At 41.0% G+C, this 142,117-nt stretch overlaps 11 protein-coding genes across 12 annotated transcripts; 3 read left to right on the top strand and 8 right to left on the bottom strand.

The window, feature by feature from the left end:
• Positions 1-35,876: 35,876 nt before the first annotated feature.
• Positions 35,877-38,628, bottom strand: cyp11a1.2 (cytochrome P450 family 11 subfamily A member 1, tandem duplicate 2; the record flags this gene model as incomplete). Its single annotated transcript, XM_079267774.1, has 9 exons — positions 35,877-36,193; positions 36,276-36,467; positions 36,563-36,641; positions 36,798-36,964; positions 37,043-37,203; positions 37,302-37,505; positions 37,607-37,806; positions 37,954-38,109; positions 38,375-38,628. The coding sequence occupies 9 exons, from the start codon at positions 38,626-38,628 to the stop codon at positions 36,071-36,073; spliced, it is 1,536 nt and encodes a 511-aa protein (XP_079123900.1). The 3' UTR covers positions 35,877-36,070.
• Positions 38,629-40,606: 1,978 nt separating this feature from the next.
• Positions 40,607-44,345, bottom strand: stoml1 (stomatin (EPB72)-like 1). Its single transcript, XM_079266433.1, has 7 exons — positions 44,026-44,345; positions 43,287-43,393; positions 43,051-43,200; positions 42,071-42,274; positions 41,780-41,990; positions 41,494-41,694; positions 40,607-41,309 (listed from the first exon to the last, which is right to left on the bottom strand). The coding sequence occupies exons 1-7, from the start codon at positions 44,180-44,182 to the stop codon at positions 41,077-41,079; spliced, it is 1,263 nt and encodes a 420-aa protein (XP_079122559.1). The 5' UTR covers positions 44,183-44,345; the 3' UTR covers positions 40,607-41,076.
• Positions 44,346-46,065: 1,720 nt separating this feature from the next.
• Positions 46,066-48,741, bottom strand: LOC306775257 (photoreceptor-specific nuclear receptor-like). Its single transcript, XM_079265573.1, has 8 exons — positions 48,606-48,741; positions 48,222-48,372; positions 47,991-48,094; positions 47,626-47,877; positions 47,007-47,194; positions 46,671-46,911; positions 46,486-46,591; positions 46,066-46,360 (listed from the first exon to the last, which is right to left on the bottom strand). The coding sequence occupies exons 1-8, from the start codon at positions 48,679-48,681 to the stop codon at positions 46,228-46,230; spliced, it is 1,251 nt and encodes a 416-aa protein (XP_079121699.1). The 5' UTR covers positions 48,682-48,741; the 3' UTR covers positions 46,066-46,227.
• Positions 48,742-50,481: 1,740 nt separating this feature from the next.
• hexa (hexosaminidase A (alpha polypeptide)) lies at positions 50,482-57,657 on the bottom strand. Its single transcript, XM_079273001.1, has 14 exons — positions 57,383-57,657; positions 56,543-56,647; positions 56,358-56,423; positions 56,086-56,132; positions 55,841-55,951; positions 55,661-55,762; positions 55,304-55,436; positions 54,834-55,014; positions 54,518-54,604; positions 54,333-54,405; positions 52,080-52,260; positions 51,791-51,881; positions 51,573-51,680; positions 50,482-51,445 (listed from the first exon to the last, which is right to left on the bottom strand). Exons 1-14 carry the CDS (start codon positions 57,645-57,647, stop codon positions 51,382-51,384), a joined length of 1,614 nt encoding a protein of 537 aa, XP_079129127.1. The 5' UTR covers positions 57,648-57,657; the 3' UTR covers positions 50,482-51,381.
• Positions 57,658-58,301: 644 nt separating this feature from the next.
• On the top strand, positions 58,302-74,657 carry arih1 (ariadne ubiquitin-conjugating enzyme E2 binding protein homolog 1). 2 transcript variants are annotated; one of them, XM_079276994.1, is made up of 14 exons: positions 58,302-58,738; positions 63,922-63,989; positions 64,970-65,117; positions 66,410-66,502; positions 66,590-66,645; positions 68,511-68,577; positions 68,733-68,839; positions 68,945-68,987; positions 69,101-69,172; positions 69,549-69,679; positions 69,944-70,001; positions 70,387-70,647; positions 72,597-72,709; positions 72,795-74,657. In XM_079276994.1, the coding sequence occupies exons 1-14, from the start codon at positions 58,451-58,453 to the stop codon at positions 72,877-72,879; spliced, it is 1,590 nt and encodes a 529-aa protein (XP_079133120.1). In that variant the 5' UTR covers positions 58,302-58,450; the 3' UTR covers positions 72,880-74,657. The 2 variants fall into 2 exon arrangements, with proteins under 2 accessions (XP_079133120.1, XP_079133119.1); XM_079276993.1 differs by having other exon boundaries at positions 70,366-70,647.
• A 3,082-nt stretch (positions 74,658-77,739) lies between these two features.
• cUnh15orf39 (chromosome Un C15orf39 homolog) lies at positions 77,740-84,551 on the bottom strand. Its single transcript, XM_079278983.1, has 3 exons — positions 81,908-84,551; positions 80,902-80,936; positions 77,740-77,870 (listed from the first exon to the last, which is right to left on the bottom strand). The coding sequence occupies exons 1-3, from the start codon at positions 84,492-84,494 to the stop codon at positions 77,865-77,867; spliced, it is 2,628 nt and encodes an 875-aa protein (XP_079135109.1). The 5' UTR covers positions 84,495-84,551; the 3' UTR covers positions 77,740-77,864.
• Positions 84,552-93,095: 8,544 nt separating this feature from the next.
• Positions 93,096-96,027, bottom strand: ppcdc (phosphopantothenoylcysteine decarboxylase). The gene is made up of 5 exons (XM_079279994.1): positions 95,876-96,027; positions 94,915-95,010; positions 94,455-94,583; positions 94,177-94,345; positions 93,096-93,501 (listed from the first exon to the last, which is right to left on the bottom strand). Exons 1-5 carry the CDS (start codon positions 96,017-96,019, stop codon positions 93,362-93,364), a joined length of 678 nt encoding a protein of 225 aa, XP_079136120.1. The 5' UTR covers positions 96,020-96,027; the 3' UTR covers positions 93,096-93,361.
• A 246-nt stretch (positions 96,028-96,273) lies between these two features.
• Positions 96,274-100,050, top strand: hacd3 (3-hydroxyacyl-CoA dehydratase 3). The gene is made up of 11 exons (XM_079280174.1): positions 96,274-96,388; positions 97,189-97,231; positions 97,321-97,394; positions 97,477-97,641; positions 98,277-98,322; positions 98,412-98,522; positions 98,636-98,763; positions 98,874-98,986; positions 99,481-99,587; positions 99,663-99,794; positions 99,919-100,050. The coding sequence occupies exons 1-11, from the start codon at positions 96,311-96,313 to the stop codon at positions 99,990-99,992; spliced, it is 1,071 nt and encodes a 356-aa protein (XP_079136300.1). The 5' UTR covers positions 96,274-96,310; the 3' UTR covers positions 99,993-100,050.
• Positions 100,051-100,059: 9 nt separating this feature from the next.
• ints14 (integrator complex subunit 14) lies at positions 100,060-105,377 on the bottom strand. Its single transcript, XM_079280163.1, has 12 exons — positions 105,315-105,377; positions 104,720-105,006; positions 104,469-104,576; positions 104,155-104,310; positions 103,844-103,962; positions 103,610-103,752; positions 103,427-103,519; positions 102,906-103,050; positions 102,648-102,781; positions 102,225-102,343; positions 101,846-101,911; positions 100,060-101,763 (listed from the first exon to the last, which is right to left on the bottom strand). Exons 2-12 carry the CDS (start codon positions 104,939-104,941, stop codon positions 101,530-101,532), a joined length of 1,539 nt encoding a protein of 512 aa, XP_079136289.1. The 5' UTR covers positions 104,942-105,006; positions 105,315-105,377; the 3' UTR covers positions 100,060-101,529.
• Positions 105,378-106,772: 1,395 nt separating this feature from the next.
• slc24a1 (solute carrier family 24 member 1) lies at positions 106,773-111,927 on the top strand (the record flags this gene model as incomplete). Its single annotated transcript, XM_079279937.1, has 9 exons — positions 106,773-107,816; positions 108,166-108,225; positions 108,477-108,585; positions 109,851-109,931; positions 110,525-110,613; positions 110,777-111,040; positions 111,128-111,217; positions 111,403-111,569; positions 111,678-111,927. The coding sequence occupies 9 exons, from the start codon at positions 106,773-106,775 to the stop codon at positions 111,925-111,927; spliced, it is 2,154 nt and encodes a 717-aa protein (XP_079136063.1).
• Positions 111,928-112,580: 653 nt separating this feature from the next.
• On the bottom strand, positions 112,581-129,252 carry dennd4a (DENN/MADD domain containing 4A; the record flags this gene model as incomplete). Its single annotated transcript, XM_079269200.1, has 30 exons — positions 112,581-113,992; positions 114,464-114,525; positions 114,628-114,793; positions 115,077-115,194; positions 115,435-115,777; positions 116,057-116,232; positions 116,338-116,429; positions 117,015-117,231; positions 117,324-118,162; positions 118,258-118,332; positions 118,832-118,942; positions 119,794-119,916; positions 120,799-120,943; positions 121,066-121,194; positions 121,295-121,501; positions 121,757-121,889; positions 122,200-122,333; positions 123,922-123,942; positions 124,342-124,487; positions 124,905-125,123; positions 125,352-125,452; positions 125,772-125,947; positions 126,275-126,419; positions 126,518-126,576; positions 126,710-126,776; positions 126,894-127,132; positions 128,001-128,170; positions 128,317-128,386; positions 128,484-128,730; positions 128,942-129,252. 30 exons carry the CDS (start codon positions 129,250-129,252, stop codon positions 113,856-113,858), a joined length of 5,178 nt encoding a protein of 1,725 aa, XP_079125326.1. The 3' UTR covers positions 112,581-113,855.
• Between the last annotated feature and the right edge of the window lie 12,865 nt (positions 129,253-142,117).

Genomic DNA, 142,117 nt, shown 5'->3' with positions numbered 1-142,117 from the left:
ATTTAACGTAACATTGGATAAAGAAATGCAAAGTATTAAAGGTTTGGTGTATTTTCCATCGAAACAAACCATCCTTAAGTGACTCTTCCATGATGTTTGTAAATCCAATCTCTGGCAGAGCATCATTTGTGCCACAGGGCCTGAATTTGACCAGTTTTCATAAGAGAGCATGCCCCCCCCCCCCCCCCCCCAGTCTGCGAGAGTCCAATTTTTCTGATGAATAATGTATTCATAGTCTGAAGCTGCAGACGCATCTCACTGTGTGTTCAGAGATGCTTGACTTTCACACGTCTCTGCTGGAATGAGGCTGAATCGAGAGCTTGTCTCGGATATGAACAGCTGTGGGGAATATCCTGCTATGTACAAAAGACGGAGAGAGAAAATGTATGTTATGATCTTTCTAAGGCTACACCAGGAGGCTTTATAATGGTGACTGTAACACCCACTCTTTGGCCACTCTGGTGGAACTGTGGCTGATAGATAGATTTGCATATTTTTCTGTGCCTATTCTGAAATTATGAGATATTAATACTATATGCTCATCAGGGGAGATCTTATACCTGCAACATAAATTATCATGGAGTCTGAGAATTGTGGTTTATAGCTGAACTGGATCAATATTAAGAATGAAATTGCTTCCATTGGGCACAAAAGAAATCTGATTTGTTTTCTTTTCATATCAGAAATGCTTGTAGTGTAGGAATGATGGTTTCTGGTCTCCTGTCAGCGTAGGGATTTTGACCCGCAGTCATTAACCGTTCCTGTCTTGAGGTGTGTTACTGAAGCGGTTGTTTTGTGAGAACAGAGACGAACACCCCGGTTATGCTGAAGAACAAATTCTGACAGAAAAGAGATGTGAAATGTTACACTGTTGATGTAAGAGCACATCGTTTTTATACATGCAGTATATTCATTATACATTGATTTCAGTGAAGAGCTGTGCATTTGGATTTTTTGAAAAACTAATTCCATCTCTCCCGTCCCCGTTAATAGATTGAAGTGATTTCTTTGAAGACAGGGAAGTGGTCAGCGGGATGATTTGTAAAAGTCAGTTCAGCACAAATGGCCAGACGCTCTGGGTGTTCTCTGAAGCCGACGGTAAATCCCATAGAGACCGTGGAGCTGTCACACCGCATACGTCTCCCGCAAAGATCACTCACGCCAGGCTCCATCAGCAAAAGGCTGCCCTCCACATGTCACCACTTGAACAAAGACACACGTATTCATCCAACATTAAAGCAGGAATGCTTGCAGCCATAAATAAGGGTTCGGTAAACACGGTCTGACGCGAGAAAAAGCTGGTGTAGTTTACAAATGACAATGTTGTGTAATGCTTAAACTGGAGTATTTTCTGTAGGGCGTGATTGAAGTGTTGGACTTGAAACAGATCTGTAATTAAATGACTTTCAGATAATCTGAACTGATGTGTTTCAGGGTCCGGATCAGATGATAAAAGAGAGTTGCTGATTCTTAAAGACAGGATTTGATCGTCAAAGCAGCATTTGTGTCACCTTCTGCCACTGTGTGTTTCTTCAAATCTGCTCTGTAATTTGTCATGTGATGTTATCTGTGATGTTATTTCTGCAGCTCAGCAAAGGGTGCACTGTTGAATGATCTATCCACATAGAAGAAATCATTATTACAATCATTTACTGGTAGTGTTTTTATGCATTTTTGCGAACATGTGCCAAGTATTATGTTACTGCAGTTGCGATTATGGTTTCCCTGATGTATTACCAGTATTGGTTTTGATATCCACCTGCTGTCACAGTGACATCATGGTATTGATTCCCCGGATGACTGCCGTGGTGAAATGAGTCACGTTTCCCGGAGAGGTTTGACGATAAGCCAGTAAGGAAACTCCCTATGGGCATGCTTTGGGCAGGGCAGAATACACCATGTCCCTTCTTATTTTTCATTTCATTTTTTTTTATTTCAGGGCTCTTAAATTCTGCTTCAAATGTGATTTATGACACACTTTTCATAACATCACAGTCCTTAATAGGCTGCCACAGTGTGATTGGGTCCTAAAGCGCCTCTTTGAGCTTAAGGAGTCACACAGCTCTCTTTCACGTGACCTAGACCTTAATTAGTATGGCAACAGATTGTCATTTGCGTGTTCGTGCCGCAGTGAGTAGATGGGAGGCGGCTTCCATGTGAGGGAAGGATGGCGGCACTTCAGGGCCAATTTGCTTAACAGACCCCAAAGGTGCAGTACATTCAGAAGTGTTGTTATTGTAGCTAATTATAATAGTGAATACATTTAGTTCATCTTTAACAATTGTGTGTGTTATACATGTTTGAGTAAAAGGATCATTTGTGTGGAATTAGCTCAATAATTAGCTGTGTTTTTTTCACATTGTCTTTCTATCGAGCACATTATTCAAAGTTACTTTGAGTGTATTTGCACTATTTGAGAGACAGAGAGATAGTGTTTGAATTCCACACTGTTCACCATCTCCATTATACCGTTGATGTGCACAGCAGATAAGAAAACTCTACAGAGCGTCATTATTTTTCAAAGTGTGCCCTGATCTTGACAAAAGATCTGCCTTTTACCTGCTGGGAAATGTCTGCCTCTGGAGAACATGAGCTGTGCAGCACAGTAAGGCTCCTCCTTTTATTTGGTAGGCAGCAACATTTAGACGTTACATGCCCTCGGCTCTTTGCTTTAAAGTAAAAAAGCCTTTGTTCTGGCACTGATCTGACATCTATTCTGTGGTACCGGGCTGTGATTGTGTGCAGTTATTGCACTGTGTCATGAATTGCTTGTACCATGTTTGTGTTTCCACTTAAAGCTGGATCCACATAATCTACCCCATTGGGCATTATTTCATGACATGTAAGCTTTGAATTCAAACAGAAAAAAACAAGCTACATAACAACAACAACAACATGAGAGTGATTTGTTGACCAGGTTTATTGTTTTCCCGTCCTGTGTTCAATAAATGTTCCTGTAATAATCCTGTTGTTTTTTTTAAATCAGAATTAATATCGTTCCTCCTGAGAACTAGGATTGTACAATATGTAGGTTTTTTCCATCCATGAGCAAATCAATTTGTTTTGTTTTTTACATAATTATCTCTTGTATATCATTTGTCAGGCTGGTTATCAGTTCTAGACATGCTGCTGGCCAGTTTAATATCTCACATAATCACTCATACTGTTATCAAGCTGCTAAGTACGACTCATGCAAATATTGTCTGCAGTGATTTGCATTTACGCTGCTGACACTGACCAATTATCTTTTATCTGTCTCCTGTATACCCGTAGCTCACTGATTCCTATACACACATTATCTCATGTCACCTGCATTTGTCTGATAAAACAAAAGACAGAGAGAATGGAAGTAAAATGTTTATTGTCCTGTACTCCATTTGTACCGTTCCCCTGTGTCTTGTTGATTGACAGCTTGAATCCCTGAAATCCTCTGCTGACATGTTATTGCTCTGGGTCAGAAGCAGGCCAACCGGAGTCAGCCTTCATTCTCCCCTATATCTACTCTTTGCTCTTCCTCCCTGCTTTTTTTTTCTCCACTATCTTTCCTCTTCCTTATAAAATGTCTCGCCCTGCTCTGAAATATTGACTCGTCTGGAGTCCCGTGAGATTGAGCTAGTGGTGTGTTGTTGTCCATCAGCAGCAGCACAGAGTTTTTTTGTTTCGTTTTTTTTTGTGAATCCCGAAACCAAAATGATTTTCATTTTCTGAGGCAAGGGTAAGGACAGAAAATAGATGATATATATTCATATGTAATCTCATATCTCATATATATATATATATATATATATATATATATATATATATATATAATATATATATTAACTCTATATTATATATATATTATAATTATAATCTCATATATATATATATATATATATATATATATATATATATATATATATATATATAAATAAATAAATACATTTTTAGTTTATAAAGAAAGAAAAATGCTGCTTTGGCAGGGAGCTTGTTTGTGTTTGTTGTGAAAAAAAGTTAGATTCTTGATTTGTATTGATTGGCTTGTTTGTGTGTCAAAATGTGCACCCAAGGTCAATTCATTGCAAGAAATAGCTTTTTAAGTCAAATACTGAGAACATGTGACACACTATCTGCCTACCATGAAACACATTTAAATAGAAAACACTTAAAGGCCAGTGTGTAGCATGTAAGGGTATTTATTGGCAGAAATGGATTATAATCTTATTTTATCTTCATATAATCACCTGCAACTAAGAATTGTAGTTTACTTATCAGCGTAGAAGGATTTCTTCATATCTACATCGGGAGTAGGTCCTTTTCAGAGTCCGCCATGTTTCTTCAGTAGCCCAGAAGGGACAAACCAAACACTGGCTCTATAGGAGCCTTTCACGTTTTCTAGTTCCTGTTGGTAAGTAATGCACATGTAAACATTGGCTCAGTTTCATCTGCGTGTCTCCGGACATGTCAAGGATTAACTTTGAACAGCCTCCACACACAGCATGATATTATCACACAGACTTGCTGAATCATTCAAACGTGAGCATCAGGTTTTGCCTCAATATTTTGATAACTCTAAAGGTTATTGAGGATCTTCTTGGAAGCCACCTTGCGATGGGTTTGTTTTCATCATAACTGTTTAAACCCGGCAACCTGTGCCTGGAAACTTTAGGTTGTGCAGGGGAATGTTGCTTCACGTAGCGCTGGAGAAGACCTTGCTGCTGAAGATGAATGCTGCTTCATTGTGCTTCATTGTGCTCAACTAATTATTCCAGTGACAAATCTGACATCACCCCCCCCCCAGCTTTGAACAGAGGTTTATGAACAGTATTGAGTGGCTCAAGGTTGCCATCAGATGTGACTTTAAATTGGCTGGAAACCCTGCTATGAAAAGCTGCTCGTACAGCAGTATGTGTTGTGAAATTACCTGTTGCTTAGGAACCGGTGTGACTTGCTGCATGAGAGCAGGCTTTGTCAAGGCCGCTGAGAATTCACAAGAATTCTTCAACTCGTGTTCGTCAAATCTACATTCATGGTATTTTCCATGTACTGTAGATTGTATGTTACTGTGTGGCTCAGGTGTTAAAGCAATCTCGCCATTTTATCTTCCACTCATCTTACTGAGGAGCTCTTTAATTTCTTTTCTTATTAAGTGTCTTGTTGTGCTAATTTGTGAATGATAATGGTTTAATCAGCATATTGTGTTACTCAATCACAACTCAGCATATTGTTTTGTTGTTGCCTAATGTTTGCACATTTCACAACCATCCTGAGGGATGTGTGAAAACGTCTTTTTCAGGTTACAGATAATTCCTTCCCCACTGAATGATTTAAAGACGTGGTTCACAGCTATTTGCAATAGCGTGAGTGTCACATGTCAAGCGTTACACAACACACATATCTGAAGATTACACAATCCCATTAATGAACGTCTTGGACTCTTCCTGTGAACACGAGTGCACGTGTGCTTCTCACCAGTTTGTAAGACTTCAGCTGAAGTATCTAAACTTTTGAAAATGTGTGAATATTTTATTAATTGGTCTTGCAATGTTTAGTTTGATCACCTTTTTTTCTTTGTGCTTCTGTTTGTATTATTTCTTTAGGAAAGTGTGCTAAAATGCCACTTTTTCCCCCAAGTCAAGAGTCATTTAGGAAAAGAAAACAAACACAACTTGAGCCAAAAAATGTCATTACCATTGGTCAGGCGTCCATGTCAATGTGGGGAAATATGTTATTCATATCAAAATAGCCATTGTGCAATGATTGCCTTTGAAATATTGTACTATTGAATGTAAAATAGATAAAGTAAAAGGCCAATATATCACAGGCACTTTACCCCCCAATGAGCACCTTTAACCAGTGTGTGAAATACAGGGCTGGATTGATTGATTGATTGATTGATTGATTGAGTGATACATACTTGAGACCCCACTCTTAAAAAAAAAATATTTGTCACTGAAATGTCTTTTTAAAAGCATTGTCCAGCAGTATTCATTGTTGCAAAACATTTATTCACAAATATGGCGACAGAAAAACATCGTGGTATTTCCTCTTACTGTATATTGCCCCGATTGTTTGTGCGAAGGCCATTCCATGGTTAGTGCCGTTGCAAGTGGTCCGCAATGCAATCTGAAGCAGCTGATTTTTTTTCTGCCCTCACATCATGGTTGAAAGTTGTACAGTGTCGGGTAGAGAGAGAGAGGCGCAAGTGTGCTGTGTGGATTCGGTCAGGGCATAGTTGTTGTGTGGTTGATCAGTTAGTTCGCGGTTGTATGAGCGGCCTTATTGTTGACAATATTATCTTTGGTGCTATTTATAGTTGGTGGCTTTTAAAAGCAGCTAATCAATGTCTTATTATTGCACACAGGCAAAAAGATAAATATCTTTGTTTAGTGAATACCACTGAGGGAGTGTAGCGCCATGGACACTGTCTCACCCTCTCTCCCTGATTAGCACTCCCACTGTGAGGAAAAGCACGGGTCGAATGGAGGCGGCAGACGCAGTCGCCATCAGTGGGGGCAGCATCAGAGGAACAGCAGCACTTCAAATGGAGGTTTTCAAGGCATACAGTCATACATTTTTCATCTGCAACCGGCTTTGAGGCAAGAGAGGGGGCAGGCTCCAATTGAAGGCTTCTAACAACAGACCAGGGCTTTCAGAGACAAAAGGTAGATGGGGGGAAGGGCACTTGAAATGAGAAACAACAAAAATCCTTTGTTTACAATAGATGAACAAAAAGAGCTGTGAACATAGTCAACGTTTAGCTGCCGAAACCAGCAGCGTGGCAAAAATCACGCCAGCAATCGAATGATAATGGCAGAGCTACAATTATGAATTCTGTATGCCTCAAATAATGGCTGTCACAACAACAAACTTCAATATATTCATAAATTGCAACCCATAACCCTTTTGCAGTCATCTTTTTTTTTATTTATTGTGTGAACACCAAACAGGTTTTTCTTGGATGGCGTACATGGAACATTATTTTGTGAGAAAATATGATAAAACTTCGATAACCGTGTACAAAAACTGAACATTATAGGCGTCATGAAAATAGACTTCACGGCAGAACAGTATTGGTTTGCGTTAGATTGTACAGGTGTACCTAATAAAGCGGCCGCTGACTTTCACACAGCCGTTGAAGGATTTTTATTGAATCACTTTGAAAAGTGCATTTACATCCACGCAAACAGTTGTTAAAGGCTACAGTATAATAATGTGAACACCTCGTATTCTAAGCATGAAGTGCAGGCAAATGTCAAAGACGGCACACTATCTCATATCAGTATATTGCCCGTCTTTGTACAACTAAACCTCCCCAAACCCATCCTGGGCCTTTGTGTCATATTACAGGTGACTCTTTATCTGTGGGGGGGGGGATCAGAAATATGAACCTGTGCTGTGGTAAGTGCATCCTGGCCATAAAGTGTTGTCCCTCATCCCATAAGCAGACAGTGGAGCTCTGCAGAGCGTCTGCAAATTGAATGACTGATTTTCCCGGCACTGCAGAATCCTCTGAGAGTCTGGCTGGATGCTAATGCAGCCTGACATCGCCAGCCTTGTTTAAACAGCCTCCGTTACCCTGAACGGCAAATTAAAGGCAACTTTGATACAGAGATCCTCCTAAACACGACTGCTCTACTTTTCCAGTACACTCGGATCTCAACTTGGTCTGATTTGATCCTGAAAATATTGTGTAGGCAGTTTGTGGAAGATGACAGCACTGGGCCCGTTTCAACACTAAATACAAAATTGAACTCGTTCACTGCTGAGTTGTTGAATGTGTTCAGCGTTTAATCAATTCAACACGTCGAGTACAATTAAGTATAGTTTGATGCTTCATGTATTCTCATACATTTCACATTATTCGTCATCGTCTCAGCTGAGAGCAGTGACACTCAGCACATCTTCACATGCATTCTCCTAAAAGGTTCATATACCTGACTCCAGATGATGTTTATTCTTCTATTTTGTAAAGCTAATATGTCGTTAATTTAAATGTTGCTCAACAGAGAACAGCAGTTTTTTAAAGTGTGTCTTAAAACAATACTAAACATAACCATACATACCTGAAGCTTGCTGTTTGTGCCTCCTGTTCATTCCCTTGTTTTCCATATCGACAATGTTACCATGAGCCGTGGTAGGTTCTTGTGATTAGCCAGGCATTTTGAGCTGGACTGATTTATGTGGAAGTGTGTTTTGTAACATCTTGCGAAAGACAGTTATTTCAGTGGAAAGGACCTCTTGCCTGTCTGCCTCCTCTGGAATTTGAAAGGAAGCTCAGATCAGCTCAAGTCAGACTCTGCTGCATGTGTGCACACATGAAAAAATGATTCGTACTACTCTACTGAGGAGATGTTTAAAAGATAGAATATATGTGTATGTGCTAACCTGTACTGTACTGCAGCCCAGAGAGAAACAACATTTCAGAAAACACCATGATGACATTAATCTCAGCTGTGTATCGTACAGTTAAGAAAAAGAAGAGACTGATTAGCTTTATTAGAACAAAGAAAACCTCCTCAGAACATTGCACATGTTTGCATCTCTACATTCACATGCAGAGTGGAGTGGATAAGTCCTGTGGGAGGAGGAGTCAGGAGGTGACCAGTTGCACCCACCTAGCCCACACACAGCCCCTCCCGGGAGGAGAGACTCTCCATTGAGCTCCAGGAGCTGCAGGCCTACGGGGAGGGTGAGCAGCCAAAGACTACAACACCACCAAACAGGACGGAGTTATCGGTTAATGTTGCGTTGGCTCTGCTTCAGATTGAACGTTACAGAATAAAAGCCCTGAATGGTTTCAAGCAATCCTACAATCCATCTGTTGCTCAAATATGAAGTGTTTTTTTTAATCCTGTAATTGAATGTGTTAAAGAAGGTTCGGGTAGGAGTTATGACAAAATAGAGACAGGCTTTATAACTGATTTGTGATATCACAGTTGATTGAGATCATGGCTGGTGTGCAGGCATCAAATCGTAGAATGATGCAGCTGTTTGGAGAGCTCTGGCCGGTTAAAGCACATTCATTTAGCCCATGGATTTCATGCTTCTAGCGCTTTAGGTGTATTTCTGTGGAGTGAGTTTTCATTTTCAGCCACACTGACTGACTCAAAGTGAAATACAGAGCTTTGCTCAGGCTCAATGATGTGTTTAGATAATGTGGGTGGCTTCTTAAAGTCTCCCCAGCTGACCTTTCAAGTACTGACTGAACTCCCACCATCAAGAGAAGAAAAAGGCATTGATATGCATGTGTCTCTGAAGTCTCTCTTCCACCAAGGAAAAACATTCATTTGGTGGTGAAGAAATTGGGCTTATGCTTCAGAGAAACTGTTGCACTTGACTGGCCTCTTTCTGAATGTTAAAGCAACATATTTCCCTCCGTGGTTTGTTGGGAATATTGGCAGCAAATTGTACACATCTGTGTAAAAATTGCTTTACCTCGATGTGCTCGCCGGCCCAGGAAAAGACTTCAGTGCTGATGATAATTGTCGAGCACGGGTCTGCTCGTTCATGGAGCGTGGTGTCTGCCTGTTAAGTGACAGAATAATTACACGCAAAGCTAAATGGGGCTCTCAGTGAGTGTGGGGAGTGATAGCAGTGGATGTGGAGGGAATACTGATGCTCCAACAGTGTTTCTGAAGCCTCCTCCCTTTGTTCCATTCCCTGCTTTATTTGCCCACGGCTGCCTCCTCCCCTTTGCGGCGAAGCGAGCTCATTGGAGGACAAGTCACGGGTTGGCGTTCAGGTCCGCAGCGTGACCGATTCTAACTGTTGCTAAGGTATTTTGAATGGTTTAGTTGACCGTTCGAGGAGTTCATTTGCTTTCCATCTTCACCTGCTGAATGCTAGGAGACTGCATGGAATGTGTTGAAAGTGTGAAATCTCAGGATTACTCAGTTTCTCTTCAGCAGACCAGACAGTCTGCACTGTCACTTGCTGTCTGAGGTGTTGATGGCTTCAGGCAAAATGTGTAATTGAGATTTGACCCGCATCGTGTTGGATTTCTTGATATTGAACATCTTTTAAATCCTCTGCCAAGAGAAATTTGGCAGCAGCTCCTGCTGTCTACAGATGGGTCTCTTTTAAATAGAAGTAGAAGAAAGAGCTCGGGTTCACCCTCAGTTCAGAGCTCATGTAGAGGGAAAGCTATTCCAGCGCTGCAGACTGAGCACATTGTTGAAGGCAGGAGTCAGAGAAGCTTCCTTTAAACCCAGTTATCTCTGCTTCTATTCACTTATTTTTCATTATGTAGTTTTAATCTGTTGACTTCCTGTATTTCTGTGAGTTAATGGGATGGTTTCTGCTTCCATTATTTTATTTTCTTGTTTGGCAATGATGTCTAATGTAATTGAGGTTCTAGTGCAGATCAATTTGTGTTGTAGCCATAATCTCTATCCATTTTGTACTCAACTTTATTTAACCAAGAAAGACTCATTTAACTTATAAATCTCTCCTTCAAGAGAGTCCTGCCAATAAAGACATGCGGTTGAGTGTAACAGACAAACAACATAAGACAGGTAACACAAAATATGCCACAAATCAGAATAACCCATCAATAGAACCGTCTTTCTGTCTGCAGTGATGGTGCTACTGGCTGACAGCCGGAGCATCGCCTCCTTCTTGCGTTTACACCCCTGCAGCCTTTCCACAGCTACCATTTGGCGCCAGTCCAGGTGAGCTTGCACTCCCAAAGACATGCACTCCAAAGTCTCTTTCTGGATCACAAACTGGTGCAGGGAGATATGTTCAGTACATGTTGCTGCACTACACCGAAGGTGACAATGTGTCGGCGTACCGTTCACTGCCTCCTTGCACCTCCACCTGTCATCTGATCGGTATGACAGGCCCTTATGCCCCATTTGTGTTACTCCCTCTCCTTCAGTTAAACTAAAATAAGCTCAGTCAAACACCATCAGCAGTTGTCTCCTGCTACATCTCCTCCCGGTACTCTAGTTTAAATGTAGGCTCACCTCAGACCACACACCATCGTTGTGTCTGCGTATAGAGGGGAGATGAGAGCCGCTGGCCCTGTCTGTGATTCTGGGGGAGCTCCTCATCACGGCTGCACGGAGCAGCATGAGGCTGGGCTGCCTGGCTCTGTTGGTATTGAGCAAGCGCCCCGAGCGCAATCCATCAAGGAGGAGCCGTTTGCACTGTGGGAATTGACATGAATAATCCATGCTTTCTTTACCCTTTCCTGTGTAACTATGCGTATCCCATTACATTCTCGGGTGCCTTTCCTTCAAATATCCAACCGCTGTGTTTGTATAAAACTATTGATAATGATTTTATAATGTCTATATATAATTGGGGGAACAAAACAATGCTGATATGTTGTGTAGATTGTCTGATATGTTAGTTATCCTTAATTTAGGCTAACTGTGATCAAGATATTATTGAGATTACCTTAATATCTTGAGATATGGTTATTTATTTTAACTCATTTTGAGATTTTTCTTGCCACACACATATTTGCTTATTTTGAGTATTATTCTTACTTTGCTACTATTAAAAGGAAAGTAAGTCCAGCCGAACAATCACCCTGGGTGAGGTTCCCTAAATATGTATTATGAGATAATCTTTGTTTCATGTGAGCAGGACTTATTTTACTACTACTTATATGTTATTCATATACATTTTTAATGAATCAAACTGTCCATATATGGCATTTTGTAGTAGCACAGAACATTCAATTTATTATAGGTATGTCCTGTGAATTTGCTTGATACTCCACAGAGCTTTGGCCTATACTCTTCTCTTTATTCTACATCAACTAGTAATAATGAATATCTTTATTATACTGATTATATACAATATTACCCAAACAAGATCAGTATAGTACCAGCGCATCATTGATCTTAATTTGTGGTTGTTGGGACTAAACTGTCAGAGAGAGCTGGGAGATGAAGGGCCAGTGGACTGGTTTCAGGTTAAATCAGCTTGGAGCTGGTTGAATAGGGTGCGTAAAGAACAGATTTTATGGCTGAATCGGGCTTTGGGGGATTTCTAGTTTGCAGTTTTTTTATGATGGTCATGAACATTGATTTGTGCAGCGTTTTTTAATGGAGGACCCTCTTGAGAGCTCTGAGCCGTAATCACTGTTTGTGAAGTCCTGTGGTTCTCGTTTTTTATTTAAATTCCCCAACGACAGATGCTAGTCTTACTAACCATCAGCACTATTTCTTGCCAGGTGAATTATGCAGTGAATGCTGCTGCTGAGGAGATTTCATACCATAGTGCTGGATCACAGCTTAATGGACTACTGCCCCACTGTGGCAGTAACATTGCTGTGACCAAGTGCCACGTCTGTTTCTTTCCTTTATACTCCCATTTACAGCAGTCAATGGGTTTGAGTTGAGCTCACTATAAACCCATCCAAACTCAAGCTAGTTTATATATTTATTATCATCTCCTCATTTCCCTCTATTTGCCTGATAAATGGATAGAATCCTCTGGCGGTGATTAATATCCAGTAAGACTCGAGGAGGGGTTTACGAGCTCTGGATTTGAGCAATTATAATGTGGACAAATCATTTTGCTTTAATGAGATCTTAGAATATCTGATAAGATATCCAATCTCAATTTTTCTATTTTTTCGTAGCTCTGTGCCAGCGGGATGAAAAAGATGCTAACTTAATCAAGTAAATTGAGAATTTGATATCAACTGAATCTTCCCATTGATCTTCTGCCCACCAGGTGGTATTGAATAGCAAATGCCTGCATGTGATGCTGCATAACTTAAACTGACCAGTAGAGATGTGCCATGTTTGCAGATTGGACAGTGTGATGGATTTGTGGTTTACGTCCCTTTTCTCTCCGACTAAATATATCAGTCTTGCTTATAGGCACTCCTGCAGGCTATGGAAAAGCCCAATGAAGAACGCTCTACAGTCGGTCTTCTGCCCACCGTGGCCAATATTGTCCCTCACTATCACTCAAACAGGTCAGTCAGAAAGATATCCCCCCAGCTTTTATTCTGCCTCCATGAGCAGTATAATCAATATGCTCTGGCTGTATTGTGCAGCTGGTGGGCGAGGCCGGGGGCTTCTTACAGAGAGGGCAAATGCACACCAGCATGCGCACATCCTGTAACGCACTAATGCACCTCAGGGCTCTGACATCAATTAAGAGAGACAATGGACAACTGTCCTGTGCATTGCAGGCTAAAAAGCTTGAACGTGTGAAGAAAAATGTGGGCGTTGTGAAAGGAACCGCCATTACCGATTAGGGGTGTAACGATACGCGTATTCGTATTGAACCGTTCGGTACGAGGCTCACGGTTCGGTACGCATGACGAACCGAATACGTTTGAATTGAAAAAAAAAATGAGAAAAAAAAAATGAATTTAAAAACCTTTATTTAACCAGGTAGTCCCATTGAGATTAAAAATCTCTTTTGCAAGATGTAAGTAACGATACAATGTGTAAGCAAGATGTAAGTAACAATACTACAGAACATGAAGGAGCAGTTTTAGTTTTTTATGCTTATGTGTTGCTAAGAAGACACCCCAGAAGATGAGTCACTCAGGTATAGTTCCATCATTGTTCAAAGTCAAAGAATAACTTCATGATGTTAGTTGTAATGAATAAATATATTTTAAAATCAAGTACATTTCTCTGGCATTTATAGTTTTCTACTGTACCGAACCGTGGCTCCACTATATCGTACCGAACCGTGAATTTTGTGAACCGTTACACCCCTATTACCGATTAAACCTCTGTTGTGTGACATTTGGCCACCGAGGTACCCTTTTAGTTCTGGGTCATTCTTTAAATAATTTGAGTAATCTTTTTAAAGGAATAGTAAATCAGTATTTGGAGTTGGATGTCAGGATTTTTACACTCATGTTTGTCGGCCAAATATACAGTCAACAACCGTTTAGCTCAGCTTAGCATAACGACTTTTTCTTGGCCGTGAGCAGTGACTTACTGGAGGTTTCCTGGTAACCTCACAATGGCGACAAGACTCCAGGAAGTCACTGCTCCCGAACAAGAAATAGTCTGTCACATAACACTGCGTGAAAACCTCAACATGTAATTTTTACACCTGCACTCTAGCATCACAATATCGTTTTCAGACTGGGTTATGCGTGAGTCTCGCCTGTCTGGACACAGTTGGAGCCTTTCTGTCTCTGTCTCTCCTGCACCGACCGGTCTTCTAATAATAGCAAAGCTGTTGCCAAGGTGCAAATGGTGAAACTCAATGTTTTATTTATTTTGTTCGCTCAAATGGATTTTCTAGCTGTGTGTCAAAACCTTAATCTGCAGCAGGGATGGCGGTCGACGCCCACATCATGGTTTCATTTATGTCTTTTTGTGAGTGGGGGTAGCCATTACAAATTCTTATCATTCTGGAAATCCGGCTGCAATCTTCTATTTCCACAGAAGCCATGTTTCCATCACTCATTTTAATGTAGATGGCATATGTAGTTACATATACCGGTACTAAGAGCTGAACATTTTTGTATTTTGTTGAATTTAAAATATTTTTTGATACTAGAATTCTAAATCATGAATTATTATTTTCAATAACAATGTTGTAATTGAACAGTTTTTTTAATGTGTCATTCTGGATTTAAAGGATGTCATGATGCTTTCCGCCCCACAAGCGGCGGGATTGGCTTTGACAACGAAATATTTTTCCACCCTCCTGCTCCCACCTTCCACACCTCACTGCACAGGGCTGACTGCAGGTATGCTTGTCGTGCTCTTTTTGGCCCGTCTTAATTGGGTTTCCCCCTGAAGTGCTTCCAGCGAGACAACGGGAACATGTATCCAGAAAGCCTCCAGATCAAATCAAAAGCTCTGTGTTTCTCTTGACGGCTGCTACTGAGCGAGCATGGGCAGGGCATGGCTGACATCCCAGAGTCATGGCGGGGAGCTGGAGTAACCAGTATGTCTTCATCTCCTCTCTCTGTTTGGTCACTTGCTATCACCGTCTGTCACGCCACAGAGCGCCGTGGCCACACACTCTTCTCTCATGCATCTTTCCATCCTGGCCATGATGGCATAACGTTCCCTAACATACTCAGCACCTCAAAAGGGAAACATGTCATCATTGTCTTCATAGACGGTGCTAAAAAGGCCTCGCACTCCCCCCCGAGGGAGCTCTACTCTTCCTCTACCGATCGATCGGCTGAAGCATCGCCTTCATTCATCTACTTATCTATCCGTCTTCCTGTCTTTACGCCTTGGTATTTGTCTCCCGTCTTGCTCATTGAGGATCTCTCGATAGCATTTGTTAGTAATCAATATGTTGTGTCCCTCTCTGTTTAGAACATAAATAATTATTTTAGTTTTTAATATGGATCTAAAAAGCATGACATCCTGCACCCGGTATGCACTCATTACATACAGTGAGTGGATTCCCTCCCACTGATGCAAATCTCTTACTCTGTAATGTATGCAGCCTGTTTGGATTTTGCTTTCCCGAGCAGTTCTCTTCCAAATGTTCCTTAGATTGCTTTTTCCCCTCTGCAGTCAACCCCCACGCGAGGAGTATTGATCGTGCCAGTGCACTAATTATCCTGTTTGGTCTTGGATGTTTCTGTGAACCGCAGTCAGTCTTTGATCGACATGTCTGGATTTCTTGCATTCTCGTTAAAAGAAGAAAAGGAAGCCGTTTTGATTCCAGAAATAAGAGTATGTTGGGTTTTTGACTCCTGATCTTTGTAAAACACGTGTGACACCTTCTGAAATGACCAATATGTCTATCTGCACTCATTTCCTGTGCCATAACATGAGCTCTTAACTTGGCTGATCAGCACCTATGTGTATGAGGGCAGTATTTACATATGCATCCATGCATATGGGATTGTGCTGTATGTATGTGTGTGTGTGTCAGTGTGTGCGTGTGCATGCGCCTGTGGGCAAAAGTACAGGTCGGTACATCCTGCTCTGCCACCATCTGTGCTCAGGCAGGCAACAGGCCACTTAATACACACTCACCCTCTCCATACAGCCACACAGCTCTGTTGTTGTTTGTTTCTTTTAAAATATGAAGATATCTTCAATTCTTAACAACAAATATGGGCCAATCACATGCCAACATGCATTTTATGACATTGTGTACATGTTAAATGTACGGTATACTACAATTAATGAGAGCTACTGTGTGCTCAACCTCTTTTAATCAGGTCGGTGCTCGCAGGTGACAATTCTAGGTTCGTATCAGAAACAATTTAAAAAAAAGAGAGAATACCTACGGTCGACAATATACAACAAAAAACGACCACACACTGTCACTTACATTCAGAGATATTTACAATATTTACAATATTTCGGTACATAGACCTTCATCAGGTTACGTTTATTTGATACCGAAATATCTTTGAATGCAAGTGAAGAAGACAGAGTGTGGGAGTTTTGTTGTTCTATAACAGAAACAAAAAAGAATGTTGTCCTTTAGCTGTTTGAATATTTCTATGAATGTAACTTCAATAGCACAGTTACACAGATGGTCAGCCTGCCATATTTTCACATATTAAAATATGTCTTGAATTGACAGTTACGGTTTAATGTTAATATTAAAAGTACAATTATTTTCATTAAATCACAACACATGTTGATGCACCAGTGGAAAAATGTCCACCAACACACAGGGGAATCCGTGACCTTAGATATAATTATACATGTATTTGCACTACATTATGATTCCAGATACATCCTCGCACTGAATGCATTTCCGTGATTAGAATTTCAGTTCCTTCTGTAATTGTCAGGAATAATTGTGGTGGATTGGGAATCAATAAGGAGCTCGAGACTCTGGTGACCTTTGTGTGCGCTCAGAGGAGCCCCAGCCAATGACATTTTAAGCTCAAAGGTCCCCGTGGGTACGCACTCATCAGGCGGCGTGTAAATGACACTCTTGGCAATCCCTGTGTTTCTAAACAGTGCTCAGCCTGGCAGAACATATAGATGCATCGAAGCAGTCTGCAGAGTATGTTTAACATAAGCCGTGCCTGCACATAGAAGCGTGTAGCCAGATAATATTGCAGGTTGGAGGTTACAGAAAGATGCAGGTATGGCAGACATAAATAATTCAGTTGCTCGGTAAAGTATGCAGATCTGCTTTATAAGCCCTAATGAGCAGAAACATCTGTCTGCCTGGGGCATATCGTCACCCTTGTAGCCCCTCTCCAGCCAAGTCCATTTCCATTGGAGTCCTTTGTTTGGCACCGCTTCCTGTTCTCACCTGGAGGCGCCCTCCTTCTTTGGGTTCTCTCCCAGGGAGTTGGGCTGAGTCGTGCTCAGTATATGCGGATGCACACCCCAGCGTCAATACCATCTGCCAGCTCCCCGTGGGGCACCAGCCAGGTGCTGGGCACGCTTTCACGCCCGCTATGCCACAACAGCACTGCCTGCTGCGATCAGCCTCGCTGAGCCAACTGTTGATCATCCTGTCCTTTCATTCCCGCCCAGACACTCATTATTAACCCAATGACACGCTGTGCTTAATATAGATTTACAGCAGTCTAAAGATGGATTCAAAGTATGTTCGAGTTTTTGATGAATCTGGATAATTTCACGAAGCCAAATTGAGCCTTGTGTCTTGTGTTGCTTAGCGCCTCCCCTGTGCTTGCTGGAGGTCTCCCGGGTTGTTCCCCTCGAGATGCAGCTCAGCTTTCACTTTCTGGAACGACGCAGTGCCACCATGTTTACTGGAGCTGCTGCTCTGATGTATGAGCACTACTCCATAACCACTGGTAACATGGGGGCTAAGGTCAAACCTGTACAGGGAGAAAATTGAGAAACTAATCCGTTGTTAAATCAGGAATGTTTACACAGTTTTAATGTGCCCTGCATCCTTCCAGCAGGGCCAAGTGTTTCTAGTGTTTACTGTATGTTTGTGTTGTATGCAGATAACTCAGTCATGACTCCTCCACCAGGAGCTATGCAGGAAGCTGATGTCAGAAACACGGCAGAAGGGGATGAATGTGGAGAAGCTCCCCCCCCCTTAAAGGGTGAGTGAAGGGCTTAATTGCCTCACTTCACTTTGTAATACTTGTTGATTAGATTGATTGTTTCCTTAATTGTTGCAGTTTTGATATACAGTATATACAGTAGAAGTGTGGACACTTTCGAGAGTCAACATGTCTCATTCATTCAGATAAGAGTCCACTCACAACCTGTCAAAACACTGCTATCTTTTTACCTGTTTACGTTTCTGTTCTGTCAGAAATATCCAAATATAAGTGAATAATAACAACTCAACACTGCAAATCCTGAACTAATCTCTTTGTGGCAAACAACCTCTGTTAGCTATTTTCCCTGCATTACATAGGTTCAATCATTTTAATAAAGAGTAGTTTACCACATTCTTCTTACTCCTGTGATAACGATTTATATATCATCTTAAAAAGATGAGTTACTGAGCCGCTGTCGCTTTAATCCCTATTTTCCTGTATTGATACTTTTGATCTTACGGTCTACATCTTAGAGGCACATTTTATCCCTGTTTTCAGTTGATGCTTTTATATTAGAAACCCCAACATATCCTCATACAGCAATTCAAATGATATCTTATGAAAAGTTATTCCTCTTTTTTCACCGTTAACACGTGTACATTTCCGCTCATTACGGGCATACACTCTTTTCAAAATAAACTTCCGTCTTCACAGGGAATATCTTGGTTAGGTTTAGCAATAGATCAAGTTTTGGGTTACAATAAGTATGTTTGCAATACTTACGATCACCTAAAAGAAAAATACAGCTCATATTCAAGTCTACTTTGTCCAAAATCAATTTTCCTTTTTATTTCTTTTCAAATAGAGCCCCCCAGGTAGCCGTGGGGCCACAGATCTCAATTCTCAGCTCAGTTACTCAAATAATATGTGCGCCACTTGCCTGGAGAGGGTACTAAAGATACTTTATTGCTCTTTAATAATTGCTTTTCAACATTATTGTCTTAATGCAGCCCCTTTTATGGGATCTAAGAAAATACCATTTACTAGGTCTCAGGAGCAGAGTGACGATCTCAGAGGTGATGCGTCCCGGTCTGTCTCTCTCCTGCTGGTTGGCTCTTTTATGAGGCCTGATTCATTGGCAGGCCGTAGCCATATGATATTCATGGTTCTCTTTTCATCAGGACGGCACTCTTGCGTGTTATGCTCGTAAGCATTATGCTCTCGGACAATGATTCCCATAAATGGCATTTCCCAGACTGTCACTTCAATTTTATATCACAAATGACTGCAGAGCTTTTCTTTTGAGTTCCTTTATACTCTGCTAGAAAATCAAGAGTTCTTGGTGTTGCAACCCAAACTTGTGTTCAAGGTCACAATGTACAGCTGCATAGAGGGGAACTTCATGCATAATGTATGCAATATAGCATTCATTGCTAATTAGCACGAACAGGAAAGGATGCCCCCAGATTTCCCCTGATTTTAGTCTCATTTGCATAAATATAATGGGGCACAAGAGAGTGTAAAGCCTAACGTCTGTCCTCTCCTAGGGGAGGAGGAGAGGTGTTACCAGGATCTGGGTGCACAAGTGATAATTGTTAGCGATCTGTTATTCTGATGCCCAGACCATAGACGGTGTTACATTAAAGTGAACAAAGAGACTGTGGCTAGCAAACAAATACAGAATGAATACCATGAACCCAAAGCTGACGCAATGGGAAGATAAAGCTTTCACTGAGAGTGATTTCTTTTTTTTAATGTAGATAATTAGTTTGTGTCCAGGGCAGCAGTACAATTAGCTCCTTCTTTTAGTTTGACAGATGGATATTTTCCACAGCATTTCATGGGGAGACCTTGAATAAATGCTTGTTTTAGACAAATGCGATAATTATTCAATGCTGATGAGAGCAGATTGAGATCAAACACCAGCGATTCGTTCTGTATAAATGTAAAAGGCTTTGATGGAAGACTCCTTTAACGTTTGTGTTGCCTAAAACTGGGAATCATAAAAAGAGGGTTGAATAATGGTGGTGATTTGGGGGTGGGGGTTGCGGTTTGAGGGGAATGGTGATACATTATTCACAGAGGTGGGGGCCTTAAGTGCCAAATTAATTTGTTTTTTCTTTCCAGTTGGATGGCAGAATAAATAGGCGCTGTCAGTCGTGCAGTAAAGTGCCGTGTATTCATTTAGACGAGTGTTATTGCTGCACTGGAGCAGTACGGTTTTAGCGAAGCAGGCCAGCCTGGTGGGTGGAAGCTGCGTAATTATCTCTGGTTCCTATGATGGCAATGATTGCTAAAACAGCCAAGTGGTCCCAGAGCACAGCAGGGGTGACTGTCAGGCTGCAGGTTGGCGGGCCTGTTGGCGGACGTGAGAGCACATGAGCAGTTGGGTTGGTTGTTACTGAACAGACCGGTGCCGAGATTTGTTTTTTTGTTCATCTGTGATGACAATAGAACAAAAGCACACTGGTAGTTGTACAAATAGCTTGAGTTTGATTCATTGCATGCTAATATAGCCATGAAATCAAACACTGTCAGAACGCTTTCAGCCTCAGATGTTGCGTGTGTTACCTACTCCTTTACCATCAAGGAAAGCATTTACAGTTTTTTTCAGCTTGCCATGTTTCGCAACTCTCTATAATGATGTTGAAAATATGAAGAACAGATCGGTGTTGACAGGTATGGCGTGGCACTGATTAAAGCAGACCAAAGCAGATGTTTCCTTTTTTTCTCTTTTTCGACCATTGCTTCTAAGCAACTCTGACAACGTGCAAATGCATAAACACAGACATCTGCTGCTTCTCAAAGAACCAGCAGAACGGAAAATGAATACTAATGTCGCTGGACCGTATTTATCAGTCTGACATTCAAAAGAGCTAAATGCTCTGCTTATTCTCTATGATACAGAGGGAACTTTGAAACATGCAGGACTTTCAGTGGTGTGAGTCAGATAGTTGATGTGACAGATGTTTGCCAAGAGATATGATTTCCATTGATGCTCACAGTTTGGACTGAAACGTTTCCTCAGCTGGCTTAATTCTTCATTTTGAATCCCTGTGTCAATTTCTGTTTGTGCTGCAGTGGCTCAACTGCTGTGGACAGGCGGCTGTATTTAACAACTTTTGTTCGAAATGTAATTATAACAAGCAGGCATAACATTGACACATACAGTGAACAAATACACACAGCATGTACTGTACAGTACACACAACATGCAGAAAATAGAGGTCGTATCCTCTTCCGTTGGTAAGTCTCTGCAGTGAAAATACTCACCAAGGCAATGAAAAAGGTGTTTCATGTTGCCTCACATCAGCCTGACAGAGAGTCAGAGGAAGATCTGTTCCTCCTCATACGGTTGTGTGGTGAAGACACTTTTTGAGATGATCAACACTTACTCGGCTGACTAATGAGGTGGATTGAGAAGGGGCAAAGGGGTGGGTTGAATGTCTTTGTTAGACAGGCCTGCAGCCTCTTTTCTTGCAGCCTTGCTCCCAGGGGAGGCCTCGCAGACGGCCTAATTGAATCAAGTACACATAGTGCCTCCCCCTGCACGGCTCGGCCCCTCCCCGTACGAGAGGAGCTAGGAGGAGAGCTCTGGCTTTGATGCTTTTGTTCTCCTCAGCCTCATGGACAGCGCCATGGGGCTTCGCTGCTACTAGTTGCCCGCTGCTGGATGGAGAGGCGCATCATCACTGCTGCACTCTGACAGTTGTTATCGCTGCAGATGTTGTCACTACACTTCTCCACTGAGGCAGATGATTGGTCTGTTTAGACTCTGCAACACCATAAATTACCAGTCCAGCTTTGGATAGAGGGAGCTGGCCCAACCAGACAGATCGAAAGGTTCAATAGCCCATTTAATCTGTATTTGATAGAACACAGAGTAACACCCCCACAAAATAATTCATGTCTCAGTGGGCAGGTGGCCCAGACGAGCAGGACAAACAAATGTTAAGAAGACAAGGACTGTGTGACTACGCATAGCTTACTGCCTTGTATTTCCCAGACTCAGACTAAATGTCCTTGGTGCTCAGAGAGGCAGATTGGAATTGTGCTTCAAGGAAAAGTCTGCTTATTAGATGGTCTCCAGATGCCAGGTTAATGAAGGAGCTATTTGTGAGCCAACATTCAAATAACAAGATGCAGAGCAGAGAGTCTCATCCTAGAGTCTCATCCTGCTGGCCGAGCTCATTTCTATAAATATCATGTTGTATTTTTTTTCTCCATAAATTGTCTCTTGTGATCCAGTTTGCAAACCTTGACCTGGCTTACTTTAAAGGGTTTCTAATGCAGTGCATGGAAATTGGATTTTCTATGTTGGTTTGAATTTTTTGTGTCTTACTGAGGCCACTCTAGGTACAAGTGTTGTACCAGCTAAACACGGGGGAAATAGTCGGGCTGTGACTTTATTTCCCTTTGTATTATTCTTCCAGACATGAGCTGTTATCCTGAATGTGGACCATCCTTCAAAACGAAGGTCTTTCTTTAATCACAATAAGCCCATTTGTAAAACTGAATTGGCTATGAGTAAGGCTCCTAAGTATTTTTACAAGACTCCCTCTCCAGCCAGTAACTCGATCATAAAGCCGTGCCTGGAAAGCAGTATTGCAATGAACTTGGGTCAGATATGTCTAAGAGGCTAAGATGTGATTGTGGGGAACAGCTGGATTAGTCCAGTCAATGTGTATCCGCTCTTAATGATATTAGATAGGAGTCTGGAGAATACCTTCCAGCACACGGCTCTCATTTTGGCGAGCCAAAGGAACAAGATAGTTTCAGTCACACATGATACAGGCTCTGTCTGCTGAACCGTTGTTCTTTCACTTCAAGCGTATCAAGGTTACATTACCACTGCAAACCATATTGTTATTTCTTAATCGCCTTTGAATTCCTTTATTATCAGCACTGTTAGCTCTGACCTCAGGGGTAATGCATTGACTATGTGGTGGTATTAAAACATCCAGAATCTCTATTGCTCCATGCATTCTCCCAATGACTCCATCTTCCCTGCTTGAGGCACATAAAGGAGGGGTCCTTCTCTCATATTGTCCGTCCCAGGCAAGAGCGCCACGCCCAGTCCAGCTCTGCTTAAGTCCTGCTGCTGGAGTATCAATACTACATGTTGTCTCAACCGTATCTGATGAACAGGAAAGTTACAGCACCTCTGCTTATTGCATGCAACATAACACTTATGATCGGGTTAAGCGATATTAAAAGTAGATGAATGGTATTGTTGATTTCACTCGCATGCATTATCTGTACTCATGTTAGCTTTATAATTGGAGAGTTATGTATTTTGAAGTATATATTGATTGTAAATCTACACGGGCTTTCAAAAGTCTTCTGACTGAGACTGATCAATATCCTCTCTGAGTACAGATTTCAGATTCATCAGACCTCCTCATATAGTATTGATTTTGTGCCCTGAAAAGAATCTGATTACTTTTTTCTCATCAGTCGGAACAAACAGAAGCTTGGTAGCAGCAGTCGGGTAGATCTGCTGTGCTTTTATACGTCCACTTTGCCTTTTTGTGACGTGCGACTGAAAGGTGCAGATATGAATATAACGAAAGTGTGTGTGTGTTTTTCGTCAATCTTGGGGTTTCTCTACTTTAATTATCTTTCTACTGCTGGCTAAAATAAAATGAAGCCTGCACATGATATTGTTCACAGTTGCCGTGCATTTCATTGTCAAACTGGTCTGCAAGCATTATCACCACTGACATTATTTGAATAATAACATGTGCACGTGTGAAATCCTTATGTATTTTTTATTGGCACGGCTGTGGTACTCCTAGTCCCTACAGGCAGGACCCCGGCTTCAGATGCAGCATTATGTATGCAGTCCTACTCCAGCAGAGCTGCAGTGTACAGTCATTTTCTGGGCCTGCTGCCGCCGGGCACTGTTGTGGTTTGAGAGTATTGCAGACAGAGGGACGGGAAGTGTGGAACTGTGCCCTGAATAGTAATAGCTTTACAGACACCTTCCACACATTGTAGCTTTGCAGTTTAGACACAGCAGAGCGAGCAGAGTCTCTCAGCACTTCTCGCACACAGAGGTTAGTGTCAGTCGAGCAGCTGACGGGAGATGAAATGGGGCCACAGTGACATCTGGTGGCTTTGTTTGGTCACTGTGAGTCGTGTGGATTGTGATCATCTGGTTTTGTTTTGACTGCTTTGGCCATTACCAATACATTGTCAAGTGAGAATCTACCTACGTTTTAGTAAACTGTGTCAGAAGACCAATAAGTGATATAATTTAATATAATTTGTGTTGAAGTTGGCTATTTTAGCTGCTTTAACTGAACTAAAAGCTTAAGAATATATATTCTTCTTCTGTTATGACTCCAACCACGACTTCTCTTTTCCTCATAAATGCCTTTTTGCCATGCTGTTGTGATTTCCTCTCTCTTTGTGTTGTGCCAGAAATGGAAGGCTTTCTGTAGATAATGTAATCAACAAGGCCAAAGGGCATTGAGCAATGTCTAGTGTACGTAAGTCTTGTGAATCGTAGGCAAATCCGAAATGATACGAGGTGGCCTTGACAGACAAAAGCTGGAGGAAAGGCTGTAGAGCAAACCCGGAATGTGCTGGAGGAGGGACCATTAACGTGGGCTGTTCAGTGTGAGTCTAAATACAAGAGCTGAGAGCTTTAGAGACCTTGAACATTGAGGGTCATCAAAAGCCAAGGTTCTGGTGGCTGTTATATGGAAGAGACCCAAGCACGTGTTTATAATTACCGGCATTTCAATCTGTGTTTCTAATGTATAATGTGGCACTAAAATACCAGAAAGAGACATTTGTGTAAATTTCCACTTTGACTACCTCAAAGGTATTTCCTGGGAACCAATCTCTGCATAAAGCACTCCATGATTCTACATTTAGCAGACAGGAGAGTCATTAAAACGGCTCTAACCAGGCTTATTTACTGCTAATTCCTCAGTTGTTTACTTCGTTCTCCTGTAGTTTGCTGATAAGGGCAGAGTGGGGGTGCATGCAGCTCCTGTCTGCTGTGCAGGTCGGGCTGGGCTGCTCTGTTTGAAGTGCCATGCAGGGACCTGTATCTGTACCCGGCAGCCGGAGCAGACCGTAACAGATTTAAAGCGATTCTGCTATTCCCGTCTCACCACAAAATGTGTAACCTCGCAATCGCCTCTGATCTGAATACAGATGTGCTGCCGCGGCTGCTTCACAATGAAGCCGTTCCAGCAGTGTCAGCTATTGTCCAGCTTGTCTTGTATCCGCTCAGCTCCAGCTAATGGCCTATTATCTGTCCATCTTAACAGGCCTGCTGAATAACCCAGCCTGGTCATTAAAGAGCAGAGCATTGTCCTGCCCAAAAAAAGGGGGTTGAGGGTTAACTTCTCCATTGCGCGTTCCTATCTGATTTTAGAAACGTAAATGATGTACCGAGAATGCACAATGTCCCGTCAGCCCCACGTGCCTTTGCTTGTCTCGGTCGATGTGAAGCTAATGTAAGTCTTTAACCCTCTGATGGACCCCTGGCTAATGTGATTATTCCTCTCTGCACATGACAAATGGTCTTTTCCAAGGCAGCTATGACTGATGAACGCATACCAACCAGCACTCTAAATAGCCACCTTCTCCACAGTAGTGTACACACTGGAATGGGAGCAATTGATGTGGTCATCATTTGGGTCCATTGACCCTTATTTTAATGCCAGTTGCTCTCCTGACCTGTTCTCCTGTACTGGGATAGTCGAGATGCAGGCCATTTGCTTTCTGACACAAAGTGATCTCCGTCTCCTGGATCTGGGCTGGAAGTCTGCGTTTCTCTCTCGGCTTCGTAATCACATCAGTCGAGTTGTCTGACCTCAGACCCGGGTTTTCGGTAAGGGGTGTGTGGCTGGGTGTTGACACCATTGCATCACTCGTCTTTCCTCCGATGTAAATTCAATCCAACTGACAGTCCTGCCAAAATAGGAATGATGTATTACACAACAGGCACGCCTTCCGCTCTCTCATCCATCTTCATGCCCTTTTCACAGCCTCGCACGATGTGGCGTGCTTTTAATTTCGAGCTAAGATATTTCATTAATTTGGAGTTGTTTGTTTTTACCGGACAATCGTTGTTATAGCTACAGCAAGACTTTCAACTAGAAGCCTTACTTTTCCGTTGAATCATTTTTCCAAAACCTACTGAAATGTTTGTCGGAGTTTGTGTTTCCTGTTTATATGCAAAGTTTCATACATATCTCTGTATCTTTCCCTCTTGGGGGTCCCTTTTGGGTACACACAACATTAGCGTTTTGATGTTTCTCTGAACTATTCAACAGCAAGCTGGCTTCGGTAAATGTCAACTGGTGTGTTAGTCATTAAGCTTCGGTTGTACAGCTTTTTGGAAAGGTCATGTTGAGCCGGCGGGGAAAAGCAGTCACTGATACTTGCTGTGCTGTGGCTGACTGCGACATGGACGCCGGCCTGCTGTTAGCGAGGCTTCAGGGCTGGTTGAGATTGCTTCATTATCCCCAGAGGCTTAGTCATACTGCTTATACATGTTTGATTAGGATCAGGGAATTCACAGGAAGCACAGAATTTACACTACAGTAAACATTAGAGATTCAATGGCCTATAAATTCTAGACTTGGTTTGCTTTTTGGTTTTGGGGAATGTAACTAATTTACTGAACTTCAGTACACATTTTAAATAGTTTTTATTTCTTCATTTAAATAGTATTTACATGTTATGCTACTTCTACTGCATACATTTCAGAGGGAAATATTGTATTTACTCCTGTATGTGTTTAATTTCTGCAGCTACTTTCCAGATTATAATGCTACATTAATAAAATATGTACTCAGTTGATAAACTACAACACATGGTAAAAGATTAAAAAAGTTGTTAGGAACCACAAGACTAAACTACCTAACTGTGTATAAAAATGCTCTATCATGACATTATAATGTCACTTACACATTGACACATCAATATTAACAATACAATTTATAGTATTGGCCACAGGGTCTGATTTTCTGCTAAACTAGTATGTTTACTTTTAATAAGTGACTTTAGCTGATAATACTTCTGTACTTAACTGAAATAGGATTTTAAATGCCAGACTTTTACTCGTAATGGAGTATTTTTACATTGTAGTATTGTACCTCCTTCACCACTGATTAATTACAATGTCAAAATCTTAACTGTAAATACTCATTAACACCTAGAGGAAGCCTTCGATTCTGTAGTCTTGCAACATTATGTCTAGTTCTTCTTTCATGATTATATGCTGCATTTATGGCTTTGATTGGAAATGTAAAGGGACAGTAAAGGACCCTTGTGCTCTTTATTCTACACTAAAGCCTCAAGGAGAGATTATGTTTGACTGATTTTAACTGTAGGTAGACGTGATACTGGGGGCGAAACAAGGGGAGGAATTACCTCAACTCATTGCCTTTATAATAAGTCTCTTGGAATCCTTCAGGGTGCTACCAGTCAGAAGCAAAATTCAGTTAAATTCACATTTTATATCCGGCGATACTTGAGCTCCTCTTTGCTTCTGGTGAGAATTAAGTGGAGCGCTTACTAAACAATTCAGTAATACTAGATACTTTCAACAATTTGAGGTGTCAACGTGTGGTTTGTTCAAATCTGGAGGTGATATGTTATCTTTCTTTTCACCGCCTTACTGTTATGACTGAGCTGTTTGCACTCATTCACCCGCACTATTCATTGCGCTCAGGGCCGACCCTGCTTTTACGTGCTCGCCCTGTTTGTTTATGGAGCACTGTGGTTTCACGACAACACAAGCGTAATTGACAGATGTTGATTTACTGGAGATCCTTGGCTCTGGTCTCACTGTGGACCCCATAAGGAGAGCGCTTGGCTGGCAGCCCCACACGTCCTTGAGTCAAAGCGGCGTGTTGCCCTTGACATACACCCCTCTCTCCATCCCTCCTCTCACTCTGTCGCTCTCTCGCTCTCTCTAGTGCAATATTTTATAAACCTTTTATACTCTCATAAAGTCTCAGGGCACATGTGATTTTATTTTGCTGAAGGGGCACAGATATGATTACATGCAGAGCAAAATGTCATATTCTCAGGGGAGCCCAGTAATGGAATGTTTGGTGACACATTTTGTCACAGCTGGTTGAAACAACAATTAGTTGAAATTCAATTTAGCATAATTGAATCGTATTGCATGTAAAGCCTAAATGCTGATAAATTACCAATTTGACTGAATTTGAATGGGAATGTTCTCAGATGTAATTCAGTGCTACAATGAATGAGGACTTTTATTGTTTGGGGTGTAAATTGTAAAACAGAATTATGTATTTTGTTCATCTTTGCATATGTGTTATAATCATAATATAACTATGAAATGTGTACAAGTTGTGGTTATTATCTTACGCTATATTACCAATGTCTCTGCTGGATATCAATATTAATGAGGCTTTTTGAAATGTTCCCAGCACATCCTGTCCATTTGGAATCGCATCTCCATCTGCAACCACACACAGAGTGTCTCACTATGATTCATCGAGAATACTTGTGAGCAGTGAGAAATTATTTCTCGGAAAACAAAAGTCAAACTATGCAACTCTTGCTTCTCTCTTTTAATCACATGATTTCTTGAGTAAGATCTCCACTGTTGCAGCACACACTAAAAAGAGGAACCGCCTCACTGCTGTGCGGGATTCCTGTGGAGACCAGAGACCAGCTGTGTAAACCACTACATCCTCATTTCTGGGGTTTTTTTCTCCTTTCTGCTTCAGTTCTCCAACACCTCTTTTACTTGAGTGTGTTTTAGCACGCTACAAGTATTTCCGCTCGGCTTGTCATGTGGATGGCATCATGGGACGGTTGAGGAGGATGGTGCTTTTATAGGAGGGAAGGACGGGGAGGATGCTGAGGTCAAATGCTGGAAAAGAGTGAATTCTGGGTCAGATGAAGGATTGAAAGGAAAAAACAAAAAGGTAGTGGACAGGAAAGGTGGAATATGTGGAGGTATAGAAAGCTCCTGGGAGCCGCCTTGCTCTGGCAGGCTAATTGAAGCTCTGTGTGGCAGCCGGCTCCGAGCTGTCACTCCAATGAAGAGCCCATTTGCTGCATTTTTCAGGCTGTGTGCTGAATTCTGATGGTGTTACCAAAGACCCAGACCACAGACAGACACACTGAGACCCCCACCTCCCCACCCCGCATATCCTGCATGGGGACACACAGCCCACTCCAAAGCTCCCCCACAGATCATATGTAACACGGTCGACGGCATTCTGAACACGAGCAGTGACTGCAAAGCACAAAATGTGGATATCAAGTATTTTGTAAATTTGTCGGGCAATCTCATACATGTTAATGTGATATTAGACTCTGCGGGAAGTGTTTTCACTTGTACAGTACAGGTTGCTCCATGTTGGATTAGAAGAGTTTATGTTTTCTAGCTGAGCACATAGCTGCAAGCATCCAGTGAATTATTTATCATGAATTGAAGCACTCCGTTGTGAAAATATTTATCTAAAAACTGAACATAGTGGGCATTTGCAAAGCTATAACTGAGATATTCATGCATATGGTTGTTAGTATTAAATTGAATAAAGTGGGTTTGGCTACTACACATTGTCACTGTCCAGTTCTGCCCGGTTGTTAGTCCTTGTATGTTAGATATGTTGGTAGGATGAGGGTTAAAGTTCACTGTCTTCATATGTATTCAGCATATTTTTTTTACATTGTTTCCAGGTGATGCTGATCAAGTATATATGGAGATAAAGTGAGTGTCAGACACAGTATTATATATAATTGATGAATCTTTCTTCCTGCCCCCTCTTTTATCATTTAGTCTCAATCAGATCTGGTTCCATCAATGAACGTCTATCTCAGCCTAATGAGCTCCCAAGCAGGAGAGTTATTGATCCCTGGTATTGAAGGTTCCACATTTGCATATAAGCTGTTGTGCGCGCACACACACACACACACACACACACACACATATGTAACTTTTTCTGAATCGTTCAAAATTTGGGAATCCACCCTAATTTCATTGCACGTCTTTAATCATTTTTACAGTTGAAATATTTATTTTGCTCAGTATGGGTGATTTGACAACAGACTCTCACTGAGTTGAGTGAAGCTGGGAATAAATGCTCAGAGGGAGCTACAGGTGCTGCACAGCAATCACTTAGAAATAATTATTCAGTCCTCATCAATCTTATCCAGGCTAGGACAGACTTCATCTTCATGTGGGGGCTGGTATTTACTGAGCAGAACCCCCCCCTCTCTGATAGTGCGGAGGTATGTGTGTCGGAGGGAGAGCCTGTAGGAGAATAATAGATAATGACTCTGTCTCATGTCAATTCTTTCAATGTGTGCTGCCTAGCAACCACGTCATTAGTTAAGTGTGCATTGTATATGCAAGGCTCGTACTTGAAGGACTTTAGGGCTACTGACTGAGAGCTCTCTTGTTATAGAGTGGGTACTGTATGCATAGTGATGTAACAGCCTTTATATTCAGGAGATGAAGAGGTACAACAGGCCACACACAAGCACAGAGAGTACTGAGAGGTCATACAGTAGCTACAATGTTTTTGGGATGAAAGCTTTTCTGTAAAAACAACTGGTGGATTGAATGTTGCCATTTAATGTTGATTTAATGTTGCCATTGCAGATGTACGGTAGACCTCCCACATTGTTATGGAAGACTATTCAGCATTTTGCTTGGAGAAACATTTGAACGGGGTTTCTGTATTTGATCCTTGCGTGCTGATAAATTTGGCTTTTCTGCCTCAAGGTCTGGAGTCCAAGAGATCAATCAAGTTGAAACCCAATAAATAGGAAAATGTCATGCTAAGGAGGTTGATAACCGCTCCCTTGGCTACAAACTGGAGTTGCAGATTTGAGATTTGTTACCTGTAGTTATTCTTGGGTTCAATTAGACCCCACAGAGGTCGCACCCCCTATTAGACTCCTTAGAAAACTGTTCTCATTCAATTTAGAAACTTTTTTTTGTGGTTAAAGAGGGTCTAACTGAGCATTAGAGTGATGCTATTTCTAAGACAGTTTCTAGCCCAGTGTGGAGATGCATTTTATCAACGAAGACAATATATCCTCATCTTCTGAAGGTTGGATACGACCTCCCATCCCATGATGCCCTGGCAAGATCCTACCAAATGGCCGCTGTCTTTTCAAGGGAGCGAAGCCAACTACGCGTTATGATCATTGTATGAATGATGTTTTATTACGGCGAAAACAAAGAATTTCCTGTATTCATTCACTAATGAGTTACTTTTATAAAATGTGTTCATGCTTTAGACCCCCTCTTCATGACTTTGAGGATGATCCCAACATGGCCGAGATCACCGACCTCCAAACTAAGGTGATAAGACATAATCAACACTTAAACTCTTGACTCACAGAGTGAAGCAACCCCCATTGTCACGGTTAGTTAGTGAACAGTGACACGGGAAGGCCGGATGAGATTATGGGAGAGCAGATACGCACAGTTGGTAGACAAAAGAGCAGAAAGTCGAATAGATTAACGTTTCTCAGACTGATTGCACTCAAGAATCGAGAGTGATGAGGCTAAAACTTGTGTGAGTGTGTTATTTATGCAGATCTTGACATGTATCTCTTGTGGCTGCGAGCTTTTCTTTACATTGTTATTTATTTATTTACATTTGCTGCTTAGATTTGTGGATTGGCTGAAACTTTCTATGTTCATCCAGGTAGATTTGTTGTTAATTTGTGTAGAGTTTGGATGATTTTATGATAGAAAAGCAGAGATCTGGGTATTAATTGGACAGTTTCATAGTTTCAGTGCATACATATAATGTGGAATACTAAAATTGTACATGCACAATGATAATGATACCGGTATGGAAGAACCGAATTAAATATCACATCATCATCGTCGCAGTTTAAATCCAGCTGCCGACGGTCTGTGATGTCTGACAGTGACAGTATGTATGACAGCAAGGCCACTTTAATGTCTTCAAATCACAGCGAGGGGATGAAACATCCAGTATTCACAGGCAGAGACAGAGACTGCTTTTATTTTTGACACATGATGGGACTTCCCAGACTCATCACAGGGAGCCGGCCGTCCCATCAGGCCTGTGGGCCCCCCAGCAGAGACACCATCTCATCGACAGTCATGATTGTCACCTCGCCCCTGCCCTTTCAATTAGATGCTCAATTTCACCCTTGTGTCCCACGGGAGTCACAACCACACCATCCGAGATTGGAATCCCCTAATCGTCGCCCCCTCCTCATACATGCAGCTGGACCCTGCTCTCAGTCTCCATTCAATTCGGCCTATTGAATGTGAACAGAAAGGTGGAAAATGTACAAGTAATACATTTTTGTATTCAATGTTTTTTCAGTCTGTCTTGCTGAAATACTTCCATGGCATGAGTTTTGCCTTTTATATTTCAGCAAATGTGCTTTGTCAGGAGGACGCTCCGTCGATGCACAACGAGGATTCATTCTGCTGAAAGCTCCCATGACAAAGGAGCTTCACAGGATTGGGTGTTATTGTCCCTTTGGATTTGAGGAGCTGGAGTCAGGAATTCATTGTAACCAAACCTTAGACAATCGGTGACAAGAGCGTCACACTGTATGGCATAATGTTCTCTTTTGGCATCCAGTTGTCCCATTTCTCATGGAATGTGCTTATCCGAACCCAAGAGAAATCAATTATTCATTGCGATGCTGAGACTTCGTGATCAACTGTTCATGCAATATGTACTTGCTGCTGGAATGTTTTTAAATGATCTCAGTGTCCAGCAATGTGTTGTTGACTACATCATTTAAAAAGATGGCTCTGAAGAGACATCTAGTGGTGATGATCACATAGAACCACTCGGCTTTAAATTGTGTTCCATCAGATATATAATATAGATACAGTATAAGATAAGAAGACCGTAGTGCAGAGTGCAAGTATGCTGGAATTCATTTTTAATTACTAATGTAACAGGTTGCTTATTTACATGACATAGTTGGATGTGCACAGTATATACATGCATGTCAGTTTACAGTATATTCAGTCAATACAGAAGCTTAGGTTTATATTTGGTCGTGATATATTACAAAAACCGTATATATGTAAACGCTAAAATATAAGGTACAGATTAATTCAACTGATCTTTACTGTCCATCAGAGTGACGGCCTGCGGGAGTAAACTGTTCTTGTGTGTGGTTGCTTTGGTGTAGAGTGCCCTATAGCTCCTAGAAGGGAGAGATTTAAACGGGTTGTGTCTAGGGTGATGATGGGACTGCAGTGATGTTACCGGCCCGTTTCCTGAATCTATTGGTGTGTAAGTCCAGAATGGAGGGCAGGCTGGCACAAAATATTCAGTGTGCAGTGCTGATGGTCCTTTGTCAGTCCCTGTCCTGTTTGGTGGCTGATCCAAACCACACAGTGATGAAATGGATAAGCAGCTCCTGTGGCGGGTTGAACTTCCTGAGCTGGCACAGGACGTACATCAAGGTGTTTCTGGATATTTGATTACAAATAACCTTGAGGTATTCAATTATTTAGAGTTAGAGTTATTTATTTTGCACAATTCAAACAATAAAATCTAAAATAATCAAACATAACAGAAATAAATGAATCACAGTGCAGGAAGAGACAGAAAGCCAACTTGGCTTATTTGAGAATTATGTGGGTAGTTTTTAGTAATTTTAGTCATCTTCTCCCGTAACACCATCCTGGATGGCACACATGAAACTCAAACTGGTACAGTTTAACGATGAGCTCTACAGGGGATTCGCTTTCAAAGATTATTAAAGGGATTAGGTTTGTCTTTTATTCTTATTAATTACATTAACAAATATCTCATTTCAAGCTACTGTCGTCCACTCCATTAGGAGATGGAAAACTATCGTTCAGCCATGAGTAGGATGGCTGAAGACATCATAGCACTGAGGACACGGGTGGTGACGTTGGAGGCAGAAAACGGTCAGCTCCGCACTGATCTGTCTCTGCAGCAGGACCTCGGCCAAGACCTGCTGGATGACACAGACATTGACGTCATGACCAAGGCTGAGATTGCTGACCGTATAGGTAAGCTTCAGCATAGAACTATGGTTTAGTTACTCGACCACATATTAGCCATTCATCTACATCCAAAATGTGCCTCAACCAAAACCATGCAAAAGTAAGGATTTACATTCTTTCACCAAAAGTTCTGCAGACTCGGTATGAAGTAGTGATGGTGAAAGGTGGCTCACTGTGTGTTTGCTAATCCTTGCGAGTGTCTATTCCCAAGCAGACTGTGCCGTTTTGTGATAAAGCAGCTCGTTTAGGCCACGGACCCTGATAAGCTCTGTGGGTCGTGCCTCGATCTCCTGAAGGACAGTCTGTGACCCTCAGTGAAAGGATGTTCCTGAAGGTCCCGCTGCTGGCATCAGAGTAAAGGGACCAGATTTGAGTCCCATCCAACAGACACTCCATTACATTTCAAACGCTTTATTTATGGCTGTTTTGATCATCATAGTTCAAATGCCTCAGAACTGACATAATAATCATTCTAAATTTGAAAAGTCATTGAAACTTAACTTTTTATTCTTTACAGATAAGTCTCAGCTTTGACAAAGTCAAATGCCACTTCCTGATTTAGACATATGGATGTAGCCAGAAAAAAACGGCACATTCCTACACCTGTAAAAATCTTCACAAACAACCAGCACATGTATTATTTCCGCGATGTACGTTCCTGTGTGTGATTTGTATTCCTGTTTTATTTTAAGCCTCTCTGAAATTCAAGCTAGCCAGTGAGACCAGTAAGGCTGCCTCTCAAAGGGGCAGGATCCACCAGCTGCAGAATGACTTGATCAAGGTTAGAAGATACACATACACACGTTACACAACTACAGCTTAATTCATTCATGTCGGTGTGTACCGAGTGTTTGTACAGTGTTGTACTCTACTAACATGTTGTGTGTGTTGTGCAGAAGAATTACAGTGAGAATAGAAGGAGCTACTACAACTTCAGAGAGTTCACCACTTTGAACCGGAGAATCTGCAGCACCACCACAGTCACTTTGCAGAGACGGCAACTTTGGAGGTCACAGTAAAACAGCAGGAAAAGGTGAACAGTTAACGACAATGTCCGCTCTACACTTACTGGTATACCCATCAACAGCAACAGCAGCCTGCTCCAGTTATTATACAGCAGATAGCACAGGTACTCCTACACATTCAAGCCAGTATTCACACAGTGTGATGTACAAATGGAGTACAGTTCAGGTATGGTTTGAGGAATATATTTTAAAAATGTTATTGTACCACCCAAATAAATATTGTCTTGCAGTTACTGAAATCTCTATTTGTCTTGTGTCATGTGGACAAAAACAGCACCGCCAGTCAAGGAGAAAGTGAGGTTACTAAATAAACTGGAGATGGCCGAGGCAAGAGTCCAAACACTGGAGCCTCAGGTGAAAATACAAAGAAAATAGATAAATCTATTTGCTTCATGAACTTAGGAGTCACTGATCAGTCTTTCATTCATGGTTAAGTGGAAGTTTTGGCTTTGAATTTATTACAGCTGGAGGAGAACTCAGAATCAAGAAATGTTGACCAAGCTGAGTGAGCACAGGCATAGCTTTGTCCGGACATCCACCGCAATCTGACATAATGTTCCTTCGGTCAGTTGAGTGCAGCCTTCTGTTTACATAACACAAACTGTGCTGTGTGCAATTATTGTATCTGCTTCTTACAGAGATCTGTGTCCGAATGGTTATATCAGCAAAGCAGAAGCCTGTAAAATGACATGTAAAGTAACTGAGCTATTTACCCAGACTAAACGCACACACACACAGTTTTCTTTGATTTAATGTTAATATATGTTGACATTAAAATATGTAATAAAATGATATATTATAAGACATGTTTTGAATCAGTTGTATTATTTATTTTTTATTCATATTTTGCCATTATACACGTGGAATAAAGCATCTGTACATTCCAGGTTTTTTATTATATTGTACACACGCGCTACACATTTTCATCATTGTTCAAATGACTCTTCACATATGAAACAATACATATAGTTACTATTCACTGGTTATTGATTCATGCACGTTTTGGGCTTTTTCTTTCAAAATGTTTTCTTGCTGTCCAACATCTCAGGTTGGAAGATCTAATTTAGTGTTGATATTGTGGTGCTTTGTGAAGCCCTTCCTAGAAATGAGCCTGGCTTATCATGCGCCACAGATTGTCTCTCAGACTTGGCGTTACCGACTATTCTGTAGAGGCTTCAAAGTCAATATTATCGGTTTCTCTGGTAAGAGAATGAGCTCAAAGGTACTCTGCACTTCCACATGCCGCTGTTTCTCCACTCGGAAGTTCTCAAGCATCTGCAAAGACAGAAGAGAATGCGCACAGTTAATATGCAGTGTGAATGAGTACAGCGAATACTTTATTCTCTATATATCTCACATGGATAAGGAAGAGTTGCATCTCTGCCTCGGCTATTCTGCGTCCTAAACACTGACGGGGGCCGAAGCCGAAGCCCAGGCTCCTGAAGTAGTGCGCCTCTGTCCTCAGCCAGCGGGAGGGCTGATACTGCTCCGGACGAAAAAACACTTTGGGGTCTCTGCCCATTGCATACAGGCCTAGCTGAACCAGAGTCTAAACACAAACACAAAAAGGTGAACAGGGCCCCAACACTATGCTTAACACTTGCTTAGTTTTTGAAACAAGTTATATTTTTAAGTGCCTCTCACCCCAGCCGGGATGTGGTAGTTTTGAATAATGATATCTTGTGTTATGTATCGTTGCAAGCTCACTGCAACTGGGTGTAACCTGAAGGATCACAGGGAAAAATCTACATTAAAGCACAAAACTACAAAAGGCCATTTTCAGAGCAACTATGAATTAGTGGAAACTATTCCCGAAACAACTGACATCTAACATCTCTACAGTATCATCACATATCTGACACTGCCATTTGTTTTACACCTCAGTGTTTCCTTCAGAGCTCCTTTGACCAGTGGAATCCGCTTCAGCATCTCCAGCATGTCTCCCTGGCTTTCAACCCGGGCTGCAGCCACCTCCACTCTCAGCTCCTCCTGGAGGTCGGGGTGCCGAGCGAGTTCATACAATGTCCACAGCAGCGTTATAGAAGTCTGAAACACACAAACAGAATTATGCAGAAAGATAAAAAGAAGTCACATTCTGGAAGATAAATTTTTTTTTTTTCTTACAGTATCTACTCCTCCAGCCATTAGCTCAGTGACACTGGCCTTAATGTCTTCAATGGACAGCTTGTCCAGCATGAGCAGGCTAGCCAGGACTCCTGGGTATTTCTTTGGAATGCCATCTTCCTGACGTAACTGCTTGTAGATGTTGTGAATGCAGCGGTCCGCTGATGCACCAAAACAATATCAACGAGGTAAAAACTGCTCCACATACAGTGCAAACATAAGAAATAGAAAATGTGATTTTCAAATAACAGAATAATACCTTGGTTGAAGATGCCATCCCAAGCCTGCACATGGTCCCGCCACACCTTCGCTCCAATCCGCCTCAACAGAGCAGGAGGTATGTACAGCATGGGTGAGGTAGTCTTGAACATGAGGGTGATGCAGTCAATGAAATGTTGCGCTTCAGGATCGATGTAGTCCAGCATCAAACCCAGACGCTCCCCATACAGCACTGAGCTCACCGCTGTGAAGAACAGAGCAAACATGAGACAAAGATGAGCAATAATGTGAGTCAGCGAGTGAAATTAATTCTACATGGAGATAAGTGGTTAAAGTCAGACTTACACTCCAGTGCATATTTAAAGAGCTCTTGAGAAAGGTCAGTGGTCCATTTGTTCTGGCCATTTCGCTCGATCTTTTTGTGGATTCTGGCCACAAAATCCTGCCCCACTTCGTCCAGCAAAGGCACAAAGTTTTCCAGCACCTTTGGGGAAATCACCTCCTTGTTGAGAACCACACGGTTTGATCTCCAGTCTTCTCCATCCCTGTGAGAAGACTGTCCGTTAACTTCAACTAGCGAGGAAATGAATAGTCACAGTAACACTGAGTTGAACCCTTGGTTCCACTAAAGTGTCGACATTTTGGTAAAACACAGTTTATACAGGTAGATCGGGATAATTAAGAGCACATACTTTAATAGAACTCCATATTTGAGATTCCTGTAGTCTCTGTATGACGTCCAGGCTTCAACTCTCAGCCTTTTAGGATAATGGCCCTCCGCTTTGAACAGGATAGCAGCATCTTCAGGTTTGATGATATTCACACTTTCATAGTAACCTACTTTTTCTCTGACATACAGAGAGAGGAAAACAGGGTTGAAAATACCATATCAGATGTTTGTTTTCAGAAAACATGACTGTGTGGATTTTCTGTCACAAATACTTCAAGACAGAAATGTTTATATTTGGACCAGAACATTAATTTAAAACTGAACTCATTTGTTTTGTCTACTTGTGTTACTGTTTACTTAAGATAGACCTTGACGATAAGTGTCATGCGGAATCATTTTATCATTTTATTTAAGAATTATGCAAACTGCTTTGCCTTCCGTACCTGTAAATGGGTCCAAAAGTGTTGAAGTTCTGTAACATGATGCGGTGAAGGTTTTTGAAGCCATCCAGTTTCCAAAAATTGTACAGGTTGGCCACCCCATTTTTCCACAGTCCAGGAATCTCACTGAAAGGCCTGACAATGCTGCTGCTAGAGTACACCGGCATACTGCTGCCGCAGCGCACACCTGTTGTCAGCTCTCCTATCCAGGACAGGGGCACCATCACGGGGCTGCGCCACACACTCCACCCAGCCATCCCGACAACAACAGTTCTCGCTCTGCTCTATCTTCAACAGCTCCGCTGGCTCTCCCAGGGACATCTGGTGCAAAACAAGTAGGCTGGTCTAAATAGTCTGCCCCCCTTTGCTGATCAAGGCTCTCCAGTTGAACAACACAGCCTGTTAGTACCGTACTTTTCGGACTATAAGCCGCTACTTTTCACCCCAGACTTTGAGATGTCTGCTTATAGTCCAGTGCGCTTTATATACAGATTTTTCCATAGCTTTTCTCCGCCACAACAGCCGCAACTTCCGGTTCCGGTCTAACACAACATTTACTAGCTCCCGACACAGAACAGTTGCTACCAGCAACCCCTCTGCTACCAGCTGTTACTGACAGGGTCGCTACAATATGGATGAAGTACCTTTGACCAACTTCTCACTAGGACTGTTAACAAAAAAGGTTGAACGGCAAGATGCTTTTAACAGTAACGTAACGATGGCCTGCCTCGGTCGGCGCTAGCTGCTCTTGGCCTGTCTCGAACGATTCCGTCGTGACGCCCTTTCCGGTCATTACGCTGTCATTTTCTTCGGCGATCGCCAACCATACGTAAATAATATTAATTCATACATATCAAATAATCTATGTGTCAAATTTCATGAATATATATGGACGTTTATATGTCTAAATACTATAGGAAAGTGACTTTGATGAGAGAAAGCAGAAAGAACTCGGGCGACGCTAAAACAGCTCAAACGGAAATGAAGGAGCTTTTATTGCATCATTTGGAGTTGGTGAAGCGTGATATCTTATTGTAAAGGACAGAACTACGGTCCCGGATGTGTTGACAGCATTGATGGTCATTTTTGTGACCCTGGAACAAGCGAATATCCCCGAAAAACCAGCAGCAGCCAGTGTTTACAACGAGGATAGATGTTTGTACGGATTAGGCCAAGAGCAGTGCACGGCTAATTCACCCGTGTTAGCATCGTTTTAACGACTCTGGTAAAGGCAAAGCTAACTAATAATTACAACAATATTTCGTTTGAAAGGTACGAAGTTTAACTTCAGTTTAACACCATTAAATCAACTGAAAACATTACACGATCATTTTTATCAACATTGTAAGTGAATTGTATTGAAACATTAGCTAAAAACGGTCCGGTTTGGGGTACAACTCCGTTACATGTCCGACTCGCTAGCTTCTAAGCTAATTTTTACATTACGGCCAATGGGGAAATGCTAACCGCGATTAGCATTAGCGAATATATAATATATCTTTGTCCATCTTTTCATGCAGACATACTTGCATTACAGACTAAGGTCTCTCACGGCTACCAAACGAAAAGCAATGAGGCAATAACTGTTGTTGCCCATAGCTCTGAATAGCTGTTGTGCTAGCAGCAACTGGCCAAGCCAGTTAGCCGTAAATACTATTCAGAGCTATGAGCAGAGAAGATCAGCTTTTTCTCAAGTCTGCCAGTGGATCCTAACAGCCCGGAACAGTGTGAAAGAATCCACCTTCACCAACGGGTTCTGAAAGGCTGGGATACTATGAGATTAAGGGGACAACACAAGTTCAAGGGCGGATTTGCCCCGGTTCATGATGTGGTGTGTTCAAGGACCCAAATGCAGACTCGTTTTTTCCAGTGTTTTTTTCCCCAGTTCTACAAAACTTGTTCAAGAGTTTTTTTGTGTGCGTGTTTTTGAGTGGGAGAAATAAATGTTTTGTAGAACTGGGAAAAAAACAAAACAAAAAAATGAGTCTGCATTTGGGTCCTTGAACACACCACATCATGAACCGGGGCAAATTATTAAATTACCGGGGCAAATTATTTACCACAGTGAATTCAGCATTACTTACTGAATATGTAATCTTGTGTCATAGCACCCTGCAATCATCTGTATGTAAAAAGTGAGACTATTCCAACTCGCATTAGGCTTAAAGACCTTCAGAAGGTCTGTTGTCTTTGTAAACAAACATTTGCTTTGATTTCTGAAGAAAGACAAGGCCATAACAGAAACTCTGTTTATAACGAATGTAATCAACATATACAGTACTGTGCCTCTAAAATTAAAGATTTAATAAATACACATACAAATGCAATGAACTTAATTTCTTAAAGCCAGGGTTGGTAATTGTAAGGGAAATTCCTCTGGTTATTCGCAATGTGACCATGTTAAATTCCATTTTGTTTGATTATGCATAATCTGATCATGCTCAAAAGAAACATTTGTTATATTTGTTGAAATTCTCTTCACATCCCACCAGCACTGTTAATAAGCCCATCCAATCATTTTATCTGGGCCAAACAAATGGGTAAATGTTGTTTATGATCATTTTGGTGGAGACGCTATAGAGGGAGGGTGACGGGACAGGCTGTCAGTCTTGCTGACTTTCTAGTGACTTTTGGAGCTGGTGCTGCTAGCTGCCTTCATTGTTGCCAACACTGGGCTGTGTTCTCTGCTGGATCCTTTTTAAAATCTAGTGTACGCTTTCTAATTTCTCAACATTTCCAACCCTATCTTTAAGTAGCTTTATGAGTTCTTCCAGCTTCATGGCAGTCTTAATGTCTCCCTGGATTTGGAGTCTGCCACTGGTGTAGGCAGAAAATGGTTGTAGCCCGCCCTGGAACATGGCCAGAAGGTCGCTGTCACTTAAGCTCAGTGTCACATCTGGCTCTCTGCACAAGGACCCTGCTCCAGCTGCACCGCTTCCTACAGAACACACACAGAGAGCGATGGAGATACTTGATATTTACTCACTTTACTTTTGTTTTCTATTTAACTTGAACAGCTTTATTAGACAGATTTAGCACAACTTGCATTGAGCTGTTGGACTTATCTGAATGAAAATGCTCTGATAATTGGGGCATATTTAAAGTAATAAATGAACTATCACCTTGGCTCAAATCCACATAGTAACTGTGATGCTGTCCATCTTCCGAGCTTATGTTAAACTGAAAGCAGGCCCCAACCTGGTGGACCAAAGTTTCTGAGAGCACGAGCTTGACCCGGCCGAGCAGCTCGTCAACAGAACCTGATGTGGCCACAATTTCCTGAGGGGCACTGCTGAGCTCATCTGTGAAAGTTATGCTGTCGTCTGAAGAGAAAAGATGTAGGTGTATTATACAACATTATCAGACTGGGTACACGTTGTACAAAAACATGTTAGTGTGAGGCCATACATTTTTGAGGCTGTAAAATGCCACTCTGGCCCAGAAATTGCATGGCCAACTGCTGAATGGAGCCAGTGAGGCCTTCAACTCCAGGCATAGAAGGTGGCATGATGAGGGGTCCAGAGGGGCCTTCCCCTGGTGCTTTTAGTAGAGAGCCCAGCGTAAGCTCTACCCTGTCCACCTCCAGCCCCCAGGGTCGAGTCATCTCATTTATGTCCATCTGTACAGAGCAATAAAAGGATGCAAGTTTGACGTGATACAGTGAAAAGCCAGCAGAGAATAGGTCCAGCGTTGTCTCACCACAAGATAGTCTCCAAGTTTAACTCTCCCAGTCTGGATCTCCCTGACAGTCTTCTTAGCCAGGCTGTAGGTCAAAGCCTTCTGTGCAGTCATCCTGGTTGAGGCATTCAGGTCCTGGACTGATAGCACTGACATGACAGGGCTCCAGATCCTGAACTGGATGTCTGCTCCCACTGAGAGCATGCCGTCATCCAGAGTAATCACCTACAGCAGCAGAGGTATGTTTTATATGGGCTGGACAACCACTACTGGTCATATGACATTTGTAAAAAACATAGACATCTCCTCTTCATTCTTAAAGCTGGTATTGACGAAGAAATATTTCCTGTGTAAGGCTGACTATAATTGACAAATGCTGGCCGCGCAGAAGGAGTCTGTGACAGCATTAAGCTCGACACGTTAACTGTATTGAAATGCAGTAACGAATTACAGCGATGGTTCTGTAGTTACTATCCAAAAAATTTAAAATAAACAGCTCATAACTGTGATAAATGCTTAAGCTTAAAAAACAAAACATTGCCATCGGTATTTAATTCTGAAGTTTATGTGGGGAAAAAATATGAGATTAAAGACAAACCATTCAGCACATGAACCAAGAGTGCCACCTGCAGGACAAAATAAATAAAAACTGATTTTGCTTGCTGTAATCGTTCCACCTGTTTATACAGGTCATTAAGAGATTTACGTCAAATGCACTTTTTAATGGACGTGATGGGGAACAAACTCCACAGTCCTCTGTGCGTTCAGATGTTTATCTGAAGGTAACATGACTGACTAAACTTGAAACATTGTGATGTGAACCTATTCTTTAATTATATTTGAATTGTTTGTTTGGTTAAGACTTCTACCATGTGAGGGAAACCACTCCTGATCAAAGGGTTTTTTCTGCATTTGTCAATGTTTCAGAAAGTAAGCACTTAAACAAGTTGTCCATCACAACTGCTTCGGTCACTAGTGATGAACTCGGTGTAGTGGTCTACCTGGCAGGGAGGGATGTTGAAAGCACGGGTGCGCAGGTCTACTCTCTGCCACTGGTCAATGAGGGGCAGCACAAGGACAATACCAGGGCCCTTGGGAGGACCAACTCGACCCAGACGAAACACGACTACCCTCTGGTAGTTAGGCACAGTCTACGAACAAGATGTTGGTTGTTTTTATTCTCTGACAAGTTAAGTAAACGTGCTGTAGGAATAACTGATGACAGGTTTCACCTTACTTTCAGTACAAACCATCCTGTTATAGGAAATGTTATGAAGGTGAAGATGTAGACAAGGAAGATGACAATCAGGTTGCAGATCCAGGACAGCCATCCTTGGGAGGTATCTTAAAAGAAAATAAACAAAAAAGTCTTCATTTCTAAGGTATTTTCAGTTAATGATGTCATCTGTGGCTCTAAGGGGAGCTCCCCACTTGGGATTGGAGACCACTACAAATCCTGCACTACAAACTGGGTGTGTGGCATTTGAAAGATGAGAGTTTACCAGGAAGGGCTTCAGGAAACATGATAATGCATTATGGGATATGTAGGATCTAGTGTTTTAGAGCTTGACCCATAACTTAACTACAGGATATGTCATGTTATTTTCATTTGTCTCATGCAATTCCACCAACCTTTTAATAAGTTAATTTGCAATGCTATGCAGTGTGGCATATGTTGTACATACATTCATTATATATTTATTTTTGATCATGAGTGTGTATTGTATTTTACCTGAATGTTTCCTTTGAGGACAATAGAGTTAAAGGGACCGTTGGCACAAAAAACACGATCGACTAATCGCAATAATACTACCAACAAATCTCATATTCAGACAGTAAAATAGCTAAAGCGCAATGCTCTTATTGCTTTAATTCGACTATTTATTAGTTTGTTAGACAGCCAGTATACAATACATTATAATAGCTCTCATGACCCCACACAAAGAGAGCCACCATAACTAATGTTAGGGACTTACCGGTGAAGTGGTTAACAGAAACATTGGGGATGTTGTCAAAAGAAAAGCCTTGGTAGTAGCCGCGATGTGTGAAGCTGTCAGTGTCCACAAACAAGCCAGGAGTCCTCGGACTAGTGGTGTCCTTCTGAGGGAGCGGCTGATACGACTTGCTAAACATTGTTGGGTAAAACAACTGATATTTCTTATTTAAGGCCACTTCATGTTAACTATCAGGAGATGCTATCAGCCCAAACCCTGTAGAAGTAAACAAAGTATGTACTGTTACTAACATGCAGGAAGCTTTAGCTCACTATGCTAGCTAACGTGAAGTTCTTCCGTGTTTTTGCTCCAGCTCTTCTTCTCTGTGTTTTCTGACGCCTCTTCTTCTTCTTCTTCTTCTTCTTCTTCTTCTTTCAATTTGAATGGCGGGTCGCCACCTACTGTACCGGAGTGTGCAGTTTCGTCTATTCGTCAGTAAATATGCTCATTACCGCCACCTAACGTTGCTGTAGACCTACTGCAGTCTACATTCCAGGACATTCTGTAGCCCCACATTGATAAACCTGTTTCTTTCATGGTCTCCCGTTTCAGATATGTTTGCAGTCAGATGTTACTGTACTGGCTTTTACAGTCAGATGCATTTGTTTCTTTTGTCTGCCACCATGGAAAGGTCCCCAAGGATGGAAGAAAACCAGTTATCCTGTCATTAAGTACACGCTGTAGCCTTAATGAATATTATTCAAGAGACAAATCACAATAGATCCGGACCAGTATTGGGTTTACTGAAGATTATACTGCTTTTGTCTGCTACACGTGTGTGTACATATGCTTTACACGTTTCTGCGTCTGATCTCTGTGGTTGCATTTGGCTGACCACGAGGCCGTTACAAGCTTCTTATTTCGAGCATAAATCATGAAACAGATGAAAATCTGTCTGTTTATTCCTGAAAGTTATATTCAGTACCTAAACTAAGGTACATTTGAGCTCTTAGTAACAACATAAAACCCAACTTAAGAGATGTTTTTAATGTGCTAAGCCATCCGAGGTGTCCTCCAGATTCACACTCTGCACTGGTAGATACACACAACAGCAGCAGCAGCACTTATCCCGGATCTCAGCAGTGTTGGTAATTGATCAGTGGGAGGATGAGAGAATATCCAGAGATGAGTGTTTGTCAAACAGGCCAGGACAGTGACATTAATCTTCCCTACTTATGTGTTCTGCATCGTAATGTGCTGCTCAGCACATGAAGGCTCCATCCCTACATTCGTACACTTACTGTGTGTGTGTGTGTGTGTGTGTGCGCATTTCCAGTGACTCCACTTTTTTATCTATCCGTTCCGTTTTGACTTTAAGAGACATTTCTTCCCCTCAATGGAGTTAAAGTGCTACTGCCAGGAAGTCAGTGGCATACCTGGCAAGGAAGGCACTCCATCAAAGTATCAATCTCAACTGGTCTTTTAATTCAGTATGGGCTATGTGGGTATATGCATGAGGGTTAGTGGATTATGTTTGTCTCACAAAACAGAAGCATTACAGTTTGTTCTGTAACATATCTGTGTATTTATATTTACCCAGTGGCGGCTGGTGGAAAATGTTCTAGGTAGGGCAGTGCCACATCCAATCAATTTCAGCAAACATCCCAGAATGATTTAATGCAAAAAAAAATGAAGGTATCAAACACGCATTACTACTTTGCAGTTAAATATTTAACATGTATTCCAACATGAAAGAAAGCAGTAAATAACACTTAACACTTAAACAAACACATCAGGACATCGTATTTTTGTCCCCCTCACAAGCAATTCAGTAAAATATAATAATATATATATCATATAATAATATTCTGTATAATATAATAATATATATCACATAATAATACTCACTATAATATAAAACAGACATATATATATGTAATTATTTATTTATAACTATATATCCATTTGCAGGTGCTTCTTATCCCTTAGACCGCTGTGCTCGTTGAAAATAACATGGAGTCTGGCGTAATAGTCTGCTACAGTTTCACCAGGCTTTTGCTTGCATGATGTTGTTTTTGTCATGTTGATTGATAAGAATGCCATACACTGCAATGAATTTGAAAGAAGTCATAACCACAATATGGGAAACAAACAACCAGAAAACATGTTTCTTGAGGGTTGGTTTATGGCGTTTTCTTCGCAGGTTTAATTAGTCTTTCCTGTGTTCTTGTTTTAGTTAGTGTCTTAGTTTTTGAACATGTCACACAGCAGCTTTTCCATGGATGTGCTGCCAATGGTTGTGCGAAAGAACAGCTGCTCTATTTTCTCAGAGCTCACATAGTGGAGGGATGGCAGCAGAAGTAAAAGTCTCCCAAACCTTGATGGACGAGAACAAAGGAGAGTGAACTTCCTGTTTCTGTTTAAGCTTGTATGTAACAAACTTGTGTGATGTTTTTATGTTTAATGATCTTTGTAGTCAATCAGAGAGAGAGTCAGGCTTACCTGGGACTTTGGCTGGGGTATAGTGAATGGATGTGCTGACCTAACAACACCTGTGACTGGTCCTGCAGATTCTCCACCTGCTCTGAGTCTTTGAGGCTGCGTGTCTCTGCAAGTCAAACAACATGACATTAGTTGCAATGTCCATTCAGTAACAAATGCATATTGCTGAAGGATTAACTCCTCACCTGGCTTGAACAGTACAATGGCTTTCAGGCAGGCAAACTCAGTAGGGTCAACTGCCAGGGCCTTAAAGCGATGAAAGACCTCTTCCAGGATGCGCAGGTCAGCTGTGGGGAGGCTGATCTTGGCCTTCTGTGTGGGAGAGAGATCTGGCAGAGACAGAAGAGGACAGCTGTCCATGGGCAGGGACCACTGGATGGCACACAAGAGGAACATCTCACTCCAAGCTTCCTCAAGGAGAATCACCTGAGGAGGTCACAGAAATGAATGTTATCACTTTCACACACGATTTCCTGTACATCGGTACGGTGAATATACAAAGAAGTGACAGTCAGTCTCACCTGGTCGCGAAATGGCAAGTGAGCAAAAACAGGCCGATTTTTTGCCCACTTCACAGACACGAAGAGGAGTCGTGCCGATATCTCATATATACTCTCTGGACAGCTGGACATGTATGGGGACAGACGGCAGTCAGAGGGAGTCCGATCTCTCTCTGAATCATTGGTTGTCACATCAATATTCTCCTCCACTGTGCATCAAAAAGAGAGTCACACAAATGTTTAGGCTAATAGGAGTACTATATTGTATTTTTAGCTTTTTTTTATTATTTTACAGTTAATTAATTTATTGTACCTTTACTGTTTGATTATCTATTGTACTTGTTTTAGTATTTTTTTTAGTTTTCTACTGATGTCTCTTGTTGTACTATCCAATTTGCTGCTATAAGCCTGCAAATTTGCTGTGGGACTAATAAAGGATAATCTTATCTATCTTATCTTATATTATTACGTTCAAATGAATCATTACAATTTAGAAAATGTAATTTTTGTGACTTATTGTATCATCCTAAAAGCAAACTCTACTTATCACGGACATCTAAAGCAAATCATACAGTGTATTTTTACATAGAAGTGGGTACTTGTTGTATCCACCTGAAGTTAATGTGTCTTATGATCTCACCATCCTCGGGCTCCAGTTTTGCACATGTTTCTGCAGTAAGCAGGCTGACCATAAAGCGGTGGTAGTTATTGGGGTTGCTGCGGGGCTGTACGGCGGCAGAGGTGGTGACCAGATGTTTGCAGATGACTGATGAGTCGGGGGCGGAGGAGGTGAGCTCCCTTGTGGTGGCCAGGTGCTCCTTTTTAGTGTCCACATTTATGGAGTCTAGACTGACATGTGCTGTGCTTCGAGGCTGTCGCTCATTCTGCACAGCTGCCAAAAGGACAAGTAAATAATATATCGGCTGAAAACATTGTACAATGACAGAGATTATATATGCACATATAATATACTCTCCACTGTCAAGTTATTGAGATTTTTCTCACCATCTTTGTTCATGCCAGCTTGGAGACACTTCTTCAGTCGACAAGCTTGGCATTGGTTCCGATGGGCCTTGTCAACGGGGCACCTGCTTGATCCAGCTTGACACCTGTGATATTGACAAAAAAAAAAATCTTAAAAGTTTAAATACAAAAAATTTCTTGTTACACGAGTTGTATTTCTCCATTAAACAAATTGTAATTGTGACTGCCCTATTAGATACAAATTCAGCTCACCTGTAGATGATTCTTCGTCTCACACTGCGCTTGAAGAAGCCACTGCAGCCGTTGCAGGCATAGATCCCATAGTGTTTACCACTGCTTGAATCAGAACACACTTTACATTGCAGACCTTGGCCATGTGCTTTACCTGGGACTGAACTTATTTCTGTAGAGGGCAGATAGCAGAAATAAATAATCAACATTTTTCTCATCCTTTTAAGGCTCAACAAACGTCTTAATTGTACAGATCGTTTTTTTTCTTTCTTTTTCGACATTATTTTAACTATACATGCAATAAACAACTATTATCAATAGCATTACTCTTTTATCTGCTGTACAGAAAAATATTTATATTTTAAGATATAAAACAGTTCCATATTACAACAAGCATTGGCTCACCTGCTTGAGGTCCATCAGTGAAGTCATTCGACATGTCAGAAGAAAACATGTTAATTTTGGTCATGTGGTCCTCCATTTTGAGATATCTTCTAATGTCTAAACTTTGCTTAATAAACAGTGTTTAGACAAATAGAAGATTACTCGGAAAATAGAAAGAAGAAAACAAAAGATTATAAAGTATTTTTTGTGTAGTTGACTGGCTGGATCAAAACATCCTTCATGTGAAGTGTTGACACATGGCAGTCCCCTAAAACACAAAATTGTAGTTATTTGCACTAAAGCTTTTAATTAAAGCCTAATTTCTTCAGAGGTCATCAGAGAGTTACTCCAGGAATGCTCGATGATATCGATCCAGTGCTGTTGTCCTTTCTCTGGTCGTTTCTGATGTACTAGGGGGGTTAACAGAGTCACTTCTTTACTTCTTCTTTCTTTCTCCCGGCCAGAATGAGTGCGAGCTGTCTGGGGGCTTTCTGAAGGAAGACAAGGAGATTAGCACCATGGCGCTGTGTAAGCAAATGCTGATTTGTCATCTTCTTAATCTTTACTGTCAATAAGGGTAAATCAATCAGTCGCTCCACTTACAGGCACAACTAAAATCTACAAAAGAAAAAGAAAACATTTTACTTTTCACTCACACTACTTTTAAATGGTTTCATAAATGTGGCTGCTGACTGCATGGTAAAGTTCAGAGTCTCCAGCGAGCAATCTGTTTAAATTCTACCCTCTTAATTCTGTACTTATAATGCCTTTCTCAAATCAGCTAATTCATTGTAAACATACAGTTATTATAAGAAAAGATAAAGTAAGTCTACAAGCAAAGATGCTCTATGGTTGTCTAGCCTATTGTAAGTCTGCTGGCCAAAATCATAAAGAGTATTCTACTACTGCCCACAATATTGACTTGAGGTTTTAGAAGTTTTTTACGACAAGTAGACCAATTAACGAATCAACAAGACACAAAACATAGCAATATGGACTATGTGTTCCACTCATAGTACACATGTATGCATGTTCCTCACCATCCGGCTAACACCTCACTTAAGACATTCCTTCTGCGCCATATTGGCCCTGGCAATGACACTAATGGCTTCAGGAGAATACAGCCACCCCAAATCAGCAAAGTAGCTTAACCCTCCATGAAATGTGGTCTCCCTCTTGGAGGGGGGATCACGAAAGGGGGTGATGAGAAGAAAAACAATTAGTGCAGAGATTGAAAGAGCAGCAACAAGTTGACCCTTAAATCCATTCTTCTGCCATATGGTGAGGAGCCTCCGTCTGCCTAATTAGTAACCCATGTGCAATTAACTGTTATTGCATAGCACAAATCCTAATATTCTCATTTCGCTTCACTTTAGGATATTACACAGTGGATGACCACCAAGAAATATCAGAAACATCAACACCTGTGCTCGTTATTCTTTGTACAGGTCTCTCAAGCTATGGCTGAAGTCATTATAGCATATAGCTAATGGCATCTCGTTCAGCTCGTTAATCAGATCAAATGTAGCAAAGACAGTAAAGATACAATGTGACTGCCTGCTGTGTCGACAGAATGATTTATGTAATCCCTTTAAGTCACTCTTGATTTCAGGAAAACATTGTATGGAAAACAGAGCTCCTTCTGTTGGCCTAAATTGGCGTATAAAAGGATTACAATAGAGGCAGTCTACGAGGGCTATGCACACAGAGACATTTGCACTTGTTTGAATCAATGGTGTAGGTACAGATATGTTATGTGTAGGAATGTATGTTCACAGTATGCATTGAATTGGCTTTGTATTATGCACCTCAGTAACACAGTACGTCATCACAAGTGAAACTAGAGACCATCTTGCGATGGGATCACACCAGCTGTAACGCCAAATCTGGCCAGGGATGTAAAGTTGGGGGGACCAATGGCCACTTCTGCACTTCCTAACACCTACTTTCAGTGTCTTTACTCGGCACACAACCATCTTTGAATTTTGCATTTGTTTTGATCTTACCTACACACCTGTAGCGTTTTGTGACCGCATCTTGCACGGTTGTGACGCCGTCGTGATGATATAATCTGTCCAGAGACAAATAAACACCTGACAAAGTACTCAAAACCGCTTCTGGGGTAGTTCCCGCCACAGTAGGTGTCTCCAGGACATTTTGCCATGACGACACAGACAGACACAAGTGAAAAACAATACCAGCATCGCTATCGTGGCAGGTTATAATAGACTGCAGGTGCAACAGTCATTTATTGTGTTTGTACATTTAGTTCAGAGTGTTGTTGAAATGCATGTCGTTGCTTTATGTAAAGCACTTTATATTTATTGTTATGTAAAGCAGTGTTTGTGTTTTAAAGGGGCACACAAACTTCCCTCGCTTTTCCCTGTGTACAACAAACCGCAATTTGACTATAGCATACAAATGAACCTGCCACAGTTTATACAGATATACACACTTGTGGCCAACAGGCCTGGTAGCTTGACCTACACTCAGTATCCACTGGATGTGAAACGAGTTAAAACAGTTGAATAGAGTTACAATAGTTCAAAGGTGGCATCAGAATGTCTCAAATGCACCTTCAATTAATAACTATATCTATCGATCTATCGATAGATAGAGAAAGATAGAAAGAAATTATAGGTATGAGATAAGTCCCTGAGAAAGCATTTTAATGTTCAAATTCTGTATTTAAGACTATAGACACAATTTATCAAAGATTTTACACCACTTTAAAAGAAGGCAACTATGAACTTAATCCTCTGGGAAAAACCTTTCAGTATTAATCCATCCAACATCTTCAAACACCTTGGTACTCATGTTTACAATGTCCAACATACAGTGGCTCTGCTCGGATACCACGCCTTGAGGAGAAAGGGAAGCAGAAACACCAGAATATAATAAGTAAACATGTGAAAAAGTGCCCCGTGTCTTGTTGAGGTATGCCAGCCCATAGCTCTTTACACGTCCTGGATATAAATGGTAAATTACCTCACAAGCTTGCAGCGAAAGTCCTGCAGGCGAGGAAACGCCTTGCCCACACTGGAGGTCTGCTTCTCATCACTCCAAAGTCTCTCTGCCGCAGCACTCGCCCTTGGCCTGTAATTGTGGGTGAAACCAGTGATTATTTAGAGTAATTTCATGCAATTGTTGCTGATTATATTAAATTGATTAGTATTAGGAATTCAGAGATTTTTTTCATCTTGTACCAAAGACGTGGACTGAGATTGGTGGCATCCACATACTCCCCCCACATGCAGACTTCACCCCCTATCACCAGCTTCTTCTGTTCCTCAGTACCTGCAAGGGGATGGTGAAAAGCTTTGCTTCAATGATATGATGGCTGTTAATGAAGTTACAATCAATCAGAATCTTCACTTCAAATGTATCACACCACTTCACATAAAAACTGCAAGTCAATGTTTAAATATGCCTCTACAGCACCAGCACGTAACTGAGGCAGGTTATACAATGTGATATTACATGGCATGCACACACCAGCAAAGTCTAGTGGCTTCACGTCGTAGTAGTCACGCCAGTCCTGGCCATAGGAAATGTGGTTGATGTACCATGGGGCAGCTAGCAGGACCCTCATGCCAGCTTTGGTCATCCTGCTGAGCTCTGCCTTATAACTAGCTGGGATACCCTTCCAGATGTGCAGCACTGTGTCCTTAGGAATCTGAACAGGGTGATAAACAACATGCTGTCTTGCCCTTCTGTGCTATATTGTATCTGACTGTTTACATATAGTGTTTTATATATCAGAAAACAGGCACATATAAAAACTCCTTGATGAGCTTTTATTAACAAGGGCAAGCATTTACTGGCATGGTTCTCAGAATTTGTACCCCTCCAATCGGGCAAAGCATCTGAACTTTTGGATTCAGATGGATTCATAAATCAGTTCTTATGCCGCAAAGGCATTGTCTCTCCAAAACTAGTCTGTTCATAAAACTAAAAGCCTCGTCCAGTATATCCTTTTTACAAAATATGACCTTCTTGGAGGATACAGTGTGCACAGTACATGATGTTACTCTAACCAAAGAAGATGGGAACTGAATTGTATAAATATATGCTTGCACGATTGTGTAAATCTAAAATTGATAATTGGTTCATTTATTTTGAATTAGTCAATTTAGTTTATCAGAGCTGACTACAATCTTTAAACCAATAGAAATACACAATCGGCAAGTCACAGTTTTTAGCTGGAAAATGGAGTAACCAGCATGATGAAACATGATTTATCGGTAGTTTGTCAAATAAGCAATCTGAATGTGAAACAACTACGGACCACTTTTGACTGACTTACATATTTCTCCTATGCTGGGCCTTTGCTTTAATAATTTGAAGCAAGGAACTTTGTGAAATTACTGCCAATGGCAATATTTTTATACTTCTGTGTGTAGGGAAAGCGTGTGCATGTTTCAATGAGAGCATAAGACAGCATTCAGAGCTTGTACCACAGCAATCACACCTCTCAGTCGCTGTGTCCCAATTCCATACGACTTACTAATTCTAAGTTGAGTACTGTTTGTAATGTGTTCACACTGGAAAGGTTACTAAAAAGTACATTGATTTCTATGTTAATTAAAATGTCTGTACTGTACATTCTGTATAGAATTAGTATACCATATGAAATTTGGACACAGACGATGTCTCTGTAACACGAAGGCAGTCTTCACTGCCACCTAGTGATATGGCTACAAATAGAACATTCTGTGTTGCACGCTCAAAAAGGTTTGGTCGTGGATATCCTGTATTTTAGAGGAAACCAAGTTTTACCTGTGAATCATTATTCGAGACAAAAACCACAGCAGAAAGTACGACTTCAACTAGACACAGCACGCAGAATCTTTTCTGACCCTTGAAGGCGAGGGGCCACACAGTATAGAAGCGGGCCCAGTTGTGTGTGGGCCCTGGCTGGTCCAGATACCATGGAGCGGCGAGAATCACCCTGAGCCCCGCTTTCACCACCCTGCGCACTTCACACAGGTAACAGCCATCTCGCCATACCTCCACCACTGATAGAGAGCTACGCTGCAACACAACGCTATCGACTATCAGACTTACGATAAATGATTGTGAGATACATTAGCTTTTCTTTATAAGACAATATACTGGTAAAAATGGTTGGTCACCACTGAATCTGCTGAAGTCAACATGATATCGGTATCTAACAAAAATATTACAGTCAGTGGATGCCTGCATAAGTAAAAATGTATTTTTTTCCATATTATGTGACAATTACTAGCCTGTGTGAACTGAAAAGACCAGATGGGGAAAAAATACAGAACAAAGATGTGTGAAATATTTGTGACAAACTAAATGCGATGTGTTTATAAATTTAAATATCTCCTTCAGTGAATGCACATACTATGACACAATATGAAACAGCTGAAATGTTTTAATTTTTTTTTTTTTTTTTTTTTTATAAATAGGACAAGTACTGCAAAATAAAGCAGGCTTTGTTTAAGACGCCTTGATCTGCACCAAGCTACAAGTAATGGTTAAATGCAATAGTAATAACAAACTTCATTGGTGTAAAGTAAACACGTGGTGGTGCTGCAATGACATGAACATTTTCAGCATTTCAAATATTAACATTTGTGAGCATGTAAATCATTGCTTATCTGTAAAAAGCAATATAATGCAACCCTGCACTAGCAGAAAAAAATGAATTTATTCATGTAATTATATTCATGTATACTGTATATTATATCACAGAGTTGATATTTGTTGGGGTGTACTTACTCGTTCATGGTAGTCAAACACATCCTGCCAGACAATAACTGTCTTGTTGAGGGCTGAAGTGACATTCACAATGCTGGAAATATATAATAATAGAGACATTAATGACATTTCTAACTTAAACATGTTGGTTGGTGTACATCCCCGAGCTTTTTACATTGCACAGTATGTTCCCCTTCACAACCTACTTCTCCATGTAGAATGCCTCCAGTTTGGTGAAGTCTACTCCAAATCCCATCTTCTGCATGAATGCTCGGACATCCGGGTTGGAACTCCTATGGAAATAAGCAGTGCCAATCTTTTTTTTTTTTTGTTGGTAAATTTAAAAACATGTACCTCCATCATCTACCTTCCCCTTGCTTAAAAAAAAAACCCCAACTCTAAATGATAAAAACAAATGGACAGATGTGTGTACACATTTAGTAACAATATTAACAAACAATAGTGATCAAAACAGGGCAAACAGTCAGCAGGAATTTAAATGATCCGTCACATTCAACCAACCAGCAAGAAAAGTCCACCTCATCCCCTCCTAAGTGGATGTAGGAATCAGGAAACACCGATGACACTTCCTTAAAGAGTCTCGCCATGAACTGGTAGGTGGAGGGTAACACTGGATTAACAGGACCAAAAGCACCTGAAGGGGTGCTCCCGCTGTAGCAGGGAGTCAACAGGTCAGACTGCCCTAGGGAATAAATAAATCAATCAGATTTAGTTCAGCATTTTGTTAAAATACATTTCTTGTATTTTCTGTTGAGTGCAGACATTTGTTGCTACTGATGTAGCCATACAAGTCCCATAAGAAGGGAGTCAAACACAAGATTCAGTATCTTGTTGGCATTTGTGGTCTTGGCTTGCAGGTTTGACAAGATTTATGTTGGACCAAACCAGGCATAATGCCAAATACTTTATATGTTGAAGATCAAGGAGCTGGGATCATTTGGACAAAACAGTTGTTTAAGAGTTAATTTTACCTTTTCCCCATGATTTGGTGTGGCCGGGTGAATCAAACTCAGGAACAACCCTTATTCCCCACAGCCTGGCATGTGAGATCACCCTTCTCACATCCGATTGTGTGTAGATGTGAGTCATTGGATGGAAAGCCCCCTGAATCAGAGCCAGAAGTTTTTGTTCAGGATGGATGCAACTTTTCAGTATTTCAAATCATGAATCCACATGCAGTAGGCTCGTTAAAAATGTAGGATCATATAAACTAACCAAGTTATTATCATTAAAATGTTGATACATTTCCAAATTAGAATGTGCAGAATGATGGTGCACATGAGTCTAGGTGGCTTGTTCGTTCTCATTACTTCATCCGCAAGACATACCTTACTGGAAAGGTCTGGAAAGGTCTGGCTCTGGTAAGGGAAGGAGGGGTCATCCACAATGTGCCAATGAAACACATTGAACTTACTGTATGCCATTGCGTCCTAACAAGAAAGACATATGTTAGTACCACTGAATGAAAACAGAAGGCTGAATTTCAGGTTATGTCATCTGTTTATTACCAGAGTTTTCAAAATGTCCTTCACTGGTAAATAGTGACGTGAAGTGTCCAACAAAATTCCCCTGAACTGAAAGCTGGGGAAGTCGTCAATCTCAGTCTTGTTCACAAAATACTAAAAGGAGAAACAAACGATGAGAAAATGCTTGATTGATCCACAACAAACACGAATCAATCTTTATATCATGGTGAGCATGTGTATTCAATAAGTAAAAGCTTTAGAGAACTCATTGTACAATTCAGACTTACTGAGCCAAAATCATCTTGATACACCAGCTGACTGAAGGTTTCCAGACCTGCGCTTAATCAGAGGAAATATAACATATAATAAGCAATCAATTAAAGCTGCACAGATAACAGTGGGATGCTTAGATGAGTTATTAAACTTTGGGTGGTATGAGGAATCCAGTACAACTTGCTAACAGGCTTTGATGGAACCATAGCCTTTCCTTTGCTAACTGTAGCTGATTGTTAAAATGTCTGTTTTATTCATGTGTACTTTTGTACACGTGTTTTTTCACCTCTCAATGCACCCCACACGGTTTCCGCATTCAGTGATGCTTGTCCTGCAGAGACACTCAGATTATCTGAAACGCAAATAGAAGTGAGTTAGATAACGCATCAAACCCCACTGATAGGGAATGGTTGTTGCCACTGTGACCTTTGCATGTGATGCTCTGTGTCAGATAAATGTGTTGATACTTACATCTCTCAGATGAGTCCTCATTTGGGTAACTCTCACAATCATCATGGTCAACAGTGATCTCAATGTGAAATGGTTTATCCTCAAAGAATCGCAGAACACCATTTCCTGTTGATCATAAAAGTGAGATTATCAGTTTGTAGCTTTGTAGGTCTGTGCATGAAGTAGAGTTTATCTTTTTAATTTGAATTATACTTCATGCACGGATCGTTGTAGAAGTGTTGCCTTTGCACTCTCATTTTGACAATGTTACAGTAAGACTGCAATCATTCTATGAATATGGTATTTTTTAAAACACAAACATTACGCTGTGCTGTACTGGTCCATTGTCATTGAGGGATTTTAGGCTAGGTCGGCCTACACGGGCTAACTGATGAACTGCTGTCTCTACAAAGCCCATTGATCTTCTTTAAAAGCCAACATGACAAACAGAACATTCAAAACCAAACCAGTGAGCACTTTGTTCTACATTTGTGTGCATCCATTATGCAATCTTACATGTGTGAATCTTCAGCTCATCACACTCCCAATGTCAACACTACAATTTAAAAAGACAGGATTTACATATATAGTTTGAACATTGTTTATGTTTATAATGACATATTCATGGTACAGCTAATTGTGGTCCTATGATATATAACGTTTCAGCGTATAGGCGCACTCAAATGTAAGTGTCTGCTGAGTTGACCACGGAGATCTGAGCAGTGATATATAGGCATACATGCTGTCGCAATAAATCATACATATTTGAATCATAGAAACCCTTTGTTAATATTTGTGTTAGTATGACTGGACCTTTTAACTCCCGCAATAGTCTTTAAGACACCTCACTTTATCACTTACCAGTGTAGTCTGGAAAGATAAGAGAAAAATATCTTATGAATGCAGAATCCAGAACAGAGCAGCCCTGCTGTGCGGCTGACTGTCTTCCGTATCCAAAGTAGAAAGCCTGAGGGTTCAGAGGGTATCGCTCGATTGAGGAGGTGAAAGTCTGCGGTAATGGCCACACTCCCTCCACTGTGTGTAGGCCAAGCGGGAGGATAATAAGTAGTAAATAAAAATGTGGACGAGTATATCGTCCAAAACTAACCATACACACAGCTTCCATCCTACTCCACTCAAAGGCAAACTGCACTGTGACGCAGCGCCAGTCAGGTGGGCAAGAGCACAAAAGTCACATGACTGGGGCCACATGGGTGATTTTATTTTTTTATTATTATTTTATACGAAAGGTAAAGTAAATGGTTTATACGGTTTGCAACTGTCGTATATCTATATTTAGTTATTGTATAGTTACATAACACACAACATTAATTGTACTTATACGAGGACATTAACGTAATGTGACGATTGACGCAAATGTAAAGTGAAACTGTGGGAGGTAACTATCATGAGGTGGGCAAATAAGGCTGACAAATACTGGTTGATGACAGTTATTACAAAGTCAAAACATGTGTGCAGCATTTAAGTTATGGGCAAGATCAGAATCCTATAGTTCGTGTAATTGTTTCAACCGCAGACCCTGCCTACATTTTAAGGGAGAAGTGTTCACTTGCCGCTGACTTGAGCTGCAAGTGTTGTAAAATTGGCATATAATAATAAGAATGATATATTGCGTATTTGAAAAGTAGTTTCGATACATATTAATGTGAAACAAGAACGTTCCATATAAGTACAATTTGTTTTTTGTTTTTTTTACATGTTCCTGTACAGCCCATCTGACGTAAGGACGTCGTCAGTCGGTGACGCTGTGTCTCTTTGTTGGCTTAGCAGCGGCGACGTTTTGTTGTTATTTTCGCTACAGCCGAAAAACAGGCTCGGATAATTTTGGTTTTCGTATTGGTCCGCAATCAACATTTCACACACTGTAGACTTAGGTGTGCTTGTCACGAGTTGATAACCACCCTAGGAATGGACTCAGACGAGGGTTATAACTATGACTACGACGACGAAGAGGAGGAATGTAGCGAGGATAGCGCCGAAGAGGAGCCCGAGGACGACACCCTGGAGCTCGGAGAGGTGGAGTTGGTCGATCCCGTGGTGGCCGGTGGAGAGCGAGACGAGTGCGGTGATACTGGCGGAGGTGGCCACGGTCACTGCGATGAAGAGGAGGAGGACTACCGCTTCGAGGTTTTAACTGCTGAGCTGATCCTCCAGCATATGGTGGAGTGTATCAGGGAGGTCAACGAGGTCATCCAGGTAGGTATTCTGGTATGTCGGCGCCAGGAAAGACCGGGGTCCAGGCTTGGTTGGAGCTTAAACAGGCCATGGACGTTAGCTTAGCCGTTAGCCTAGCCGTTAGCCTCGTAAGGAGTAGTTTACTTGCTGGAAGTTGGCAGTTTCACAAGTGATATGATTTACACAATACTAAAATTATTTATTTCTCAATGTAGCTCTCTTTTTGTGTGGCTAGTGTTTACAATTTAGGTATTGACTATGTTAAATGCTTAACGTTACATTTAAGTAATAATTTCCATGCGAGTGCCAGGAAGTAGTCTAATCCCAATTGAGAAGTTGGCAGCTCCGTTTGCTAAGCTAATGTTAGCTTGCAAGTCAGCTAGCTAGCTGGCTAACTAACCATATAACCGTTGATCGAGCACCTTACTGCAAAAAGCGTCACGTCTTTGGTGTTAGATTTAGGTAACGCTAACCATTAACGCGTGCGAGACGACATGCGGAGTGTGTTAACCAAGCAATCAATATTTAACGTGTCAAATGTTTTTAAATAACAATCGTTGACGATATTTTAATGTTGCACGAAAGGCTTGGTCATCGAGTTGGTTAGCAAGCGTGACATGCCACAGGGTTATTTACGTGAACGTTAACACACGATCTTATCATCGCGTCCACATACGTTTGTATGGATCGCAAGAACGTTATAATCTGTCAACCGCTAATAGTTAATAGCGTTTATTAAATATAAGGGCAAACTCATTGGAGCCCTTCGATTTAGGTTTGGGCCTCCATTTCATTTCACTTAACGTTAGCTAACTAACTGACAGTTGAGTGCAGAATAAAAAGTGATTTTGATAGACCGGGCACTATTAACGTGTTTGAGAAATAACGTATTTTATACAACGCGGTGATTTTGAGTGCCATTATTAACCAAACCCAAAATCGGTAAAAAATAAAAATCTGTCCAGTGGATCCGGTACAGCCGCATGGCAGCAGAAACAACTGACATGGTCATTCTTCTAAAAATAGGATTTACATCTACCTACTTAATATTGAGTTGTTTTTTTTGGCACCAACCAATAACCTTTTAAGCAAATTAAATAACCACATCTGTTCTCATAATTTAAGTTTTCGATGTGTAGTATGAGACAGAAGGATAATTAACTTAACTGGAAATTAATTTCCTTGTGAATGCCTCTAGTGACTGTGCATTCACATGTGGAGTGACTGGATGTGCCTCTGAAGGGATAAAGTTACAGCGGCTGATGGATTTATTTCATATGAAGAAACTTGTTTACTGTCAAAAGATTCCACTGCAAACTTCAGATACACAGGCAACACTTAAAGGAAGATTGTCCATGAATATATTAAGAGATGTTTCCAATATTTCCCACCCATTTATATCAGTGATTGTAGACCAAATTGTAGGAACAACTCCCGCCAATACAGTTCAACAACACCACAAACTGCAGCCTCTAAAGTGAGTATTACCGGTAAATTGAATCAACACCTCTCTCTAAACATCTTTGTAGCCTTTATGAAGGTAGGATTTACTCCTTTATGCTTTGTGGCCTTTCAGCCCTTTGCTGGTGTCTTCTATCATAACATGACGGATTATCTTGAATAGTTATTCACTAATTAGGGCTGGTTATCGTAAAGAAAATTGCGATGCCAATACCAGTACCCTGTAAGTGATATTGATACCAATATAGTCCTTCATTTGATACTTTTATTTTCTTCTGCATTTGATGCCCTTCATGTAAATAGAAGCGTTCAATTTTTTTTTAAATGACTCCACCACCGCATTTATTTTTATCAGACACCACAGGAATGAAGTAGGGCTGGTCGATATGGCCTAAAAAAAAAATCTCCGATTTTTTTACAAAAAATCCGATTCACGATTTAAATCGATTTTTTTCCCCCAAATTTTTTTGCAGATGACAGAAGCTGTTGAAAACAATTTTTTCTTTTATTTTGTGATGATTTTCCCAAGTAGGTTGATAAAAATAAAGTGCAAACAAAACCTGAACATTGTAGAAAGGTGCCTGTAGTATACAAAAAGTATTTGGTCACTCTTTTGTTTGCCTGAATCATTTAAATATAAAATTAAATTAAACATAACATTAAATGGCATTAAATAGTAGCCTTCCATTGTAAACAACTGTGCAAATGTAACTTTTTACAGTAAGCTTTTCTAACTGAATACAAACACAGCATGAAATAAAATGTATGTGACCCTTTAACATTCACATTTTCAAAAGTGCAACATCTGATCTAACATCAACATAACATATTTTGCACAGTAAATAAGTGCATGTAAACAAAATCAAGTGCATTCACAACATAACCAACAGTATTAAACAGTAGTGCATGTTTTTTCTAAATATTTTTTGCCAGGAAGACAAGCCTGTCTACTACCTCTGGCTTCAGGCATGCACGGTGGCATGTAACAATGCCCCCCCACACACTGAAAAGCCTCTCAGAGGGGGCACTTGTAGCTGGCACAGAGAGGTATTTCTTTGCTAAAGTACTTAGCCTTGGAAAGTTAAGTTGGTGACGCTTCCACCAGTCAAGTGGATCGTGTCTGGGTCAACCTGCTGGACCACAGGTCAGTTGTTGCGGAGTAGAATGACATCCCCTCCAGCTCCGCAGAGATCCTTTGGCGTGTACTATTGTACAGCCGAGGCAAGGCAACGTCAGAAAAATGTTTACGGCTTGGTAGCACGTACCTGGGGTCCAAAGCTTTGAGACGGTGAATAAACCCCGGCTTTTCCACGGTGTATATGGGCACCATATCTTTTGCGATATACATCGCGACTGCATCCGTGATGGCTTTCCACCGGGCACTCTTCTTCTCATGCGGAGTACAGTTGGTGAATGTCTCCAAAATGCTGGGTTGTTGTTGTGAGGTGGCGGCGGCGGCGGCCAGCAGTGAAGCTGCTGGCCGCCATTGTTTTAGTTTGTAAACAATGCGCGCGCACTCTACTACGGGAACCCAACGGGGGGGGAGGGGTGGGGGCGATTTTCTCGATTTTCAATAAAACACATCGCCTTAAAGCACACATTCGAATTAATCGATTAAATCGATTTATCGCCCAGCCCTAGAATGAAGTCATACTTTCAAAGGTTTTGGTGGCATCTCAGCACGCTGAACTGCCAACTCCGTCAGATACACAGTGCTTGACTTCACCACACCACGGACTGTGGGGGTTGAAGCTGCTGCGGTAGTGGGCCAATTACATGGCGCATTATATCAAATAATGCTTGCAGTGATTGGCTGCGATTAAAATCCTACACAGAGTGTTTTTTTTCCAAAATCTGGGTTTAAAAAAAGGATCAAATGCAGGTATCTTTTGAAGGTTTGATACTACTGGTACCAGGCCTGTTTCAGTCTTTGGGTGTTAATAATAAACTTTTTAACCGTTTACCGACAATACGTATTTTGACCCATTAATGCTATCAGTTAAACCGTTAAAAGTAATATTAGAAATAGTAGTAGAGTAGCAACTTGTCACTTAAAGAGTCTAGTGCTGGTCCACCTTAAAGTTCAACCCACCTTACGTGGGCTAGTACCGGTAGTCAAAAATGTTGCTAATTTCGGGGGCTAACCCCCTTCACTTTAATCAACAGGTGGCAAGCAAGACGCACACACTTCGCTTGGGTCATGAGCATTTATTAATCGACAAATTTACGTTCACACAGCGGTTGACTTCACACACACTCAGTCTCTCTCGCGTGGACACTTGCTTGCAATACCTTGACCGACTATGCCGGCAGAGACACAGCTGAGCACCTAGCAGCTAAGTTAATTGATGTGGTGGATACTTATTGTGAAAGTGTCTACATTAAAAAAAAAATAAGCATTGTGTGTATAAAACGAGTACGTTATAAAACAATTCCCTTATCTAATCTTGCAATTGCTGAGAACAATAGGTGCTCTGTTGAACTATGGCACGGTGACACAATGTACTCTACTGTTGCACCATCATTCTGATTTTACAATGGTATGTAAAATGCTTATTCTCATGTATTATCACCATGCAATATACATATGTGTGTTTACTACTCTTTGAGGTTTATATGTATCATCACACCCATAGTGACTTCAGTCGCCAGAAAAAGTAATTTTCATCAGTTTACTGTTTATACAGCAAAAGGTGTAAACAAGTTCATTTGACATAAAATAAACCAACAGCAAGTTTTGATGGGGGTGTGGGGGGATTAGTGCATTTTACTACTTTAAATACCTAAATGTCATCCTAAACTGAGATAAGTTAGGATTTCAGACTTAGGAAGTTTCTGTAATGAGGCCTCGGGTTTCTTTTTGGTTCTGCAGCTTTCTCGAAAACTGTCAAACAACTTGACACTGAGCTTTCTTGGGTCCTCAGTAATACACTTGCCATGACATACAGTTGTTGCGTCACAAACTAAAGTCGTGTCTACGCTGTCAGAAACATCATCAGTGAAATATACTGGTTCAGGGTTACAAACAGCTTTATATAGCAGCATTTACTATGTTGTTTAGATTAATTAAATATTGAATTATGTTACTATTCTAACTCATTCTTCCACAAAGTAACCTGCAAAAGGCCCCCAAGGCACTTCAAAATATGCAGCTCAACTACTTCAGAGGAAAACATTGTTGTACTACATTTACCTGACAGAGAAATGTTATTGGTTGTGTTGCAGACTCAGATTTAGCTCACAAAATGTAGAGGGAGAGAGGGGGGGGGGAGAAAGAAGCACGACACAGAGCAAAAAGCAGTAAAGACTCAAACAAAGCCGACATGAAGCCATACTCCTCATTGTATTTCGTCGATGCAGAGTCGTCCGCATCGCAGTGCTCCTTAGAATCGAGAACTTTCCACATTTTGGACTTCTATGGTTGTAGTTTGTGGTGGTATTTTACTGGATCGTAAGGAAAGGTGTTTCAGATGTTTCTACTAACTTACATGGGTGGACAATTAATAGTAATGTGAGGACTATTGAATCTGTAACGAGCTTTAGCTATTTCAAAGCACTGCATTAATTTACTACGAGGCTTAATCAATTTCCTAAAAGCCTGGGCCTTTAGGCTTCCTGTTCCACGAAAGATTTGTGAAAGTGGCTTTTCATGTCACATTTACTCCTTGTTACAGTGAAAATTGGCAGTAGTTAAATGTAAATTTCAGTTTTATTTCTGACCAACTCTTTTCTTGTTCCTCTAGAATCCTGCGACAATAACACGCATCCTTCTCAGTCACTTCAACTGGGATAAGGAAAAGCTTATGGAAAGGTAAGAATCTCTGAAATACAAGTTAAGAAGCTGGCAAGGCAAGTTTATTTGTATAGCACATTTCAACAAGGTAATTCAAAGTGCTTCACATAAAACCATTAAAAGCATCAAAACATAAGGCAAAAGAAAAGGAGATTTAAAAACAATTAAGAACATTAAAAAAAAAAAATTTAAACTGTAAGAAATAAAATACAGTAGTAAAATGCAGAAATGCAGGAAATTGATTAATATATTAATTGAATGTGGTTCAATTAAAGGCAGCAGCAAACAGAAAAGTCTTCAGTCTTGATTTAAATGAGCTGAGGGTCTCAGCAGACCTGCAGCTTTCTGGGACTTTGTTCCAGATATGTGGAGCAGAAAAACTGAACGCTGCTTCTCCATGTTTAGTTCTGACTCTGGGAACAGAAAGTAGACCGGTCCCAGACGACCTGAGGGGTCGGGATGGTTCATAAGGTAGCAGCAGATCAGAGATGTATTTTGGCCCTAAACCATTCAGTGCTTTGTAAACCAACAGCAGGATTTTAAAGTCAATTCTTTGTTGGACAGGAAGCCAGTGCAAAGACATCAGAACTGGAGTGATGTGATCCACCCTCCTGGTCTTAGTGAGGACTCGAGCTGCAGCGTTCTGAATCAGCTGCAGCTTTCTGACAGACTTTTTACAGAGACCTGTAAACACACCGTTACAGTAGTCCAGTCTGCTGAAGATAAATGCGTGGACAAGTTTTTCCAAATCCTGTTGAGACATAAGTCCTCTAATCCTTGATATATTCTTCAGGTGATAGTAGGCTGATTTTGTAATTGTCTTGATATGGCTGTTCAGGTTGAGGTCTGAATCCATAACTACACCTAGAATTCTGGCTTGGTTTGTGGGTTTTAACATCAGTGATTGAAGCTGAGCGGTGATTTTCTGGCATAGAAGTCCCTGAAATAACCCATTTCTTAATGCTTTCGTCAACACTTTTTTGTCTCAATTGATACAGGTATTTTGATGGCAATCTGGACAAGCTTTTCTCAGAGTGTCATGTCATCAACCCCAGTAAGAAGCCTCGCATCCGTCCTCCAATCAACACTAGATCATCGACACAGGACATGCCATGTCAGATCTGCTATCTGAACTTCCCCAACGCTGTGAGTCCCGTCATGGCGGCAGTATTGTGTTGCGCTAGCCCAATATATGTTGTTCAGTTCTAAATAGTTTGTTTTCAGACCTGCCTTGGCTAACACAATAGAAAAAGTAAAAGAGGATGGCTAACTTCACATCACAAAATGTGATCTTATTATCTGTGTACCGTACTATAATTAATATTTGTGAATGTAGCTCAGTGTCATTAATTCAACGCTCATCATACAAACTGCATAATTTGTAGTAATAAATGGCAATTGATATTGCAAGAGTCATCATCTTGCAATAATATCGTATCTTGACTTAAGTATTGCGATAATATCGTATCGTGGGGCCCCTAATACCCGTGGTCCCACGAAGCTGGCATGTTCCTCAAACGTTTGGATTTACGGTTATGTTCCTCTGGCTGCTGCACTCTTCACATCAACCCTGTGAAACATCACAGAAGTGCAATTGCAGATTGAAAGTCCGATTTACTCAGGAACTGGCAGTTGCAGGAAGCTCTAAAAGTCCTGCAAAAGATAAGGAGAACTCCTTATCTTAATATCTGAATTCTGTCTTTTTTTGAGTGAAGACCACAGATACGTGACGGCTCTTATGCGGTCCATGTCGGTACTGAACCGTCTTCTGTTGGTCCGGTTATTAAGCATGTTACAGTTCTTGTCCCTCTGACCGTATGAACGCTTTGATCTACACACTTGTTTTAAACATGGTCCTTCTTAATTGGAGGATACATGTTGATGTGCAAAGGAAAATAATCAGGTTAAAGATTTTTGTATTTAAATTTGAACATATTACGATTTACAGATTTTTACTTTCAACACAAAGAACAATTACATTACACGGCTGGTTGCAGATACCCTGTTAACCTCTTTGGACTTTTTAATGTTTTATTGTTTTACAACTTTGAAACACATTGAAGGTAATTATTTTTTGGTGGTGGGTGACATTGAACAGAGAGAACTTAAGTCTCAATGTTAAAACAGATTTCCACAAATTGTTCTACGTTAAAGGCAGAGTGCGCAACCTCATTCCCAAAATGATGTATATTGTCTCAACAAAAGATGAACGTATACTATCCAGGTCAGGTGGGTTAGTGCAGCTGTGATATTAAGAGTTTCTTCTCTCATAATCAGAAAGAAAGTTGGATAATCCAGATTACTTTAATGTAGAATTTTTGTATATTGTTTTAAATATGGATTCCTTTGAATGGCCTTTCCTGGTTACCAAAAGGTCATGTGCTTACTATCATGTGGTGTCTTGTTGTTGTTATTTACAAGATGCTTCTCTCTTGCAGTATTTTACCGGCCTAGAGTGTGGACACAAGTTCTGCATGCAGTGCTGGGGAGATTACCTGACCACCAAAATCATAGAAGAAGGAATGGGACAGGTAGCCTCTCAGGGTTTTTCTTCTGCTCACTGAGCTTACTCTTTTAATAGCTGTCTGACTCATGATTTGCCTTTTGTGTTTTCTCAGACCATTTCTTGTCCTGCTCATAGTTGTGACATTTTGGTCGATGACAACACCGTCATGTGAGTATCTCTTTGTGCTTGTATTTGTTCAGACTTTCTTGTCATGAAAAGAGCAGGAAACAAAAAGGATTCTTGTCTAATTTCTACACCTCTGCGCTGGCAACAGCCGTGGCCGGAGACGTTCTGTTTTCGGGTTGTCCATACGTGCACAATGACGGGAATTTCTTAAAATTAGGCACAAACATCCGACCGTGACTCCTGGATTGATTGTTCAACTGATTCGATTTTGGTGGTCAAATATGAAAGTTGCTATGAACTCGAGTTGGGGCTTTCAACAAATATTCCATATTCGAATATCTATTCAAATAAAACAGAAAAATGTATATTCGCTTGTGGAGAAAACAAAGCATGATGACCGTGGCTGGCTGCCTCACATGCACTGAATGCACTGATGACACGAGTCACACAACATCACTTTCAGTAACTGAAAATACAATGTAACGTCAAGCTGAACGATGAATAATTCAACAGCAACCGTAATGATGGCAGAGAACTGGGCCGCAGAGAGAGAGTGACTCTGTCCTCACAGCAAGCGTTACATCATGTGATCAAACCAACACGGTGTCACAGGCATAACGGGGGGGAAAATAAATATTCCAAATACTCAAAAACTTTTAATATCTCAGGAACTCCCTGTGCGAATTTCTTGAAATTTGGCACAAATGTCCATTTTTACTCAAAGTTGAACTGATGACTTCACAGAACACGTTTTTGGCCATAACATAAAAATTTATTTGCTGACTATGACAATTTCACCCAAAAGTGAGGGCCATGTTGGACAGACGTGGATCCTCATGACTGGCTCGCGTTGATACAGCCGTGAGGCGGTAATTTTAGTTTGCTACATAAAACATGTGCAGAGACAAACCGCCTGAGAAGGAGCATCGTTGCCTTTGCAGTGCTAAAAGTAATATAACTTTTCAATTGTTGTATTAAAGTTAGAAAACATATGAAACCCATAGATAGATAGATAGATAGATAGACTTTATTTCAGACTCGGGGTCCATACAGACAGATACATAAAAAGACAGACACAAACAATAAAAGTACATAGGCCTAGCAATGCCTTACAAAGAGACAGCTGTACCAATGTCGCCACAGCTGGGACTGGTAGCGTGTGGTGCTAAACCTTATGTTGGTTAAAACAAGTATGATCCCATTTACAGAGTCATTCAGTCTACAGATGAATTTGTACATGAGATTTCTTAAAACTGTTTGAAAAATTCCATACACTGTGCTATTTGGGCAAACAGCTACAGTTGAATGGTAAAGAACACCAACATTAAAAATCAAAAGAAAATGAATATCGTTCTTGAATCAGATATGCGTTCTTTATTTAAACCGTATATTGGAAGATTTTTTTTTTGTACCTGATATTTTGCCTCCTAAAAGAAAGTTGTTAGTGCGGGGCTCTAGTTCCACCTCTACTTAACTCCTTCACAATGTTGATGTTCAGCCGGTAGTGCAATGAAATAAGCCTCCATATTGAAAGCATGGACACTAATCTCTTCTGCCAGCTCTTAAGCTGCCACTGATGGTCTTAACCTACATTCTGATCTGAAAGGTTAACGAGAGACGGATCCGTGTTGACGGTCACAGTTTAGTTTCATGAAATGCATTTTGTAGCACTTAGTTAGAAGCTTAAACTTAGGTTTGTAATTATGAAGTGTTCTGCTGGTAAATAATGCCAATTTGCAATTTTCCTTCATTGAGCTACTAAAACGTAACATTGCCTGACATCCTTTTTGTTTCCTGCACTGATTCTTGCTGTAAGTTATGCACTGAATGTGAAGGAAAGACGCTTCAACCAAAGTCCTGATTTTTATACAATGAAGACTAATAAGTGATTTGACGTTCTCCTATAGGCGCCTCATAACAGATTCAAAAGTGAAGTTGAAGTACCAGCATTTAATTACAAATAGTTTTGTAGAGGTAAGCTTTGGGATTTTTTTTTCTCTTTGACAGAATATGAACATTAAACATGAAGCCTTGATTAATGATGTTGAGCTGTTCTTCTGGGACCTTCTTTGTGATCCATCCATGAAACTATGCGTTGATGTTCTACCTCTCATTGCTTCTTTTTAAAGTGCAATCGACTGTTAAAGTGGTGCCCGGCACCAGACTGCCATCATGTTGTCAAAGTCCAGTACCCAGATGCCAAGCCAGTGAGGTGCAAGTGTGGCCGTCAGTTCTGGTAAGATTGTGTGTTTGAAAACACACTATGTGTTGACTAAGAAAGTTTAAAAGTCATTATTTAACATTGTGTGAATTTCACTCGTGATGCCTCCCATTGGTGCAGCTTCAACTGTGGAGAGAACTGGCACGATCCTGTCAAGTGTAAGGTAAGCCGATTAGAAACACGTACACACCTCATAGACACGTCGACCTATTACCGTAGTCCAGCATTCTATTAAGATACAAATGCTCATTATGGGATTATTTCTTTCTCTTGTAGTGGCTGAGGAAATGGATAAAGAAGTGTGACGATGACAGTGAGACTTCAAACTGGATTGCAGCAAATACTAAGGTACGGAATCAAGGTGGTCTGTTAGTTTGACCCTCGTCTGGTTCGTGTTGGTCGGTCATTATTGTGATGATTACAAAAACATTTAGATTTTCTGAATACCGATCATACTGAGACTGACTGACTACAGTTTCTTTTCTTTTTTTTGGGGGGGCGCTGCATCGCTTATTTGTATGCGGAAACATTATTGTTTCGGACACAACTGTAGATTCATGAAAGACATGCCGCCCAAAAAACTAACTTGTTCAGTTTAAACATCTACAGTCTTAAAGCATGTTTTTTTCTGTTTTTTATTTTTTATAATTCTTAATTAAAAAAACTTGAAACACCTGGCCTTGAGCAGAGACTCATAGAAATCATTACTCTCCTCTCATTACAGGAGTGTCCAAAATGCCATGTGACCATTGAAAAAGATGGTGGCTGCAACCACATGGTTTGTCGGAACCAGAACTGCAAAGCTGAGTTCTGCTGGGTCTGTCTGGGTCCATGGGAACCCCATGGCTCCGCCTGGTAAGACCTCATGGCTTATATAGTAAATGACGATGCCGTCACTGGCTGCGATAGAATATACTTCAAACTTAAACCTTTTAAATCTGTGGAAATCGAATCTAGCAAATTGTCTTGTCATACCGTGATATGTCTTAATACACATCTAACATCTGCATTGTTAGAAATGTTATGTGAGAAAGCAAATGATTGTCAGATTGTAGCTTTGTGTCTTATTGTTTTCTGGAAAACATTGTTGATGGTTCTGACTCGGCTGTAACGCTTTAGGTACAACTGCAATCGCTACAATGAAGATGATGCGAAGGCAGCCAGAGATGCTCAAGAGGTAACAAATAACACTCTTATTGATACATTTAGAAAACTGTTCAGGCTGTTTTTTGTGCCATGGGCCACTTTTCGGTCAAGACGCCTCTGATTAGAAATGCCTCTTTTGGCAGCATATTTGTTGTAGCATGTTGCAAGTTTCCATCCCACTGCACTGGGTGACACAACTCAGAGAAGAGATATCGGGACAAAATGTCTGTCATTTAATAAATAAAACGGCAAATTGCATACCCTGCAACAAAAATACCTACTAAATTGTATACGAATGCAGAATTATGACGTGTTGCCGATGATGTGGTCCTCGGTGTGTCTGAACATGAACAGTCTCGTACACGTGAAGCGGAGTTTGTCTGATTTAAAGCCAGTTCCATGCTGTGTGTGCGCAGCGCTCCAGGGCCGCCTTGCAGAGGTACCTGTTCTACTGCAACCGCTACATGAACCACATGCAGAGCCTGCGCTTTGAGCACAAGCTCTATGCTCAGGTCAAGCAGAAAATGGAGGAGATGCAGCAGCACAACATGTCCTGGATCGAGGTGCAGTTTCTGAAGAAGGCTGTGGATGTGCTGTGCCAGTGCCGCTCCACACTCATGTTCACTTATGTCTTTGCCTTCTACCTCAAGAAGAACAACCAGTCCATTATTTTTGAGGTATGATAAAAGGGAAACTATTGGCACAGCTGTGAGCAAACGTTGCATGACGTCAACAACTTGAGCTATTTTAGTATTCATATTTTATTTACAAATACCATTTTCAAAACTGTTGATGTTGACAGTTATTCCCGCTATATAAAATGAAGAATTAATCGGTGTGTAACACCCGTCCCATGTAGCTATATAAGATTATGTGAATCTGCTAGGTTGTAGTAGTACTATGGGCGGGGTCCTGGGTAAAGTTTTAATTGTAATGGCGCGATTAGCTGTTCTTATACATGAATATACTTATTCTTACAACTTTTGTTCCTCTATTATGAAAACTAAAATAACTGGCGGTGCCTCCAATAGAATTCAGTCAAAAGGTCTGTGCCTCTTATTAAGTCCTTTTATCTTGTGTTTTAAGTGTATTTTACCCCTTTTAACCAGCTCTTATCAAAATGAATGTGATTGACTTTAACACATCAAATATACTTCAAAGGCATTAGAAAAATAGTTTCGCATTTATTACATGCGGTCATCAATATACTGTGCACTCACAGTCCCACACACACACACACAATCAGAATAATCAGAAAAACCCTCGTTGCAGGCCTGAGTTGTGGTTTGGGAGCGTAGAGGCCTAAAAACTGATGGCCGCTTCACTTGTTCACACAAGCAATAAACAAAAAAGCACGTGCACGTTTGTCAGTACTCACAAATCCAAGGCATATTCAGAGGGGAAAGTGAGGGGAAGCTGGGTAATGGATGGCAGGCAGGGCGCAGAACAAACAGCAGCAACAGTCTACAGCAGCTCACGCACACGCGGGAAACGGTTCTCCATAGTGGTCCCAAGGAGCTTTCCCGATCCTCACTTACAGTCGCAAACGTCCATCTCCTGAATCAGATAAATCAGCTAAGCAACAAGTCCAATTATTACAATTATTATTACAATTACAATTATTATGCTAATGCTAACGGCTACTCGCGATTAGCAACAACACTTGTTTTACACTGTAACATTTAGTCACAGTATAGCAAACAATACACAAACTCATATTTACCTCTTGTAGATCACAACAGTTCAAACCATAGGATAACTGGTCGTCAGCCATTAAGTTATGAACATTATTGATCTCTTACTGTTCAGTTAGAATTGGCTTCTGCCTCTCTAACACACTGAGCCTGGCCACACACGACTAAACCCCACTCTACCTGAGAATGGGCTTGGATTGGCTGATAGTTTCAGGACAAGCCAATTAAACAAAGACGAAACAAAGATTGACATATGATACTGCTATACAAGTTAGGTTGTTAGGGGGGCACAAAAGTGCTGAATCATGTACATACTGTATCATATCAATCAAACTATGCTCATTTGCATGAACTGTAACCTTTGAACTGTAAAGATAGTCTCTTATTGATATATATTTGTATCCATCCATATCTAATTTTATGCATACTTTTAACTTGGTTTTATGAAAACTATTTACATCCTGATGTCTCAAATCATTTTTAGCCAGGGCTACAAGTGTAATGGAATTGTTAAGTAAGAGTGAAGTGCCACAAAAAGGCAGCGCTACAATAATAATTGTAATAATTACAAAAAAAACCACTTGTGAAGTAGATCTTCACCAAAATCAGGTTGGCTGAAATGTATCCTTATACGCTTTAGCTATTTAGTACAACTGTTTGTGATACCTTTCTAGCGGACAAACAGAAATCCCACAAAATCTGTCCACGTTTCCTTTCCTCTCTCTGGTAGCAGAACTAGTCCACTAACAAAGGCCCAAAACCAAATCACTCACCCGATTGTAGGGAGGGGCGAATGGGAGGAAATCGGCCCAAACTTCCTGTAGTCTGAGCTCGGCCTTAGGCCGGAGGATTTGAAGTGTAGGGGACATGATCATGAATAATTGATATTTCTTTGAGATTAATATTGTTAATCCATTTTTTGGGTTTATCAGAATAACCAGGCAGACCTGGAAAATGCCACCGAGGTGCTGTCTGGCTACCTAGAGCGGGATATCTCCCAGGATTCCTTGCAGGACATCAAGCAGAAAGTACAAGATAAGTACAGGTCAGTAACGATGGAATCGTAATCACTGCTGCCGCTGTTCTGTTTGTGTGTTCTCGGAGGCTAAGAAATGTTTTGCTCTCTGCAGATACTGTGAGAGCAGGCGAAGAGTGCTGCTACAGCATGTGCATGAAGGCTATGAGAAGGACCTGTGGGAGTACATTGAAGATTGAGGGCACGTCCCAATGCAACGGACTCTTGAGTATCTTGACAAACTAGAGCGCTGATGCAATTTAACAGGGCAACACGGGCCTTCTGCCGCCTCTCCTTTGGCAAACCAACCACTTTTGCATAATTTTCCTGGATTTGTTTAACAAAATCTTCAAAATAAATTATATTTAAATGAAAGGTAGAGTAATAAAAAGTGTACAACAGTATTGTTAGAAACAGAGTGGAGTCTTGAGAAAGCAGAAAATCCATCTTAAACAAATGCATCCTTTTGGCTTGTATTGTAACACCTCCCCTGAACTCTTATTTTCATTTGTTATTCTTTGCTTGTGAATCTTTTTTTTGTTTGTTTTGATTTATGTTTCCCATTAGTGTGAAAATGTTTCAACACAGCTTTAATTGTCCTGACCATGTCTGCAATATCTGGTGAGATCCGTGGCTGAGTGGCTGAATGTTGATAGGTTGATTGCAAAAGGGCAAAGACATTTCAGGGGAGAGGGGGGGGAGGTGAAGAAAAAACACATCAGAAGAACAAATAAGCAAGTCTGCATTTTTCAATTTGTAAATAGTCCATATGCATGGAAGTTAAAGAGCAAGAGTGGCACGTGTTTGCATCATTTTGAAATATTTATTCTTCACCAATATTGAGAAAGGTGTACTTTTGACATACGTAGGTTGAGTCCGTCTTCTTCCTCCATAGTGTGCGGGAGCTTGAACGTCTTTGGCAAAAAAAGGCATTTGTCCTATCATCCTCAGTCTCTCCAGAGCAGTGTACAAAGTTACACCTTATCAGTAACTCTCAATGTGGAATACTTTCTCTTAGTCGTCCAGTAATCCGATAAAGGACTCCGTTAAAGAGCACAGCCGAGTTGGAAAACCGAGAGCTGAAAAAGTTTTAACCGTTCAAAGATAAGGAAGAACGCACCGGCCCTGTGTCCCTCTATTCTAACCGTTAGCCGTACCCTCTTAGTTGTGTTTAGAGGTGTTTAACATTTAAGTACATTACTAATTATTTGCAAGAGCCAAACTGAGTGACATTCATTCTTCTTTTTTTTTTTTGTTCTCTTTCCTGATGTGGCCCTCATAAAGCTCAGCTTGCACCTTGGGGGGATTGAATGAGGGTAATAGAATGTACTGACAGCACATCTTTGTCATGCTGCTAACTGGGCTGGATCACTGTCGAACAGGGTCAGGCATGTGCATCGCTCTCGCGGGGAACACTTGGGCGGCATGGGCCGGATAGCGCCGTGCCTCCTTGAAGACATCTCTTGCCTTGCAGTGAGACCGAACACAGCTGTACACTCGGCTACACAGGTGGACGTGCGTGATCCTTTAGGCAGATGAGGAACATAGGGCAAACTTCTGACGGTTGTAGGACTCTTTTATAATGCCGTTATGCTTTTGCATTCATAACTGTATTTTTTCACACATTGGGTTGAGTCGTCGACATGGAAATGTCTGTGCCCCTCCAGGTTTGGCATTGTTCCATGAGGTGGTTGCTCTGGTTGTCAAGCGCTCTGCTTGTAAATGCTCATTCATGTCTGCAATATGGCGGTCTTCACTCGATTGACTGGAGGGGATATGAATATACAGGCGGGGGTTGCAAGTCAGAAGATGACACCAAAGTGTCAACTGTCATTTAAAAAAAACATCAGTTAACCCAGTTTCAGATCTTTGGGGAATTCTCTCCCAAATGCTTCTAATGTGTTCAAACTATTATTTTTATCCTAGCAAATTATAAACTGTATTGTTTATTTGAATAAATGTCATGAGAAATCTCGTTTTTTGGGAGTACTGTGTGAGTCATTAGAGTAGGTTTGGTCTCAATCATATGAATTACCCAAACAGCCGTGATTCATTTCTGCATTATGTATTTCGCGATGTAGTGTACGACAGACCATGGCAGAGCTGTGTCTTCCAGAATTGCGTGGAATTCATTTGCTTAACTCTCTTTGAATAATTTCTTTTGATTTTAGGCAAAAAACTGTTTTGCTTTTTTTTTTTTTGTACCACTTATTTGCAGACTGTATGATAAAGATCAGGTGGTTTATATGATGTCACTTTTGAATTCATTTTGTCTCGAGCCCCAAACCATTGATGACACGAGGATGGATGGGAACAGAAGACGGGCTATTCTCTCTGCGCTGTCTTGCAGTAATCCACCAGTTCCAGCTGTGATCATTTGGCTGATATACTCTCCAGGGCTCACTGTTTTCATTGTGTCTGCTAGTAGTTCATGAACATTTCAACATAACGTTTGAAGTAACAAGCAGCTACTTGCATTAAATTGACATCCAAAAACTTTTAATACTTTTCTACATATCGTTTCTTTATGCTATGAAAGGTGTTTTATTTCCTATTAGTGTAAAAATGTGAGGAGAATTAGTTGTGTGTTTTTGGAGAAAATATTAAAGTGCAAAATGTTGCAACATCCTTCTGGCACGGGTGGTTGTTTGATAATGAACACAATGTTCGTGTTGAGGCAGCGTTCCAAAAACCTTTCAACGCAATCGATACTTTGTTTTTAAACTACGTCCTTGAGTTTAATACCGCTGTGTACTGTGGTAGTCCCCGGTGTGTGTGCTCAACGAATCACTGGAAATAGTTTCCACCAGAACAATTTTCTAAAATTTAAAAACTGAATTTGCAACTAAACATTTTGTCACCAGATGGGGACAGAGACGCTTTGATTCTAAGTTGAAAGTTTCATGTTTTAAGTTATGTTCCAAAAGCAATGTCTACCAAATGAACTGCTCATTTTAAACAGACTTGTTTAATCAGTAACAGTATCACACCTCAACTGATGTGAAAACACATTCAGTGCAATTTTGTGTTTCATTACCGGTGACAAAATCTGTGACTGCAATAGACTCAGATATAGTTTACTTAAATTGATTTTGTCCTCTACATGGAGAGTTGAAAAAAAAGGTGTAGCTGGTGATCTCAGCAGTGACGCATTAGCAATATGATGAATCTTACATGAAATCCCATGAAACTGGTGAGTAAACAAACTTTATAAAGTTGTTGCTAAAGTTAAAAAAATATGTATTTTTGGGAGAGAAAAGTGTTTACACTTAAACACCATGGAATCATTACAAACATTTATTTAAGACGAGTGACTGTCATCAACAACTTAATCTGCAGAAATATACAGCAATTATACAAAATTTTATTAAAATGTGATATGAGGTGAAAGTCTGAGGTTCAGTGTTTAAAACGCTATAACATGGGGACATCTCAGCCTGGGTGTCATTAAAGTCGAGCAGCTTAGTACAGAACTACATTAATGCCAATGCAGCTTCAGTTAAACAACCACAATCAGGGGAAAACAATCACTCTTTGTTACGATGTACAAGACTGGCACTGCTACTGTAAACCTATACACACGCGTGGCTGGTTTGACAGTAAAAACCCTTTTATAGATTTGTCATTTTCTGGTTTCTAATTTCTTACTGGCAAAGTATAACTAGAAAAACGATCTACTAGTCGCGAACTTCACTCAGAATAGCATTGTTTTAACCAGAAACGTGGATAATGAAGGCAATAAATACCCAAATTCATAGTTGCTTACAATAAAAGTTACAATAAAAATCCAAAGTTTTGTACTGGCTATGAATTAGGCAGTGTTGTAGCATTTATTTGACATAACGGCAATCTAACTTTTGTATCAACCACAAAAAGCTATTGATAGATGTGTCAAAAGATAAGGGCTTAACAAAAACATCCACAGGATGTTGCGCATTGCTCATCGTAAGCATCTAAAAACTGCAGTTGTAAGTGACAAAGAATGTGTCGTTGACCTCATAACTAAAAGAAACGATCCAGTCCGACTTCATTCCTGAGACGGCATCAGCAGGGGAACTGTGATTGCAGCGAGACAAGGCAAAAAACAAAACTTGCACCTAGACATTTGTTTGGGTGAACTCGTCTTCGATTTTGAGCCAGCCTTTTTTATAGTCTATCAGCAGCTCTAGGTAGTACTTCCACTCTGGCTCGCTGTCATACCCGACCTCAAATATAGTCTTCAGAGGGTTGGAGTGGGCTTCATGGATACGCACCACTTCCCCTCTGTACCACACTTCGGATTTGTCATCTTCTTCGTACAGATGACAAATCCTCTTTCCTACCAGGTCTGGGTAGAACCTCATGGCCTTCCGAGCCCTCTGGACGGCCGAACGCAGGATCCATCGCCTCCTGTGTTCAGCGCTGTGGCAGGTAGACAAGTAGGGACAGTATTTGATCTTCACGAGCGATCTGCGTTTTCTCTTCGAAGAGCTGCTAATGGGTCTTAAGTCGTGCGGGAAGCTTCCCATTCTCTGCCACCTGTGGGTTACTCTGGGCGTCCTCCTGTGAGGGTCGCTCTCGCTGCTCACTTCCCCCCCCCCATCATCAGTATGTAAGTGGGAAGGATTAGCAAATGACCCGGCTTGAGGAACCACTGCTTGGTAGCGCGCCTTTTTTCTGCTTAGACCTTCGCTAAACATCCTCCTCAGTTTGAGAATCATACCTGAACAATTCTTGGATCTACCCGGAGTCTTTTCTCCAACAGGCTGCAGACTGGAGTGTTCCTCTGGTTCTGTGTCACTGGGAGATGGAGAAAGCGTCTCAAAGGTTATAGGACACATCCATGAATTTTCCAAAGTTGTGCTGAGTGGAATGAGTGAGGAATCCTGCTCTGCAATCATATGGCCACTTCCTGTCTCTTCAGACTGATGGCCACTCTCCCTAAATGGATCCAGCACACCTCCCCTTACAGTCTTCTTGGTGTCATCTGCCGCTTCCTTCTCTGACAAATTGCTGTCCAGAAACATACGCCTCGAACTGGTCTTTATCCTGCTTTTTCTTCTATTACTGGTTTTTTCATGGTCCTTCGGACGGCCCTGTGGGTGTGATTCTGAGGGTGAGGCAGTGATGTCTGATACAGGACTCCTGCAGCTGATATTCTCCTCACACCCTTCATCCGTTTCTCTGTCAGCAGGATCATCCATAGCTAATCCTGCAACACAGGGAATATAGCAATTAGGAGAAGACAAAATGTATCAAAATTGTGTTGTTGACAAAATGGGAAGGTAAAAGTTAGAGTTTACAGAATTATTTTAGTGATCAGGGAGAATATAGAGAAAGGTGGAAGTTTGAGAGTTGTGACTGAAAAAAATAATTGACTTTGTGAACAGATGATTTAAAAAAAACAAAAAAAAACAAAGAAGCAAGCTAGCTAGCAACCACGAAGTTCAACACAGGTTGACAAATCAATTTTCCCAGAGCGCATATTCATTACTCAAGAACAATGAGAAACTATTCTATTCAGCAGACCTGGTGATTGGACAGCATGATGCTTCACCACGAAACACCCTTTCAGCAGAGACAGAATAGAAAGAAGGCTGTGGGGAAAAAAGTCAGCTGCTACAAGGGGTGCCATCAGTCAGGGATGAAACAGCAGTGGGGCAATAGTAAGACAAGGGAAATGTCCATATACCAAAGTCAAGTGCTCCCAAACCATGTGAACCATTAATGTCAGCAGTTGACAGCAACTCAATTAAGCCCAATTCAGTTTGCAAACGGCTGTGCCAAATATAATCGATGTTTGAAGGACACAAAATGAAAAGGCGATTAAAAGGTGAAGTATATTTTTGTATTAACAAATCCCATGAAAATACTAATTCCAACAATGAATTGGTCTGTGCAACCAAAGCCTGAGGTATTCCTCTCTGCCAAAGACCTCCTTTGTTGTACAAAATCTATTTAAAAATGAGGCAAACCACTGCACCGGGCGTCATGCTCCTGCATTGTGATAAACATGGGCACTGTAGTTTATTTTGAGTTGACCCCACATACACCATATTGCAGTGGAGGCACCCTGAGGCATCCAAGACCTGCTATGAGCTGGTGTCTTGCGGATGCAATAAAGTACCCAAAAGCCATACTTTAGTAAAATTAAAGATACCTGACTGGAAAATGACTCCAGTAAAAGTAAAAGTCACCTATTAGAATACTACTTGAGTAAAAGTCTTAAAGTATCTGATATTTATTGTACTTAAGTATCAAAAGTAATTTTCTGATATTAAATGTACTCAAGTATTGAAAATAAAAGTACAAGTAAATGCTGTTAATAAAAAAGCAAAGGGTCAGAATTATGAAGTTTATTCTTTTAAGTGCTGTGGCCACCATGGAGCTGTGTTGACAATAATTGGGTTGGCTGTGATAGATGCATGCGTTTATAAGTATGCTCATTCCGACTAGAGGATGTAGAGGGCAAATGTATAATATTGTGTTCAGCTAAAAATATCCACTTGATGCATCAGGTCAGTGTTGTGAGAAAGGACACCTGAAGTTACATTGTATTAGAATGTAACTTCTTTACATTCTATTAGAATGTAAAGAAGCTACAGTGTATAGAATGATTCTTTTGAAGTTATTCCTTTTTTTAAATGTTTTAGACGAGTCACTAATCACTTTAAAAGAGTGATTATAGCTGATTTAACTTACAGACATGAGATTGATCTTCTCATGTCACTCTCTTTATACAATGATATAAATTCATCCCCGTTTTGTTGATATCTTACGAAAAGTTACTCCTCATTTTTCGTGCGTTTTTCCTGCAAAAGTCCAGCAACATGAGTCTGTTTTGGCTTGTTACATGCATACTGTCTTTTCAAAATAAACTTCCATCTTCACAGGAAACAACGAAGGTTTAGGCGATGAAACTACTTAGTTAGGTTTAGGAAAAGATCGTGGTTTGCGTTAAAATATCTACGGAAGTGGCGTTGCTTAAGTACGGAAGTCACGTCACAAATAAATCAACATTGGCTTCTCGTTTCACACACGGCACAAACTGCGGCCTCCTGGAGGAAACACCAGTGTTTGTTCGACCCATCCACCTCTCCTCATCCCACCCGTCCTGAGTGGAATTCTACTCATGTTGTCGCGCGCTAGCTTATAGCATGTAGCATCCTGGGCATCACTGGGAATCAAAACACCGCGGCCTTGAGAGCACTTGTTTGCAATTGCACATTAACGTGTTTAACCAATGATTTAACTTGCTGCTCGGACCACTGATTCAACAAACCTGCTTGCTTGCAGTCTGTGTTCCACCACAGTCCCCGACGCTGCTCTCGTGATTCATGTTGTTTCTAAAGATAGCTTTGATTTTGTAGCGAGTAACGAAGGTTTCAGGGGAAATGTATCGGAGTAAAAGTACTATCTTTCTTTGCAAAATGTAGTGAAGTAAAAGTAAACAGAAATATAAATAGTAAAGTAAAGCACAGATATCCAAAAAAACGACTTAAGTACAGTAACGAAGTATTTCTACTTCGTTACTATACACCACTGCCATATTTGAGCCAGAAATACTCCCTAGTGCACCACATCTGCAACTAATAACAGCAGAAACAAATGCACTATTTATTCTTATTTGAGCAGCATTTATAAAAGATAGTGTCCGGTTGTTTTAGGAAATCACTGAGCCTGTTTTTAAGAATGAAACAACATATTTTGTAACTGTTTTTGCAGCCTTTAGTAACTACAAATGGGCTCCGTTTTGGTCTTTTCATGAGATTTGTTGACAATAAATTAGAAAGAATCTTGCCAGTCTTATGCTTTAAATCCTGTTTTCTTACAGCACCAATCGTTCAGTCTCACTTCCCTCGATGACTAAGCAGCACAGATGCAGATTTTTTTGAGGACACTGTTAAAAGATGATGATCCCCTTCTTCTTATCTGCTTAACATGTGCCACAGTTAATCCCCTCTGTGTGTGTAGCATGCTTTCACTTCCTTCCTCCGGTAATGTGATGAAACAGCCTGCCTCACAATCTTTAAGGTCCACCAATGCTATCTAGCAAAAGCATGAAGGACAAATAGGCCAGCTCAGCACCCTCACCTCCACCCACCATAACAAGCATAATGCAATCATGCAATTTGTTGGGATTAGTTGAGATTAGGAGTTACTGAAAGTTAGCAGAAAAATGTCCTTTCTAATCAGAGAAATCAAATAGTGAAATTGCGGGACAACATAAACAATAAATATACCTGGACTCTCTTTTGGACATCAGGTGAGGTGGATTCTGTAAAAAATAAATGGATTTTATATTGAATATTTAATGTTTATTGTGATTTATTCTTTACAAAAGGGCCAATAATGCAGAAAGAATATAATTATGATGAATATGATTACTAAATTATATTTTACAAAATAATCCAGAGGAATCACAATCTACCCAACATGTGATCATGTTGTACATATCACATGGTCAAATGATCTAACTAGAGGTATCATCTTTCTAAGTATTTGTACAGGAAACAAACATTTTGCTCAACTGTTATCTGAAAAGTAGGCTTTCATATGAATTATCTTAATCAGTCTTATGATCTATTATAAATAACAGAACAAATGAACCTAAAGCTGAACTTTTTACAAGCAAATTCATACTGTTCTACACTCATCACAGAGGTGAAAAGTCACATTTCTACAGCTGCCCAACTAATACTGTACTTAAATGACTAAATCTATTGCACATAGTGCTGAAGTGCAGTAGTTATTGTAAAAATGTAAAAAAGGTCTCCACTTGATATATGCATGTGTATGCAATGTCCAATATTCATTGATTTCATTCATGAACATTTGTACTTCGATTGGGTAGATTGTTTGACTCACTGGATTTTATTATAAAATATAATACGTTGATGGTAGTTATTCCTCAAATAGTCTTTCAGTAATCATAGTCATAATTATATTCTTTCTGCATTATTGGTTCAGGGTTGTTGAAATACGTAGTTGTGTCCAGTATTTCCCCCTGAACATTAATGAACACAACTGTTGCTTACTGCAACACCTCTAGTTAGTCTGGCTTGATGTTACCAAAAAGAGACCAAATATAATCATACCACCTCAGAAACATCAAGAAACAGACGGAATTAGGACTAAAATAAATGTCTGGAACTGAAATTAGATCACTGAGACACCCGTTTCCGTCCTTTACTTGAAAAATAGTCACAAAATATTACCTCAGTAACTGTGAAGTGAACATGCACTCACCCAGATGTTTGCAGACACAGGTGTGATACAAAAGGTTGACCACGTCCACGTAGATGTCAGGCAGGTGTTTGAGGGACAATAGTCTTCTGAGCCGGGAGGAACAGGCTCTTTTATGAAACTGGATGAGCAGCTTTTCTTCGGACAGCGTGGTAGGCCGCAGCTCCACTCTGTGCTCCTGCAGGACCTGGTCGATGAAGCTGCCCTGGACCATCGGAAACAGCAGCTCCTTCACCACCAACATGGGGAGGAACACTGCCCCCGTCCGCATGACGTGTGGAAAAGGACAGCGTTCTTGGGAGGTGTACTCTCTCAACCTCGCCACGACCATATGGAGCGCTGACTTCATCTCCTCATTGAGCCACACCTCTCTGGCTTTTACCCCCAACAAACAAGACACTTTCTGGACTTTGGTTGAAGGAGATACCGCTTCAGGCAGTTCCAACTGAGACAACCAGGTTCTGAGTTCCTGCTCTGAAGAGGCCGACACAAAGTCGGATACTAACTTGCAGAGTGAATGGTGCATCTCAAAGAAGTGCGTGCGGACTGGCATTTGGACTTCTGGTTTTGGTATACCTTCAGCTATTGGCACCTCTGGGGACAGAGCTGGGCAAGAAGGCTTCATACCACAGAAAATTAACTTGTAGGTGGAAAGTTTCAGACACTGGGGAGGAATGTTTTTAAAATTGAGTTTGCTCTCAGGGGGTTGAGGTGGAGTAATGGATTTGGGTTGCAGGGTGACCTGCTGTTTATGCAGTGTGCATACATCAGCCCGAGAAGCAGAGTTCATCTGTGCAGTCACCTCACCAGGTCTGGACTCATGTGAAGTCTCCTTTTCATCTGCTAATGAGGGTTTACTTTCAAGTTCATCAGGTTCACATTTCTTTATCACCAACATGGGTTTGCTGTTGAATGAACCGGTCTCTTTGGGTTCTTTTTTGATTGTTAATTTGCTGCAGTACCTCTGATTTACAGGAGTATTTGAGGAGTCATCAGAGTCTGTTGGATCTACTTTTTCCACTTTAATATTCTTGGGTTCAAAGATCTCTACAGCCCGCTTCTCTGTTGGAGTGTCTGCACACGTTGCTTTGGGAACCAGACGGACAACAGACTGGTGTTCATCTCGATGTGGCCTTTTCGCTTTAATGTCTTGCTTGGTTTCGTCTTCACGCTGCTCAGGTGACCGGACGATTCTGCCTGGAAATAACATTCCAGATGCCTGCAGGTATGCTTGGTAAGGTGCCAGGCTGAAGACATTGTCAATAACTGGCATTGTAGGAGAGTCCGTTTCATTTCCTACTTCTCCATGCTCCATTTCCACCCTTCGTCGTTTCTTATTGAGTTCCACCTCACATAAATCCCTATCCTCTTCTTTTATTCTGATGGGTGAAGATGAGTGAGAAGTACTTCTCTTCAGGCACTCTTTCAGAACAGCAGTGCCTGAACTAGACACAGGGCCAGTGTGTTTATTTCCTGGTGCAACAGCAGGGGAATAAATTATTTTTCGGACATTTGCACTATTAGGTACAGCTGCGTGGACTTGATCTGAACTGTGATGCGGTGACCGGGGAAGCCATGCCGCGGGGGAAACAGGAAAACTTCTGGGCTTTTCTGGGCACATAACCTGGGCATCACAAGAGGAATAGTCCAGGATTCTGTCCATGTTCAGGCCAGTTGGAGGAAAGACGGGTCGGTCAATGTGCAGGCTGGTGAGTGGGGCAAAAAAACGGTTAGCCTGTATACTGGATGGTGAGACACCAGGTTGGCTTACACGTCTGGTAGGACTGGTTAGGTCCACATGTAGGAATGGCGAGTTGGTGTGTGATTGGCCAGCATGCAGGCTGGCGCTGGGTTTGTCCTTGTGTAGGATGCTTGCAGAGGCCATGGGGTGCTCCATGTAATGGCTGGATGGGGAAACATTTATGCGAGTAGAGTGAAAGCTAGGCGATGCATGTTGCCTTTTTAGAGGGGCTCCGATGTGGCTTGGATTTAAATGAAATCTGGGAACTGCATAATATGGATAGTCAAAACCCTGCATCAAGGCATGATTTGGCAACGTTTCAGTGCCTGTCAAAGGAATTTCACCATGACGCAACTGAGGCACTATGTAATGCTCCCGGGGGTTTGAGATTGTGTGTTTAAGAATAACAGCCACATCTTCTCTCTGCTTGAACTGTGTCCCATGTTCTACCTCCACATTTGCCTGGGAGTAGTAAAACATCGGGTGCTGTGCTAACTGGCCATATTTGGTCATGGGAGAATGTTCCCGATAAACCTCTGAGGTCATATGCTCATATATGGGAAGAGAGGGGTATAAGCTAGGGTAACCTCTGGGGGAAGTCTGTAAAAGCTGGCTCTGCTCACTTGGAGAACCAAAAAGTGTGCGAGTCGGGGTGCTAGGGTAACTGCTATAATTTGGGTCAATCATACCAGGAAAGGTCCTTGCTCTACCGGGGCTGTACGTCTCCACATTAATCCTCTTTAGTGGTTCTGCACTGGGCTCAATCTGTAAACCTCTCTGTTGCGGCAGTGCGTCTTGTGCTTTCCTCTGGATGGGCGGTCTTTCGGTGTAGTGAGTATCAGTTTGCATCCAATCATGCTCATATACAGTGTTTGGTATCCTCGGAGAGACGTGTTCCACACTGTATCGTTGTCCTATCACACAACCCAGTTCATTGCAGCAGGCGTTATGGACATAAACGGGCTTAGGAATCGCTAAGTAAACAGAGTTTTCAGATGGCGGAGATGAATTATCACCTCCAGTTTTTACTTTTCTAAGAGCCCCTGATGCAGCAGCTGCAGGACTGCTGATCCCAGGACGTTTAGTGTATAATGTGAAGCCCTGTTTTACTGGTGTGGGATGCAGAGAGGAAGAATGACAATGGCCTTCCTCTGAAGAACTGCTGTCTTGCCTGTAAATGATGTGTTTTTGTCCATCCATGCCAGAGAAGTGACTCACAGGACTCCTGCGATCCACCAGAGAAGTCTTTGAGTTGTTCCAAGGAGGAGTGAATTGTGCCTCGTCTTTTCCTCTGGGATCATGAGTGAAGTAGGCCCCGCTGTACTGCAGCATCTGCTTACCCAGGAAACCAGACATAGTTTGTGGTTTGGACAGTCCTGTGGATGCTATCGTCCCATCCAACAGTGGCATCTTGCTTCGAAACACTGGATCAACAATGGCGTGCATTGACTGGCTGCTCATCATATAGTCCTTTGTTATGATGGTGCAATGATATAGCTCCAGACCTGAGAATATAGTAACAACAATTAGACACTGCCATTCATTATTTTATATCTATGCAAAATTGTTTCAAAGGATTTCTAATTAGCTTGAATAAACTCCCACCTCAGACATCAGATAGGACAAAAAACACTTTTTGCACACATTAAGAGGTCATCTTTAGGTAATAACTAACTTGAGGCATTTTATCAACATGCGAATCTTGTGGCTTATCACACGTCACATAAACCCCTTTCAGCTGATGCACATAGATGGAAGCAAAATGAAACAAGCAGCAAAGAAGTAGAAATGTGCAATGATGATTCATAGCTTATAGTCCGTTTCCTAAGGGCCAATGTGATAGTTGCCACATTTTGCAATAAACAAACCAGCTTTCATGGTGGAGCCTACAGCTTTACCGGTTGATGTGATGGTGATCTATCATCCTTGTGTGATTGAAAGGATTCTTCACTAAGGCCATGTCTGTATATATAACAATTACAATGGGACTGCATTACTGTGATACTGCATTTGAGTCATATTTGATGTTTTATGGTCTTACTATGGCTCCTATCAGATGTGTCATCCCAGTCACATCGAAGAGCTTTATTCTGGCTGTTATCAAACCAGAACTTATCCCTTCATCTACCATGCACTTCTCATCTCGTGTCAATGCCCTGAGAACCAACATTACAGGCTGTTTCAATTCTGCATTGTATTACCACACACCCTGAGTCATACCCTTGTTCCTTTTTCATGAACTTCTCCCAAATAGAAAAATCGTCTACAGTACTAAAATATATGTACAGAACAAGTATTACTTAATGCCTTCAAGAAGTTAATTTCAGCATTGAAAATGTACTTAAACGATTAATTAATTATCAAAATAGTTGAGGATTCATTTTCAGTTGATGGAGAGATTATTTAGCACTTTATAATATTGATCAACTTCCACATCAGTGAAGATAAACCAATGAAAATTCAAGCTTTTTTTTTTACCCCTTTAAAAAATACCCCTTTAGTATTTACGCATGCTCAACTCCTACATCTGTATTTTCCAACAGGCATGTGAAGGCAGCATAATGCAACAGCTTGAGGCTGACAGTTTGGCGTAGGAGGAGAAGGAAAGATGACCTCATCAAGTGATGAACTCATGACTCTGACACACAAACATCTGCATGAACTGGCAAGACATTCAGCATGAACCATTTTAAAAGGTTGTCGTTTGCTTTTTTCTAACTTGCATTTTTTGTTTTCCCACCAGTGGACACTCATTTTCAATAACCTCCTAAAAACTAAAAGATCACACTGCAAAACATCACTGTCTTTTGACAGGGTTTAGGCAATGTGCATGGATTAAACTGCTCAGGGCTGTTTTCAGATGACTGAAAGCTGCACTCTGTGAAGGGTGCGTGTGTGTGTGTGTGTGTGTGTGCGCGCGCGTGCATGTGATCTGCATTCCCAGATCTGTAGAGTGATGCCATAGAGTGACTTCCGAACGCAACCGTCCAAATTGACAAGCTGAGCCTTAAGCCACGTGGGAAAGGAGTGATTCGGCAAAAACAAATGTGTCTAACAGTTATAATCTGGTGATTACTGTCAGGTTAAAACAAGTTGGAAGATGTCAGCAAGTTCACGTGACGTGAAGAAAAAAAAGTTTCTTTCCGGCAAAGTAGTCTAAATCTCAAAGTAACCAATAAAAGGACTCAGTACAAACATAAAAGAGGAACTTATGCTCTGAGAAAAAAGTGTCTTCGCAGGTTCTTTTTTTTTTTTTTTGTGGCGCTTATACTAATAGGCCAAATGTTTTTATAAAACTACATAAGAAAACAGGAGCGTGTTGCCCTGCCAGCATGACCAGCCTGCTCAAATGAACACAACGCAAATAATATGAAAATAGTATAAGCGCAAAAAACTCGATCACGGTGAAAGTTATTTCCATACACGCTGCAAAAGCGTCGCTAACCACGGCAAAACTAAAACCACCACACTGTGGGCAAAAACTAAAAACACAGTTTCAAACACTTGCGATGCTTTGGCGACATCAAATAGTTTCACAATCTGTCATGCTTTCTATGAGAATAGGCTGCACCCCATGCGTGTGTGTTTGTTAAACACGATTTGATGACATCATAATCCGTTGTTGATTTGGATTTTTGAAGATTGAGCAGTAAATGTGTTTTCTTACCTCGCCGCTGTGTTGACAATAAATGATTTCCACAAAGACTCCATGAAACACCACTGCTGAGAAAGGAGCGGAAAGTATCTGCTTGTAAACGGACCGGGTCAGTCCGGATGTGCCAAAACACAACCTATTGAAACGAAGGCCAGCCAAGAGGTTTGGGCGGCTCGTCCGAAGTCCATGCGGCTTTTGGAGAAGTTAACAAACTGAAGAAAAGACAAAAGGGAGGAGGATGGACTTTGATCAATAGGCGGAGTCACACCCTCTGTCTCTTCATGGCTTGTTGTCTACACATCTGATGTTTTCCCGCTTTCCACTTTTCCACTTTTATTGGCTCTTAATGTTCGGCTGCATGCTGATGCCACCTTAATTGTAATTAGAGTTTATTCATTAATTGACAGACAACACATCTGGATTTCTCAATCACCACAATTAAGAAATGATTTCACTCCATGGAAGTAGAAATAAGACATGGTGTTTTTCGAGTCTTTTTTTTGTTGCAACCATGCATCCATATTTATTTTTTTATTATTCACATAGCTATAAAAAGTATTTGGGACCTCCTGAAAGTTATCCCACTGCACTTTTACAACAAAGAGAACTATACAATATAGAGTAATGAATGGAATCAATCTGTTTGGCTCGTGATGACAAATAGGACACAAAAAACCCCCAAATTATTTGGAGTCCATTTCTATAATGATGTATGGGGAATTAGGCTTGCTATAATACGGCTGACGTCTCATGCATGCAGGTAGCATGCTGTATCCAGACTGTCACAGGTTGCATGTCACCATGAACTACAGAGTCTATATCACTTGTACAGACAAAAAAATAACTGCTGAAGAAACTCTCTAGCACAGAATCCCCATTTGTTTAGATCAGTTAATGGTTGACTTTGGTTGGCGAAAGTTAAAATCAGGTCAGCGATTACCTCAGACAGAATTGCTCCACATTTGTCCATGAGCCTATAGTTGATGTGTGTACACCATGATTAATTGACAGTGTAATATCACAAGATATAGAGGCAGATCATTACACAAAAATACAATCCAGCATTATTGTAAGCTTAAATTCTTCCACTTGCTTGATTCAAACTCTGAATGGCTTAATTTATTGTTGCACTTGCATCATACCAGTCCCTCCTCACCTGTGAGTTGGAGTCTAATTTGTGTGTCCTGTGGGACTGCCACAGTTTAGTCTAGACAAGTTGGTAGCTTCCATCAGTCCCTGTGGCCTCGCAGGTAAAGAGACGCTCGCCAGGGGGTTTGACTGAGGAGAGGAGGCAGGAACCTTTCCCCACGGAGTGCTTTCACATCTCCCTTATTTCCAGTTACCATGGCATTACAGCTTGAGGCCAACCAACACAGTTTTCAGTATTGTTGACTGGAAGGCAAATACACAGGCAGTGCAAAGTGTTGCCATTCTTAATCCTTCCTGGGGACCCATTGGAAGCCAAGTTAGTAAATGATTACACCGAATGAAGCGGCTATTTTATTTCATCTTTCTTTTGTAATCTCCTGTTTCCTGATATGCAAATATTTACTGCTAGCATAATGGCAGTACTGTCTTGTTGAAGGTTATTTCCCTCCATGAAACTTGCTTTTGTTAAATATCTAATATGCATAAACACACACAAATAATCCGGAGCAAACATTTAGCAGATAAACGTAACTTTTTTTAGGATAAACAAATGATCTTGAAGATTCGTCTTTCGCATGGGGCCATCAAAAACAGTGATAAATGAACTGTTACACAAAATATCACATCTTCACAGGATTTTTATTAGGATGTTTTAAATGAATTATATTTTATTGTTATTATTATTACGCTATTATTTATATTTATTCCAATGGAAAATACACAACTTTATAATTGCATTTGTTTGTAACATACAGGACACTATAAGTACACAATATATTAAGTACAATATGTCACACATTCAAGTTGTTCTAATTGTGTGTTTACCACTTTTAAAGTCAATAAGGTGAGATGTGGGGACACGGGGAGTAGAGGAGGTGATCTCTCAGGATGTAGTTTCTGATGAAACACTGTTGAATATTCCCAGAGGTCACATGTTGAGCCCGGGGACTGTTCGAGTTGCAATAGACAAACGAGACCCAAATACATGCACGTACACTTGTGACACTGAGTGTTTATAGGTGAAATTCGTGTTTGTCATTCCACATTGTGAGAAGTATGCACTCTGCAATTAATCATGTGGACATAAGTAAATGAAGTTACTCATACCTGAAGGTAGCAGGCATAAGGTAGTGATGAATTAAAAAAATGCCGAACCATTCCTTTATATTTGAGATTGGAACGATAGTAGTAATTCGTTTGTTGTAAGGAACTGAGCTAATCATTTAACTGACAGTGACAGGGAAGTATGAAGGCAGTATGGGGATTGAGCTGATATGCTTTTATATATTTAGATACATAAGCCCTCATTTACAAAAGTGTTTCTATTAGAATTTGTGGGAATCACAGTTTTGTCCTGCAATGTATTTTTGGTAGACTTTGTTAGTTCGTGAACATCTTTGATAAACAGGTTGTTTAGCAGAGAAAAAGAGAAAGAAAAGAAGTACTCTTGAAAGCACATTGCATCTGAGTACAGCCTATCTGTAGTTTTGAGGATTTCTTCCATAGTTGTGAGAACGGGGTGTTATACACAATAGGCACACCTGCAGCTGCCCAAGGTCTCAGCAACACCGCCCTTATCGTTGTGGCTGATGTAATGTTTTTTTGGCATCATTAACAGAATCACTCAGCAGCCAATAGCAGCAGGACAAGTTATGGCTCAGGGAAGAATGTTTTTTGTCTGGAGAGCCATTCACATGCCTCCATGTGCTGCAACCTCGACAGCTCAACAGTATCATTGCCCCCGGTTATTTGCAAGCCAAATTCTCCCAGCCTCACTGGGATTTGGTAGCAACTGACATTAACTACGATAAAATAGAACAACCGGTATCTGGAGAGCAGAGACAAACAAAACAACAGCAGCACAAATGTTGGTTTTAAAGGAAGAGTTGACTGTCTCAGGGAAGAGATATTTCAATGTTTTGGATATAAGTGCATGTTTACAGCTTGATGACAAAGAAATACATTTAAGGATTCACCGGTGATGCATGTTTCCAAAAACAATAAAAGGTATAATATAGAGGAATTTAAATCATCAACTTTATAATAACAGCACTGAGTTATGTTTGTGAATTTGTTTTGCAACTATGTTATTGCCAAATGTTTTTGTTCTCTGGATGACAATGTTTGAGGATTTAGATCTACTCCTTGTTCAACATGATAATTCGGCAGAGCAGACACATCTCCAAGGCTGAGCTCTTTACCGTCTAAAGCAAGACAGTTGTTGCTATCTGCTTTCCCTCACTAACATAAACACGACATTGTCTGGTTTGATATTCTCTTGTGTCTTCTCTTGACACAATGCAGACTGGTTTGTTAAGATGAAGTGTTTTCACAGAGATAAACATGTAAAACTATGTCAAACATGGGTTTCATCACTTTTGACCTCAGTTGCTTTCAGTCATGGCTAAGAGCACTTTGTACAATTGTAAAGTACTGTGTATCATCTCAACTAAGCCACAATAACACAAGGACCTTTTTCCAAATTATTAATCAGAAATATTGTCTCCATAAGTTAAATAACAGTTGATCAAATGAAGACACTATTTGTGCCCAATCGTCACTGAATCTGTGAAAAACATATCTCAGCTTTATGTTACCGGTATGTGTCCTGCTGTAAAGTCAGTATGTCAAAGTGCCTTATGGAAAACATATTCCAAACTACAACAACGCAGACAAGAAGAGGAATGTTGTTCACACTAAAATTGACAACTTAATCAGCACATGCATGTCTTGAGTTTTTAGTACATAATGACCAGTTTGCTGTATCTTTTAACCTGATCATTTAGTCTCCCCGTTGTCCCCATTAGTCTAACCGACTACCGTCGACAACAATTTCCAAAATTGGTCCAGTGTTGAGGAAGAACACAATGTAAAGTAATCCTATGGGGGCAAGCTGGCACCATCATATACGTCCACTAAAAGTGCTTGTTTTTGCCACTGACAGCCTCTGATTGTTATTATAAGTAGGCTACCTGACATTATGGAGAGTCTCACTCTATTGTATGGTTGAAATACAGGGGATGTTGAACATAATCAACATGGTTCTGGATGCTGCAAGGAGATTCCTGAATGTTCTGGACATATCTGGAGAAGTTCTTCACACTACACTGAGGAAGGGATTTGTATCAACTGGGTTTTGGTGGACGGGATCACTTTGAATGGACAGTGTACTCAACCAAGAAAGAACAGTAATGGACCCATATGATAATTAAATGTATTTCTTTGTCATCAAGCTGTAAACATGCACTTATTTCCAAGACATTCAAATGTCTCTTCTGAGAAAGTCAATCATTCTTTTATGACCAAGATTTATATTGCTTATGTTAATATATGACCAACAAAATCAAATTCTCAAAAGGTGGCGTGTTGTCAGACGACAACAATGGGAACGTGAAAGCCGTTGGGACGAGATGAACTGGTTTTGAATGAACTGGGGATATTCACGGGCGTAATAGGCAGGTATTAGGAGTGGCCTTTCTGGACCCATTGTTTTTACGGTGTCTTTTGAAAGACGATAATAAACGGAAGAGTTTGCTGTAAAATTAACAACTCATTCGTGTGGCTGTGGTTGAGATGCCGAGGACACTTAACGAGGGCAAGAGTGAACGACACAGTTGGTGGTAGGTGTCGATGCCTGTTCAAAACACTCACGTCAAAACTGTTCCGTCTTTCAAAAGACACCGTAAAAATAACGAGACAGAGAGGATCATCAATCTGATTACTTCCTGGTTAGTCGACATGGGCCCCGAAAGACCGGCCCACTCCTACGACATACCTGCCTCAGAAAATAAACCAGTTCATTAAAAGACAGTTCACCACACACACTGGATACGTTTGCCTTCAGGGCTTTCGACCTATCTGATCCAAAATATGATCTCGTCCTAAATGTAACCATGTGGGGTTGTTGCCGAGACCTTATAGGAGATCCCTGCCAGAAAGAGGCTTCTCAAATATGTGTGCTTGGCTGGGAAGAGTTTGTGTTTCAGTACAGAAATAATCGTAGCTCAGTGTTATTTAAAAAGATTTTTGGTGTCATGATTGACTATTTCGATGATTTTGACAATGGGCATGAGATTCTTGAATTTGATGGCCGCCTGTATTTATGTGAGCCTATATGTAGACAAAGAGCTCCTACAAACTGAAGAACAGACGAGGAGAGAGAAAGAGGGGCAACAGGAAGAGAAGGGTGAACCAGCTGCTCCAAGGCCGCCAAGCTCTGGAGACTCCTGCTGTTCATGTAGGTGTTGTGGCTTTATAAGGTCCAGAGGAAGAACGCTGCAAAGAGGGGGACCTGCTGCTGCTCCACATTCAGATGTATCCTTGAGTGGGACTTGGAAATGAGAACAAATAGGCCGGATGAAGCAAAAGGTAAAGAAAAACGTTTTATTTCCCTGTAGAGTCATTTTCCATGATGCTGTTTTGACACTGAAAAACTGCAAAAACAGAAAACTGGACAAATTCTAGAAAGAAATGTCCCCATTAGTCACTTAAATACAAAATATGGGAAAATGGGGTCCAACGTTAGTCTTGAAAGAAAAAATTTGAATACAAAACATATACAAACACGGTTAAAATCCCTTTTTGAAAACAGTTTTTTCTCCAAATTGATTTCATCTATAACACAAAGGCAATTCCAGTGTGTCAGTGCAGGAATCACCATTTTTAAAGAAGGTAGAATTTTTGACATTTTTTATTTATAAATATACTTACAGTTGGAAATACACTTCCACACATTTGCATGTTGCCCTGAAGCAAAACTAACAGAAGAGTCAAGACGACACCAGTGTTATTATACACCTGTGCAATCCCAACAAGAAGAGGTGAAATGGATGAAAACAACTATGTATGTTTGCCATGGGTGTGTGCTTGGAGCTTTGGACACAAACTCATTTTGAAGACCTGTCATCATGCTTTATTTTCTATTTGTTTTGGTGCTAGCTGAATGTACAATACAATGTGATGTGCATGTTGTCTGAGATGTCTCATCTGGTTTCTGAAGATACTGATTAACAACACTGACAATGGTCGATACCTCTGCCATCGCCCCTTTACCTGCAACAAAGTAAAGAATTACAGAATTACACAAACACCTTCTGTAGGAAAGAATACATTATGCTAATTCTCCCCAAATCAATTCTGGCATTTGGCACATTTTACAATTTGTCCTCTGCTGTACCAGTCGGTGCATGACTGAGTTGATCAAACAATCTAATCTTACTTAATGAATGTCGCTTGGAAAAACAAACATCCCTAACTGCTTCGGGTCAAACCTCATTTCAATTGGTTGGAAACAGAAGTTAAGTAGTAGACTCTTAACTGAAGAGCTCATTCTTAGGGCTTTAAGAGTTTTAAGTATGTTCTAATGAAAAGCACAAATATAACTGATGAGCTAGTAGTTAAAGGAAGGTTAGGCTTTCTCTAGTTGAAAGCTTGAAGTCTGTGGTCAGATATGATCATAAGGTACATGCAACAACTTTACTTATTATTTTACAATTACTGCCATTGAGGACGACTTATGTCATTTAAGGTAAGAATTATTTCTTGATTGACCTGCATACCTAAAAGAGTTATCTGTTATAATCTATATAATGGAAGCACTTTAAGCTAGAGTACTGTTTATGTTTCCAATGTGTCCTGTTGTGTCCCGCATTCTGAGACATCTCAAGGTAAAAGTAGAGGTTGTAGATACTTAATATCTTCCGGTTACTTCCTTGTATTTAAACCCACCTTCATCTCCACATACTAGCTTTTTAGCAATGCAGGGGATTTCCACATATCCAAACTCTGTTAGCCTGGATACCTGCTGGGCTGTGATGGGATGCTGCCACATAGCTGTATTCATTGCGGGGCAGAAGAGGAGAGGGCGACTGGTATCCCAGGCTCTTACCACACATGTCTGCCAAAGACAATAATCAACTTAGAAATAATTCCATAGAAATCATGTTATCAATTATTATTTGCCATAACATTTTGTCGGTAATCGCATAAGAATTGCATCTTCTTACCAAGAGATTGTCACAAATACCATTTGCAATCTTTCCAAGAGTGTTGGCATCAAGGGGGGCAATGACGAGTAGGTCTGCCCAGCGCCGTAGTTCAATGTGCAACACGGGATCAGTTCTCTGAGTCCAAAGCTAGAACAGATGCATGCTGTCAGGAACACAACCAATGACACACTCACTACCTCGTGGCATGATACTTTAGACCAGTTTCTCAATGGTATTTCGCATTCATTCTTTTAAGTTTCAAAAGTTACATTTTAATGGCATACAGCAACCTTAAAATGGACTGTGTGCAGATATGTCACTTATTAATTACTAAAAATACACCAGTTGTTAAAATATAATTGAAAAAAAATCGTACACAATCCAGTCAGCTGATCAGAAGCACCAAGTTTGAGAAACTCTGCTATAGACTGTCAGTAAAGAATGGCTTAACTAGGACCTTTTAAAAATTCATTGTTACCTCCCACTCATCCATGTCACTGTAGATTTTTACTGAAACCTCTGCAGAGTTGTAGAAGTGCTTGGCATGCTCCGTGGTGACTGCCCTTACATCCACCTAAAGCATAAAACAGACGGTAACAGTCACAGGGATGTTAAGCACTTTTTTAGTATTGCTGAAGAGGTGGAAAATGAAGATAAGACTCATACACATGTTGAGTAACTGATCTTATCTTGGAGACTATTTATGAGTCTTACATTTTAGAAGAACTTAGGCACCTTTCACAGAATTGTGTGGCAATATTTTCACAATAACACCGGGCATGTGGTTTTGACTGCACCTATAAGGACCTCATGATACACTATTATCGTATTCAGGATTCCTTTAATGTTTTTTAATGACAAACTATCGTAATATTTTTTATTATCTTTCCCAGATCATTTTTATAAGTTTTTTGTATGGTATGCTATACTATGACTTTTTATGACACACTATATTATGACTTTTTCCATTATATTTATTATTACAAACTATTCTAGATAAATTCATTACTTAGTGTAATTCCCAGAGTTTGAGTTTCTCTCATGCTGAATGATCTAACGTTATGCAACTATTTAGGATGGTTACAGCTCTCAAATGTGTTTAGTATAACAATATAAAGCCCTAACACTGTCCTTATTCTATGTATTGCATAACGTTTCTCACAATAATACAGATATCTCTCTTACTGTCATTTGTGAGGCTTCAAACCATAACGTATCTGACTAATAGGACTATAATAAGATGTTTTACACAGCTGGCTTACAGCTGCAATATCTCCATCTTGCATCAGGGGTGAGTTGTGCACTCTGCCATGTGGGGAAACAATAATGTGTGAGGATGCATTGGCATCTACTAGTTGTACAAGTAACTGAGAGAGACACAAGAGACGGTCGTTAACAGCAGGCTCTGAATACAAATAATGAAGGCGGAAGTAGCTCACCCCAGGGAGCTGAAGGAGCTGGGATACTAAAAGAGGCAGTTTCAATGATGCCACGCTTCCCGTCACGCCAACAAGAACACGAAATGTCCCGCAAGATCTCGACAAATCAGTCATTAGACCGTCAACATGCTCCGCTGTCTCCATATTGGTATATCAACAAGAACAGTTCAACAAAACTATCGCTCCCTTGAACACCTTTTCACTATTTCCGTAAACATTCACCTGCCAGCCAATCAGAGGAGAGCACAACCAACGTCTCTGTCTCCTGCACGAGTACGTCGCTACGTTGCGGGTTCGTGAGAGCGCGTTCGCGATATATTCTGGGTATTTGCTGAAGAAGCCCTTGCACGCCAGTTAGCATGAAGCGATGAGACCATTCATTGTTCGTCCAGCCTGATATTTGTTTGAACCAACGAAAAAAAAAAAAACCGAACAATGCCGCTCACGCCTCTCGTTTACTGGGCTCAACGCCATGACGACATTTACCTGCGAGTGGACCTGACGGACGCTCAGGTGAGCTACCGAGACAGGACCTGCAAACTACCTGCACTCACTTCTATCTATCTCAGGCTCGTGTAATATTATATGTCTCTAAAGCTAAATATTAGATTAAGCAAATGAAGGGTGCAGGTTCCTGAAAATGCCACACCGCTGGGTAGCTGCACACTTTGCATAATTGAATGGAAAAATGCGTGTTGTTTTTAGGTGATAGTTGATATTTTAAAAAGCCCTCTGCTAAGGCCTGATATTATTAATCGGGTTTAATCGCACAAACCCTGTGAAGAGATGCGCTACTTTAGAGACGAGCATCATGGTTTTAAGAACGTGTGTGTGTGTGCGCACGGTCAGTTGCATGAGTTGAGGTTATTAAAGGTAAAGGGCAGGTGCTGCTTCATCCAAAGATGTCAGGCTGCCTGAAGGACACTCTTCAGCACACTTTTGTTTGCTCCTGTCTAAATGTTGTCATCATAGTCATATAGTTAGTTTTTTATAGTGCTGTTTATACCTGTACATGCACACAGTAACATGAACAAGAGCTGATTCAGGGTGGATAATGTGTGAAACAGCTCATTTCCTCAATCTTCTTTAAACAAGGAAATGATTGTGGCTCATTATTAAATGTCACTATGGCTGATGGATTGTAGATTGTTAAACTAGCCTTAGCTTTGTTTTGAATATGCCTAGACTTTGAATAGACCTTATTGTTGTCCCTCTTCCGCTGTAGTGTGCACCGGTTGTAATTTAATGCTTGAATTCTAACTCTTAAGAGGAAGTATAAACTCATCATCTGCCTCTCTGCTTCTTTTTTGCAGAACATCGACGTCCAAGTCCATGAAAAAGTGCTTCAGTTTAGAGGTGACACACACACTTCATGTTCATTTCTGCAATGAAAATGTTTCTAGAAGTTCATGATTTGTAAGATTGTTGTGGTATTTTGTGTGTAGCCCAGGGCCATGGTGCAAAAGGACAAAATGAATACGAGTTCAGTTTCGAGTTTCTTTTACCAGTAAAGTCAGAGGTAAAAATCAATCTTACATATTTCCTTTTTTCTACCTGTGCCTACTGGTTTTGTTGATTGTGCTCATTACCTGTGCGTCCAGGTGAGCCACAGGTCCACGCAGCGGCAGGTCAATATCACTTTGCAGAAAGAGCAGCGAGGCTGGTGGGAAAGACTGACGCTACAGGAGCGCAAACCAGTCTTCCTGACACCAGACTTTGACCGCTGGCTGGACGAGTCCGATGCTGAGATGGAGATGCGGGAAAAAGTGAGATTCATGTTTTCTTTTTTCATCTTAGGGACATTTACACGCACCGCCCTGTGCATTTGACAGCTGTATTAAATAACAGTCAAAATTGCAAAATGTGTAACTGGCTAAGAATGTACTATACCTTGATAACAAGGCCAAAGATTGAACACTTGTATACATATTGTAGCACCTAGTTACCACAGAGATCCGGTTCACAACACCGTAAAGGCACATACACACAGGAAGCAGTGTTATAAAAATATAAATGCTTTATTGGTACAACCTATGTGGAGTAACCAGTGACAGCTGGTTTAGCAGGCAGGAGGAGTTCACAGACCAGGCGATCAGATAGATATCAAACCATTTAAAGCCAAATAAACAAAACAAAAAGACCAAGGCAGCGTCCCACTAACTAGAAAAGAAATGAAAACAAAAACATAAGTACTCACCAATAACTGCCAATAACCAGAAAACCAACCCAAAAGATTATCCTTCCACCCACCTGTTCAGCAACCCCCCCGGCCCCCCCTAATCAGGACCGTGCACCTCATTACTGGTCCGACGGACCCACTAGTTACACCGTCAGTTCCACTTGGTTACAATAACAAGGCCAAAGATTGAACACTTGTATACACATGTTTTACTTTGTTAAGGAGGACAAAAAGAACATGCTGAGGGCTTCAAGGCACGAAGAGGAAGGTGAGTGCAAATCTCTCCGAGTTAAGAGTTTCAAGCAAGTTGTTATTGTCAGTTGCCTCAATGTTTTCTCTTTCTTTCAAATGTTTCAGGGTTCGTCAGCCTGACAACAGGATATTTGTTTGTGTATAATCTGGTTCAGTTTCTTGGCTTCTCATGGATCTTTGTCAACATGACCGTGCGGCTCTTTATCTTTGGCCAAGGTGAGGAAACAGAAGACGTCTGAGGCTTAACTTTCTATTTGTTTTTCCTTCTCTGATCAATTTCTTCTCAAAAACCTGGCAAGACCGATCATTTCTAACTCCTCTCGTGTCAGATTCTCTGTACGACACTTTTCACACCATATCGGACGTGATGTTCTTCTGCCAGACCCTGGCTTCAGTAGAGGTCCTTAACGCTGCTTTTGGTGTAGTCCGGACGGGTGTTATTCCGACTCTCATACAGGTATGGTGCTGCTCATTTGTTTGATGTGCAGTGACACCTGCTTGTTGTAACCGTGCCAATGCGTTTCAAGTGTAACAACTATTTTTGTTTGGGTTTTGTTCTTTGACTAGGTGGTTGGAAGGAATTTTATTCTCTTCATCATTTTTGGTAGTGTGGAAGAAATGCACAACCAGCCAGTCGTGTTCTTCGTTTTCTATCTGTGGAGCGCCATTGAGATTTTTAGGTAATTCCTCATCTGCCTTAATCTACATGTTTGAACTGTCTTTCATGCTTTTAGGTTGTAGAGAGTCTTCTTTATAAAATGTTATTCTGTATGAAGGGTTTGCAAAACAAAAAAGTTTTGTTCAAAATGCTGTGTGTTCAAGCAGACTGACCATTGAAAGGGCAATTATATATGATGGTATAAATGCCAAACATTTTTTGCAAGTCATTTGAATATTTTGGGGTTTGGACTGTTAGTCGGAAAAAAATAATAAGCAGATGATTTTGGTGTTAAAAATAATTCTTAGTTGCAGTGTTACAACAGAATGTAAAACTGTCAACACAACAACCGCACTGTAAGTAAAATGGCAGAAGCAACGCAGGTGCTGTTTGACAGGTTTTGAGGTCAAAGGTTACAGTAAACGGGGTCATTCAGGCTACATTGTTATGAAGACGGACTGTTATTAATGTGTCAGTTGATTAATAACACGGTTCTTCATGATGTTCCAATTTCAGGTATCCATTTTACATGCTGGGCTGTTTCGACACAGAGTGGAAAACCCTCACATGGCTGCGGTACACGATCTGGATACCGCTGTACCCATTAGGTGTTGTAGCTGAAGGTGAGCTTGTTTGTTTCTCTCAGAATTACTAATTCTTCATACAAGTACTGCAATGTATCTCCCAATCCCATGTAGCTGTTGCTGTGGTCCAATCCATTCCCATCTTTGACGAGGCCAAACTCTTCAGCATTCCTCTGCCCAAAGCCGTCGGTACCTCCGTCAGCTTCTCTTGCGTCCTGTACGTCTATCTCGTCCTCATGTTTCTGGGTAAGTCATCAAAATATATATGTATATATATATATATATATATATTCATTCAAGCAAATAGTTTGTTCTAATGTCAGCATTTTTGTTCCGATATCAACGTTTTGGTTTACCGCCCCCTCTTCAGGACTCTTTATCAACTTTCGTCATCTTCACAAGCAAAGGAAGAGGCGTTTTCGTACCAAGAGGAAAGCAAATTGAGCTTCAGCACCAACAACACTCCTCTGACACCTTTGCTGCCTGCTTGTTTCTGGATAACATGTTTAAAATTATACTCAAGTGTTCCAGTCAAATTAGTAGTTACAGGAAGTTGTTTTTCTTTAATTTGTAGTCAACATGAACATCCTCTAGATCAGGGGTCTCAAACTCCCGGCCCGCGGGCCGAATGCGGCCCGCCACGCCATTTTATGTGTCCAGCGAATCTGCCAGCAAAAAAAGTTTTTTTTTAATTTCGACTTGATAATAAAAATATCCCCATAGTCGAAATTATGAGATAGAAAGTCGAAGTTATGAGATATAAAGTCATAACTATGATAGAAAGTCATAATTCTCAGATCGAAAGTCATAATGATGAGATACTTAAACACAGTCACAGAAGCAGCTCTTTGGCTGGTTACTCTACATTTGACATGGAAATGTATTGAGAGTACATTGAAGACTATTTTAAACGTGGCTTTAAAACACATGAAATACTTCATGTGGGATTGTGCAAACGCACCCTTGAAAGGATTTTAAGCTTTGAACAAAGTTATTGTAATAACTTGTGTTTGATATTTTCTGTAATAGTTTGATCTTTGATAGAGTAATGTGGGTTTCTTAACCCTAAATTAAAAGGATTTAAGTTACAACAGAAATGTGCTTAAATATATTTTTACATTTATATAACTGCATGTACAATATTTTTACACTTGAATAAACAATAATCAAATGCAGAGACAGTTATTTACCAATATTTTAGTAGTTACATTTACACAGTCTTACATTTCCAACCGGCCCTTTGAGGCGACCGTGATGCTGATGTGGCCCGGAGTGAAAATGAGTTTGAGACCCCTGCTCTAGATGATGCAATATTTCATCATTGCATTGACTTTAATAAACTGGTGATTCATTTCTTTAAGTTCGTATTTCGTAGACAAGTGAAGCGCTATAATAAGCCATAGAAATTGATATCTAGCCTTTTGTGATACTGTTTCCTTTGCAGTGGTATTGCTAGTGTTATTTGAGATACAGTCATTTGTGTATGAAACAAGAACAAATCTCAAGAAATACTTTAATTGTTAACATTCCAGATTTTTGAACCATCCAACAAACCTCAGGAAAAATGACTCCGGTGACTTCTAAAATCAGAGCATTTTGTGTCACTTCTGCTCAATAATATCCTGCTATGTAGACTTTGTATGCCTTCCCTGCTTTATTTCATTATTTTCACCTGAATTTGAAATGCCAACAACAGTAATTTCACAGGTTTCTTGTCAATGTTATTTGACACTTAATAAAAAATGTTATCTGGTCAATTTGTGGAAACGGTCATACAATGTTTTTAAAAAAAAAGAAAAAATCGACATGCTAACATTTTAGAAACACCTCATGATGTACCTTTCGCCACGTTTAGGCAGTGTCAAAGGAGTCTACGTTATCAAACAGACTCCTTTAGGTTCCACATGTGGGTTCCCTTCGATTTCTTTAAAGCACACATACAGGGTACTATATTTTAGGTCATTACTAATTGAGACGTGGCTCAGCTGGAGAAGTCTGTGTGCATTGGAGCAATGTTGTGATCGAAAGCAGCATACTGGGAGTCGCCAGTGCTGGCCAGTTTGAGTTGCTGTGCGGCGTGGGAGAGCTGGAAAGCAGCATCGGGGTGGGCGGAGTCTGGCAGCAGGGTGCACTCTCTCTCCAACAGGTCCGCCACTCCCTTCAGGAGCTCCCAGAAACCAAAAGCCAGGGCGGCCTTCCGAAGACGGTTCAGCTCCTGGCAGATCCAAAAATCAAGGTTAAATTAGGAAAGTGATGGGTTAAGTTCATAGTTCAGAGCCATTTTCAGCTTGATTTACCTTGTAGAAGGTTTGAGTTTTATCTGGCAATTTCCTTGCATTCCTCAGGATCTTCTGGACATCAGTCTGTGGAATGACAGCATGATAACTTAAGTGAATGATGAGCAGACATATGTTTGGAATAACATCTCAGTCTGTTCATGCTTTATTCAGTTCAGTTTTATCCGGTTAATTACTCTAAATTGAAACTGATACTATTAATTGAATAAGGCCCGAGCTGCAATGCACTGAGAGAAAACACTCTCTCCAGTCTCATAAGTACCACGGCATTTAGACTTTAGGAACACAAACCAAGGACGGCAAGTTTTTATGACTCAACTGTCGTTTCCCTTGTAACTTCAACAAATAGCGTTGCTTGTATACAGTGACTTTGCTTTACCTGTAGCCCACTGGCCTTAATCCACACAGTGACGTTCTGGGCGTAGCTTCGTTTGGCCGAGGGCTGCAGAGGGAAAGGACTTTTACTGTCGTCCTCTCCGTAGGGATTTTCAGCAGCCTCTGAAATACCAGGACGGTCATGAAACATCAGGATCAAAGTCAGAAAACTGTAAATTATTAACTGCTTGATTGTAAACAGAAAGGCCTTTGGTCTTTAGGAAAAATAAGCAGTTAACTTTACAAGGGTTATCATAGTGGGTCATAAGTTTTACAATATCCCAAACGTGTCATAAATGATGTGTTCAGGAACAAGACGCTACGGAGTATATAAACAGTGCAAAAGAGACGATGGCGATGTTTTGTTCTACAACTTGCTGTGTGCTTGTTTGTGTCTGCAGAGAAAACAGAAGAAGTGAAGGGTTACCTGATATTGGTCCCAGATGTGTGATCTTGCCCAGCCAAGGCAGAGGCTCTGGACCGGGCTCAAACAGAGACATCATCAGGTTTGATTTCTTTTTGCTGTCGGCTTGGGAGTACAGCATGCCGTACCACTCCGGCCTGAGGAAAAGCTGACTTTTAGGGCCATTTCTTCATTTACTCTGCAGGTGTGTTCAAATATAAATGCACTCAATTTTGAACAGAATTAGAATATGTTAAATATAAACGCTCTGCTGCATCTCACCCCAGCTGAACCAGTGCCACCATGCCCTCCACTTTCAGGCTGCCATGTAAAAGTACACAGAAATTTGGACTTTTGCCTGCCATTTGACTGGCAGAGGGTTCCTCCTCAAGCTCATCTGTGGTTCCTGTGCCAACTTCATCCACCTCTGAAAGCAGTATAAATAAAACACATTGAAAATACCAAAATGTTGCACACTGAGGGCTCATTGATTTTGATTTTTGAAAAAAGATGTTTACTTTGACAATGGAAGGGGACAATAAGCTGTGTACAAATGATTGCTCTGTTACTTGAACAGAAGGTTGTTTGTATTCTCTCCCCATTTGTCTTATATATTATACATTATAATATGCTGTCCTTGTTGCAAATAGATGTGGATGATTTTAAACAATCTGCTGCTTTACACGGAATCAGCATATTTTCTGTTAAAATGAGTTGCACCAAAAGCAAAGAGCTATACAGCTGATCTGTGTATGAATGTTTAGTTTTTCTTTAAAACAACACAACACATGTTCAACACTAACCTTTGTTTACATTGATGGGCAATACCAAGTGTCTGGAAATAACAGGAGGACTGGAAATGTCAGCAATTTCAATGAAGCCGACAATTTCCAAATCTGAAACAAGTATAACAGAATAAAGATGTGATGAAGGGAACATTGTTGAACTTGAACTCTAAATTGTGAAATTTGAAGCCTGTCGGGTACCAATATTGACTGATCGGGGCATGGGTTCCACTTCTTCATCCATCACAATAGGCTCAGGCCGAGGGAACACCTGAACGTCCGAGGACAAGTTCCCACAGTGCAGCACAGCATGGAGGGGAGTATACGCGTGATCAATCAGCCTCCTGAAGACATACAAACACATTCTCCGAAAATAAATATATAAACATTGAAATGTACATTTCTTTCTGGATTATTTCCCAGGAAGAGTCATACCCAAACATGGCCTGTACACTCTTCATGCAAAGAGGTCCCTCCGTAGTAAAGATCTGTCCATCACCTCCGCTGAGACGAAGTAGCTCCTCCAAGTTGTCCATGGCATCAGTCATCTGTAACTGCAATAGCACAAGACAAGGATTTCTTCAACAATATCGAAGCTATAAAGGCCCAGTAGACCTTAGATCGTCTTTATGACCAGCTGCTTCTGGTCGCCTGGTATCTGATCACATTTCCTCCATAGATTTACACTGACTGTGTTCAAGTCAAGATGCAAATATATAGAAATCAATTGTTGACTCAGTCAGTACCTCCTCTGCATTGGCTACAGACATGATGAACATTTTGGTAGGGAAGGGGAAAGGGAGTGGGAACTTCTTGTCATCCACTCGATGCTTCAGTGTTTGGAGGGAGTGACGTAGGGAACCCTTTCCAATACCAAGAGATCCATCGGTAACCAGCACCACCTGCAGGACAAAGGACAGAGGTACATAAACACAACCCCATGCAACAATAGATGGGTACAGATGGATGAAAGCACAATGAACACATTATTTGACCGCACACCGGCTGTATTAAGGAGGTGTGATGATGAAGATGATGTATAAAGGACCTGCCAATTTACCTGACAGGGACAGGCACTGCCCCACTCCTGCTGTACCACATTACTAACTCCATTAAGAGCTGATTCCAGACATGTCTTGTCATAATCTTCCAGGTTGCTCAGAGCCTCCTGTGCACAAAAATGCATTAATTAAGTTAATCCGCAACTCTTCTCCAATGTTACATCTCGTTTTCTCCAAAACGAGAAAAACATGCTTTGACTTTTCAGATTGATTTCTCATATGAGGATATTTTATTTATTTATATTTGTACCTGTAATGCATTGTAATCTCTGGTGAAAGGCACCAAGAGCTCCCAGAGGGAAGAAAAGGCCATCAGTGATGTGAACTCCAAGCGGTAGTTTGAGGCCATGTGTTCAAACAACATGTTCAGTCCGTGGACAGCGAGGTTCTTCCTCTGAAACTCATCGCTGCCATCCAGCAACACTGGCCGTGTCATGGACAGAGACACGTCCATTAGGACCACGGTAGGCATGGCGCACTGATTGAATAGATGACCAACAACACAATGGACTTATAGTACCCACCAATGTGCTCCCACTGAAAGAAAACAGAATTAAGAGGAAGATGAGAAGTCAGCAAACTTAAGATTACATGGTGTCACTTACTGTCTCTGGGGACGTGCTAAGAAACTACGAACATTAACGACATTAAAGCTAAGCAAATAAACAACCTATGGTCACAGCAGAGGTTAGCAAATGTTGGCTAACATACGCTAGCATTCTGTAATGTAACACCAGAAGACCCAACTGTTCTGTTTACTATTTAACAATTGTGAGACGATAACTACCTTTAAGTTAAACTGTGAAATGAGTAATTAATATGATAACAACTAAATGTATACGTGCCATTCAACGTTTTGCTCGCCATCAGTGTTTGTGTGTTTGACTGTGCACCACTACTTCCGTCCGGGCGACAACAATGTACTTTAGAATAACTAGTTCCTGTGTATTCTTTGGAAGTTTCATATTTATGTGCTGAAAAATCTACACAGAACACCATGCCCCCATTTCAGATAACAGTATTGTACCCCTCTACTTTTTACAGTCCAACAACTAGCGTTGTATTAAAAACAAACAAACATAATAAGAAAAAAAAACAGAAACCTGGCACGCACTAGGACCACGCGAACCAGCGACCACAAAAGCTCCCAACTTCCCCTCTCAATTTATTTTGCATTGAGGAAGGAAAATATAAATATTTAATAAATATTAGATTGATATTTTGTTTAGTTTGTTTAGATTGCTTGTTTTCCCCTCTGGCCCACATTCCAGCTACCGCCATTAAACAAAACGAAGAAGAACTTTACCCTTGCTTTTTTTTTTAGCAAAACCACCCGACATACAGAAGATAGAGGACATTTTTTCAATAAAAAAGAATGAGTGATGTCTTCTGGCATAATGTGTTAGCCAGGAAACGTCACATTGCGAGATCAGAGTGAGATCATGTTGGCCAAAGAAAATGATATAATTGAATGGTTGTTATATCATAACATGTCGAATAGACACACAGTAAGTCCCCCACAAGTGTCAAGTGTCCGTCTCAGGCTTCATAAATTAATGTTTATGCTAGATTTGTGCAACATAATAGCATTAGACTGAAGCATAATTTGTATTTTGCAATAAATTAAATATTGTATGCTCATGATAAAGTGAGAGTGAGACAATGCACATAATCCTCTTAGAAGACCTCAGGTATTATGTTGATCCATTGTGAAGACTTGCCCTGTGTCCTACATAACCCAAGGGCCATTGGAAACAGTTTGGACATTTGCTTGTGCTGCAATAATCAACAGTGGAAACCTGCTGTGGGAGATTTTTGCACCCCTGACTTTGAAAGACATTGATTCTGTGGTAAGTCTGCATCTTTGTGGTAAGTTTCTTCTCTTTGTGATTCATGTGTTGTGACATTTACTTTAGTTGTTATCCAGTTTTTCTTTGTGGGGACATTTATTTATTTGTCTATTGTGTTTGTCTGTCACTCATTTTATTTCACTCTGTTTTGGAGGTGGGAAAATTACTTTATCACTAATGCTGTGACGGACATCATTTATTTAATGATTAGGAGCGTTGTCTGAATAGTTCACATGCTTTCAAATGAAAACTACTGTTGTGCTACCTGCTATATAAATGTCATTTTGTCTAGGCTGGGTTTTCCAAGGAGATGAGGATGACATGAATCACGCCGCTGAAGTTTTAGATTCACCCCATGGTCTGCTGGGGAGGGAGCTGGACTTGTCCTCTACCAAAGCCCATTCATGCAGCTTTAATTCTCCATAGCCAGTATCATCACTGCGTTGGAGGAACATGTATTGCACAAGAAGGAAGCGGCTGCAGCTGAGCCGGGTCTTGTTTCTCCTTTCCGTGGTTTTTCTCTGTACGCTCTACCAGCTGACCGTCAGTGCCAGACTGTACCAACCTTTGCCAATGTCTCAGATTGGAGACGATTTTGGAGAAGGTTCAACAGAGGGGGTTGAGGAGGCTACAGTAGAGATTCAGGGGCTGGAGGAACCTCTCACTGCAACACATGAATTTGAGCCCACAGACCAAACAACACCAGAGATGCACGTGACACATCACTCAGATACAACTTCAGATTTTAAAGCTTTGACCTCCACTGAATCTCCTCCATCACCGACTACAAACCGGACTATTGTGCATTGCATCTATGTGGCCCCCGAGCCTCCACGGCAGACACCCAAACCAGCTCCAGCTCCTCCTGTGGCCACCATCACTCCAGCTTCTCCTGGTGATGCTCCACATATAAAGGGTGAATACCCTGAAGATATTTTTTCTGTTGATGACCGCAGACGAGGCTGGGTGATCCTCCATATTTTTGGAATGTTGTACATGTTCATTTCACTTGCAATTGTGTGCGATGAGTTCTTTGTTCCTGCGCTGGGGGTAATCACAGACAAGTTAGCCATCTCTGAAGACGTAGCAGGAGCCACTTTCATGGCTGCCGGAGGCTCTGCTCCTGAGCTTTTCACATCCTTTATAGGAGTCTTCATTGCCCACAGCAATGTTGGTATAGGCACAATCGTTGGTTCCGCAGTTTTCAACATTTTGTTTGTGATTGGAACGTGTGCTTTGTTTTCACGGGAGGTACTTCAACTAACCTGGTGGCCACTTTTCAGAGACGTCTCTTTCTACATAGTTGGCCTCATCTTACTCATCATCTTCTTCTTGGATAATGTCATACTGTGGTGGGAGAGCGCGATGCTGATTGCCTGTTACACTCTCTATGTGATTTTCATGAAGTTCAATGTGCAAATAGAGAAGACCTTCAAGGCGCTACTCCTCAAAAACAAGAACATTGTCAGAATTATTGCTGTGGAAGAACCTGAAGAGGTAAGAACTTTGACAGAACTTTGTCAGATCTTTCATGTCCTCAATAACAGTGTCCAGGCATTGGCCCAAAGTTGTTTAAATACGTCCAAACATATTAGCGAACAATTCAAACAATTACAGAACAATATGCAATTGAAGACAAATGCATCTCTTCATGAGTTACAAATAAGCAGATTTTGTGATACTTTTAGTCCTTAAAACAGAGGAATATTCTTGAATGTGAAACTAGCCATTTTCTTCATGCATCATTTTGTTTCTTATTCTATTATACTCATCACAAGGAGTGTCATTTATATAACTTTGGTCTATCTCTATCACTGAATGACTGAAAAAACATTGTTTCACGCAGACAGATGTGGACGCTGAAGATAAGACCCAACCTGCTCCAGAGGACAAGAATCGGTTAAACGTACAAAATAAAACAACCAACAAATACACTGCAGAAAGAAAGACACAAAATACAACAGCCCCACAGGCACTCTGTGTTCATTTATCTATATCTACACGTTATTCTACGTCTTATTGGCCTTTCTACAGTCCCATTCATCATAACATCGAGAAAACAAGACCTGATTACTACACGATTGATCTAACGTTGATGTGTCACTGTCTGTTATTGTGATTTGCCAAAGTTGTGACCTCAGCCATCTCTTTCCACAGTTGAAGCCACCCCTTCAGCGAGGGGGAAGTTCAGCTTCTTTACACAACAGCACCATGAGAAACACCATCTTCCAACTTATGATCCACACATTAGACCCTCTAGCAGAGGGTGAGTATCATATCTCCACACTGATTGCTGTAATGATTGAGCATTGTCTCCCTTTAAAAGTGCTCTTGTAATGAGTGTCTGGGGACTACGGCCTTCTCATTGTAAAATAGATTAGCAAAGTGTCCCGAATGAAGACGGCACTAAGTCCAGATTGATACTAAGCAGATAAATACCTACCTCAGTCTATGGAGGGATATATTTGTAGGCCCACAGTGAATAAAAAATATTCTTAGGACACCCAAAGCTATGATGAAAGAATTTTTTACATCATGATTATGAAATCATTTATGATTTTTAGACAATTTCTGTAGTAAAAAGTGTTAATATTTCTGTTAAATCAGTTCAATGATGAAAAGGAATCTAATCTGTTAACTTTGGTTTGTTGCTGGCCTGTTCAACAATGTGGTGAAAGACTGGCCCGAGACAGCTTTCCCATTGTTATTCTTGATATATTAGTGAAGTTACAGTAGCTTTATATTGCATCATGCTATGGAGAGCCCACTGGTCTGTGGTTGCCTAAGGCAGGACTACGGTACTGTGTGTCTCACTGTGTACCTGTGGCCCTAGCGCCTGGTTTGCTCGTCTCTCAGGCCTTCAGGCAGCAAACATTCCACCACTCCGGGACATTCACAATAATCAGCGCCTGTATCAACCCACTCCAAAAGCAACATTACAAATATCTGTGGCTTTTCGAGATAATTTCATGCAGCCAAAGTAAAAGACACAAAAATGACTATATTTGTAATATGTGCCTCGGGAAAGAGAAAGGGAAAGTAATTAAGACATGCTTTGTTATGTCATGGTTACCTATTTTGACCTCTACTTTAAGTTATGCTTGTTATGGTGTTTTCAATCTGACATTGGTTCAAAACGAACAGTAAATTATTTTAGAAAAAATATGTGTCCTTTTGAAACAAATCCCTGTTTCTAATAAAGAAGCAGTAGCATTCGTGTATAATGGGTTTTCAATGGACAGAAAAACCAACAACATGTCTTGTTTCATGTGTTGTGTGTTGTGCAATTCCTTTGATCATCTCTCTTGTCCTCTCATGACATTGCTCTGTTCTGAAGTCAGGACTGTGATGCTTGTTGTTATTGATGTAACACTGCCAGTATATTACTCTATGCCTGACACCTGGGTAATGCGACTGCTTATTTATCGTCCATATAACTGTGATACTGTGAAATGATTGTAGATATTATCACATGAGTAACTCATCACAGAATTCTTCTAAGTTTGTTTTTGGTTGTTTGATTGTTCGTAGGGAAATTTAAGGATAAGGCTGAGACTCTGAATAATGTGGCTAGACGGACGGCAGAGAGCAAAACTCAAGACAAGAGTGAAGGTAACATGGAAGGGTGTGATGGTCATCCACTGATCAAACTGATCAAGTGCCTTTCATTAAGCTTTCAGAGTCTGCTCATTAACAGAGTCGGAAAGCTGCTCATCCTCTGGGCTGCAAAAAGCCTGCAGCCAAAATACTTAAGCATGTGAACTGAGTGAGTCAAACAGGTGCTGTGACAACAGAAAGATTAGATGTGTATAATACATGTCCCTCTATTATAACAATATGAGGTTTATTGCAGCCAATTAGAAAACATGCTGCTTTGCTGCATACTGTAGGTGGGTGAGCAGTTGTAAAATATAAAGCTACAGGGTAGTGCAAATAAAATACAAGACATCAAATTGTATGTTGGTGACACCATACAAACAGTACTATAGGCAAAGAACCTACACGAGCAAAATGCAAACACAGACAGTGAGTTCATTCAGTCTAGTCGCCATGACCTCATATATCACGTAAGTCCTAACAACACATTCACTGCATTTCTCCACATGACCGGTCATGAAGGCTGATAAAATGACAGTTCTTTCAGATAACTGAATGAGTAAGAGGCATCACGGAAATGCACAAGATTTTTGCGATTCCTTTTGCAGATGGTGGCGGTAAAACTGAGCCAGTCAAAGAGCCAGAGGCTGCCCCAGCCTCAGAAACAGAGAAGACGGAGCAGCCAGAGGACAAGAAGGTACTCCCTTATCAAAAAGCCCAGAAGTCATTCTTTGATACCTGTCTATGTAAGAGTCAATGTATGAAGTCACAACTTAAGGCAAAGACGCTTCCTTGGTCTTTGCTTTTGTTTCTATTCTGCTTCAATTGTTGATTTATGATTTATTTCCCCAACACTTCAGGAGGATGTGCCAGCAGGAGACGATGGATTAGGAGGCGCCGACAGTGATGAAGAAGATAGCGATGAAGACAGCAATGAGTCCAGTGAAGAAGAAGAAGATGAGGATGAAGAGGAAGATGAAGATGAGGGGGAGAAAGAAGAGGAGCATGAAGATGAACCTCTGTCTTTAGAGTGGCCTGACACACAACGTAAACAAGCCACCTACCTCTTCCTGCTGCCCATAATCTTCCCTCTGTGGCTCACAGTTCCAGATGTTCGCAACCAGGTGAAGACCCACACGCACCTCTGCGGTGTTATTTGAAATGCCTCAACACTGTGTTTTGATTTTACGTCACTTACTTTGGTTCAACAGAAATCCAGGAAATTCTTTGTGGTGACTTTCCTGGGCTCTATTGTGTGGATTGGTGTTTTCTCCTACCTCATGGTGTGGTGGGCCCATCAGGTCCGTTACCGTAGCAACATTAGACATGGAATTTGAAATGCATTGCCGTGTTTCCTGATAGTGCACAAGGCATTGTGGGTATTTCTTTTCATTGTGTCCTGAATCAGTCATGTTGACAAAAACATGAAAGTCATTTTCCTTTTCTGTAGCTTCTATTCACTCTGAACTCTCATTTGCCCTTGTAGGTTGGTGAGACCATCGGCATCTCAGAGGAGATTATGGGCCTGACTATCCTTGCTGCAGGGACATCCATCCCTGACCTCATTACCAGTGTGATAGTGGCACGTAAAGGCCTGGGGGACATGGCTGTGTCCAGCTCTGTGGGCAGTAACATCTTCGACATCACAGTGGGGTGAGCTCCGATATTCTGACGTGTCACGATTGAAAAATAGATGCTGATGAACACTCAAATGACACATTTCTTGGTTTAACATTTCTCTCTGTCACTTTGTTTCAAAAGCCTTCCAGTGCCGTGGCTTCTGTACTCATCCTTCCACAGTTTTGCTCCAGTGGCTGTCAGCAGCAACGGGCTCTTCTGTGCTATCGTGCTGCTCTTCATCATGCTCCTCTTCGTCATCATCTCCATTGCATACTGTAAGTGGAAGATGAATAAGCTGCTGGGTTTCACCATGTTCCTGCTCTACTTCATCTTTCTGGTGCTTAGCGTGATGCTGGAGGATCGCATCATTGTCTGCCCTGTTTCCATCTGAACGTGTGAGCGGAAGTCATCTCTACAAAGGCATTCTCTTCACTTGCGACCTGAAGCACAACTGTTAACCCAGTTGTATGTAATGTACGAATCTCATGACCATGGGTCTGGATATCTGTAGAAACTGTGAAGAAAGCTACTGTAGTTGCTCTGCATTGCTGCCAGTGACATGTGTCCAGTATGTCAGCAACAATACAAATACTAGAACATTTACTCGACGTTGTTACATACTCACTTTTAGTAACAATGGCATCTTTTATATACTTTTTTTTAAATTCATAAGGAGATGCACTAAAATAGTGTAGGTAAGTGTAAATGAATGAACACTAACAGGACTATTAACATGTTTTCACTGTTTACAAAACAGAATCTATGTAATATAATTAGAAATATAGAATACATGCACATTTTGGAAAATGTACGTTTCTAAATATGAATTTTGTATGATATGTGAGTATACACTTACGCCTATAACTGTTTTATAACAATCATCATAGAGAACTTGAGCTTGCTTGAATTCACTGTTCTTTCATGCATATCAGTTTTTACACAAAAAGGTCCGGCATAGCAATAGCCCCCAGTTTGGAAAAAAGAACTTGACATCCGTAGAATAAATGTGTGTATTCATAAATGAAAGCAAACTATAGATCCAGCCAAAGAAGAAATTTCATTTCTTTTTCATATAAAAATCATACAAATTAGTATCTGTGTTACAAATGATAAATAACGCTTAATAAACACTGTTTAAATTGACAAATTGTGTAAACAACTTGTACACATCAAATGATGTTTTGGTCTTTATTACAACTTACAAGGTGATTAAAATGCAAATTTACACAATATGATATTGGTGTTTATTCCAAGCACACAGCCCTGTCGAATCCAGCATCGTATCATCAAAGGTTATCGTGATGAAGTCCAGTAATAAGCTGTCAATTCATTCATTTCTTTATCAAACAAATGTGTTAAATAAACTAACAGAAAACATTATTTTTTTCAATTAGTTTGATTGTACTGTTTTTAAGGAAATATATCCTCAGTGGTCCCATTTAACACATACCGGTAAATCCTCATATAAAAAAGGTATTGCTTAAAAAACTGTAAATGAATCATCGAAGTACTATTCCCTTTTGGGTTATTTTGGTTCATTGTACAAAAAATGATAAACAAAGAAACTAAACATTGTGCATATACATTGATGAGAGTACTCCCTTTTTTATTCAGAAATAATATTGTGTTTAATAATTTAACGAAACTAGTTACCATCTAGCTTAGTGTATTCAGGTATATGAGTATGGCCCTGCTATATGGACAGGGTGCAGATGAGGAGGAATTTCTTTGCCATATTAATTGTCTGTAATGGAAATATTAAACAGTGCAGTAAGTCCTGCAGCTGCCAAATAAAAAGTCACTTAAGCGTAGGCTGCTGGGCCACAGCGTTACGTAAATGAGAAAGAATGGCAAGAGCTCGTCTTCTCAAAGTGCTTTGTAAAAACACAAATGTCTAAAAGCAAGTACTTATTATACACACACTCAACAACAGTCTTAACAGAGTCACCAGGACCACTTTGGACAACGTGATCACACACTGACTTTTACATACTTACTTACAGCTTCAACAGAATCAAAGTCATAAAATAGACTGTATAATAAATGTACAAACAATTTACAATAGTTATACTGAAAATACAGCGGATTTTCTAAATATTTACAGACACTAGGTCGTCACTCCACGCCTCTCAGCTCTAACAGTATTCAAGAAACCAATGGCAGTTACTTTACATGAAGTGTCATGTTCCCATTGTGCTTAAGAGCTCTGTGCTCCACTCAGGTGAGCTGGTCCTGAGTCTGACGAACAGTCCAGAAAAAATACAGCAGCAGTGACCATAGTTTAAAAAAAACATAACGTGACAGAAGAAGAGAAGTACTTTACAGACTGGGCTCCCCAAAAGTCCTTCTGCACTCCATGACCCCTGCTCCGGGGGGCCGGTCACAGTTGTGTGTTAGCTTTACCTGGCTAGGGGTGAGGCGATCATATGCCAACTTGTACTCCCGGTCAAAAGCATCTGTAAAGAGGGATGACAATGTGAAAGCAATGTGTTATTGAAATGTATTTAATACATTAGCCTGGGGAAGCATGTATTCGACAAAGCAAGGTCAATGCTAACGCGCTGACGTTATTAGCAGCTATAATGTGTACCATGTTAACCAGCTTAGTTTGGCATGTTAGCAGGCTAACATTTGCTAACTAAGCACGAAACACAAAGTATACACCTGAGGATGATATCATCTGTTTTGCAGGTATTTGGTTTGAAAAGCAAGTACTGAAAAATAAAATAATAATAATTTGGACCTGATGATGGGATCACCAAAGTCAGTAGGATTCATCCTCTGGCCACAGTGGATAGCTGTACTAAATGCCATGGCAATCCATTTAACAGTTGTTGATATATTTCAGTCATGACCAAAGTGACTGAGCAACAGATGAACAGCTAATAGCAATGGCTAACAACAGGATATTATGTTTTTGGACTTACCGATATTAATGTTGTTCTTTCCCAAAGCCACCAGAGCGAGGAACAATAAATCTCTGTAGAGGCTCCTTTTTGAAAGAGTAGAGAGAAAAAAAAGAAGAAAACAATTATACTTTCCATCCATATGATATTTCACATACGGCTTCACACTAAACTCTTTATTACACCACCTCTGTCTTTTAAAACCCAGCTCTGGCCCCAGCAGCTGGATGATCTGGCTCATGGGCTGATAGACATCACTCTTCTTAATGTTCCTCACAAAACCCTGCAGTAGCTCCACAGTGAAGAGCTGGCCTTCTTCACACAGCCCAGAGCGCACCAGGGAGTTTGCACCTGCAAAGAACAAGAGATAAAAGTCACCCTAATCGAAAGGCTCATTCATCTCCATCACTCAAAACCATTTCTGAAAGTAAAGCACAGAAAATGGAAGCATGACTAATCGGAGTCCTGAACTGAATTATGGATTCTAGTTACTTCAAAAGCATTATTTAATTTACATGTAAATTATGTCTGACCTAGATCAAACTTTCAGCAAAAAAATCCTTTTCTGTAAATAATTTCACAGTTGAAATATATTATGCCTAAGTCTGTTAAATGAAACACTTAATTGACTTACAATGTGTGTTCCACAAGACATAGCAGGGTTGGACTTTCTCTTTGTGCAACTTCAGGTTGTCCCACATAATCCTCACAAGCACCTGCTTACTGTCCTCGGAAGAAACGCTCTGAGGAGTCTGAAAGGAGCAAAACGTGTTACTGTGTATTGTTACAGCCCTTGAGGGGAGCAATATATGATGTAGTGTTTAAAAAGGCATTTTGTTTTCAATCATTAAAAAGGCCAAAATCACTATTGTCTATGTGCTATTTTTAAGTATTGCTCTGTTTCGTCCTTTTTGAAACTACCACTAGGAGTCACCAAAAAACTATTCCTTCACAACAAGAGTTGATAAAATGACAGACACCTGCATGTTTACCTGGTCTCCATGGCTACGGTGCTGAGAGGCCAGGATAAGAGCCGGCAGGTTACTCGGCAGCTCCAGCCTTCTGAAGTACCACACGAGGTTCCAGAAGACGATGGGGTGTTGGTCGACGACAGTGGGGGAAGAGATGGCCTCGTCGCCCTCATTTACCAGCAGGCTCTCCAGCTCCTTCCACAGAACCAGGGGGCTCAAGTAGGGCACCGTCACCTGAGTCGGCCCAGCATTCCCGCTGCTCTCAGGTGACTGAGCTGTACAGTCTGCGGCAGACATTTTGGCCTCGGGATTGAGAGATGGCGACGTGATCTCCTCTGTAACAGGATTACTTTCCTTAGAAGACCTGAGGGGAGACAGAGTGGATCTGTTTTTAAGGAGGCCACAAGAATAAAAGATTGTGTGTGTGTGTGTGTGTGTGTGTGTGCGTGCATGTGTGTCAGGGCTGTTGGAAAAAGTGCCAAACAGCTAGCCACCATAAAATAGCTAATCTAGCACAAGAGATCAAAGACATTAAATCTCATTATCAGTGAATTCAGCGTGAATTATGCATTGTGTACTTCATCTGACTGAATACTGTGTACATACTTGTGGTCGTACTGGTCTGTGTAAAGGGAGCATTTACCTGCTCTGTGGTCTCAGGTCTTTGATTTCCACATTGAGGAAAGGCAGGAAGGCTGTGCCACAAAAGGGACAAGCGCTGTTGAGATTGGAGTCATTTGCTGTCCAGCCAGCCATGATCTCCTCGTCATACACCAGACAGTCACACGTCTTACAAAGTGAAGAGCTGGACATCAGCACCTACAACACAAAGCAGCAGACATGGTGTAAACACTCAATCGTGATAGTCTGAGTCAGTCTACAGAGGGGCGACTGATAAGGAATGTTTATAAGAGAGTAACTCACCTCTATGGTGTAATTGGGAGTGGGTTGGAAGCGGCTGGTGTCGGGGGAGGAATCTGGAGTGCGCAGGGTTTTAGAAGGAAGTGACAAACCACCTGGGTACGAAAGAGGATTATACAATTAGACACACAAAACAAAGCCAAGAGTTAAATAACAATCAAAGCTTTACATATCTGGATTAAATGCAGCGCAAGTGGAAAAATGAAATGAAGCAGCGTCTCGTTCTTCAAAGTGTACAGTCAGTGGACTTTTTCTTGTTGTTGTGCAGGTTTATCAAATCTGTGTTTCACACTGGTGTGTCTGGGAGTGTGCATGTATGTGTGTTTATGTGTAGCAGAGGGCCTTTGGCTGGGTGCAGAGCAGCCTACACAGTGAATCCGCCCTCACGCCTGCTGGCCTAGTTTCGCACACACAACACAGCCCTACTCTTACTCTAAATTTAGATCGCCAAGAAGTCTTTCTTACTGGGAACAAATACCACGCTGCAGTTGAAACAGAAATTTAACGAGCATGGCTGTAAGCCGTGACGTTTTCACACTCGAGATGCCTCCATAAAAGCAGCTAACTACTGTGGATTGTGTTGTTCTTCTATAGCAAATATTTCAAGATTTCGTACATCAACATTCAACCAAAACCAGCAGCATTTGTTATGCAGACCGATTAAAGGATGTGCAACAAACCAGAGAAGGAGTTGTGTCTGAACACTCTGTTGGGGTTGCTGGGGCTGCCCAGGTTGGTATGACCCGCAACCGGGCTCCTCCTGAGTCGGGATACACTGCCGTGCTGGGGAGAGGTAAAGCCATCTGGGTCCAGACAGGAGTCATGATCAAGCAGCGAGGAGCAGTCGGCCTCTCCTGAGGTCAGTGAGGATACACTAATCCGGTCACAGTTCGTCTCCTGCAGGAGAGGAAGAGAAAAATCATTGTTGAGGTAGTTTCAGCAGTTATATTGGGAAAATCATCAGTGAGTGGACGTGCTGCACTACCGACCTGAGTTAATGAAGTCTGGGAGGACAGACGAGAGTAGAAGCGGCTGGCCTTCACAGCCACGCCCTTCCCTGCTGATAGGAAGCTGCTCTTAAAGATGTCCAGAGATGGGGTGAACAGTGAATCCATGGAGAACGATGAGGATGATGGAGTAGGTGAGGAGGGTGACACCAAAGAGGAAGGCCTCTCCCTGTCTTTGGTACCGACACCCAGAGGAAGAGACGGTGACGGCCTCAGCCTCTCCTTGGATTTCACAGGCAGCGGGAGGTGTGTGTTGGAGTGGAGCAGGGTGGAGGGTCGTGGGGAGGAGTGAGGAGACGAGGCAGATCTATACAAAGGGCTTGAGGGGTTTTGCAGGTTCATACTGGATGTGCGGCTGCTCAGAGGGCTGTTGCCATTATGCATGTACATCTCAATTTCGTCAGCGAGGTCGCGACGGGCTGTGGGCGTGCCACTGCTCTGCTGATCGCACTCTTGTACCGCATCTGTCGCCATCAATGACAGGGGATCAAACCCCCTCTCAATACCCGTTCTCCTCACAGTCCCAGCACTGCCGCTGACACTCCTCACTATGGACCCACCTGGCCTCTCCACTGCACCGCTGCAGCTGAAACCTCTCTCCAGAGGTTTCTGTTTACCAGTCTCTGTCTCCTCTTCTTCTACCCCGTGCAGTCTGTCAGCGGCTAGGTGACGCTGCTTTGTTGAGCAAAGGTGAGGGACGGTGAGCCTAAGACTTTCTTGTCCACCAGACAAGTCCAGAGATTTGGGCCTCTCTGTCTTTGACAGACGTCCACACAGAATGATGTCACTTGATGGACTGGAAACCTGCCTGTTGCCATTGCCTGTGACAAAAACATGTGTAGCAAGACTGAGATCTGTGTCTTTTATACTCAATTACAATGGCCCATTGATATTCTTCTTTATGAATAAAACCTACCAGCACTGACATCTGTTGATTTGCAGTTTCTTGTAGAAGGAGAGATGCTGCCTATTGGAACCTCGACCTCAAGTGCTAGAGATTTAAATGATACCAAATTATTTTTATGCATTTGGCAAGTCCATCAAAAATCTCCAAAATAAAAAACACCAACATTTGCATTCATGCATTCAAAATCTATATTTAATATAGAAAATAATCAGTTGCTGGAGTGCTGCCATTTATGTAAGCATAACGCTATTATAGTGGGGTGAAGAAGCGTCATACATGGTTCCTTGAGGAACAGCTGTTAATCCATGTCTTTCTTGTATTCTATCCCAAAAAATTCAGTAATTAAGCCACTGATCAAACGCCCACACCAATTAGTGAGGACTATTGATCACGAAAGCTGGAACAGAGATTGCATCAGACACGGCATGCTGTTATTAGCAACAGCATTCAAGATAAATCCTGTCGTGCAGTCACCTGATTACATAAAACGCTCATCCATCAATCGAAACTGTTTCTCAAAAACTCCTGCAGAAACGGTAGCTAAGTGTCAAAGATTGGAGATAGAAGCTAATCCATAACTCACTGGACTGCCTCGGCCCTTTGTCTTCCACTGCCGGGGAGTTGTTGCTTTCTCTGCTGCACATCCTCTCCTCCTCTTTGGATAGTGAATCGTAGCCTTGGTCTGACTGTCCACCTGAAAAAGATAAGAGGCGTTACTCTTCTGTAAAAAAGAAAGTTCTTTCGTTGTGTTTTTTCACCTTGCTTAGTTTCCTCTTTCAGAAAGAACTGAGTGAATCAAAAAACAGCAATTTTGTCTCTGTCGATTGCTTTGTAAGTGACAACTGATCTGAGTTTTTCATCAACAGAGCGCAGAGACATTCCCTGCAGCACACAACCCTCCCAGAATAGAAAAGTAGGAGCAGCAGGAGAGAGATAGAGTCTTTGAAAACTTGCATCATATTCAGAAAGTCAAACTGCAGGAAAAAGCACGAATCTCTACTCTAGTTTATTTTGCTCACACAGAATTTCTGCTTCATTCATTTGTTTTCTGCTGAGGGATAAGAAACATGAGACAAGTTGTGAGACAGATTCAAGTCCATGGCATCGTTAGATGATAGACCAGTATAAGCCCTGTTGTCTCTACTGCCATTTATCTACAGTACATTAATCATAATTTGATGCCAAAACCAACTAATCCTTTTGAGTCTAATCTACATTTTTTGCACAAATGTTTTTTCTCTCATAAATACATGCCTCCTGATGATTGACTTATTTACAATTTGCATATGCTGTGAAGCATATCTTGGTTCGAGATACTTTTGTTTCTCTTTGGTTTCAGGTTGTGGACAGAAAGCAGAATGTTCAATGACATCAACACAGTATTTGAGTACATTTAGAAAGAAAAACTAAGGTTTATGAATCATGGTGTTTTACTACTTTTATGGTGGAAAATTAAATCAAATCAACAAGGAGCAGTCGTGACACAATTAAAGGATGAGAAAGAAATAGTTGCAAGAAGAGAGAACGAGAAGTGTGTTTTCCTACCTGTACTAAATCCATCATCACTGGAGTCCATTTTTGTGTAGTCGGTGTCGATGGAAGTACGCTCAGCAGAATCGTTAGCACTGTCCAAACTGCCATGACTGACGGTGTCAAGATCACTGCCATCTGAAGGGAGCGATAACAGAAAAGGGAGCGGGTGATTAAAACACATGATCAGCATACCAACAGGATTAATAATCCAGAGTGAACGATCACTGAATAGTGCTGCAATCGTTATCATCCACTGCAAAGATGCAGGAATGCTTTGAATGCCACATAGCTGTCATCTTAATTGAACAACATAAAAGGATGCCAGACTCCCAAAGGAGATCTAAAGTTTCACTTTTCTGTCTCATATTCAACTTAAAGGAGAACAAAACGAGGGCTGTATACAAATCCCATTAAATTGCGTATTTTCAGTCAATTTTAAATTCACAGAAAGATGATTCACTGAAATAACTGAAGAATCAGGCTACTCGACATGATCACATTACCATTTTGGGAATATAACCACTTATTATGAGGTGAATGAAATCAAAAGGAACTCACAGCAACAAACACAAAATCAAGGATACAGTAAATGTAAAGCATGATGTTTTCATTAGAGCCCGTAACACGACATGCCATTAGAGTAATGAGAGTCTCACTGGGCCGTTGTGGGAATTAGGGATTGCAAAGAGCAACCTGTGTGCTTTGACTGCTGTGGAGGCAAACCTCTTCACTGTTTAATTAGTGTCACTAAAGACATGCAGGTTGGGAACGATATGTGCTTGAGGAGGCTGAAGTCGGTATGAACATACCAGGAAAGAGGCCTTCAATAAGCAACTGCTCCCTCAGGATCACACTCATTTACATGTCGTTCATTAAGAACTCCAGGAAGTAGGAAAATCATATACTTTCAGTCTCTCATTTAATGAGTTTGTGCGCAGTTGAAAAGATAGGGTTACCCGATATCAGTAAAAAGATGATATCATGCACCCTATGTCGGCAGGACATTAGCATTCTTACCTGAAAGCTGAGGATCTCTGTGCGGCGTCTGTTGTTTTCTCCCTGCTTGCTTGAACTTGAGCACACCTAAAACCACGTTCCTCAGCTTTCTCCACAAAAAGTAGCCTCCTCTGGTGGTAGAGGGCCAGGTGCTCTCCAACACCGCCTGCAGCAATGCACATGTACAGTAGATGTGGTCATACATTTTAAGATGAAGTGTTCAATTCAGAGTCAGATTAGTTTGTATATTGCTTCCTTGGATGTACAGTGCATTGAAAGAGCACGCACCTTGTTGTAGTACCCATAGGTGATGGCGTTGGGTTGAACTCCAGCTTTCTTCATCTCAAACAACACCCTGACGGCGAGGACTGGCTGGCTGTACTGCCCACACAGCTGCAGCAACACACGGTAGCACACCTTGGACAGATAACACCAGGATTTAAAAAATGTACCTACAATGCTAATGTATATAGTTGTCTGTATGGTTATGGTTATCTTATACTCAGCAGTTTCCCACCTCATCTGGAGCCTGCAACTTATTGTCCTGCATCTTTCTCAGCACATCGTAAGCTGTACGCAGAGCCCGCACCTTTGAGTGGCAGGTGCCAACAAACCCTGGTAGGCAGATGAACCAAAGACCATACCAGTGACGCAGCAGACACTTGGACCACATCTGAGGCATAGATGAATAGGTTTTGGCCATCCTTTGAGCTGATTTGATCTCCTGAGATAAAAAAAAAAGACCACATGTAGATTTCATTTATTATCGTTTAGCAACCAGATTTGCATTTTGCATTCATATTTATACCAGTGTCCCACATTATGCAAAATGAATGCAGCAGTAAAAGTGCAAACATTAAACAAAACAAATAAGGATTAGGTCTGACAATAGATTGAACATATTCATGTTTATCTATAATTATATGGCTTCACAATAGAAAAAACTAAAGATTAAAACCTCACTACTCATATGGCTGACCTGTTTAGAGCGCCTAAAGATGGCCGTAGGGCTGGCAGGGCTGCTGTGGCGTGAGGCCATGCCTGCTGATGGAGGATTTGGTCCCTCCACCGGCTCCAGAAGCGCAGCGTTCAGCACAGGGAACCCAGAGTAGCTGCAGAAAAACATATATTCACTCATACACACACAAGCTGAAATATTTTGGCTCTCACAACCTGGAAGCTTGAGCACTGACATAAGGATCCAAAAGCGATGTGTTCCGGCTCAAAATAATCACAAAGCCCTAAAGCACTGACAAAGTATTCAACAACAGAGGCAATCGTACGCTATGTCTCTTCTTTAGGAGCTGCACTGTGTGCACCCAGTGTCGGTGAGAAATGCTATTGAAGTGTGTTTCAAGACAGAGAAGAAAGAAAATGCCTGTCTTGTATCTACTGTTGAGAGATCGATCTGCAGTGTGGTACCTATAGCGCAGAGGATGCTCTTCTCCCTCTGGTAGAGGAGGCAGCTCAGGAGGGTTGATGTAGACCGTGTGCTCACTGCGGTGGGATTCATCCAGTTCGATCAGTCTGGTTTCCTCTGGCCGCTCACTGTCCATCTGGTTTTCAAGAGAAAAACACATTTGTCATTATTCTTCTCTCTGTTCTTTCCTCTTATTTTTGCTTTAAACACACATGTATAGATGCTAATGCTGCCTGCGGGCATCTGATACTGTATGAGCCCTCAGATCAGATCAGATTTGAGGATCAGCAAGAACAAACAGATGTCAGTAATGAGACCATCTACATCAGAAATATGACCCAAGTTCCCCATCCATTTATCTAAAGGGCAATGCCAAGGCAGCTAGGGGCTTGATCCTAGGACTCCCCCAAGACTAAATGAATCCAGGCTGCAGTGACCTGGACAAAATGGATGACATGCTGCTCCAGGGACACAAAACAATTAAACTGTACTGCTTTGGCAGCAGTGCTTGATACTAAACTGCTGCCTTTCCACCGATGTGCTGTATGGAGAAATGTGAGCAAAGCTCCACTGCCTTCCTGTCATGTCTGAGAACAACAGTAGCACTCCTTTGTGTTGCATAACAAAGCAAAGCCATCTTCTCTTTTAGCAGAAAATCCCTACTGATCTGAGAGATCATAAAAAAGCCGGCTATGCTGGTGTGTGTTCACTCGGCTTATCGGAATCGATTACCAGCTTATCTTGTGCTTGAGCTTCACAACAAACGTTAATATAATGGCAGCGGCTGAATAGCTCCCCAGTGTTACCACGTTACAGGGTTTGTTCCACTCGGCCGAGCGGATGATTCAGTCAACTAAATCTCACTGACCTATTTGCCCTCGCTTCGCTTCTGCTCAGTGTTTCTCTGTTTGTTGTCCTTCCTCTCACACCCAAAGGGCCTTTCTCAATCACACACTGTTTGTCAACCTCAGCAGCATTGACGCTGAGTGACGCTTAATGCTTCCACTTCCCAATAATAACCGCAATGACCACTTGTACAGGAGCTTCCACTGTTCATGCAGGATGTGTGACATCCGGATTGCACAAGTGTGCAAGCACTGAGTTTTCTTCGGAGGAGAAGGTGATGTTTTGTCTTTTTTTGTGCGCTACAAAAAACATGTGTAGGCAGCTTGCGTTAATGAAAGCTGACTAATTCCAAAATGACTAACCCTCTTACTGACAATGAACAGGACTAGTCCACATCCCCTGGGATTTCAACACCAAAACTCATAACATTTAGATTTTCCACTTTGGCTGTCCTCTGTCATTTTTCTATATTCGATTTCAGAGAGACTTCTAGTCACGATACTCCGCAGTCATGTCAGCAAAAAGCAAGCACAACATGTCACTGTCTCAACGTCACCTCAGAGTCTCTAACAATTCTGCATAACTTCTTTGTGTGGTTCATTCTAATGGCACCTGGTTCAATAATGCAGATTGCTGACACACCTTGACAGCTAATGCACATCCTCACAACACAGACTTCTCCTGCACTTTTAGCTCCACTCCCGTCTCCCCTCACTTTGATTTATTCAGTCCAGACTCACAGAACACTCTGAGCTGAGTCACGCACTAAGAACATCGGAAAACACTTTACTTGGGCTCATGATTCTGATTCTATTACAGCTAAAAAGGTAGAAGAGTGTAAAAAAAACAACAACAGCGTTTAAGCTCTGGTAGCTTACCTTGCCTCCAGTGGTGAAGAGCTACCAGGCAGCGGGCATGAGGACAAACAGCAGCAGAGACAGCAAAAGGCAGAAAATGAGTGAGGAAGAAGAGAGAAATACCAGAAAAGAAGACTGAAAAGCATTTTTAAAAGGACTGGACTCATTATAGATGAGACAAGCGTAGCACTGATGTTAATAAGCGGCTCAAGTGAGTTGCTGGAGTGTTCATGAATCTTTGTTTACTTCCAACCAAACCAAGAGCTTAATGAGACATCTTAATTGAAAGAACAGCAAGTTATTAATCTTCCCAAAAGCCCCCGCTTTGTTTCTTCTCCTGACGCCAGACTAAATATTGTCACTGGAGCACTTGTTTTCTACACAGCAGAATGATGCAGTACTTCTGAATAATCCACAGTAAAGATCATCTGCAAAGCTCACCTTATCAACAAACTCATCGAAGAAAGCCAGGCTGGCGTCTTTATCGCTGACAAAGGAGCACTCCTCTATGAAACGGCTGAACATTTGAGTCTTGGTCATGAGGGAGTAAAACCTCTGGTGGGAGCGGTCCCGGCTCTTTACGAAGCCTATGAAACAAAACACAATATGTAATAACAGACAAGAAAACTGGGCATTCATATTGGATTATAAAACTGGACATTCCCTTATCAAGCTGCTTCGGAACATTTGCAGGGTCAGCATGCAGACTTAACCAACAGTTACAGGAAATAAATACTCTTGAATGAAACAATTTGTTCTCTGCTGCTGCGCCTGCATTAGAGCACACAGATGCGTGAGGACAGTCGGCTGTAAATCATGGCAGTTTGTATGATTTGTCATCCAAACCTAATTTCCACTGTGGCTTAAAATCACCAGAGTCATTACAGCAGTTATTTAGGCCTAACTTTAATGTAGCAGCACTCAGACCATAACCCCTTGACCTACTACAGCACTGAATCACATCCGTGCATGGCTCCTCTACAACATTGAAGACTGAAGAGTACCTTGGATGTCGAAGAGGGAGCTGGCATCGGTGGTCTTCTCAGAGGGGGCTTGGGTGATGGGCAGCAGGTAGGAACGGTAGCCTCGGAGGATGGCTGCCATGAAGTTCAGGAAGGCCTCCTGGATCTCCAGCTCCAGAGTGTGGAGGCTCTTCCCACCGTTGAGCTCAATGTCAGTTACTGTGTGCTCCATCTGCACATCTTCACGGTTCAGCTGACTGCCTGAAAGCACACAACAGTACAGAAAAAATAAGCACATAAGTAACGTAGCAACTAATTTACACTTCATATCCCCTGGGGTGCACTTAACATTTTGGGTTTCATATGACAGTGTACGCATTCCAATGAGTTTTCCTGTAAAATTGACAGTACAGGCTTACTCAACAGACTCAAGTAGCCAAAATCAATTATTCATGAAACCACATATAAAATGACTCAGCCTGGACTCACCCTCAGTGAGCTGCTGATAGAGCTTATTCAGAGTATTCAGAAGATGTTTGCAGGCTCTCCTGGGCAAGATTTTCCACGTTAAAGCCTTCTTGTCATCTTTTCTGAAAGCACACCATATGGTTTACATTACAAGGGAGGACAGTCAAGGAACATTGCAATAAGATACGAGGAGGGAGACGGACTCACTGACATCAGCACTGGCAATTTAATCCGTCTGTAAAATAGCTCTTGGATTGATGTGGGAGACCAATATTTCCCAAATGTGTACACTACAGTAAGAATATTTCACATTCCAGCTCGTATCATTACACAAGAGCCTCTCGCTGACAGATTTCGATAACCTTGAGCAGATGCTTTTTTGGCGGAGAGTCTTAAAGTTGAAGGCGGCCATCTATCACAGAGCGGTCAGAGGTCACTCACTGGGAGATTGTGTTGGTGTCCAGGTCCACACAGCTGATGTCAGCAGGGGGAACATAAAGGTCAAAGTATCGGGAGTCCACACCCACGATGAAAGGGCACGGTGCACTGAGCACACCGGCCAGTGCCAGCGGGCACAGAGGGATGTACGGGCACGGCCAGTGGAAGGGGAAGATCATCTGAAAGGGAGGATCAATACATTACAAAATGATCAATACATACACTGCAGGGACGATAGAAGATGTTTATACATCGAGCTAATCAGACATGTTTCTTATTCCCCCTCTGTTTTGAGAACTTCATATGCATTTTTCTTTGAAGTGTTTTTTAGGTAATTGTTGAACATAATAACAGAAGGTCTTCTTTGGTGTTATGGGTCGCTCATTGACTCTGCAGCTCTGCCTCTTACATTATCCCCCATTGTAGCTATAATCACATTAAAGACCACCCTCTTTCGTGGTATTGTCAGGAATAATGAAAAGGAAGGAAAAGAACAAACGACTTACGGACACAAGGGCCTCTGTAACACTTGTGAGCACAGCTGGACGCAGGGAATGGACCAGGATCTTGTGCTCTGTGACAGCCAGCACCAGCAGAGTGGCTGCGTTCTTCGGGCCCAGATTCAGTAGTAATGTGGAGATGCTTCCACCACTAGACACACAAATAAAACAATCGGTCCCGCATCAAGACTGAGGCAAATATAGTACGTCTTCACGTTATAAGTTGACATTTTACTGATGTTTCTCTACCTGAGAGGCAGTGGAGAGGACACAGGTTGGCTGAGTATCAGGCTGTCGTGTGGCGAGAGCTATGGAAGACGCACAGGAGTGTTAGAGCATTAGAGCATCAGTGGTGGGAGGATTTAGCTTGTGACTACGGCGTGTTTCAAGACATTCATGTCAAACCAAATGGTGCAAGCAGACAGAACATTTTAAACTCACCTGCACTAGGATGCGTGGTCTCTGAGTGGAGGGGAATGGCACATTTTGCATGAAGTGAGAGATGTGCCTGTGAGTAAAAAAAGAATGACTTAATAAAGCAGTAAGGGCGAGACTAAGAATAGACCTGAAGCTTTGAACCTGATTGACTTCAACAAGGAGAATACGTGTGTAAAACAATGCTAACTTTTCAATAGGCAGGGCATGTGGTCCAGAGATGGAGTATCGGTAGAGGAAAGTGAGGAAGCTCCTGAAGGACTGGAAAAAGGGCCAGTGGGAGAGCAGACAGATGCTCTTGTTGCTGTAAACACTCCTGCTCCCGTCGGGGCCAAGATCAGCACTCGGCAGGCCGAGCTGTGAGCGCTGACGCTCAAACAGGTTCTCCTCTGAGTAAGGCTCATAAAACTGGATGGCAGCTCCGTACACCTGCAAGCAAAAATAATCACAGTGTAACGTAAAATAACACATGCACAAGTGCACGCACAAAAAGACTTGTTAACAAACTTTACAAAGACACAAACCACACTCGTCAGAGGTCGTTTGAAAGAAGTTATTCCGGTAAGCTGCTGTGTCGGCTCCAGTCGAGAATTTTCCTCATAATAAATCAGCTAAGACACTCAGTCCTTTGAAGTTGTTCCTCCCAAATAAATAAACAAATCATTCCAGGCCTGAAGTACCAGGAGACTATAGGCTGCAGAAGACTAGAGGTTGCAGGGAAGAAGGAGTGAGCACTGAGGCATTCAGCATTTAAAACATAAGCACCAGCCCAACTGGTGCATGAGCTATCCATTTTTCAAAAGATCAGCTCCAAAAGAAAATCTTTTATGCTGCATTGCTTTCAAAGGCTGTAACTGTAAGCCTTTTAGGATTCCAAACACAGCCTTCACACCATTTTTGATTCCACTCAGAGTTTATAAGTTGATTAAGATTGTCTGTCTTAGAAAAACGACTGCAGTTCATCAACAAACTAATCCACGAGGGATTCTAATGCAGAGAGAGAGAGAGACAAGGGGATAGAAAGATGGAGAGGCTGCCTGGAATGAAGCAATCAAGGGAGGATTTATGTATTTAAGGGTCGAAAACTGATGCCAACTTTGGGGGAACTGCTTAATTAATGATGATGTAAATGAAACCTAACAGGACTCTGAAGGGAGTGGGGGTTATCTCGGCACAACCAGTATGCCTGTTTGCAGGTTTGTGTGCGTTTTGCACAAAGGCACAAAAAGATGAGTGATCATGAAAATGTATGAGAAAGGAACATATTGGTACTGTTAATGTAAATAGGTGGTTTTACCTTCTCTCCAGAGGCACCAGTCAGTACGAATGTGGAAAAAACAGGCAGGGAGTGTTTGGTGTGTGCTGGCCAGCACTCGACCGTTGCCCCCATGGGCAGGCAGAACATAGGCACGGACTCAGGCAGTGGGAAGGACTCGTAGTCCTCTTCAGGGTACCTACACAGCAGACCTGGACACAAATGTACACAACACAGTCAAACGCAGGTCGTTACATGTTGAATTACAGGCAGAGTACCTGAATAAAACCGAATTCCTTTATCTGATTACTTGTGAATTATATTTTGCCCACAATACAAATTCTGCACGTCACTTTACCTGCTTTGTATGCGATTGTGTTTGCTTTAGCCAGAGACTTCTTGTAACAGATGTTAACTGAGGATCCCCACTGAAATATGAGAAAATACATCACAGATCAATGAAAACCTGCATTATTTGTGCAGCCACTCGAGAGCTATAACTGTGATCTCAGAGATCCATCCCACCATGCTGCTGTTGAGGTTCTTGTCGACCTTGCAGAAGGTGTGGGGAGGCGTCTCCCCCTTGCCGGGGATGATGATGCAGACATCAGTGACAGCCAGTGAAGTGTGGGGCTGGTTCTTTGGGGCGCGGCGGTAGGTGATGTAGATGCGTTGGGACGACGAGGTGCTGATGTTGGCAGGGCGACCTGAGGGCGTGGTCTGGACGATGTGACATCCAGGTTTCAGTTTTTCTTTCCACTCGTACAGAACCCTGAAATACAAGGGATTGTTAGACTGACTTTTTTTATTTGATCCTTTTCAAACAAGACATTTTTAAAGAAATATTACTGGAGCGCTTTGATGGCGTATTTAAATCGGTGAGATATCAGACTAGAGGATGTGTTTAAGAGCAGATTATAGTGACCCAAGTGATTAGTGGTGCTGGGTGAGTAATGGGTCAGTGACTGAGGATTACTGCTTACCCAAGATCTGTCAGCGGAGGCTTATCTCTGCTTCGCTTGAAGCACAAGAATATCTGCGGGCCCCTGAGGCTGGCTCCATTGAGCTCTGCAGAGAGGCCTGAGGGGGTGCTTTCAACACAGGTGAAACCCGGGGGTACCTCTTCACCCAGGGAGCGGATCACCACAGCTATGTCGGTGATGGGGGCTTTTGGTTTCACAGACTTGGGGCCGGCATCGTCAAAGTGAAGCTCCTCCTCCAGAGGCTTGGACAAGTCGGTGAGGCCGGCAACCACAAAGTAATCGGCTACACGAGGCCCTTTATCCTCCATCATTTCCCATTCCCACACTGTGGGCTGAAATATATAGAAGGGAGAGAGGGGAGGAATTACATTATGCATTTTAATCACATTGACTGCTGTAGTTTTGTCTTAAAACAAGAAGAAATGGGCCTTTGCCATCTGGAAACGACCTGGCTGAGCAGAGTAGGCTGGCTGTTAAACTGCATTAATGGCTGCATTAAACACACAAATAAAGATTCCATGCATCATGTAAAATAGACATGAAGTTCATTACAAATGCATGCTATACTGAAGAAACAACATAATATAATGGGAACATCTGGAACCATTTAGCTTGCATTCCTGTCTGCAAAAACACCATATTTCAGCAAGAAATATGGGAGGGTTTAAGACCAATGACCTTGCTGTATGCCATGACCGATTATGTAAAATAAAACACACGCCTTTATCGAAAAAAAAGATTGTGCAGAAAGGAAAAGTACCGGAACTTTTACAGAGCATTGGGAAATGAAGAGAGGGCGCACTGGAGTGCAGCAAAATGCCTTTTCTGAGCTCTCAGTGAAGTAATATTCAGACAACATATATTCCGCGTCAAACAATGTCATGGAAAAGAAAGGAACAGAGCGAGTGCCTGTGAGTCAGCTTGTTACAGCTTTATCACAGAGCATGGGGCCCTGGAAGCCCTCGCAGCACTGGGCCAGCTTATTGTGCTTCATCTGAAGAGCCTGCTTTATCTCTCTCAGCAGTTCCTCCACACTCACTAGCAAACCGATAAACAGCTGCCAATTATTTTCCCCATTGGGATGTGATGGAGTTAGCATAACGTTATTCCCCTCCTCTGCACTGGATGTGTCACTGCTCAGAACCATGGCACACAAGCGGCGGTGACCATATCTCACCCACTTAGGACTTTGGCTTCCACAAGCTTCAAAGCCAATGGATCTATGTGCCGTTTCCCATGTGGCCGAGTGATGCGACAGAAAGCTAAGCACTGCTTACAGGCTTAGGGCGTGAAACTCACCGCTAACATGAGAACATGGAAAACAGAAGATAATCTATGGTAGCAAGCGCATTCCTGAACCTACCAGAAACCACAAGACCATCCGAAGCAATTTTAAATGAAGTCAAATGCATTTCCTGACTGACACGCTGCTTTGCTATGCACATCAGTGAGAGTTGTTCTTTAAAATGATGACTCATCATCACAAGATTTGTTATGGCCTTGCAGTGTTTTGGCCTACATGTGTTTCTGAGTGCTCTTCCTCATTAGCTGACGGCTGTTATGACGCGTGTTATTTGTGCTCTGCAGTGTTGAGCCTTGAGGGTACACCCGATGACTCAGCATGCCAAACCAAAAGGTTTTCGGCTTTTTTGGATGTCCTTCAACACTGGATTTTATTAAAGGGCAAAGTATTGTCGTGGAAATATATACCAAGTAAAAATGTACCATTACAGTATGTATAAATGCATTACAGTTGCACTGATGGATGACAGTATTTGTTCAGCTTATGCATATTTTGTTCACTCTGGAGTGTTTATGAGCTGTACTATCGATTTCTGAAAATCAGAACGTTCTCGGAATTGACACACTTTCAAGACGTCATTGAATTCTCACAATAGATGCACATTTAAAGTTGTTGCTTAACTAGTCCCTTGTCCATGTTGCTCCATTGGTTCTATGTTGCTAGCACTTTGACAAGTGGCCCAAAGCACTTATACTCAGCAGAATAATTGACAAAAATGTCCCTGAGTGATTTGTCTACAATTGAATATATGATGGTCTTTTCTTCCTATTCGATAAACTATGTTATTATCAAGCTTTTCTGACAGCCGAAAATATACCACATTATGATGAAGAAATGAAATCAAGATGCATATTTTCATTGTTATCGGTGTTTGAATCCATTTAATTTAATTTTAGGAACGTTAAAGGCCAACATGTGTCTGTTCTGTAACTTTACCTTTTTGTCAGTGTGACACAACACTTATGCCAGTCTGGAAATACCTGCTCTCAGTAGGTATCGCGTGAATGCTGCTAAAAATACAACCGATGGCATGGCAGATATGTCGTATAATGCTTGGAAGGTTCAGGATTAAATATAGATGTAATCTCCAGCTCCAACTACGACTACATCCTCTACTGTGTCTATTCCTCCCCCTCAGCACGACGCAGAGGAATACAATTATATCTAAACCACAGCAACAACATTAAAACTGAACACTGAACTGAAAGGCCGTTCATTTCTCCCTTTGATGCTGAAACCAGTCGGGATCATGGTTCTGGTTAAAATGTATTCTGTTCAGAAAGAAGTCTCTGAGACAGCCTGAGAATAAAATGTTTTAAAAGCAAATATTGACAGATATACCCTGAATATAAATACGCTATACCAATAGTTTCTGTCTGTTTCCTTCATGTTACTGGCCTTTTTGTTGGACTGAACTGGAAGCTATTATACGCTCATCTCACCGCTCAGTGAACTCGCCTGTCCACAGTTTTTACCTTTTCCCCCAGCAAGGTTTTTTGTGGGTTTTACTTTGTTTTCCATTCGTGTCCAAGATTGATAATGTTGTGTAAGGCTATTAGAAATAGCCTTTTTGCTGCCATGTGTTGTGTACTTTGTTTTGTTGTTTGTACACAGTGTTGCATCCCTTTAATGGTTCAGTCCATCAACCTAGAAATACCTCTAAAATCCTTTGAGACCTGCGACCAAACCAGACGTGATATTTTATTTTCTACACAATTTTCGATTCTATTCCTATCTCCCTTATTGTAGGCAATTCTATGTTAGCCCAAGACTGGAAGTGAGTCACTCACTGCACTCTTTTCATTCACCACAGTTTTCTTCATAAAAACAGCACAAATAAGGCCATGGCGGATTTCCTCTTCTTGTCAGCTAACAAGCCAACTTCCCTATTCACATCCACTATTGTTTTTATGAGTCACCTCCAACTGTCAGCTTTGCAGAGATGACAGATATATAGTGATTTGTTTACCTCTTGACCCATAATATTCCCAACATTTTAATTTGACCCTGTAGTCACAAACTTTGCACTTTGTTTGAGAACATCACACTTTGTATTCTGTATCTGCTAGTCGCTTCATTTAAAATATTGCAATATGCCCGTTTGTGGTTGCACCATTGGTTAAATGTACAAACTGTTCATCCTTTTAAACCCTTTCCCCTGTAGTTCAACCGGACCTACTAACATTGCTTGTCCACACAGAACCACTTTGTAAAGATGGAACTGCCAAATGGGTTGTCAGGTAAATCAGGCTCAACTTTGACAAAAATACAAATAATGTTATTTGTTTAGAGCTTTAACAGTGACAAAATATTTCAAAACGGAATGAGATCAAATCTAAAATGGATGTTAAAATTGGAGCCTATAATTGGAAATTATTTTTGATTTTTCATGCAAGGAACATCTATTTTTCTATATTTCCCCCAAACAGTCATGCTTGATTTTGACACGGAACCTTTAAAAATAATTGAACCTCTCTAGACACTGGATGGGATTTTGAGCTCAGAAATAAAGGCCTTTTTACTTTTGCTTTGAGCATCACAGTGTTATAATTATGGCCCAAGAGACCGAGGCAGTGGCTGCTGGAGAGTCTCAGGCTGTGCAGGGATTAAAGGGCTGTGTTAACAGCAGGAGGGCAGGAGGATGGGCAGTGTGATCGGTGGAGGGAACCACCACAACATTCACTCAGCATCTGTTCCCTTTTAGCCATGAAGACAACCCTCACCCTCATCAGCCATTCGCATTCCTCATGTTTGACACATGGGGGCGGGGGGGCTGGTTGATGAGGGAAACCACACACGCCCAAGATAAATAGAGCAGAAAGATGAAGGAGGAAATACTCTGAGGTAGTGCTGGAAAAATATTAAAGAATCCTGCATGATGAGCTTGCAATGCTTGCATTTCGTGCAAAGCCATGGCAGCATTTGGTCCTTTGAAAACACAACTGACCGTAGCAACCACAATACTACAGAGGGGGTTTCTCATGTGCCCACACAAGAAGTCATCTTATGGAGCAAACACGAAATGTAATAAAATAAGCCTCCATACGTCTTCTTTGTTACAAATGGACGCACTGTAAATATAGGGAATCGCACACAGGGGATGCTCACTGTAAAGCATTGCATTATTCTTGCAGTGCATATAGCTGGACGACAATTATATAACACATTTACCTTGTCGGTCAATTGTCCTAATCAACCATCCAACAACAAAATAATAAATCAAAGGATCTTAATTGTAACGCTAACAGACATCATCACAAAATACATCACAAAACGTTGAAAAAGAACCATATAGCGCACATTAATTAGACTGGGTGTGTGGGCGTCGTTTGTTTTTATTCTCAATAAAAGAAGAATCTACTCACATCACGATTGAAAGATGATCTGTCGAATGAACGTCGAAACAAAACCAATGTATCTGTTGATAAGAAATAGTATTGCTCACTGTATGCTTCAGCTATTTTGTTTAAATCTATGTCTTATTTGTTATCATAAAAAAATAATAATTCACAGCGGAATGGATGAATCCGAGCAGCCCGTGTAGTCCCGAGCAGCGCTTTATCGAGACCAGCGCGGCTCACGTGACTGATTACAAACACCGGCGACGTCACTGATGACATTGCAGCCCTGACAGAAGAGCAAAGTACGTGTCTGTGAGGAAACATTTGACACAACTGCGTACAGGAGGAACAAGAAAAACATAGGTAGAGCTTTATCATAGCCTGTTATTGTCACGACCGTGATTATTATTATCATTATAATTATTAAGAATAATAACAATGATGTGTTATGAGGCCCGCTAGACAATTCTGAACTTGCACATATCTCAAAACATCATCTTTATTTAATTTAGTTTATGCAGATACCTGTTAAAATATATATGTTTTAACTAAATACTTTATCATTTATGACAAGGTAACTCACAACAGAGAAGGTTGAAACAGCAAATTTTGTGATTTTCTACATTTAAAAACCGGACAAAAAAATACCGTTTTTAAAATAGTTGCCCATCAAATTTATTTCAATTGACAAACACATGAAGCGTTTCAGCTCTATTTTACAGCCTTCTGCCAGGAATAAAAAACTCTGAATGGCCTAAAAGTAGTTACATTTAAATATATGAAGTCAAAATAACACTAATGTCGGCTCATACAATAATATCCACCAATTGTTACTTTGTAATTGTAGAATGTGAATATGCCCAGATTGCTAAAACCCCCAAATTCCTATAAAAGTAAAGATATGACAGGTTAATATAATAATAATAATAATAATAATAATAATAATGATGATGATAATAATAATAATAATAACAACTTGTAGTAGTACATTGTAGTAGTAGTACATTGTTTATCATTCATTTTTTAACATGCCATCTTTCATGTTTCTTGCTTCTTGTACATGGTTAACTTTATATTCAATATTTTTATTTAAACATTTTAGTCTGAGTGACACAGCATTGTGTGATGTAGTTGGCCACCTGGTTGCAAACCCCCTTCAGAGACAATAAAGAAAGATTTATGATTGATGTCTACATCATATACATTGCATGCACAGTCCAATCTCTAAAATGTTAGATGAGCCGAGCATGAAAGGAATACAACTGTTTCACTTGGACTTGGACTTGTGCAGGGCTTTAACTTTAACTTTAGAAGCTGCGGTCAACAGACAGTCAGTCAAATTGGTGCAGAAAAGCAGCAGTGCCTGCAGCCAGAGAGAACATGGTCCATTGTCTTGCCCTCTACTGCCCTTGTGTGGTGATCATCAAGACATACAGTTCTGTTGAAATTTACAAATGACCATATTTGTATACCCGAAAGATCGCAGAATTGACTGTGTTGACTGTGAATTGACTGTGATATTCACTAAATAAAACAATGTTAAACATGTTATGACCTTTACAGAGAGCAGACAGTGGGAAAGTGAGAGAATACAATGGATGAAATATAGTATATAAGAGATGTAACTTGGACTGAATCTATGAATGATAAATCATAGTTTGCATGGTTACCTTTGTCCCATTTGAGTAGAGAAGGAAAGTGACTTTGAATACTCAGCAGCAACAGACAATGTCCAGGGGTTTTCAATTGTTTGAGTGAGATTGAATCATACACAGACTGAAAGCCCCTGACTCCAGTCATATATATCGACATATAGAAAAAGATGAATCCTCTGCTTTCCTCCTATGTTTCCTCATCACACAGAGATGTTGTCTGGTATTTCAGATGTCAAGGTGTTCACAGGAAATAGATAAGGTGCTTTACTTTATCTGACATCCACTGTTATGGACAGTTTTATCAGAGGCCTTCACATGTCCCCTGTTTCACTGCTGTCTGGAAGATAAATAAACAAACAAACCAATTTAAAAAAGGCTCAAACCCCAAAAATGAGTTTCCACATCACACATCACAGTCTGTATCTTCTTGCCTCGTGTATCATTGGTGATATTCCAAGATGACTTTCATGATTGCACCATTGCTTTAATGTAAAACTCTTGGGTGTGTGAAGGAAAACAGGGTAAATATTGACTAAACTAAAGATAGCAATTCAGCAGAGGTCTCCAAATCTACCGCGATAGTGTTGTCTGGGATAAATAAATGAAGACACTCAAAAAGGTCCAAGAAGTTTGTTTATTTGAAATGTATTTATACTAGCTGGCAACAGTCATGCTGAAATGTAGTTTTCTTGTCTTCCTTATGGAAGATCACTCAATGATTTTGTGACCTAACAGAACAAATACTTTGCATTTAAAATATTACTACTGATATATGAATCATTTAAATGACGAATCAGAAGACATTTAAAATGTTAAGGGCTCCCTGAGTAAGGCTTTGTGTATTACCTTGAAGGATTGGTTCACATTTCTTCCAGTCTGTCTTAAAACAAAATAATTACTCTGCAATATTCATTTTTTTACAGCACTTCCAATGTAATGTGGGTGATGCGGGACAGAACCCTCATTCTCTGTAAAAATACATTCAAACATGTATCTGAAGGAAATATGAGGCCCCAGCAGTCCAATAAAGTATTTTTCCCTTTTTGTGTTTCCCACGACAGTTTTTCTTTGCTGAGCTGAAATGGAAGGATCGTAACACAAAGAGGGAAATTTGTTCTAAAAACTTCTTCTCAGACAGTTGAAGCCTCATGTTATCTTCAGATACACTTTTGAATACATTTTGCTCCAAATCAGGAGTGTGGATTTTCCCCCCATCACTGAGGCTGGAAGCAGGTTAATACGGGACGTCTTCGTGTCCATTAGGAACCGAATGACTACAGCAAGAAACACTGTTTCAATGTAGATATGGCCATCTGACTATTGTTGCATTGGTCACTGACTGAAACACGAGACAATGAAGTATAGCTTCTGCAGAAACACATCAAATGACCCTAGCTCAAGAGCAACAGATCAAAAAACAGCTTGGAGTTCCACTCCATCAAATGACAAGGAGAATGGAAAGATGAAGGCTTGTCAATACCTCCAATACGTCTTCTGTCAAAAGGGAGAAACAGAGCATCCATGGCAACAGCCGATTTTGAAAGAGTAAACTTCCTATTGCAAAACGAAGAAGCCAAACAGGGTGATTTGAACAGTCTGAGCCTCTTTTACAAACACGTGACAGAGAGAAGGACTTTTCACAGGAACAGCATCTTCTGTTTTCACTGTTTACAAGGAGCTACAGTTGTGTTGCGGCTTATTTTGAGAGTTGAAATCAGACCAATACTAAGACAGCTTTACTTTGGTCTGTCTTCTGTAAATACAATCGGTCATCTTTGAGTTGTGAGACAGCCTGCCATTAGTCATGACTGATAAGAGCACTATGAATCATAGACACAGATTCAGTCAATATCTCTGCTGAAAAATACAGATGGAGTTACCTTATAATTGAGACTGCTCCACTGATGGTGTGAGCCTATCGTTGGTGGTAATTTACATGGTCAAGAGGAGCCAAAAATGTTTTTTAAAACTATTGAAATAAACTTCATAAGGCTGGAAGAACATCAATCAGCCAGCCTAACAGAAAATACTCTATATAATGAAATACAAAAAGCTCAACAACAACGCTGATAATATGTCATACAAGCCGCATCACCTTTGTGGAGGTAAACTGTGGTTTGTCATGTTTTGTATTTTCTGCGATTTTAGTTGGGGGGCAATGATTGGGGGGCATCCACACAGAAAGAAAACTCTGTACCCACTTGTCACTGGTTTCATCTCTTCATCCTCTCTCACACGTGGTCACAATGTCTTCCCCCTGGTGGCCAATAGGCGGAACAGCAGTTTTTATCTAAACACCTCTCCTTTTTCTTTTGTTCCAGTTCACTTGTTTCCAATACTTCTTGCAGGAGTTGTTGTTGTTCTGAGGGAGGGACTATGCTTATGAATAATGAACGCTATTTTAATTAGATCTTTCATAATGTGGGTTCTGTGAAGCCCTTTGAACTGTCATTAAGGGCTACAGCATGAACACCCAGCTTCACCTATTAATACTATTCTAGCTGCCTGACTAAATCTTGATATAATTCACAATATGACTTGGGATTGGATAAACTTTGGCCTTCAAAGTGGGTAAACAATTTAAACTCAAATGAGTTTAATAATAAATAACCCTTTCGCTCGTTTATGTTATTAAATTATAAGGCAACTGATTCAATATGTATATGATCATTTAATAAGCATGTTTCTGCATGAAGTTGATCATCTATCTCCCCGCTACGTTCACCTCAGCAAGTGGGTGTATATAGATAAATGTCTGAAATATCCGAGCTTAAACTAATATGGAAACATCCAGAGTCTTTTCACGGAGTCCTCCTGACCTCTCTATTTATTCTCATCTAGAATAATCTTCAAAGGGATTATTGGTGTGGATTTGCGTGTGTTAAGGTACATTTTGAGTTTGGGAGCATTATAGACACGGAAGAAGTGAAAATGATCACCCTCACTGCGATGAATACTGATTGTGCATAAGAGTGGCCAAGTAAAGATCCAGCTCTAGTGTGATGGATCCTCACAGTTCCTGGAGCAGGACGTGACCACAATAAAGATCTGCAGCTGAGCTCTGATACGGACTCATCCACAACAGAGTTCAGTCAAATGGCACATGCACTATCAAACTGAGCACGGATTAAACTCCTGATTTCTCCTGGAATATACAAAACTTTAACAGAGGTAGTCGTGCGCCAGTCCCTTCAAAAACATAAATCGACCACTCTGGCTCTAAACAGCTGAAGTCAGACTGAAGTGAAGGTGACATGTTATCCAGCGGCAGTGTGGTCAGCATCCAGGTACAGCCTCTTGAGAATGAAATAAAGGTGGGACTCTGTCAGAGCATTTAGAGGTATAGCCTCTTCCCGGTGGCAGCCTCAGTGAAAAACAGCTCTGGCTGAAAGATGCAGCGGACAGGCTGACTGCAGCAGAAAGGATTACGCCCAAAGCCTGCATTAGTAAGCGAACGTCCCTGCAGTTCTTCTTTGCCTCTGCAATATTTTACATTTGAATAATCAGCCGGAAGACAGTCCTACCTCGAATTGATATATTGTCCAGGCTGTATGAACCTTCTGAGGCATATTTTTACACGACACTCTTCGGCCTCTTTGGTCTGAAAAGAAACGTGCGCTCTTTTTTTTGCTAATGTTGGTTGTAATGACACAATTTGATATTGTCTGTTAGTTTGGTACACAAGGGCTTTGTATATTCCAGATAAAAGTACCATTTAGCAAACCCTTTTCCTTAGAATGTGAACCTTCATTCAAATACGTACAAATATTGTTTGGGAATTTAACACTTATCAACTTAAACATATTAAAGTTACTCTTCACTTTCTGTCTGCTTCTATGACAGGAAGAATGAGGGTTTATTGATATTTAACTTGTACATTCACACGTTTGTGAGGTGGGTGAGGGGTTCACTGGTCTTCTTTCTTGTAGGTTGTAGTTACATTTTCTTATTTTCTTCTTCTGCACATGTTACTTGTTGCTTTAAGAACTTCAATGTTTATTTAATAAATGTGGTACATAAATGAAATTTACTTGCCTTTTTACACCAGAAAACAGGCAATGCAAAATTGTCAATAGTGAGATAATCGGGTGATAATGCAACTAACTCTGTATAACTTAATTCAATGTATCACACAGGAATTATTTTTTTTCTCCTGCCAGGATTGATTTCATACCAAAAATGTAAGAAAAGAAAACAAATCCTTCCTCTGAAACGGTTGACGCTGCTACAGGAAATTAGAAATGATGGAGCATGGTTGTGTACAGATGTGAATGTGTCAGTGAGACTCTATTAATCCTCGGCGCAGAGGAGGGAAATAACTTGACAATTTATTTAATGGTCAATGTACTTTGCATTGAAACTTAATCCAGATTGGCTGAACAATGAAAAATCTAAGTAAAACTAAAATGTGCTTTTTATCTACTGTCACAGTGACTCTGTGTTCTCCAGATACATTTAAACACGAGTCGTAGTTTCAGCACCTTTTTAGTAGGAAGTCGTGCAGGGAGACTTTTCATTTTCACACGGTTTAAACTTTTCACCTTTCAGTCTCTGCCCTGCTCTCAATCCGACATCTAAAAAAAATTGAATAAAATCTCTGTTCTGTTGCCGTCTTTAACTCTCTGTCCCCTGTGAGCTGTGAGAAATCACATTCATTGTTGGGAGGATATTCAACAAGCTGCACAATCAAAATCTCTCTCTCCCTCGCTGCAGTGTGACCTCGTCTTTTCATGCTTCTCTCTCTTTCGCGCTCTCTCTGAAGTACTCAGTTGTATTTGGTCCATCAGGTTCTTGACTTATTGGCTGCATTTGCTTGCAGCGTGGCATCACTCAGCTGGCTGTCAGCTGGGCAGCATGTCTGTCATGTGTGGTGCTCGGAAAGGCTGCTTCTTACTACGGAGTTACTGTGGTTCACGTTACAGATGCATTGTTTTAACTGCATAATATGTATGTTTTCATACTCACCTTGCTGCAGTGATGTAGGCTACAGGTCAGAGGTGAAATGGGCTTGAAACCTTCAATCATAGCCTTTTTTAAGCTAAATTATGCAAAAACACCTGTGCTGAATTCCCTCACACTGTCAGCACTATGTTTATTTGAAATGCAACATTGGTGGTGATGCCTGTGCAGTGGTCAAAGAAGAAGCCTATTCAGATCCTTTCAGAAAAAGTAGCTGTACCAATGTGTAGAAATACTGCATTGCCAGTAAAAGTCCAGCATTCACAATTTTACTTAAAGGTGCTGAAAGCGAAATTGGGAGCAAATCTGCTGCCTCTCAACATGACGACAGCTGAGTCGGCGGCTCTCAGCTAACAGTGCAAACAACAAATGTGCTGACAGAGCTAAACAAACAGTGTTTACCTGAGGGGGAACCGGAGGGTTGGTGCTACGTTTAAGCAACACAGCTGTCAGTCAGGACGGCGTTATCAGCTATAACCACTGTATGCGAGCAGTGCAGCATGGCGGCCGTGAGTTAGACAGTGAGGCAGGCTCATATGCACTAACATGCATTAAAAGCACACACGGCCGGCCCGGCTATGTCAACAAAGAACGAAAAAGCTCAGATAACAACACACACAGACGGAGAGACTTAATTCTCTGCACAGGAAGACATTATTCCACTATAACTTTACATGGCAAATATATGTTTGCCATTTTTATGTATTATGTAATTGGATTAATACATAAAAATATATCTTGAAAACATCTTTACAGAACTTCAAAATAATAAAATGCTGTTTAAATTACAAGTTGTTGTACAGAACTGTGAAACCTACGATGCATAAATCCTGTGATCACCTCTCGGAGAAGCTTATTTAACATGGGAGTACTTTGACCAAATGTGACGATTCATGAATCAAGAAGCAAGAAAAATGTGAGGCCATGATTTTTCTGGACAAGATTTTGGCACCCAGTAACAGCCATTAGTAACATGTCCTATTTGTGAGAGTGGAATCCTTCATTCATCAGGCCCTTCAACATTCATTGGCATTAATGTTTCAATATTCAGAGCAACAGATGAAGAGAGACATATCCTGTTTAACACTCGACACAAGACGTAAATTCCTCTTCCATCTATCCAGGTATTAACCTGACCAAAACATGTTTCTGATGGCAGAATAGGCTTTTAATTTGAAACCTATGTACCAAAACAACAAGCAGCATTGATATGACAGCAACTGGAAAAAAATCTTCCTCGGAGGAAAAAACGTCACGTAAAATATGATCCACTGTCACCACACTGGTCAAAGATGTCATAATGTCCAGCACTAATGAATCGCTGTCTGGGCATCGATTGTCAACATGTTATTGCTTCTACAGAGGGTGAAATGGAATTCACATAGTGAATGAATAAATTCAGTTCAATTAATAAATAATTTAATTTGCCTGATACAAACAGAAAATATTTTAGAAATGGACTTTTTACATACGGTGTAGTTCCCTTTGTAAATACTTTGTGGGTCTTGACTTGGTCAAATAAAACCTTATTTTCAATTTACAATCCGACAGAGAGAGAAAGAACATTTTAAGTAACTTCAAAAACACACACAAAATGACACTGATCATCTCACAAGAAGATACATTGTGTGTTATCTACATCAGTGGTATCCATGATCATGCTCATCTTTTTTTTAAATTCTAGTGTCACATTGATAAAAAGTCACCATCACTAATATAAATTAATAAACAAAGCAATTAGCTGTATAAATACAAAACATAAAAGGACAAAGTAATCCCTTCTTAACACCCAATAATTAAAAAACGTAAACTAAGACATTTGCAAGAAAAATGCTTTCACATAGAAAACAACACAATATCTGATACCCTCATCAGTGTGGGGAGAAAATCCAAACTTGAGACCTCTTGTATGTGTGTA

This window comes from Melanostigma gelatinosum, assembly GCF_949748355.1.
Source record: "Melanostigma gelatinosum genome assembly, chromosome: 1".
In the NCBI taxonomy this organism is placed as follows: Eukaryota; Metazoa; Chordata; class Actinopteri; order Perciformes; family Zoarcidae; genus Melanostigma; species Melanostigma gelatinosum.
The sequence above is the reverse complement of the archived record's forward strand: the minus strand, read 5'-3'. Positions and strand labels throughout refer to the sequence as shown.

What these genes read in the sequence shown, in the direction of transcription:
- stoml1 (XM_079266433.1), bottom strand. Translation starts at nt 44,182, where the DNA reads ATGTTTAGCAAGTCGTATCAGCCGCTCCCTCAGAAGGACACCACTAGT. An exon ending in CAGGATGGTTTGTACTGAAA is followed by an intron (nt 43,201 to 43,286) that starts GTAAGGTGAAAC and finishes TCTTGTTCGTAG; the next exon opens with ACTGTGCCTAACTACCAGAG. An exon ending in TCAACATCCCTCCCTGCCAG is followed by an intron (nt 42,275 to 43,050) that starts GTAGACCACTAC and finishes CTGCTGCTGTAG; the next exon opens with GTGATTACTCTGGATGACGG.
- LOC306775257 (XM_079265573.1), bottom strand. Translation starts at nt 48,681, where the DNA reads ATGGAGGACCACATGACCAAAATTAACATGTTTTCTTCTGACATGTCG. An exon ending in ACTTGCCATTTCGCGACCAG is followed by an intron (nt 46,912 to 47,006) that starts GTGAGACTGACT and finishes TGACCTCCTCAG; the next exon opens with GTGATTCTCCTTGAGGAAGC. An exon ending in CATTGTACTGTTCAAGCCAG is followed by an intron (nt 46,592 to 46,670) that starts GTGAGGAGTTAA and finishes TTTGACTTGCAG; the next exon opens with AGACACGCAGCCTCAAAGAC.
- hexa (XM_079273001.1), bottom strand. Translation starts at nt 57,647, where the DNA reads ATGGAAGCTGTGTGTATGGTTAGTTTTGGACGATATACTCGTCCACAT. An exon ending in GAGGCATTCTACATGGAGAA is followed by an intron (nt 54,406 to 54,517) that starts GTAGGTTGTGAA and finishes ATATATTTCCAG; the next exon opens with CATTGTGAATGTCACTTCAG. An exon ending in TGTTTGACTACCATGAACGA is followed by an intron (nt 52,261 to 54,332) that starts GTAAGTACACCC and finishes CACCCTGTTCAG; the next exon opens with ATTCCTAAGGACACAGTGCT.
- arih1 (XM_079276993.1), top strand. Translation starts at nt 58,451, where the DNA reads ATGGACTCAGACGAGGGTTATAACTATGACTACGACGACGAAGAGGAG. An exon ending in ATCTGAACTTCCCCAACGCT is followed by an intron (nt 65,118 to 66,409) that starts GTGAGTCCCGTC and finishes TCTCTCTTGCAG; the next exon opens with TATTTTACCGGCCTAGAGTG. An exon ending in ACGATCCTGTCAAGTGTAAG is followed by an intron (nt 68,988 to 69,100) that starts GTAAGCCGATTA and finishes TTTCTCTTGTAG; the next exon opens with TGGCTGAGGAAATGGATAAA.
- cUnh15orf39 (XM_079278983.1), bottom strand. Translation starts at nt 84,494, where the DNA reads ATGCAAACTGATACTCACTACACCGAAAGACCGCCCATCCAGAGGAAA. An exon ending in CTGTGTCTGCAAACATCTGG is followed by an intron (nt 80,937 to 81,907) that starts GTGAGTGCATGT and finishes TATTTTTTACAG; the next exon opens with AATCCACCTCACCTGATGTC.
- ppcdc (XM_079279994.1), bottom strand. Translation starts at nt 96,019, where the DNA reads ATGGAGACAGCGGAGCATGTTGACGGTCTAATGACTGATTTGTCGAGA. An exon ending in GTGACATGGATGAGTGGGAG is followed by an intron (nt 94,584 to 94,914) that starts GTAACAATGAAT and finishes CATCTGTTCTAG; the next exon opens with CTTTGGACTCAGAGAACTGA. An exon ending in GTATTTGTGACAATCTCTTG is followed by an intron (nt 94,346 to 94,454) that starts GTAAGAAGATGC and finishes TGTCTTTGGCAG; the next exon opens with ACATGTGTGGTAAGAGCCTG.
- hacd3 (XM_079280174.1), top strand. Translation starts at nt 96,311, where the DNA reads ATGCCGCTCACGCCTCTCGTTTACTGGGCTCAACGCCATGACGACATT. An exon ending in TTATTCCGACTCTCATACAG is followed by an intron (nt 98,764 to 98,873) that starts GTATGGTGCTGC and finishes TTCTTTGACTAG; the next exon opens with GTGGTTGGAAGGAATTTTAT. An exon ending in AGCGCCATTGAGATTTTTAG is followed by an intron (nt 98,987 to 99,480) that starts GTAATTCCTCAT and finishes TTCCAATTTCAG; the next exon opens with GTATCCATTTTACATGCTGG.
- ints14 (XM_079280163.1), bottom strand. Translation starts at nt 104,941, where the DNA reads ATGCCTACCGTGGTCCTAATGGACGTGTCTCTGTCCATGACACGGCCA. An exon ending in CTGTAGCCAATGCAGAGGAG is followed by an intron (nt 103,963 to 104,154) that starts GTACTGACTGAG and finishes GTGCTATTGCAG; the next exon opens with TTACAGATGACTGATGCCAT. An exon ending in AAACTCAAACCTTCTACAAG is followed by an intron (nt 101,764 to 101,845) that starts GTAAATCAAGCT and finishes TGGATCTGCCAG; the next exon opens with GAGCTGAACCGTCTTCGGAA.